Source organism: Rhinoderma darwinii, chromosome 2 (genome assembly GCF_050947455.1).
Source record: "Rhinoderma darwinii isolate aRhiDar2 chromosome 2, aRhiDar2.hap1, whole genome shotgun sequence".
Classification (NCBI taxonomy): domain Eukaryota; kingdom Metazoa; phylum Chordata; class Amphibia; order Anura; family Rhinodermatidae; genus Rhinoderma; species Rhinoderma darwinii.
Window position 1 is genome coordinate 231,318,232 of NC_134688.1, and position 133,201 is coordinate 231,451,432.

General features: G+C 43.0%; 3 protein-coding genes and 3 long non-coding RNA genes across 15 annotated transcripts; 4 read left to right on the forward strand and 2 right to left on the reverse strand.

Annotated features, from left to right (window-relative positions):
• Positions 1-7,915: 7,915 nt before the first annotated feature.
• Positions 7,916-19,102, reverse strand: GEMIN4 (gem nuclear organelle associated protein 4). 2 transcript variants are annotated; one of them, XM_075852920.1, is made up of 3 exons: positions 18,912-19,102; positions 18,687-18,744; positions 7,916-11,618 (listed from the first exon to the last, which is right to left on the reverse strand). In XM_075852920.1, exons 2-3 carry the CDS (start codon positions 18,706-18,708, stop codon positions 8,425-8,427), a joined length of 3,216 nt encoding a protein of 1,071 aa, XP_075709035.1. In that variant the 5' UTR covers positions 18,709-18,744; positions 18,912-19,102; the 3' UTR covers positions 7,916-8,424. The 2 variants fall into 2 exon arrangements, with proteins under 2 accessions (XP_075709035.1, XP_075709036.1); XM_075852921.1 differs by having other exon boundaries at positions 18,839-18,915.
• A 107-nt stretch (positions 19,103-19,209) lies between these two features.
• LOC142742804 (uncharacterized) lies at positions 19,210-33,383 on the forward strand. Of its 2 annotated transcripts, none has more exons than XR_012881439.1 (4): positions 19,210-19,259; positions 29,567-29,754; positions 31,342-31,561; positions 32,830-33,383. It is a non-coding gene; the product is annotated as an uncharacterized LOC142742804 (long non-coding RNA). The 2 variants fall into 2 exon arrangements; XR_012881440.1 differs by lacking the exon at positions 19,210-19,259 and adding an exon at positions 19,292-20,238 and having other exon boundaries at positions 29,631-29,754.
• GLOD4 (glyoxalase domain containing 4) lies at positions 33,375-57,563 on the reverse strand. Of its 4 annotated transcripts, none has more exons than XM_075852924.1 (9): positions 57,236-57,563; positions 50,673-50,722; positions 49,641-49,761; positions 49,252-49,396; positions 49,026-49,162; positions 48,351-48,437; positions 47,198-47,311; positions 34,440-34,526; positions 33,375-33,543 (listed from the first exon to the last, which is right to left on the reverse strand). In XM_075852924.1, the coding sequence occupies exons 1-9, from the start codon at positions 57,323-57,325 to the stop codon at positions 33,445-33,447; spliced, it is 930 nt and encodes a 309-aa protein (XP_075709039.1). In that variant the 5' UTR covers positions 57,326-57,563; the 3' UTR covers positions 33,375-33,444. The 4 variants fall into 4 exon arrangements, with proteins under 4 accessions (XP_075709039.1, XP_075709040.1, XP_075709041.1 ...); XM_075852925.1 differs by lacking the exon at positions 57,236-57,563 and adding an exon at positions 56,127-56,742; XM_075852926.1 differs by lacking the exon at positions 57,236-57,563 and adding an exon at positions 55,752-56,087.
• Positions 56,926-70,612, forward strand: MRM3 (mitochondrial rRNA methyltransferase 3). The gene is made up of 4 exons (XM_075852923.1): positions 56,926-57,921; positions 59,971-60,215; positions 60,819-60,980; positions 68,825-70,612. Exons 1-4 carry the CDS (start codon positions 57,599-57,601, stop codon positions 69,355-69,357), a joined length of 1,263 nt encoding a protein of 420 aa, XP_075709038.1. The 5' UTR covers positions 56,926-57,598; the 3' UTR covers positions 69,358-70,612.
• A 4,295-nt stretch (positions 70,613-74,907) lies between these two features.
• Positions 74,908-82,668, forward strand: LOC142742805 (uncharacterized). Its single transcript, XR_012881441.1, has 3 exons — positions 74,908-74,991; positions 80,110-80,262; positions 82,496-82,668. It is a non-coding gene; the product is annotated as an uncharacterized LOC142742805 (long non-coding RNA).
• A 14,915-nt stretch (positions 82,669-97,583) lies between these two features.
• LOC142740994 (uncharacterized) lies at positions 97,584-122,616 on the forward strand. 5 transcript variants are annotated; one of them, XR_012880958.1, is made up of 3 exons: positions 97,584-97,657; positions 120,180-120,332; positions 120,894-121,302. It is a non-coding gene; the product is annotated as an uncharacterized LOC142740994 (long non-coding RNA). The 5 variants fall into 5 exon arrangements; XR_012880957.1 differs by lacking the exon at positions 97,584-97,657 and adding an exon at positions 99,435-99,564; XR_012880955.1 differs by lacking the exon at positions 97,584-97,657 and adding an exon at positions 111,929-111,961.
• Positions 122,617-133,201: the final 10,585 nt, after the last annotated feature.

Genomic DNA, 133,201 nt, shown 5'->3' on the forward strand with positions numbered 1-133,201 from the left:
TAAACAATTAAGCCATGTAAAGAAACACTCCGGGCAAAGCTGATACACGGTGTTATGCCCGGTGCAGGGCCTGAGCGGGCATTGTATGAGACAAGCATTCAAAAAACACCAAAGAGAGAATCCCGGTGTTCTGCACCGCTCCTTTAGGCCCTGTATTTGACACCACCCAGTTTTGTACGTTTTTGTTCTGGAGTTTAAAATGACTGGCTTATACTAAGCTATTAATGGGAATGTTGATAACCCAAGCACGCACAAAATGAAGAAGGCCACAGATGTAAACATTTCCCTTCCCTCCATTCAGTAAGTGTTTTGCTACATTTCATTACAGGGATGCTAACGGCTCATGCACACTACCGAGTGTCTGCAGATCGGAGACTCGGACCATTTTTCACAGACCCGATTCACTGCTAAAGTGTGTCGGTGAGGACTATCGGGTGCCACTCAGATGCCGTCAAAAACTGCCCGAGTGGCACAACGATCTTGTACAAGAGACCTGCAGCAATGGCTCCATCTCCGATTCTGTCAGACTTGATGGGAAGAATAGAGATGCCTGCAAAACGACAGACACCATGACCCAATACATTATAAATCAATGGGATCCGTCGGGCACCTGTGGCATCTGCCATATGACTGATCAGGCACTGTCGTGGTTTCGATTATGAGTGGATATGGACAGAGCTTTTTTGGGAAAAAGCCAACATGCCATGGAGCATATGGAGAGATTGTCAATATGGAAAATCATTCCCATCATTGGAAAGATTGTTCCTTAAGGGTGTACTCCCATGCTGGTAAAGATTGTTTTTTTACAGTGAATTGCTAAGTGTACCTGTAACTTATATGCAGAAAAAAACAACCTACATTGAAAACAATGTCGTTTTGCTGCACTTTTCATGTCTGTAGTGCACACTAATGGCTTGTGTAAATAAACCCTTTCATAGCCCTAAATGCACATGCTAGAATAGTGGTGTTAACAAATACCACAAAAAAAATAAAAATATATATATATTCTGACAGATTTCCATCAGTTGGAACAGATCATTTTAGTGCCAGAGGCATAACGCTGCATTCTCACATTGCAATTAAAATGTGTTGGTTTTTTTTGCCACCAACCTTGGCAAAACCGCAGCATTTTTGTAAAATTGTGGCAAAACGGTGTCGTTTTGCTGCAGTTGGTGGCAAAAAACATGACTGAGATGTGAAAACCCAGCCCGACAATTCTACCTTTATACAGTTTATGTATAGATATAATCTGCATTTGAGTAACTTTGTACATACATTGCATTACTTATTTTGCATTGCTCCAGAGTTACTGCCTGTAGTATATCCCTAAGCTGTTTTTACAATTCTGCTGGTATCATAGGATATAGCTTTTTCTACATCAGATTACTGTACAGTACCTGGTGTAAAGTTAACAATACCCAGAATGCAAATCACCACAGCAAGCTATGTACAGATGCTGAGTCAGCAAGAAATTCTGGAAGATTTCAGCTCTGAAGCCTGCAGAATTGTAAATGCAGCTCTGGACTATAATTTAGCATCAGTATGTAATGCAATGTATTTTCAAAGTTTTTTTGAACTTTTTATCTAAAGTAATTCTATTTTCAGGCAGTAAATTGGTGATTAAAGGCAACATGCTTCAATGGTAATCGGTGATGGTTGTGTCGTTAGCGATAATAATCAGGGTATGTTCACACGAGTTCATTACGTCCGTAATTGACGGACGTATTTCGGCCGCAAGTCCCGGACCGAACACAGTGCAGGGAGCCGGGCTCCTAGCATCATAGTTATGTACGATGCTAGGAGTCCCTGCCTCGCTGCAGGACAACTGTCCTGTACTGTAATCATGTTTTCAGTACGGGACAGTAGTACCACGGAGAGGCAGGGACTCCTAGCGTCGTACATAAGTATGATGCTAGGAGCCCGGCTCCCTGCACTGGGTTCGGTCCGGGACTTGTGGCCGAAATACGTCCGTCCATTACGGACGTAATGACCTCGTGTGAACATACCCTTACGCCTGGATCCAGTTTATAAGTTTAGGGTGTATTTACATGGCCAGATTTTCAGTCAGTTTTATCCACATTTGTTTTCTCCTAAAAACAGGAACATCTTTCATTAGTAGAAAATAAGAAAACCTTATCCTTGCATGTTTTTTGCAAAATTCATCATGTGAATATTCTCCTAGATCACACACGACCTGCAGTTTCTGCCATCTAGATAAATGGTTGAGGTTTAGTTCTGCAGGTCAGGAATCACTATTACTGATCATTATTGAATACTATTAATACAAGGCCGGTAAGCCCAAATAATATTTACCTTTCCACTGTATTGTTTTATATAACTAATATCTTTGATAAGGGAATAGATGTATTTATTATATACACCGCTTCATATATAGGGGACTTGTAGTATTATTTACTACTAGATTGACCGCACATAATGCAGCAATTATTAAAACATATCTGGGTGGATGGTGGATGATGGTGGTTTTTTGTAAACATTAGTTGAAACCCCCCCCCAAAAAAAAATACCTTACCAGTGTTGGTCAATTTAAGGAATTCTTGCTCAAAGCCCCCAGTTGTATTGTTTTAAAGATACTCTTGATGTCACATGACTTCATGATCTTTTGGGTTTGGAGCATCTTTGCACGTGCACACCGTTCCAGAGTCTATGGACTAATTCATATAAGGAAGTCAAGCTTTGATGTTTACATAGGGTTGTGGACTTGAAACGGTAGGGACCAGCGGAAGATATAAGAGAATGTTTGAGTCGGTTTTTTTTTTTCTGTGACTAGAATATGCTGTCATGGGTGTACATGACAAATAACACTTTCTGACAATAAGACTTTTTATTTTTTTAAGCGGTTAGCCGTCTGCAGGCTCTCTAATTCTCAGTCATCTCTGAGCTAGTGGGTGGAGCCTAACTGCCATGTCTTCTATACACTGCACACACAGATGAGGGGGACCCTGCTCTCCGATCTAGCACATTATATATAAATATATATATATAAAAAATAATGCACACTATGCTATTGATTTTGTAAAAAAAACAAAAAAAAAACCTTACGGAACGGAGACAAACTGAAAGCATTAGCTTTCCGTTAGCATTACCTTTGATTTCAATGGTAACGCTTCCATTGCTGTGGTTTCCATTTGTGGGTTCCTCTGACAGAAAGGTCACAGAATCCACGAACGGAACCCCGATGTGAATAAAGCCTTAGTGGGCTGATGGTCCGTCTCCTCTTGAGCAGTAAATTCAGAATGTTTAGTTAGGAGGGGTGGGAAGATCGGAGCCTCATAATTGAAAAGAGATAGGCCATTAATGATAGGCTAGGATGGGCCATCAATAACTGATGCGTCGGGGGCCTGATTCCCGGAAACCCCCACCGATCACCTGTTTTAAAGAAGCTGCAGTGCTCGTACGAGCGCTCCTTCCCCTTCATTCTCACTGAATCGTCGACCCGTATTAAGTGGCGATTCACAGGTATTACAGCCTTCTTACCGCATTGAAGTGAATGGGAGAAAAGGCTGCAATACCTGTGAATTGCTACTAAATGTGCATTGAACATTCAGTTAGCAAGAATAAATGAAGGGGAAGCAGCGCTCGTACAAGTGCTGCGGCCCCTTTAAAACAACTGATCGGCAGGGGTCCTGGGAGTCGGACCCCGACCAATCGGCTATTGATGGCCTATCCTGAGGATAGGCCATCAATTTTTATCGGCTGGAAAACTCCTTTAAGCCTATTTTTAAGGTGGTGAGAAGGCACCATAAATGTCTAGCCCATGACTTTTTGTTTTAAATCAAAGCCAGAAGTGGATCCAAAAGGAAGGAAATGACTGATGCATCGCCTTTTGTTTTTGTGTGTAGTCCTCTTTGTGGTTCATGAGAGCCAAAAACTGTGACTCTGGCCTAATGCACACTTAACCCCGGTTCGTGTGAGCAGATATGACTACTGTTCCCTGATCTTATCCTTACATTTAACAAAACACAGGTTTACCATGTAATAACTGTTGTGCAACCTGTGCCTTCCTCAATGCTCTAATGTAGAATTTCCCAACTTAATATATGAATATATAGTTGTGTTGTCTATTATACTGTAAAAAGGGAAAGCAACATTACATTATCTTAAGTGGTACTGTATTTCATTGAGAGACTGATCTCCGGATTCTACAGCAGATACTGTAGGAATCAGGGAGTCCGAGTGGAGCTCACATGATCCAATGGCAGCCTGTGAAATACAGCACCAGTGAAGCCAATACACCGGAATACCTTGCACCTAGTCACATTTCCAAACGGGGGTCGACAGGAAAAAAAAATAAAAGATAGAGTGCTTCTTTCTATTCTACTAAAGCCCACTTCCTGTCCTTTAGCAGTTCAGAACTGTAATATGGCCATTATACAGATTCAGTGGAGGCACTGGAGAAGGATGGCCGCATGCATTGGGTGTCTAACTGTTTGAACCTATATACCTCTCAATGTGAGTCTAACTTTCACATACTTTTTCTTTCCCATCAACTCCTGTGGAAATGTAATTGCAGTTAATGTACAGAAAAAGGCTGTTATATGTGGTCAGTAATTCTCGACTTTGATGGATTAAAGGCTATTTACACCTTTTTATTGAAAAATAATTTATCAGTGTGATCGGTGTAACTATCTAATTACTTTTTATTAAAAATGTGTACTTTTTAAGATATAGCTGCTTTGTATCTTGTATACAGAGCAGCTGTATCGTGCACTGACTCATAACTGGTACCGATCACATCTAACAGGTGGATCCACGCAGGACCCGCTGTGACTGAACCCGTCGGTCCCGCTGACCTGACTGATACAGGGTTCAGCTGCTCTGTATACAGGATACAAAGCTGCTGTATGTCAAAAAGTAAGAACAATTTTTAATAAGTCATTAAGAGTTGCACCAAACACACTAACACTTTTATTTAAAAAAATAATAATTTGTTTTCAAAAGGTGTACATAGCCTGTAATAAAGTTTCTAATTGGTAGAGAATGTTCTATATGTGCAGTAAATATGTATTTTCTGCTGCTATAATGCATTGTGGTGAGTTACCATTAATTAAGGTCTCTACGTTTCCACAGAATTCATGTATCTCAGAGCCCCGCTATTAATCGTGGTTTTCATTAATACTCAGGTAATCTTTTCCTTGGCACCTGTCAATTTTCTGTTTTGTGTAACATGAATTGTATTTGTGCGCTTCTTTACTGAAGCAGTCTGACAATGTATGAATCCTAATGCTACCCAAGGAACTAGGACAAACCTTGCAGTGCTGGTCCTGAAACAACATGGTTCTGTGAAATGTCCTCATCCTGTTTGAGATAGTGCTGAGAATTCACTAGATGTTATTACTATAGTAGGTATCACTACAATTAGATAATAAGCACAAATGTACCATGACAGCCAATACCCAAACTACTGGTTTTACCTCAAGTAGCATAATGCTGAAAGTGCATTACTTTACATGTTATACAAGTATATTCACGTTACATCTACAATAATTCCTTTAAATACAGAAAAGGGCGTGTTTTTTTTTTGTTCTGCCATATTGGTTGTGTGAGCACGAGAAAAAATAAAAAAAATGATTTTTACGCTCTGGTCACCAGCATCAAGCTACCTCAGACCGTCTGCTTGGAATACATACACAGCTATATTTCAGTAACTCTCCAAGCAAATAACCCAAAGTTATCGGCAGTTGGTTTTGTGAGTCCTGAAGCTAAAGGAAAATTAAATTCTTACCGAGTGAGATCACTTCTTAAACAACCTCCATATGTAACATACAACTTCAGCAGTATGTCCACCTTTTAAGCACTGCTTTAGAGTATTTATTGTGTAACTTTGCTAATACATTCTATTATTATGTACAAGTTACATCCTGTATTGGAGTCCAGAGCTGCATTCACTAGGCTTCGTGTGTCGACCCTGCTTTGTGAGTGCATAATGACGTCTTGCCAAATGCTACATCACATCATGACAGCCAATCGGTTTTTTTCCTACATCAGATTACTGTACTTCTCCATACACGTCCACTAACAAATCACCAGCTCTGTGCAGATATTGAGCCAGAAAAATATTGCTGGGAGATTACAGCTGCAGAATTGTGAATTCAGCTCTGGGGTGCAGACTATAACTCTATGTGCAAACTGTAAAATGGTGTTCAAGGACGGACATACACTTTAGCGTCGCTCTAGTCCACACAACGTATGGTATTAAGGATACTTGACAACATTGCAGTTGGTCATGATTACAACCTTAGCATTTACAGTGAAGAGGCAGCAAGCTGCCAGACTAAAGGCATTTTTACATGGGCCGATCATTGCCCTGTGTAAAAGGCCCAGCGATTAGCTGACAAACAAGCAAACATCTTTTTATGCTGCAGTAAAAATCATTGGTGGCTGCAGCAGATCTCTCCGTTTAAACAGGTATGTGCTACCGCCAACGATGCAAACTGTATGGGGATGAACGATCTTGTTCGGCGCCATACAATACAAAGAATACTTTATGTAAATGAGATTAGCTATATATATATAATCTACGTGCTATATCGATCGGCGCTCATTTACTGGCCAAAATCTGCCGGTCTAAAAGGGCCGTAAGAGTGAATATTGGCTATAAATTTCTAGCCAGTTTGAGCTAAACATATAAACTTCAGTCATCATACAAGGAAAACTGGAAGACATACTAAAACCTAATTTCATCCACTTCTGTACAACCTGTGAATGTTTTAGGAAACAAAGTCTAGAAATTATTGAGAACAAGAAAAAAAAAAAACAGAGCCAACACCTATTTCTACATGGACCTGAAACAAATAAATAGTCTTGTAGAAATCAGCACAGAAATGGGTCCTTCATTTTCATTACCTCTATGTTATGGATAGTATTTCACAAAGCAGCAAATCTGATCAATGGCAGGGCTTAGTGTTTCTTAATCTCCATTGCAAGAAAAGCCACTTTCCAGCCCAAGAAAAATCCTGTTCTAAACACCCTTTTCCCAAACCCAATGTTCACATGCTGTAAATAGAATCGGATAAGAAAGCATTGGAGATAAAGTTAACATCTCCAGGGAAATATATAGATGTATATTTATAGTTTAGTTTTGATACAGAGCAGGATCAAGTACTTAAATTTTGACGATGTAAAATCCAGCCTTAAATTTGTTTTACAAAAAACCAAATTTTGACAGCAACGTGTGAACCCGGCCTAAGGCGTTCAAACACACCTGGAGACCTATATACACTCAACCCCTATTGATGTGGTCAGTGTTGTGCCTATACAGGAAGTTGACATTCCACCAATGTTTTTTTCTTATTACTGTAAACAAATCATTTTGCACTAATGTACCACTACTTATTGTTCCAATGTTCAGTAATAATAAATGCATTTATAAAAGAAGAACTTGTGTTTTGTCTTTAATGCAAACCTTCTCAAAACAGGCAACAAACAGATTATTTATAATGAACATCCATTGCCTACCATGTTCGTGAGGTCTATTCTCCACTACATCTTTTTGGATCACGAGAATGACATCTTGGCACACGTGAGAAGGGAAAGTTTTCTTCCCTCTCACTTGTGCCACTTTCCAATCCTTTTTATCCAAAAAGACATACGGGTGAGAGGGTGTCCCAAACATGTCGAGCAATGGGACTTCGTTTTTTTTACTCTTGTATTTATGACTTGTTGCCTCCGAAGCTCTCTCTCCAAGGGTGAGGACTCCTGAACCATGCATTCCCTCAATGATTGCCAAATTCTGGTCATTTTCATTAGGCCAAAAGTGCAAAGTTCTGTACAGCTGGACCCTCAAAAGATCACTCTTCAACTTGGTGTACATGCACGAGGAAACACTGGAATAATAGGAGTGAACGTGAACGCCCATGACCGAGTCTAAAAAAAAAACAAAATGAACTCCTGATTCAACTTTGATATAAAAGTAACAGGTAGCAGCCTTTTATTAAGACAGAAATAAACATTGGATTGAGAGCGATGGACTGTGATATTCAGGAATAACATTGTATAAGGAAGCATAAATACAGATCTGTTCTTTCAAAGAATTTGGCTTAAAAACATCCTATGCTTCACTCATGGCTTTTATTTGAGCACCTATTTTCTTCGGTAGTCATGCAAAACTTATATTTTTAATTTCTATTGCCACCCTAAAAAGTGTCACTTCTGGAGTGCCATGGCATTAATAATCTTGACTATCCCAGGAGAGCAAATCGCACAAAAGACATCAATAATGTTACTGAGCGAGCGATCGATCGTTTAAGAGTCAGATGAAGAAGGAACATATTTCTGGACTAGGTAATAAGCAATACATTTGCTTTAAACAGCCTTTGCTCGGACAGAGAGGTCCATTATTGCATGCTATAGGATCACCTTGTATAGCATTGTATTGTTGGCTAGATGATTATACATTAGTCTTTAAAGCTTGTTAATTTTCTGCATTAGTGTAGCGCGATGGTGTTCATTGCTCACATTCTCCGTAATGGATTTCAAGAAATGTCTTTCGTTAGCTTGTCTGAGCGTACGGTTTTTAGAAGTGTCATTTGCTCTCAGGCTTTCGTACAGGGAGAGAATTTCTAGTGACAAGAAGAAGAGAGGTTCACATGAATTTTCTGGCATCATTGCAGTGACGTGGAGGACGTGACAGAATACCTGACTATAAATAAATAGCACTTCTTGGACATAGTCGGCTTCTTTTTCAACTTTGTGTACTTGAAGATTGTATTCTGCCAGCTGCTGTTTAAGGGCATCTAGCATGTCCGATATACAGACACTATAAAGCCTTGCTATGTGCTTTTGGCCATCAAAGGTAAGCCAGTTAGAACAGCTTGAGCTACAGAGGAGCTGGAACCCTCTGAGTAACAGGACAGAGAATTGTAGATCGTAGGCAAAAGGCCGCAGATTTAAGAGCGGCATAAACTGTACATACTCCAGAGAATACGGTACATGGAGAAGTTGTCTTTTCAAAAGACTCACCACAACCTGAGAAAGAAGCTTGCATTCCGTTGAGCTGCACCACGGCAGGACTTGCACCATGGCTACTAAAAATCCTTTGCTAAAAAGATTGACCTCCTCTGGGTCTTCCGTGTTGACACAAAGAAGTGAAAGCATTAGATCTTTCATTTCTCCTGAAGTACAACAGCACTCCATCCAAGCCAATAGCCCTGTGCCCGCACCGTACTCCGGTAGACGGAGCGCTGTCCAATCATTCTCTGGCAGTTTGCAAACTTCAAACAAAGATGCAGGGGCTTCATTTTTAAAGTGTTTTCCAAATACAGGCTTTAACCTCAAGCGTACAACCCAATCTAAATGCTCCATCTTCCTGTGCAGCCAGAATAGCGATTTTCCCCAAGTTTCTATGCCAGTTTCAGCTTCTGGCAATATCAGGGTGCAAATCTGGGTGAGAATTTCAATGATCAACTCCTTGGATCCTAATGTAAGGCAATGTGGTTGATCGGATTGTTGCCAGCACCTACTGTAGCTATTGAGGAGTTTACAAAGAGACATAAGAAGAGGGAACGGTGAGCAGGACAGAACCCAGTGCTTCCCAGACACATCTAGTGGGTTCTCCACATTTAGAGCTTTGTGAAGAATATGCAAGCACAACTCCACGTGAACACATTCATCAAGTATATATGGAAGGACGAAAGTCCTCACTACTTCTGCTGGCTGTAGCAGGGAGACCTTATCACCTGTAGCTTCAGCCGGATTCATTAGATAACTCAGTAGATATAAAAACTGACTTTCTTCTTTATCAGAGGACAGTTTCCCCCAACAGGTCTCCATCAAGCAGCGAGATAATAACGAGACTCCATTATTAGAGCCCCTAAAGCTCAAAGCAGGGAGTGAAGTCAATATTTTTGATAAAAATACATGAGCACCAAGATTTGAAACCGCAAAGTGGCATGCTTTGCTTACAACATTCTCGGGATACAACAGGGCCAGTCTAGCCACTCTTGAAACCGTGTTATAGTCCGTTACGTTCTGTGAGATTTGATTGAATGTCATGTTGAGCTCCTCCTGGAAATTATCAGTAAACGCCAACATGCAGTGAGAGAGACCTTTGTCTCCCCATGTAGTTAGGACTCTCATCAGAACATCATCCATCTGAGCTAGGGAAAGTTCACAAAACAAATCTAAGATGACGGCTGTGGATTTCTGAATCTCCGTGGTGTTTAGATTGTTCTGCTCATATGTGGCTTTAACAACAGTCTCCAACAATTTCATAATGCGGTCTGGTTCCAGAAAAATGGCTTTATTCATTTTAAGACAGTTTAGCCAGTCACTAGAAAAGGCCCAAGCAATTTCCGAAGCAAATTCAGAACAGACCTCGTTGTAGCGGCACATTTTATGGTCAATAATGTTTCTCGCTAGAGTAGCCATCATATCCACATCATTCATCTTGCACGTTATCTGAATGTTGGCCGTTTTCTCCAGAAGGCTAGAAATGCAGTCTGCCAATTCTGAAGCGTCCCCCCTTTGCTCTTCAGGAAAAGTGTCACTTGGCTCGAATACAACCAAATTTTTTTGTAAGGCTGCAAGACTACCGTTCATCCTAAAACATTCATAGGAAATCTTGTCACTGTTATGTGTGTAGTTGTGCAACTCTTCCCCCCAGTGTAGCAGGAGGTCTTTCAGAATATTTAAGGCAAAGTGTTGGGCACCTCTCAATAACCGAAACCTGGAAGCAGCGCTGCCGCTCTGCACAATCCGCTCTGCTTCCCTAATCATTTCTGGACAGCTTTTTTGGGGATCATCATCCTTGACTTTTGCGTTATAAAAACATAAAACGGCAACTAGCTTCTCCAAATATAGCCTTATAGGAAGATCACCAGACTCGTTTTCAAGGAAAGCAGATGAGCACAACATGTCAGCTAAATTTGCTATAGTGTAGCACTTCAGTTTGCCGTTATCGATGCTTGGCCTGATTTTATGAATCCCTTCTAAAAACACAGTAAGTATGTTATCGGCTGGAGGTAAGCATTGCTCAGGATCTGGCTTAAATCTCTTAGAGCTTTGGAAAACGTCATCATTCGTCTTAGTCAAGTACTGGCATGCAACGGCTGAAAAAGTTTCGACAATCTCATCCTTCCTGCCTTTACTGCTTTTCATTATCTCCCACCACACATCCAGGAAAAAAGTCACATCTTCTATGGAAGTTTCATCACAAATATGGTTCATCATCAAGGTGGCTTCTTCCACCCAAAAATCTGTTGGCAGCGCCAAGAGAAGTTCTGCAAATACATCTGCTGCTTTTGTGGCTTTGAGCACTTCAAACAAAACGGTGCGATTCATTTTTGGGATCATGTTTTCCAGAGGAAAGAACACATCCTCCTTCCATCTCCTGTCAATATTGAAGTCTCCTCTTAAGGAGAGTTGCGGCTCACATGATAGTGCTTTGGCCCAAAATATTGCAATGACTTTCTTTCTCCATTCATGGCTTTGTGACCAGGTACCTGAGCTGATTTCTTTTAAAGCATTTGTGATTGGCTTCCCAACAAGAGGCCATTCATTCTTCTTAATCTCCAGCAATGTTTTGTGGAAGGTGAGTTTTTCTGCCAATAGTAGGGCTCCTTGAAGGACCACAGTTTGTTCACATATGTTCCAGCCACCTACACAGAAGAAACATAATAAAAATAACATCAATATAAATGTTCTTTCCGAAAATAGATTTTTGTTGTTTTCATTAACAGCATGTCACTGCTGAAAATTATACTCTATGAAAAAATATTATTTGGGAACCTGTTCAGCAGCTTGTTAATAAAAATAGAGGCAAGCCCAGGAGATCGTAAAAGCAGTTAAACCTATGGGAAAATTATAAATTTGCTTCCAAAGGTAAGTGTTGTTTTACATACAGCGCTTCTATACAATCCTGCAATTTGTACATTGGTTCCTAATGCACCCACTAGCTTATCCAGGGGCGTAGCTAGGGGGGGGGGCAGACGGGGCATGTGCCCCGGGCGCAACCCGGAGGATAGGGAAGGGGGGCGCCGAAGAGCAGCTGATCGCTGCTGACAGGCACCCCGTATGTGGGACACCTGCAGCAGCTTAAGAAGAGCCAGAACATTAAGGCGTTCTGACTGGGGTCTGTGATGGCCAGGGAGTGGACCAGTCCAGTCACCTGACCTCACATCAGTGACATGAGGTCAGATGACTCAGGTCAGGGGACAGGTCCACTCCCGTGCTGCAGCCTCCCTGCATCTGCCTATACTGTGCTCTGCCGAGAAGCAGAGAGGAAGCTCCGCCCACACACAGCCCGTCCTGACCTGTCAGCAAGGAGACATGGTGAGTGTCTGTGTGATTATATATATATATATAAATGTGTGTGTGTGTGTGTGTGTGTGTGTGTGTGTGTGTGTGTGTGTGTGTGTGTCTAACATCTACTACATTATCTGTACTCAGAGAGTTATCACTGTGTTATCTGTGGTGTTACATAGGACTGCAGGTAACATTACTACATTATCTGTACTCCGAGATATCACTGTTATCTGTGGTGTTACATAGGACTGCAGGTAACACTACTACATTATCTGTACTGTGTGCTAAATTACAACCTCAGCTCTGCTACACAGTACAGATAATGTAGTAGATGTTACCTGCAGTCCTATGTAACACCACAGATAACACAGTGATAACTCTGATTACAGATAATGTAGTAGCTGTTGCCTGCAGTCCTAAGTAACACCACAGATAACACATTGTGCTGAATTACAATCTCAGCTCTGCTACAATGTGTTATCTGTGGTGTTACATAGGACTGCAGGTAACATCCACATTATCTGTGCTGTGTACATATGTGCCTGTGTGCGTATAAATGGGTCTGTTTGTGAATGTGTCTTTGTGCTTGTATATATGTGTCTTTTATGTATTTGTATATGTTCCTGTCTGTGTATTTATATGCCGGTGTGTGTGTGCGTATAGGTGTCTACACATATATATATATATATAATAAAATAGAGGAAAACACAGCACTCAATGCAAACTGAACATCAGGCCATGTGCACGTTACCAGTAGAAGGATGAATCAATTCCTTAGATTAGAATACCAAAAAGACAAAAGAGCAAGTAACAGCACCAGGACTTCAGCGTTGGGGAGATGTTGGTTTATTCACCACCAGGTGGAAGAATGAGCGGGGGGGGGGGGGGGGGGGGGGAGTGTGGCGCTAAGTACAAGGGGGGGGGGGGGGGAGTGTGGCGCTAAGTACAAGGGGGGGGGGGGGGGAGTGTGGCGCTAAGTACAAGGGGCGGCGGGCTGTGTGCGGCCCTATCTACGGGGAGGCTGTGTGCGGCCCTATCTACGGGGAGGCTGTGTGCGGCCCTATCTACGGGGAGGCTGTGTGCGGCCCTATCTACGGGGAGGCTGTGTGCGGCCCTATCTACGGGGAGGCTGTGTGCGGCCCTATCTACGGGGAGGCTGTGTGCGGCCCTATCTACGGGGAGGCTGTGTGCGGCCCTATCTACGGGGAGGCTGTGTGCGGCCCTATCTACGGGGAGGCTGTGTGCGGCCCTATCTACGGGGAGGCTGTGTGCGGCCCTATCTACGGGGAGGCTGTGTGCGGCCCTATCTACGGGGAGGCTGTGTGCGGCCCTATCTACGGGGAGGCTGTGTGCGGCCCTATCTACGGGGAGGCTGTGTGCGGCCCTATCTACGGGGAGGCTGTGTGCGGCACTATCTACAGGGGGCTGTGTGTGGCCTCTAATTAATTTTCTTTTAATTTATTTTTATGTTAATTACATTATATCGCTTGTAAAATGTAGAAATGCTTTTATACTCGAGTTAAAAAAATTGTTAACAAAAAATTACATCTCATTGATTGGTAGGGAAAGAAAACATGGCGAGGGGGAAGGAGATGTCGGGAAATAAGTTGGTGGGGGGGGGGCCAATCCGAATCTTTGCCCCGAGTGCAGGAGAACCTAGCTACGCCTCTGGCTTATCGGTAAAAAAACAAAACAATATATGGATGCCCTAGTTCGAATGGATCTGTCTTGGCGGCATATTTTCTTTCCCTAAAAAGATATGCTAGTTCACTGAAGTAGCCCTTATATTACTCATCGTGGTGTACCTACGTATAGTTCTTCCCTATATAAAGTAACGGCAGACAAATAAAAAGGAGGTAACAAAAGGCAATATGAATAAACAAACACAGAAAATAGTTGTTGTTTTTTATCCAACATGGTGGAGTAGAATGTTCTGCCCTTCACAAATAATTTTTCAAGTCATGAAGTTGAAAAGAAGAAACTGTTGGAAATTAAAAATGTTTTTTTTTTTTTTAGAATTTATACTTCTTGCTTATTCACTTTTATATTTTCTGTGCACGACTTGAGAGCACTCTAAGCTGGAAAGCTTTGCAAAAAAAAATATTTGAACTGTTTTTAAATGAAGACAGGATTAGAAAAACATGTCTGCTTTTTTCAAAAACCAGCACCACACCTGTCCATGGGACATGGGGGGGTATTGCAGCTCAGCCCTATTCACTTCAATAGAGCTGACCTGCAATACCACAATGCGGGTCGGCTCTGTTGAAGTGAATAGGGCTGAGCTGCAATACCCCTTATAACCTGTGGATAGGTGTGGTGCTGTTTTTAAAAGAAAGCTGCCATGTTTTTCTAATCCTAGACCATCCCTTTAGTAAAAAGCCTAGTAACACTAAATCTGGTGGGTGCAGTAACACCCACTAAATGCCCCCAATTTCCTCCCTTAAACAAATGTTAGAAGAGAACACTTCTGTTTTGGCAGTTGCCTCAATTGGAAATATGATTAGGAACTGAAGATGCATTATGGTGGCACCTTTGGTTAACAATTTGGGACAATCTGTATCATTTTTTTTCCACTAGCTGTATGCTATTTTATAGTATATGTACATCATGGGGAAGAATTCAAGAAGCGGCTCACATTATGGCGGACTTAGCAAAGCCATGTAGTAAATGGTCACCCACGTGTGGCCACCCACAGCTTTTTGTGGTGACTTCAGCTGATTGCCATGTGTTTCTGCGCCAGTCCGGCAATGTTCAGCTGATCACTTGGACGGCTTTCTTTTAGGAAGGAGTTCAATTGTAACAATCACTTAACTGGATCCCTTATCCCCAGTGCCCTGCAGATCTCTCAGCAGACCACATACTGCAGAGATTTGTTGTGAGCAGACCATGTGCAGGTTTTTAAAGAAGTCTGTAAAAAGACATACCCCTATAAGTAAGAGCATCATGCCCTCTAGCAAATACATCAGCTGGTGCTATTCTACTAACTGAATGGCTCTTCAAATCCCCGTTCGCACAGCCGTTTGAAAGAACATGCTATTTGTAAATGATTATGCCTCATTGGCAGAAAAGTACCACGTGGTTGTGACTAATATTGGATCATCCTGAGGGGCACAGTAATTTACAAATACACCTGCCAAACAGGGATTTGAAAATGCCATTGAGCCGTACAAGAGCACCTGCTTCTTGATTTTCTATAGAGAATTTTACAGATGCTCTAAGGCTTCGTTCACATCTACGTCGGGACTCCGTTCATGGGTTCGGTCGGAGCTTTCAGTTTGGATTCCGTTCATGGGTTCCCCAAATGGAAACCATAGGTTTCCAATTGCATCACCATTGATTTCAATGGTGACGGATCCGATGCAAATGGTAACCGTTCGTCACGGTTGTGTAAGGCCCCATGCACACGACCGTCAAACCGCCCGTAATTACAGACCCATTCATTTCTTAGACCTAGATACCTTCCCGTATATTTGTAATTTACGGACCATGCTCCCATACTGTATAACGGGAGCATGGCCCGTAAATACGGACGGCCGTCCACGCCCGTAATGACGTTTGCATGGGGCTTCAGGGTTCCATTGAATCAAGACCGCAGTAGACTGTGCTATTCATTCCGTCAAGATAACGGAGTCCGACGCAGACGATAACGAGGCCTTTCCTGGGGGTCAGTCTCCTGACAGTACCAATATTCTGTAAATAAAGCTTAATTGCGGTATAAAGTAAAAGTTCCACAATATGCTTTGTGTATCAATTCCTCACAATTCTCAAGATATTAGTTTGCGGCCAGTTGAAGAGAACATTCTTGTTGACATTTAGCTGTAGTAAACCAGTACATACCTAGTCCTGCTCTCAGCTGAGAAGTGGATACCACTGTATCTGGTCTAGTTCATTGCCCGTGAGCTAAATACATCAGCAGCAGCCTCACAAATCGCTCCTGTAGTTTCCTACATTGTATCAGTCTCGAGTCCAAGCTGCCGAGCTCACAGAGCATTGCCTAGACTTCTTAGCTGAGAGCAGGACTAGTTATGGGTTTGCTGCCGCTAAGCGTAAACAAGACGGTCTTCATTCACTTGCAGCAAACAGATCTAGAAAATGGAGGAGGACCTGAAACAAAGGGGGGGGGGGATTTATCAATCGCTCAATGCCATTTTACTGTTAAAAAGTCGCAGTTTCAGAAAAAAAATAATTCTACTTTTTGTGCACCGCTCACGCCACAGTACCAAAAAGTGGGCGGTGCTTAGCAGAAGTGGACAGGGCCTTCCGTGAACCGACTAATTTACTACAAATTTGCGAACTAAATTGGCAAAAATTATAGCGCAAATCTTAATCTTATAGCTGGCGTAGATTAAACTTTCTGGCAAGCAAAAGACCAGAGACTTACCTTCAGCGCGGTTTAGATTAAGGCTGTTTTAATAAATCCCCCTCCCAAAAAAGTCTATTAGAAAGTTGTAGATCTTTCCATTTATACAGTGAAAGAAAAAAATAAAAATAAAAAGCAGCATTTAAAAACTGCCTTATTTTTGGCTAATCAAAAAACTATAAACTGAAACATATAATCTTTGTTTTTCTTTATGAAAAAACATATACAATACGTATATAGTGAAGTCAGAAAACGACTCACTGACACGTGAGATTCATGAAAAATGTCTAACAGAAAAAAGTCTGTTTCCCATAGCAACCAATCATGGTTCCTTTTTGAAGGACGCTATAACAAGTGAAAGCTGCATTATGATTGGTTGCTATTCGCAACAAATAGTTTCTCTGTTAGACAGTTTTGATGAACCCCCCGCGGTGTTAATTCCTCACCATTTTAAATATCTCTGCATGCTGTCAATGAATTGGAAAATCCGGTTTACATACAATGGCAGAAAACTTTCCCTGATCAAGTCCAATTAACACAGGTGTACGTCCTGTAACAAGAGAGAATCCTATCAGCTGTAAATTTTCAGGTAGGATAGGATTTTAGCCTCCGTGAGTGAAATCAATTTTGTTTACATCCGAACAGCAAGCATAGATATTGAAGATGGCAAAAGATGGAGATTTAAAGTGACCCTCCGATCCCTCTTCATTTTAAATATAATTGTGTATATGGAGTAATATTACCTGGTGCCCTCCAGTTGCGCCCCTCTGCCATGGATCTGTCGTTTTAGGGTCCCCTCTGTGCTGTCCCAATATAGCTGCAGCGCTTCTTAGACTACAAGTCTGAGACGACCCCACTGTTCTCAGATTGGCCAGAGATGCTCACATGAGCAGTTCCGTGCAATCCGTGAACAGAGGGAGTGTATTAGACTCAGTTTAAAGAGGCTCTGTCACCAGATTTTGCAGCACCTATCTGCTATTGCAGCAGATAGGCGCTGCAATGTAGATTACAGTAACGTTTTTATTTTTAAAAAACGAGCATTTTTGGCCAAGTTATGACCATTTTCGTATTTATGCAAATGAGGCTTGCAAAAGTACAACTGGGCGTGTTGAAAAGTAAAAGTACAACTGGGCGTGTATTATGTGCGTACATCGGGGCGTGTTTACTACTTTTACTAGCTGGGCGTTGTGTATAGAAGTATCATCCACTTCTCTTCACAACGCCCAGCTTCTGGCAGTGCAGACACAGCGTGTTCTCCAGAGATCACGCTGTGACGTCACTCACAGGTCCTGCATCGTGTCGGCACCAGAGGCTACAGATGATTCTGCAGCAGCATCGGCGTTTGCAGGTAAGTCGATGTAGCTACTTACCTGCAAATGCTGATGCTGCTGCAGAATCAACTGTAGCCTCTGGTGCCGACACGATGCAGGACCTGTGAGTGACGTCACAGATCTGCACTGCCAGAAGCTGGGCGTTCTGAAGAGAAGTGGATGATACTTCTATACACAACGCCCAGCTAGTAAAAGTAGTAAACACGCCCCGATGTACGCACATAATACACGCCCAGTTGTACTTTTACTTTTCAACACGCCCAGTTGTACTTTTGCAAGCCTCATTTGCATAAATACGAAAATGGTCATAACTTGGCCAAAAATGCTCGTTTTTTAAAAATAAAAACGTTACTGTAATCTACATTGCAGCGCCTATCTGCTGCAATAGCAGATAGGGGCTGCAAAATCTGGTGACAGAGCCTCTTTAAGAAGCGCTTCAGCCATTTTGAGACAAATAGAAGACCAGAAAATGGCGGATCCTCTGCATAGGGGGGGAGCAACTGGAGGGCACCAGGTATATACACCATCATATTTATCATTTTGTCCAGAGACCGGAGGGCCGCTTTAAAACATATTAGAAAGTTGCACAACTACATAAAATCCTTTGAGAAAGTTTACTGTTTGGATCCACCAGTTTTACACAGTATGTACAGGTGATGGCGCCGATACATACCTGACAGGCCATATGTGTGTATTACAGTATGTCAAATACAAATTTCAGATTTACTTACCAAATTCCATTGCATTACTCATGATCTATATGTTCCTATAGCATCACTCCAGCACAATCTAAAAACAAGAAAACCAGTTACAAGAATTTGATAACAAAACAGTAAACTAAACAGCTAAAATGAATTATCCAACTAGATCTATGTTCCTCTACCTAGGGTTATCCATCATGTACAAACTACTCCTAGTAGTTGGCCATACATAGAACACGTGGGATTACTCCATACCTGTCCAGTCAGCAGTAAACCTCTGCCTGTAGACATCTAGTACTGACACCAACCTCAGCATGCAGCGTCCTATCACAGAACTCCCTCTACAAGCAGCAGGGCCAGCATTTGGAACACAGCTTTATTTTCTCACAGGCGTACGATTTTGGAGCCGACATATTACCGAAGACATCGTAATGCTTAGTGAACGGAGTATCACCTCCAAAATGGTTCCGGGTCTGGAGACGCGAATAAACTGTTACAGGTTATCAGAAGGTTCCTCTTGACGTCATTGGAGCGCGACATTGCAGCTGTAAGTTTTACCAGCAGAGGGAGTAGACACATTTGGTGCCGGGATGTCAGGGCAATGTGAGGCACAGTTGGAGTTCTATTTAGTGCTTCTCTCCCATGTTCTACTTGTCTTGCTGCAGGATAGGCAGCAACAACTTCTGACAGAATAATGTAGACGCCAGTTTAACACTTTCTTCGCTGGTTGCTGTTCAAGCGACCATTCATCTTTTAATGGAAGTAATGGCTGACAAGGGAGACTGTTATACGACTCATACAGTGCTAATGCCCAGGTTTTACACATAAGTGCCAGTGTTTCTGTGGGTGGTCAAGGCTGCAGTAAAAGTTTGACATAATGGCCGTTCTGCCTAATGTCAGCCTCATCCCATTATAAATCCATAGCCACCAGAATTAATGGGTTGGGGGAAATAAAGGCACCTAGCAAGTTCAAATAAACAAGGGCAGGGCAGCAATACAGTTATGGCGGCAAATTTTCTGGGTACATGACCGGTCCCCTTCAGGCCCCCTGCACATGTTGCAGATTTTGTGCTTCCTACCGTAACAACCCCATTCATATGAATGAAGCAGATTTTTAGTAGCAAATATATCTGCATCAAAATATGCAGCGTGTACAGGGAATCTGTCCGATATTTATCCCCGTCTGTGGGCAGCATAAAGAAGTGACAGACAAGATGATTTCACCGTTCTGTCACTTATTAATGTTAAGTAGTTGAGTATTTAGAACTTCTACCTGTGCCACACGTATGAGTCGAAGTATATTCATACAAACACCCCCCCTTCCCCCCACCTTATAGCCGTTGTTTGACACTTTTGTCTCTACTACTCCACACAAAGCATCACAATACCTAATGTCAATTTTAAAACTGTTTTTAATCCCATTCCACATACATTTTATTTACAACAAAAAAACGTCTACAACAGGTTTACATAGTCTTTACAGATTTTACTTCCCCAAATGTGCTGATTTTCTCCTACCATATGCTGGAGCTGCACTGCAGATATTGTTACGGATTGAAGAACTGCTGGGCCATGACTAAAGGTGCATGAGTCATTGAAAGTAACTGATAAATACACTGCAAGTGTACTAAATAAATATTAACCTTTATATCAGTTATGCCAGTTGCCTTAAAGCGTATCTAACCTTTCAGGTGACTTTTCAGAATAAGCGGTCCTGTGTGTACATGAGGAATGACACTATTTCTGGTCATTATGTGACTTGTATATGAGATTTTATAACAGTTTTCTCCTCTGCAGGCTTTCTCTCTATAATTCTCAATTTTCTCGGAGCTAGTGGGTGGAGCCTGACTGCTATCATGGCTTCTATACATTGCACACATAGGGAAGAGAACATCCTGCTCTCCTATCACATTTAGGGTATGTTCACATGGCTTATTTTCGGCCGTAAACGGCTGAAAAATCTGAAACGGAACGCCTCCAAACATCTGCCCATTGATTTCAATGGGAAAAACTGTGTTCTTTTCCGACGGGGAGTTTTCTTAATTAAAAAAATGGCCGCGTTAAAAAAAACCCGCGAAAAAGAAGTGCATGTCACTTCTTGAGCCGCTTTTCATTGACTGGAAAAACACCTTCTAAAACATCCATAAAAAACGCAGCGAATTACGCGAGTTTGAATAAAAAAGGGCTGAAAATCAGGAGCTGTTTTCCCAGCTCAATATTTTCAGACCTAGTTTGCTAAGCGTGTGAACTTACCCTAATATAGAAGCTGCAGCAGCATGGAGGAAATCACACAGCAGTAATGAGCAGTGTAGATGTGAATCCAGTACTGGGTTGAGATACAACACTTACCAGGAAGATGCTGCAGCATCTGTGTCTCTCTGCCTCTGCTCCCTTCTCAAAAGAATTCTGTAGGCATCTGTAACCTGATCCCTCAATGAGCTTAGTCCTTCTTGTCTTGAGGAGATGGAAAAAGCAGTAAAATCAGAGTGATTGAACAGTAGGAAAAGAAGTCTGATAATTGGGAGAAAGAGTAGTTTTTCTCTAATAAGTTATATCACAAAGTTTCGTTATATTCGCTTGTACTATTGATTTATGCAAAGTTTGTTAAAAAGTTAGTGACCACGTAACCCCATAACGACACAGCCTAGTTTGGGCCTTAAGGCTCAGAGCCCATTTTTCAAACCTGACGTGTTACGTGATATGTGTCACGGCACGGGGTGTGGACCCACTGGGCCGTACCGTGTAGCGGGATAGCAGCTGGCCAAACAGGTATAATGCAATGTCTATAGTCCAGAAAGAGTACCTGAGGCAATGTAGACCGTAGCGGTGGATTCAGGCTAAGATGAGGCTCTGACAGCAGACAGACACCCGGCGGGGTGTGACAATAGATGCAGCGGAGGGCACAACGCGACTCCAACTCTTGACGGCACAGAGGAACGGTAGCACGGGATACAGGGTACAGGCAGCAGGAACGGGTAACACTGGGAACTGGAAAACATTTGCAATGACAAACTTTAGGTAACACAACAACGCTCAGACAATGATCAAGAGGGCAGAGCCCCTTTTATAGTTCAGCAGCATTCTGGGCTAATTGCATATATTCTGCAACTCTGCGCGCACTGGCCCTTTAAGGAAGTGAGTGCCGGCGTCTCTCAGGAGGGAGATACCGCCGAGAACTCACTCGTCCATGGCCGCGGCCGTCAGAGCATAAGTCAGGACAACGGTCTGCGACCATAGACGTTACAGTATCCCCCCTCTTACGCCCCCTCTTCTTGGGACCAGAGCGGGAGAGAAACTTCTTCACGAGGACAGGAGCATCGATGTTCTCCTCTGGCTCCCAAGACCTCTCCTCTGGACCAAATCCTCTCCAATCCACCAAATAAAACGTCCTTCCTCCTACTTTCTTGGTGGCCAGGATCTCCCTCACCTCGAAAGTACCTGACGATCCGCCAGGAGCCACTGCGGAACTAGGAGTCCTAGAGTAGTGGTTCAAGACCTCAGGCTACAGCAAGGAGACATGGAAGGAGTTTGGGATCTTGAGGGTAGGAGGCAGCCGAAACTTGTAAGAGACGAGGTTAATTTGAAGCAGAATCTCGAAGGGTCCGAGGAACCTGGGGGCAAACTTGCAAGACGGCACCCTCAGCCGGATATTCCTGGAAGACAGCCAGACCGTAGTTCCTGGAAGAAACTGGGGAGGTTCTCGTCTTCTAGTGTATGCCTTTTTCTTCATTCGGTCAACCGCCAGCAGGATAGAAGATCGGGTCTGCTGCCATATCTGCAGAAAGTCCCTGAAAGTAGAGTCAGCCGCAGGCATCTGGGACTTAGTGGAGACAGGATGAGGTACTCGTGGATGTTGGCCGTAAATAATGAAGAATGGGCTGGAGGTGGTGGACTCACTAGTATGGTTATTATAAGAGAACCCAAGGAAGCAGCTGCACCCAGTCATCATGCTGCCTGGAGATAAAGTGCCGCAGATAGTTTTCCATAATCTGGTTAACCCTCTCGACTTGACCATTGGACTGGGGATGGTAGGCCGAGGAGAAGTCCAAGTTTACACCGAGGAGACCGCAGAGTGCTCTCCAGAACTTCAAGGTGAACTGGACCCCTCGATCCGAGACAATATGCAGAGGCAAGCAGTGCAGACGGAAGATGTGTTGAAATTTAAAAATTTCCTTTTTATTGCATTTTTTTCTGTAAAACAGAAGGTTTTACCAGAGAAACGCAACTCAATATTTATTGCCCAGATTCTGCAGTTTTTAGAACTATCCCACATGTGGCCCTAGTGTGGTAATGGACTGAAGCACAGGATACAGAAGCCAAGGCAACCTAGAGGATTTTGAGGCCTCCTTTTTATTAGGCACATTTCAGGTTTGAATGGGTCTTGTGGTGCCAAAACAGTGGAAACCCCCAAAATGTGACCCTATTTGGCAAACTACACCCATCAAGGAATTTGTCTAGGGGTATAGTGAGGATTTAGACCCCACAGGTTTTTTGCTGCATTTTGGGGAATTAGGCTGTGCAATTGAAAATCACATTTCTCCGATAAAAGGTACAAATTTTTAATTTTTACAAGGAATAAAGAGAATAAGAAAAAAAAACAAAACATTTGAAAAGCATTTTCTCCCGATTACGGCAATACCCCAAATGTGGTCACAAAATGCTGGTTGGACAAGTGGCAGGGCTCAGAAAAGCAGGAGCGCTATTTGGCATGTAGATTTTTCTGGATTCGTTTCTGGGCGCCATGTTGCATTTGCAGAGCTCCTGAGGTACCAGTACAGGGGGAAACCCCTTAAAAGTGAACCCATTTTGGAAACGACTCCTTGAGGAATTCATTATAATTTTCATGGGGTGCATGCGACTTTTTGATCAGTTTTTATACAACTTTTTTAAGAGGCGTGGTGACTAAAAAACAGCAATTCTATTGTTTTTTATTCCATTTTTTTTTAACAGCGTTCACCGTTCAATATAAGTGACACATTCACTTTATTCTGCGGGCGATTTGATTACAGCGATACCATATGTTGAGTTTTTTATGTCTTATGGCGTTTGCACAATAAAATACTTTTTATAAAATATAATCTAAGAGCATCAAGAAAGCTGTGTGAGGACTTGTTTTTTGAGTAAAGAACTGTAGTTTCGATCACCACCATTTTAAGCGACTTTTTGATCTCTTTTTATTCCATTTTTTTTGTGAGGTGTGAAGTGACCAAAAAATTGTGATCCTGGTATGGTTTATTACTTTCTCTTACAACGTTCACCGCGCGTGATAAATAACGAAAATACTTTTGTAGTTCAGGCCGTACGGACGCGGTGATACCAATTATGTATAGTTTATTTATGCATTTTATGTAATAAAGGACTGATAAGGGAAAAAGGGGGAATTTTTACTTTTATTATTTTCAAACCTATTTTTTTTTATTTTTAGGCAACTTTTTTTTCGTCCCACTAGGGGACTTGAAGGTAGGAAGAAAAATGCCTCTCTTCCACTTATCAAGCTCCTTTGCAAACCCCCCCCCCCTAAATGTTAACTGGCTCTGAATTCACTGCTAAATCCGTCTCCTCAAGACAGATTATCAGCTCACTGATGGATCAGGTTACATGCTGCCCATAGAATTCTATGGAGGTGGGAGGAGGGAGCTGGTGTGAAACGAGAAAGGGGGACGAGAGATGCAACTTCTAGTAAGTGTTATATCTCACCCCAGTGCCGGATTCACAGCTTCACTGCTAATTTCTGCTGTATGATGCCCTCCATGTTACTGTCGTTTCTGAGGGTGTGCTACAAAGAGATTGGAAAGCAGGAGGTTTTCTTCCCTATGTTTGCAATGTATGGCAAACATGATACCAGTTAGGCTCCACCTACTTGCTCAGAAAAAAAGAGAGACTTGGAAATGGAGCCTGCAGAGGGAACAAATGCTAAAAAAAATAGAGTGACAGGAGAGCTGCGCACAGAGCCTTATCTGTGTGTGTATAGTGTTGCTATCCTGCCTTATCTAGGCTTCCAGTATTATATTACAATAGAGCTGTCATTAAAGGAAGGGTGTCGCGAAAAAAATAAAAATATTTATTTGTGTGTTTGTGTTTTACTTTTTTCTTTTTCTAACTTTTTCTTCACTATGGGGGTTGCCATTTTTTTCATCTCTGTATGTGTCGATTAACGACACATACAGAGATGGAATACGGCACATACATGCCCATAGAGAATGCGAACGGGAGCCGTTCGCATTCACTATGGTGTACGCCGTCTGTGTGGGAACGGCGCATGCGTCGCTCCCACACAGTCGAAATGGAAGGTCTTCGGCCGAGCGACATCCGGCGCCATTTTCTTGTGGACCGGAAGCCGTGGCCGGCCAGTAAGATGACTACTTCCGGTCGCGGCTTCCGGACGTGTTCTGAAGCAAGCACTAGGAGCGGAGGGAGCGGACGGACCGGAGGGAGCGGCCGCGGCAGGAGCAGGTAAGTTAGGTCTGTGTATGTACGTGTTATACTGTCTGATTACCACTGTATGTAAGCCTACTACACTGTGTGTTAGCTCAAAAAATGGCGACACACAGTGTAGGAGGTTTGAACATTCAATCCCCTCCTTTCTCCTGGCACGAGCCAGGATAAGGGAGGGGGGATTCTGTGAGCTCACTAGAGCGTGTGTGTTTACACCAAATTTTCAGCATAAAGCAATGTGGTTGCTTTACCACATGCCAATGCTGCAATTTTGGGAATTGCTCCCTCTAGTGACCAGCACTGGGAAATGTTATAAATTAGAATCTAATTTATAATATTACCTCACTTGTGAAAAAATTATAACAATGTCTAATCATGTATACACTAACTGTTTAACAAAAAAAAACAAAAAAAAAATTTCTAGCGACACATTCCCTTTAACTTGCTCACCCTCTTTTTTTTTTTTCTTCTAAGATCTAATGTAGGGGAGAGAGGGGTGTGGTCTAAGTATGGGATTGTGTTGGATAATGTAAGAATTGTAAGGAAAATGGTTACTGTAATTCTTTTGCTGTAATTCAATCAAATTCAATGTTTTTCTTATTGGAAATTAATGAAGATGTTAAAAAAAAACTTGCTTTAAAAATAAACCAAAAAATATAATATAATAATAATAAAATTTATCTTCAATAAAACAAACAAAAAAACTTGCCCACCCTCTAATAATAATGAGATGAGCTACAGAGAACAGTAGATATCAGCTTTTTTTGACTGCTCTAGTGGCCAGTGTGAAAACTGCAATATTCCAAGAATTTTTTGTGTGGATAGTCACGTAAAAAAGATATCTGTACGGGGCGTGGCCAGCTATGGGAGAGTGAGGACGTGCTTTCCTTAGCTGCTCCACCAGCTTTTGCACCATCGGTGGCTCAGTGGTTAGCACTATTGCCTTGCAGCACTGGGGTCCTGGGTTCAAATCCAACCAAGGACAACATCTGCATGGAGTTTGTACGTTCTCCCTGTGTTTGCGTGGGTTTCCTCCGGGTACTCCGGTTTCCTCCCACACCCCAAAAACATACCCATAGGGGAATTTAGATTGAGAGCCCCAATGGGGACAGTAAAAAAAGTGGACCTCTGTACAGCGCTGCGTAATATGTTGGCGCTATATAAGTAACTGAAATAAATAAATAAATAATCCCTGCAATGGGGAAGGCAACTAAAAAGAATAAGGCTGCAGCCTCTACCCGTCCCTCATCTACCCAGAGGGACATTGGGGCATATTTTGGTTGGCAGCTGAGGACTCTGCTCCGGACTGAGGCCCGAGGACAAGATGGCCGCCCGGCCTCTCCACCTTTGTTATCCTAGTGCTTCGGGGGCCCTGAGCTGTCCTCAGAAGACATCGCCTTACCTTCCCAGGTACTGCTGCTGGAGGCCTCTAACTCCCTGCTTCATCCCCGTGGTGTCGGTGGTGCGGGGTCCCGGACGACACAGCTTGACGCCATCCAAGATGGCCACCGGGACCTTCCTGTGCCTGATCTCGGGCCTGCTCAGGCGATTGTTGCCCTTCAAGCAGCCTCCCCTGTCGCGGAAGATCTGGCTGCAGCTGTGCTGGATCCCCTACCTGCCCCGGAAGCCTCCGGTGATGCCTCTGCAACCGCCGCTCTCGCTGCTGAGCACGTGGCATTTCAAGATGGCCACCGGCACTCCCCTTCAGAGACACAGATGTCGGGACTCTGTCTCCTTCAAGCACCCCATCCACGGCCTGCGGTCCCTCTTCTTCCAGCCCATGTGAGCAGGCAGTTCATGCCCGAAACAGGAACGGCTGCAGTGCTGGACTCCGAGCCGGCGGTCTCTTGTGCATAGGACTTCCCTCCTTCATCAGCCGTTGCACTGCTGGAAGCTACATCCCATCAGCACAGTGAGTACCGAAATCCTGAGCCTCATGCCACCCTGTCTGCTGTTGGGCCTTCCGGGCTACAGGCCCCAGAACTCCTCCATCCTCCCCAGGGCCCTGCACTGGTAGGGGTTTCCCCCTTCTGGTCCTCTGGCTCCTCATGGAGCAGTCCCCCTCATATGCAACCGACCATACCACAGTCACTGCCTCAGGGGTCTCACCCACACCACTGAACTCTGCCTGTACTGCACACCCGCAGCCAAGGATCTATGATCTATTCTTCTACCCATCCTAACCCGGATTCTGCTCATTCTCCGGATGATAAACTGGCTGTTCTCGGATTAAGTCATTCAGACGCTTCTTGTATGTCTGTGAAAATAGACCAGCCATTCTTTCAGATATCCATCAGCTTGCTCAATTGTTACCCACTAGGGCTGATATGACTCCATTTGCTAAACAGATTGTGGAAGAATGTAAACTGGAGTTTACCAAGTTTAGCGCTGAACTTTCCTCGCTTTCTACGAGCGTGGGCACCCTTACTCAAGACCGTGTCGCTGACACTACCACTATTGAAAATATCCAATCTACTATACAACAGCACTCTGCTAAATTGTTCATTCTGCAACAACATCTTGATGATATTGAGAATCGTAACCGGAGGAACAACTTACGTGTTCAGGGATTACCCGAATCCATTCCTGCGTCTGATCTTTTCTCTACTCTGTCTACCATCTTCAATAACTTATTCGGCCGCCCGCCAAATACTCATATAGAAATTGACCGGGCACATCGGGCCCTCCGTCTACTGAGTATTGATGATCAGCAGCCAAGGGATGTCATTTGCCAAATCCACTTTATGCCATCAAGGACTCTATTCTACAAAAAATCCGACAACAGCCCATCATTCTTCATCAAGGTACGCAGATACGTATATTACCAGATCTGCCTAGACATACCCTTGCACAACGATCTGCTCTCAAACCCCTTATGGAGGTACTCCGGAGCCGAGGCATCATCTACAGATGGGGATTCCCCTTTGCCTTGGTGGTCAGACAAGATGGTCGCACCTATACTATACGATACCCGACTGACTTACCTGTTTTTTGCGGGACTTAGACCTTCCTCATATTTCACTACTGGATTGTCCCTCGTTGTTATCTTCTACAAGCGGAGGATCTCGGGCGGGACGCCCTCCCTCTGTGCATTCGCCTACCACTGGAGGTCGCCCCCCACACGGCCCCAGAAGACGGTCTAGACGCAGGCAGGAACGTGACCCTACACCGCCTGTGGAGTTTGCCTGTTCGGCGTGATGACCTACGTTGCCCTGTCGCCGGCATATATGCTCTGGGTCTTATTTTGTTAGCTGCAATTGTTCTATCAGCTCCTGAAATGTATCCTTTATTCTTAAAGGGAATGTGTTGCTAGAAAAAAATGTATTTTTTTTTTAGTTAAACAATTAGTGTATAGGTGATTAAACATTGTTCTAATTTTTTAAATTTTTTTACGAGTCAGGAAATATTATAAATTAGATTCTAATTTATAATATTTCCCAGTGCTGGTCACTAGATGGAGCAATTCCCAAAATTGCAGCATTGCATGTGGTAAAGCAACCACATTGCTTTATGCTGCAAAATTTGGGAAAACTCACTCGCTCTAGTGAGCTCTCAGAATCCCCCCCCTCCTTTATCCTGGCTAGTGCCGGGAGAAACGAGGGGATTGAACGGTCAAACCTCCTACACTGTATGTCGGCATTTTTTGAGCTAACACACAGTGTAGTAGGTTAACATACACTAGTAAACACACAGTAAAACACGAACATACATAGAAATCACTTACCTGCTCCAGTCGCCGCCGCTCCCTCCGTTCCGTCCGCTCCGTCTGCTACCGCCGCTCCAAATGCACAAGTCCGGAAGCCGAGACCGGAAGTAGTAATCTTACTGTCCGGCCGCGACTTCCGGTCTACAGGAAAATGGCGCCGGACGGCGCACATTTCAACTTGGACTGTGTGGGAGCGGCGCATGCGCCGTTCCCACACAGACGGCGTACACCATAGTGGATGGAACGGGCCCCGTTTGCATTCACTATGGGACTGTAGCTGCCGTACTCCATGTCTGTATGTGTCGTTAATCGACACATACAGAAATGGAGAAAAAAATGGCAGCCCCCATAGGGAAGAAAAAGTTAAAAAATAAAAAAAAGTAAAACACAAACACACAAATAAATATAAAAGTTTTTAATAAAGCACTAAAATCAAACTGATGTAAAAAAATTTTTTTCGTGACACTGTTCCTTTAAGGGCTGTTAGATATATAGCTTGCCTTTTGTTTTGAGTATTGTTTTTGTCAACTGCTTTACAATGCCTTCCTCCCTATTTTATTTACAGTGCATACATGTTAGCTGTTTATACTTGTTACTGTAAGCTGGGGAGTGCGGATAGCTCATGTGTAGCTGTCACCTTCCCCCTGTAGGTACTGGACCGAGACTTTGGTCCTCCGCATTTTTGTGCTTAGCTTGCGTGGCCGTTTTTATCTTACTGCCTTTTTTGTTCGCATTTTTGTCTTTCTCTAATGCTGATTTCTATTTCTAGCTTGTCTCCTTCCCCTTCTTTCCACATGGTGACCCTGGACACCTGCCTTTCTTGTTTTTTTCAGAACGCCTCGGCAAGCCGTTTGGTCTGCATCCATGGCTGACCTTACTATAGCCTCCTTCAATGCAAAGGGGCTGAACATTCCTGAACAGAGAGCGCAAATTCGACACCATCTTCACAAGCGCAAGGTACATATTGCATGCTTTCAGGAAACATACTTCAAGGAAGGACATTCCCCTACCATTAAAAATAAATTTTACACACACTGGAATTTCAATAACAACCCCCTTTCCAGATCGTGTGGAGTTCCCTCAGCAGGTTGTGAATATTGTTGTAGACTCTGAAGCTAGATACATCATCCTAGTACTTAATATCGGTGGGCGTGAGTTCACTGTGATTAATGCTTATGTTCCTAACCAGGGCCAGGTAGCTTTCCTTCTTAATCTCATAGATGCTGCCCTTCCGGTGGTTCGGGGGACTGGTGTTATGTGGAGACTTTAATCTTACTTTGGATCCGATGGTAGATAACGCTACTGGTCGCTCTAGTGTTGCTATCAAGCGGGTGAGGCGCACTCTTTTACAGCTTCAGCTTTGTGATACTTGGCGCCTTCAACATCCCTCTGACAAGGATTATAGTTTTTATTCCCATCCGCATGGCACCTACAGTCGCTTGGACTACTTCCTCCTTCAACATCATGCCCTTCCCTGGGTTGTCTCTACGTCCATCGGCAGTATCCTCTGGTCCAATCACGCCCCTGTGTATTGTACCTTACATCTTCCTTTCCTCACTAAGGGCCCCTGGACTTGGAGACTCAATGAGTCCCTGATCCTGGATGGGGTTTGCAATGCTGAACTGCTGCAAACGGTTGAGCATTTCACATCTGATCACGCCCATGATGACACGTCTCCCATGGTACAATGGGAGGCCCTTAAGTGTGCAGTTTCCTGGGATTTTTCTAGTCTGACTATGCCCCTACTGTGTGTATTGCTGCTCTTGCTCTTTTCCCTCATGATAATCCGGAACTTGAGTCCAGGCTCCCCATGTCTTCTTCCTCCCCTTACCTTTCCCCTTCTCTGTACTTTTTCTATTCTTTCTCTTCCTCTGTCTAGGGGAATATGCCTCGCTTCCTCCGATTGCATTTATCGGTCTTCGTTGTACTTTATGTTGTATAGGAGCCTGAGCTGTTATTTTCTGTTTCATCCTTATGCAGTGCTCCTCTTTTTTATGTACATTAATGCTGCTCATATATAATGTCCTTTGTACTGGGATGTGATGCACACTTTTTTGTTTGGGGTTTGCCCTTACTTGTTGTTTTCCTTTAGTGTATGGAGGCCTTCCCTCCATTGTGTTCTATATCTGTGTGTATTGAAAATCAATAAAATTTGAATATGAAAAAAAATAAAAAAAATAATATATATATATATATATATATATATATATATATTTGTACAATAAAAACCTGATTTAAATGTTATTTTCGGACAATACATTCTCTTTAAGGTCGCAGCGATTTTTTTTCTGTTTTTTTATTATCGCATTCCACAAGCCATAACATTTTTATTTTCTCATCAACAAAACTGTTTGAGGGCTTGTTTTCTGCGGGGTAATTTATATTTTTAGATTACACAATTTTGGGGTACATATAATGTACTGAATAACTCATTGATTTTTTTTGGTGGTGAGAAAAAAAAAAGTAATTTGGCAGTTTTTTATGGCGATTTGTTTTTACAGCTTTCACCGTGCAGTATAAATAATGTGTTAACTTTTTTTGCAGGTCATTACGATTACGACAATGCCAAATTTATATATCACCAGAATAAGGGTCCCCTGTTCCCCCGCAGCCGCTAGACACCGCCTAGGAGGAGTTTGAATAGAGTGGCGGCCAGGCATGCACGGTGCCGCTCCATTCAGTCCATGGGGCTGACGGAAACAGCCAATGCTGTAGACTGGAATACCCCTTTAAACATCAGTCCAGATTCATCATATAAGTGGAGGTACACTTTCATGCAGTTTAAGTTCTTCCTTCCTAAGTCTTGATCCTTTTATTTCCACATTTGGACTGCAGAATTCCATATCAGATAATTTTAAACTAAAATTGAATTGGTCTAGTCTGGACACACAGATCACTGGACTGAACCCTTTAATACTGTATTTGTATTAAAACTGTAAAAGTTTGTTTAGTAGTGGATTTACGCTTTAACTATTTAAAGAGGCTCTGTCACCAGATTTTGCAACCCCTATCTGCTATTGCAGCAGATAGGCGCTGCAATGTAGATTACAGTAACGTTTTTATTTTAAAAAAACGAGCATTTTTGGCCAAGTTATGGCCATTTTTGTATTTATGCAAATGAGGCTTGCAAAAGTACAACTGGGCGTGTTGAAAAGTAAAAGTACAAGTGGGCGTGTATTATGTGCGTACATCGGGGCGTGTTTACTACTTTTACTAGCTGGGCTTTCTGACGAGAAGTATCATCCACTTCTCTTCAGAACGCCCAGCTTCTGGCAGTGCAGACACAGCCGTGTTCTCGAGAGATCACGCTGTGACGTCACTTCCCCAGGTCCTGCATCGTGTCAGACGAGCCGGCACCAGAGGCTACAGATGATTCTGCAGCAGCATCGGCATTTGCAGGTAAATCGATGTAGCTACTTACCTGCAAACGCTGATGCTGCTGCAGAATCAACTGTAGCCTCTGGTGCCGATGTGGCCGACACGATGCAGGACCTGTGAGTGACGTCACAGATCTGCACTGCCAGAAGCTGGGCGTTCTGAAGAGAAGTGGATGATACTTCTCATCAGAACGACCAGCTAGTAAAAGTAGTAAACACGCCCCGATGTACGCACATAATACACGCCCAGTTGTACTTTTACTTTTCAACACGCCCAGTTGTACTTTTGCAAGCCTCATTTGCATAAATAGAAAAATGGCCATAACTTGGCCAAAAATGCTCGTTTTTTAAAAATAAAAACGTTACTGTAATCTACATTGCAGCGCCGATCTGCTGCAATAGCAGATAGGGGTTGCAAAATCTGGTGACAGAGCCTCTTTAAGTGAAAAAACTATAAAGTGAACTAACCGTACAATTACATTATTGGTTTATGCTAAAAATTTACAGTCCTACAAGTCTTACATTGTAAGTATAGGTCATAAGATATTAGTTATGGCACAAATCTGGTTAATGGTAAATAATATTTTAAAACTAAATGAGAAACAAGATCAAAGGATTTCACATTCAAGTGCTAAATCTCTTCTATTATTTTCAGGCTGTACTAGTAAAGTGGGATAGCTGGGCTGTTTATGCGGAGATCAATAGCACTTGACTCACAAGTCAGGGCCAACCATAGCGGAGAACCTCTAAGAAGATCGGCTCCAGCTCTGGTGTATTACTTGGTTGCCTACGTAAAGCTACATGTCACCTGCCGAAGAACCTGCTGGTTGAAACATCCCTTGTCGATATCGGCTGATCACTCAGGGTTTCAGGAGTCGAACACACGGAGAGCAGGTTATTGCCGAGGCAACTCTTCATATAAGGCCACTTTCACACAGCAGTATTTAGGTCAGTATTTTTAAGCAAAAACCAGGAGTGGGTCCAAAACACGAAAAAGGTGCAAATCTTCCATTATACTTTTCTCTATTTATGTTCCATTCATGTTTTTGACTTAAACACTGATGCAAAATATTGCCATGTGAAAGTGGCCTAAGGGGGCGTCTCGTTGAGACAACACCTATAAAATGTATGCAACATGTAAGAAACACCGCAAACGCTTTGTAATCTTAATGAATCGGAGCAGATCTAATAAACAAAACATTTAGTGTTCCGCAATGTTTATTGGACATATATTTTTTTTCTTTTTAAGCATATAAAGCACAGATGGCTTTTATAAGACATGTACGTCAATCCTGGGTGATCCACATGCAGATGGTTTCTGTCTTTTATGCTTTGCAAACCACTCATCACTCTTGTCTGCTGACATTGCCTGTAAATAACAAATAAATTAAAAAGAGGCATGTACTCCGGTCCCAAGTAATATACAAGACTATTAAAAAGAATTCATCACAGAGAAAGATTAAAATATTGCATCTGTCAGACACCTTAACCGCTCTATGCTACAGAGTGCAAAAGAGTGCTGTATGCAAAAAGTCTAGACTCATTGGATGAGAAGGATCACTTGACTGACCCTAAAACGAGCTAACTTAGGGCGGTCTCTTGCTACGAAACATTTAAATATACACCAGGAAATTTAATTTACACCTGTTCCCTAATATATAACCCCTATTAGCCAAATCTCTGTTTTTACATGTGGGCAAGATCTGCATAACTTATCCAAAGGCTACTCTCCACTATATTATATGTCAGAAGATTACTTTTGTTCAATTTCCCTTTCAAATGCCAGTGCAACAGTCAGAAGATCATAGACACATTCAGTATATTATACACATTTAAATGATGGGTTTTCATGAAATATGGGATCTTGGAAATGTGCTGTGTAGTTTACAGCATCAACCATTATAAAATATATAATGCATCATTACAGTGGGAGAAACTAAAGAATAGGTCCCTGACCTCTAGGTAATATACAATGGGCTAATAAAAATGGCAAGCATCATTTTGTGAAACTCAAAGGGATGGTCAATACCATTTCCGCATACAGTACTGAGAGGAACAGAGCTTTCAGAATCCAGGTGGAATACCACTGCAGGGTGGAATTACTCTTTTAAGAAATATACGATTGTAAGTATGCCAGTTATACACGTGCCGGTAGTGTATTATTATTAGTGATGTTATTGGTTTCCATAAGCAAAACTGACCGGGAGACCAGTTTTTAAGAGGGCCTGTGTCTTAAAAAAATTATTTTCATGGATGCAAACTTACATCATTTAAAAGCTGGTCAGCATTTGGGTCAGTCTGAGACAGTTCTCGGAAGGCTTCATCTCCAACAAAGCAAATTTCATGACCATCCTAAAAGACAACAAGAAACAACGAATGTTTATACTAAACTAGCTTTTGCCCATTTATAGTATGGCAGAGAAGCCTGTAAGCACCTCAGGTGCCAAGGCCAAGATGCAATTGCAACCTCTGCATCATATTTACAGGGACACCTCCCCAGAAGACCACAGTCGCTCTGTTTCAAAAGATCCCCTCTGACAGAGGACCACCTTTTTTTAAGAAACAATTTTGCTGACACTCTGTTTGTAAAGACTGCATGTGTAACTTTGACACGTCTTGCTAATGTGCACCATGACATGAAATTTCTTTGAAACTTTTCTCTTGCTCTCTCCATCCCAGCATTGTTTCATCCACTGATTGAATGCCACACAGGTTAGCAAGTCGCTGCTTACTGGAGGATGGGTATGAGCCAGATATGGGGAGTTATCAATATGTGAATAGAGATCAGCCTGCGTGATAAGCTGTGGTACAGCTTGCCACTACCTGTTGAAGAAGGGGCCATTATTTGGAGAAACAAAGTTGGCCCTGCTAGGTAGAATGAGAGGAGAGGTTTTGCTAGGCACTGTTGAGAGGGAAACCATTCTGCAGGCTGAGAAGCTGGTGGAGTTCTACTGGGGCCTGAGAAGGAAAGGTAAGCCATGTGAGGGACTGACAAGCTAATGGAGTCATCCGGGGGAATAACAAGAAGGGGTTTATCCTAGGGACTGAAGGGGAGACTGAAGCCATGCTGGTGACCGAGAAGGAGAAGGGTGCCATGCTGGCGACTGAGAAGGAGAGGGAGCCATGCTGGCAACCGAGAAGGAGAGGGGAGCCATGTTGGAGACTAAGAATATTGTACAATACTATCCATTGTTTTTCAACCTAAGGCTCTCCAGCTGTTATGAAACTAGAACTCCCATCATGCAATACAAGTCTGTGCTAGGGTAAGCTGGGAAGCCATGTCTAGAAGCCCACTGCAGTATAGTGTTTGGATACGGCGTTTACATGATACACGTAAGACCAGGTACAGGGTAGGACAATACTGTGTGTGTTATATGCAAATTGTGCAATTGATGATGTGATTATGGGGTGTTTCATCATTTTGTGTGATTATTTGTGTACATTGTATATTTGTTTACGTCACTTTAATCAACATTCTGTGTACTTTTTCATTTGGGAGGACCACCCCAACAAAGATTTTTTTTTTTTGTCGTCTAAGAGGACTCACTGTAGCTATGCCACTGCTCTTGCTATATACTGGGCACTTGGTATATGAAATGATGCTCTGGATTTGAGAATCAGCATTTACTGCTTTCTGTCAATGCATATAAAATCACTGTAACAAGTCAAAGTCATAACAGTTCAGATATTTGTCCAAAGCCACGAAAGCTGTAAGCTATCCTATAAGCGATGATTTAATAACATCTGATAAGTAAGCTCACTGCATATTCTGTTATGAATTATTCTACAGTAATGAACTGGTATCAGTTTATGATGATAAAAGTGAAAAATAAAATGCTGCTGCCATACAAAGATGGAACCAATTTGGTAGAACGATTACTCAGAGTCTACAGTACTAAAGCTCCTTTATTTAATATTTCTCTTATGGCTAAAAAAAGTTTACTGGGTAATTGAAGAGGAAGAAATGATCGTGGCCTTTCCTATGATCTGAGGCATTGCGTTTTTCTAATCTAATAAAACCAATACTTCCTGAACCAGCGAAATGTAATAAACTGATTTAAAACTAGGGCAGCTGGCATAGAGCCAGACTGGGTAAGCTATCCGAGGGAGTCTTGTAATCATTAGAATGCATCTCGTGAATAACTTGTGGCCACTATTATAATACACCATGGCTCCATGACCAGTGTATTGCAGTACCAATGTTTCAATCCTATCCTCCACGGGTCATTTTAAGAAATTTGAGTCGCTGAATCTACATTAAAGAACATTTCTCCAAAGCTAAAACATCTCCTGTACATATCTTTAAGTTGTCCTTTTCTGTAAAGTTGAAATGATTTTATTTTTGTGACAGGGGGTAGGGATCGCTGCATGATTTCTACAATTCTAGAGTGTAGCAAAGCTGGGTGACAAATCTCATATGGGATGTAAAGTTGGTTGTTAGAAATAGCTTTATAGAATATGAAAAGACTCCATGCAACTTAGAGACCTATAAAATGTTCTTAACCCCTACCCGCACCAGGACGTAACTGTCCGTCGTTGCGGGAGGTTACTTCCCGCACGAGGACGTATAGTTACTGAGTTTTTCCCGGTGCACACTGTCGGCGACAGTGTGCACCGGGAGGTCAGCTGTCACCGACAGCTGACACTCCCCTCTTGCCGGCTAGAGGTCCTTTGCCGCTGATTTAGGCGAATTAACGCCTTAAATTCGGCGATCGGGTGCAATCGCCGAATTTTGGGGGTTTCTAACATATCGGCTGACCCCGGTCCGAAATCGCGGGGTTTGCCGATAGTTACTATGGCAAACGGAAGCCAAACAATGGCTTCCGGGTCTGCCATAGACGGTAGCCCATCAGGACCAACCTTCGGCTGGTCCTGATAGGCTTCCTGTCAGTGACAGGAAGTCACTGTGTCGTTCCCGATGGCACACTGTCGGCGACAGTGTGCATCGGGAACTTGGAGATCAGCTGTCCCCGACAGCTGACACTCCAGTGTTGCCGATCAGCGTCTCATCGCCGCTGATTTCGGCAATTAACCCGTTACATGCGGGGCTCGATTGCGATCTCCGCATGTAGCGGGTTTGTAGCGCATCAGCAGCCCCCATGCAATCGTGGGGGCTTCTGATGCTTGTGATGGCACCCGGGGGCCAGACAACGGCCCCCAGGTATGCCATGTATGTCAGCCTATGAGGATTAGCCTCTGCTGATCCTCGTAGACCAACTGTCAGAGTGACTGTGACGTCACACTGACAGTTGGAATACGTTACACTACCTAGGTAGTGTAATGTATTCTAGCAGCGATTAAAACTGAGGTCAAAAAAATAAAGTGTAAAAAGTAAAAGAAAAGTTAATAAAAATGTTTTAGAAAAGTGTAAAAATAAAAGGTTTTGTTTTCCTATAATAAGTCATTTATTATAGGGAAAAAATGAAAACGTTAAAAAAAAAAGTACACATATTTGGTATCACCGTGTTCGTAACGACCCAAACTATGAAACTATAATGTTAATTTTACCGCACGGTGAACGCCACAAACAAAATAAACGGAGAACTGTCAGCATCGCTATTTTTTGGTCACCACCCCTCCCAAGATATAGAATAAAAAGTGATCAAAAAGTCACATTTACCCCAAAATGGTACCAATAAAAACTACAACCCGTCCCGCAAAAAACAAGACCTCCCACAGCTTTTTTGACGAAAAAATAAAAAAGTTACGGCTCAGAATAACGTGTCTCAGAAAATAAATAATTTTATAGAAACGTAATTTTATTGTGCAAACGCTGCAAAACGTAAAAAAAACTATACACATATGGTATCGGCGTAATCGTACCGACCGGCAGAATAAATTAAAACAAATTTATTGCGCACGGTGAACGCTGTAATAAATAAAGAATTTAAAGCGCCAAAATCGCTGTTTTTTGGTCACCTTAGCTCTGAAAAAGATCCTGAGGGGCCAAAATGCTCACTATACCCCTAGAAAAATTCCTTGAGGGGTGTAGATGCCAAAATAGGGTCACTTTTGGGGGGTTTCCACTGTTTTGGTCCCTCCGGGGCGTTTCAAACCCGACATGGCACTGAAAACCAATCCAGCAAAATCTGCGCTCCAAAATGTGGTCCTTCCCTCCTGAGCCCTGTTGTGGGTCCAAACATCAGTTTACGACCACATATGGGGTATTGCCGTAATCGGGAGAAACTGCTTTACAAATGTTGGGCGGCTTTTTCTTCTTTATTCCTTGTAAAAATGAAAAAATTCTGTTTCCACAGAAAAATAGGTGATTTTCATCTTCACAGACTAATTCCACTAAATTCTGCAAAAATACTGTGGGGTCAAAATGCTAAGTATACCCCTAGAAAAATGCCTTGAGGGGTGTAGTTTTCAAAATGGGGTCACTTTTTGGGGGTTTCGACTGTTTAGGTACCACAAGACTTCCTCAAACCTGACATGGTGCCAAAAATATATTCCTAAAAAAAGGAGGCTCCAAAATCCACTAGGTGCTCCTTTGCTTCTGCGGCCGGTGCTTCAGCCTATTACCGCACTAGGGCCACATGTTGGATATTTCTAAAATCTGCAGAATCTGGGCAATAAATATTGAGTTGTGTTTCTCTGGTAAAACCTTCTGTGTTACAGATTTTTTTTTATTACAAATGAATTTTGGCAAAAAAAATGAAATTTGTAAATGTCACCTCTACTTTGCCTTAATTCCTGTGAAACGCCTAAAGGGTTAAAATACTTTCTGAATGTGGTGTTGAATACCTTGAGGGGTGCAGTTTTCAAAATGGTGTGATTTATGGGGACTTTCTAATAAATAAGGCCCTCAAAGCCACTTCAGAACTGAACTGGTCCCTGAAAAAATGGCCTATTGAAATTTTATTGAAAATGAGAAATTGCTGCTAAAGTTTTAAGCCTCGTAACGTCCTAGAAAAATAAAAGTACGTGAAAAAAAATGATGCAAACAAAGTAGACATATGGGGGATGTTAACTAGTAACTATTTTGTGTGGTATTACTATCTGTTTTACAAGCAAATACATTTAAATTTAGAAAAATGCTAATTTTTGCAAATTTTTGCTAAAATTTGAAGTTTTTCACAAATAAATATTGAATTTATCGACCAAATTTTTTCACTAACCTAAAGTACAATATGTCAAGAGAAAACAATCTCAGAATCGCTTGGATAGGTAAAAGCGTTCCGGAGTTATTACCACATAAAGTGACACGTCAGATTTGAAAAAATCATCTGTGTCCACAAGGCCAAAACAGGCTGTGTCCTAAAGGGGTTAAACACTGCTATGTTTAGATGGCTGTACAGATTCCATTACATGTGCGGATAACCATATACTGTATCTTTATGTATTAAATGGTTGGTAGATTTGGTCTACATCTAGTTACATAGTTAGTACGGTTGAAAAAAGACATATGTCCATCAAGTTCAACCAAGGGACGGGAAAAAGGGAAGGGATGAAAGAAAAATTCTACACATTGGACATCGGAGCGGATATTTTTTTGTTCTAGGAAATTAAGTCTTATGTATATAAATCTTTTTTAAAGCCATCTACTGTCCCTGCTGTGACAGCTCCTGCGGTAGACTATTCCATAGATTCACAGTTCTCACAGTAAAGAAGGCTTGTCGCCTCTGCAGGTTGAACCTTTTTTTCTCCAGACGGAGGGAGTGCCCCCTTGTTTTTTGAAGGGGTTTTACATGGTAAAGGTTTTCACTATATTTCTTATATGGGCCATTCATATATTTATATGAGTTAATCATGTCCCCACTTAGTCATCTCTTTTCAAGGCTAAATAGGTTTAATTCCTTTAATCTTTCCTTATAACTTAGATTCTCCATGCCCCTTATTAGTTTAGTTGCACTTTGTATTTTTTTCCAACTCCAGGGCATCCTTTCTACAGTATGAACTGGAGCTCAGAACTGAACTGCATATTCTAGATGAGGCCTCACTAATGCTTTGTAAAGTGGTAATATTACATCCCTGTCCCGCGAGTCCATGCCTCTTTTATAGCACGACAATATCTTGCTGGCCTTTGAAGCAGCTGATTGACATTGCATGCTGTTATTTAGTTTATGATTTACAAGTACACCCAGATCCTTCTCAACAAGTGACTCCCCAAGTGTAACTCCCCCTAGGACATATGATGCATGCAGGTTGTTGGTACCCGCATGCATAGCTTTACATTTATCTACATTAAACCTTATTTGCCAAGTGGATGCCCAAACTCAGGGTGTCCAAATCTGCTTGTAATTTATCTTCCATAGACTGAACTATACTATACAAAGCTCTATATACTATAGAGCTTTGTGTCTTTGCAAAAATAGAAATACTGCTATTAATCCCATCCTCTATCATTAATGAATAAGTTGAATAATAGTGGTCCCAGCACTGAACCCTGGGGTACACCACTTATAACCGGTGACCATTCAGAGTAGGAATCATTCACCACAACTCTCTGGATACGGTCCTTGAGCCAATTCTCAATCCAATTACAAACTCTACTTTCTAAACCTATAGACCTTAGAGTCTCTGTCACCACATTATAAGTGCCCTATTTTCTACATAATGTGATCGGCGCTGTAATGTAGGTTACAGCAGTATTTCTTATTTAGAAAAACGATCAATTTTGACGGAGTTATGACCTATATTAGATTTATGCTAATGAATTTCTTAATGCCCAACTGGTCGTGGTTTTACTTTTTGACCAAGTGGGCGTTGTTGAGAGAAGTGTATGACGCTGACCAATCAGTATCATACACTTCTCTCCATTTACTCAGCACATAGTGATCTTGCTAGATCATGATGTGCAGTCACATACTCACACATTAATGTTACTGAAGTGTCCTGACAGTGAATAGACTTCGCTTCCAGCCAGGACTATTCACAATCCCGACACTTCGTTAACGCTTGCTGTAATTAAGTCCCACACAAACATGTATGGGCAGATGAGAGGTTCTCTTTAAGACAGTAAAGTGATGTGGTAAATGGCACAAATGTTTTTGCTCCAAACATTTTAATACGATCATGAAAAAGGGATAAAAATTCACACTCAAAAGGGTTTTCCCATTACATAAATTTATGCTATGTATGGCCATAAATGTTTGATTGGTGGTTGTCCAACCGCTGGGATCACTCCTGAATGTTAAAAATGTTGTGTGCGGGGCGTGGCGATGGCGGAGTGAGGACGCGTGAGCTTGGAGCTCCGGATCCGCACCACTTACTACACACTACCCCGGGTCTCTCTCACCTGCTTCGTCGTCGCGATGACCAAGGGGAGACACCGCAAATCTCAGTCGGTCACTCGGGGTCCCTCCTTGATGGATAGCTACCTCCGGTCCGGCCATGACAAGTCTTCACCGCGGCCCTCCTCCATTCCCGCTGAAGCCGCAGTCGATCCCCGACGTCGCGTGGGGACTCTCCGCCCACCGGCACCGCAGCTCTCGCCGGATCCTCCAGGGGTCAACAGGACCGTGCCTTCGCTGCTTCGTCCCCGGAGGTAGGTCCAGATGCAGGGACCGTGGCAGGGTCTGTGCCTCCGGGGAGAGTTGCCGCTCCCCTCCCCCAGCAGTATCCTCCTGAGCCCAAACAGGAACATGGCCGCCGAGCACTAAAAGGTGCGCTGGATAAGGTGCCACTTTCCCCCGCCGCCCTCCTGCAACCCCATGTAGAAGACTTGACACCTCTGAGCCAGGGCACACCAGCCATATTAAGGGGCCCGCTCACCACCTCCGCGGACCGCGGGGACCCTCACCCAAATTCTTCTACCGGCCCCCCTCCTTCCATGGAACGGACCCTGGCAGAGTTATGGGAGATGGTGAGGGCATTGCCCACGAAATTAGATTTGGACGCTCGTCTCGTCCGAATGGAAGAGAAACATGACCGGGCCATAGGGGAGGTGTCCCAGGATTTACGATCTTTAACTGCACGGGTAGACGCCCTGGAGCGCCAGAATTCTGATCACATCACGGATATCTCGGTTCTCTCTCAGTCAATGGACACCCATGCTACCTAAATGAGAGCCTTCTCCCTGCACCTGGACGACGTGGAGAACAGGGGGAGGCGGAACAACCTAAAGTTGAGGGGCATCTCAGAATCTGTGCCGCCCGAGGATCTATACGAAGTTGTCACCCATATTTTTAACAAGCTCATGGACAGACCTCGTGACTCGGCCATTGAAATGGACGGGGTGCATTGCTTAGCAGGCCCAAGGAACAGGGACAGCAACCACCCGCGAGATGTCATCTGCAGGGTGCACTTCTATAAGCAAAAAGAGGACATTGCACGACGAGCCTGGGAGCATCCCCTTCCAGGGTGAGGAGGTGTCCATCTTGCCGGATGTTTCTCGGCTGACCCTACATATGCGCAGGGTGATACGCCCTTTGCTGGAGGCGCTTCCTATAGATGGGGTCATCCCTTCCATGTCATTCTCCGCCGACAGGGGCAATCCTTTGCCGTCCGCTCACCGGATGATTTGGAAGAAGCCTTCCGCTTCTTAGACATCTCTCCTGTACGCCTTCCAGACTGGATGGAGCCGCCACTGTCGCTCTTCCCCAGGGGGAGTCTGTATTCGGACACTGCGCGCCCTCCTCTGCCACATCCTAGAGACGGTCCTCGGGAGCAACTGGAATCTGGACGGCGGTCGACCCGAAGAAACTGATCCGCCTGCGGCCAGAAGGCTAATGGACCATTGTATCTATAAGGGAGTCTGTGGGGGTCTGTTTTGTTTGATATGAGTGTCTAACCCCCCTTCTTTTTCTCCTCAGGTTTCTTCTTAGGTTTTGGCTTTAGGGATTGTTGGTAGGCCAAAGGGGAATTTAGGTGGGCCAGGGGGTTCTGTCAGTGAGGTCCAGGGAATTGTCTGAGGGACCCTATCCCCCCCTCACACTGCGCCGTGGTGGGAGGTCGGGAACCTTTCATGCACCCGTTACAGTCGGCCGCATGAGTCCGGGGCTCCGGGTAGCTCTGTTTTTGGCTCTTACTACCTCAGGCTGTTCTGGGGGCGAGTCTCAGGGAGATCACCTCTTCACGCTGCTGTCCTTCTACGTTCCCCACTAGGTTCCGCGCTGTTGTGTCGTGCTTAGGGGGTATTTTCACCCGGGCCCGGCATAACACGCGAAGTACTGATTAGGGGTGCTGTACCCCGCTGTTAGTGGGACGCTAGTGTCCCTCTTCGCGGCCCTCATTCTTCTATACGGGGGGTCTCCGTTTCTTTTCCCGCCTTTCCCTCCCCTCTTTGTTTCCCTTCTGTGGCTCCATATGTCTAACATTACGGTTGTTTCCCTGAATGCACAGGGCCTGAGAAGAGATCCTCCATCCTCCGTCTCCTATGGAAAAAGAAAGCGCATGTGGCGTTCCTCCAGGAAACTCACTTCCGGGTGGACAGCGTTCCACGGTTGACGGACTCTCGCTATACGGAGGGGTATCACAGTACCTCACCGGACTCCAAGACCAAGGGGGTCTCTATCCTGATCTCTCGTTCTCTACTGTGGGAGCACGTGGAGACTCGTACAGATGGAGAGGGACGGTATGTCTTCGTGAAGGGTAGGTTGGCTAACACACTGTTCACACTGGCCACATGCTATCTCCCTAACACTGGTCAGGTCGCCTTCTTTGAAGGGGTCTTGACGGAGTTGGATGGTTTTTCCGAAGGCACTCTCATACTAGGGGGGACCTGAACCTTACATTGGACCTGACTATAGACTCCTCACGTGGACATTCGTCGCTAACCAGATCGGCACATCGCCGGGTGCATCGGCTGCTACATGACCACCAACTGATCGATGCGTGGAGGCTTATGCACCCGACGACTAAAGACTACACCTTCTATTCGTCCCCCCACAACACATACACCAGAGTAGACTACTTTTTTCTGCGCCACTCCTATCTTTCCATCCTCTCCTCAGTCGCTATAGACAACATAACCTTCTCGGATCACGCCCTCATTACACTCTCTCTCTGTCTCCCTGCAGCCCACCCTCGCTCCTGGCAGTTAAATGACTTGCTTCTGCAGGACCCGACGGTAATCTCAGAAATACACAGGGACTTACGGGAGTACTTTGCTACGAATGTATCTCCAGATGTAAGTCCGCTTAGTGTCTGGGAGGCACATAAGTGCGTGATCCGAGGTTAATTTATTCGGATCGGATCTGAACTCAAAAGGGAACGGACGGCTCACTTGAGCGACCTGTTATCTCGTATACACCTCATCGAGCAGACCCACAAGGCTTCCCTGGACCGGGTGATGGGGGCGGAGCTGGGGCAGTTGTGTGTTCAGGTCCGGTCTCTTTGTCTTGCTAAGACTAGGGTCTCCCTAGTAAAGTGTAGGCGACACTTCTATGAATTTAGTAACAAACCAGGCAGGACTCTGGCACAGGCACTGCGAAAACCAGGTTACGAACCTATGTCCCCCAAGTGCAGACACCCGGAGCCGGGGGTGCACACAGCCCCCAGGACATCTCGGAAGCCTTCCGGGCGTACTACCACTCACTCTACAATCTCCTGCGGACCTCCCCTTCCGCAGAGGGGGGAATTAGACGGGAGCAGATGGAGGCATACCTCTGCTCTTCGGGGATGAAAAGTATCCCACAGGAAGCTTTAGCGGCCTTGGAAGAGCCGATTTCTCCAGAGGAGTGGTCCTGGGCCCTGAAGGATTCCCCGGTGGGGAAGGCGTCGGGCCCGGATGGTCTTCCCATTCAGTACTACAAGGTTTGCTCAGACCTTCTCGGGCCTCATTTCCTGCAGGCTATAACTCCCTCACAGACGGGTGTCCTCTCCCTCAGGATGCCTTGCGGGCATACATTACGGTCATACCCAAGGAAGGGAAGGACCCCACCAGCTGCCAAAATTACCGTCCCATCTCCCTGCTTAATGTAGATCTCAAGTTGTTTGCAAAGATCTTGGCCCATAGACTTACCCCCCTTCTCCACAGTGTGATCCACTATGATCAGGTGGGCTTCATGCCCCAGAGGGAAGCTAGGGATAATACTACTAGGGCAATTAACCTGATTTATCACGCGACTTCCTCGTCTCTGCCCACACTGCTGCTGTCCACGGACGCGGAGAAAGCCTTTTACAGGGTGGACTGGGACTTCATGTCAGCCACTTTGCGGCACGTCGGACTGGGTTCCCACATGATGCAATGGATCTCGAGCCTCTACTCATCTCCATCTGCCAGGGTTAAGGTGAATGGTACCTTATCATCACCGCTCTTTATCTCCAATGGCACGCGGCAGGGTTGCCCCCCCGTCTCCCTTGATCTTTATTTTGTGCCTGGAACCCTTCCTCTGTCGGGTTCGTTCCAATCCAGATATAGCGGGTGTATTAGTGGGGGGAAGATCGCATAAAGTGGCGGCGTATGCGGATGACCTTCTGTTCTTCCTCCCTGCACCCAGGATCTCCCTGCCCAACCTCATGGTGGAGATGAGTAGATACTCGAAGCTGTCAAATTTTACAATTAATTATCAGAAATCTAAGGCTCTCAACATATCACTGCCACAGTCCCTAGTTGAGGACTTATCGGGGTCCTTCTCCTTCAAATGGGCTAGAGACTCGCTTCAATACTTGGGGGTCCAGCTCTCCAGGGATCTCTCTCGCCTTTACGCAGTTAACTATCCTCCTCTCCTGCAACGGGTAAAGAGCGATTTGGATTTCTGGACGAAGGGCACCTTCACATGGTTCGGTAGATGTGCAATCTTCAAAATGAACATTCTCCCACGGATATTGTACTTCTTCCAAGCCCTACCGATTCATATTCCCCACACTTTTTTCCGAACTCTGTTGTCCCTGCTCCACCACTTCATTTGGATGGGGAAACCGGCCCGTATAGCCAGCTCCACACTTTTTCGCTCCAAGAGCGAAGGGGGGGTGGGGCTCCCTGACTTTATTTCCTACCACCAGGCCTCACACTTGACACGCATCCTGGACTGGTTCCGCCACACGGAGGTCAAACAATGGGTATCAATGGAACAGTCTTCTATGGCTGTCCGCCTACAGGCTCTGCCGTGGCTGGGCAGGGATACCCCTCTGACAGCAAGGACACACCCGACGATAGGGCCCTCACTGACAGTGGCGTTAAAGGTCTTTCCCCGGAAAGAGATCTCCCCATCTCCGTCCCCCATGTTTCCGGTCTTGGTTAACCCGGCGTTTCCTCCAGGGCGGGAGGGGGGTCCTTTTCGGAGCTGGTTGCAGGCAGGTAGGGGCCCCGCCTCTCATTACCTGCACGGGGAGTCTTGGATGACTGGCCCGCAACTGATGTCTCTGTCAGATCCTCTTCCCCTCACTCCCTGGCAGGTTACACAAAAATAATTTGTGTGCTCTGAGTGAAGCGGGGCATGAAAAACAGGCAAAGCACTAAAAATAGTAGCGCAATTCCCGGTGATTAGACATATATGGTGTATCCTATCGGCATGCCATACATTTATTTGGTGGGAAGAAGTATAATGCCATTGTGTTTACATAACTTTCTTTGTAAAGTTGCATTTTTCCATTACTTAAAACATTGATCAGGACCTTTCGCATTGTTTCTAACATCCCGCAGCACAGACGGTCTGATGTAGGTGCTGCAGCATGGATCTCGCTGTGTGGCTCTTATACTAAACAATTTTAACTTTGTACTGTATAGCGAAGATATTTTGTAATCTGGATCTAGCGTATCATTGACATTTAGCAGTCTGTGCAGAAATGTTTAATGACGTTAATATGATAATCTTATTTGCATAATTATTTCAGCATGATTTCTAAAGGTGCCCATACAAATTAGATGAAAGTCGGCTGAACCCACCGATTATCAAATGACTATGGAGGTCTATTAACTCTCTCCCGATGGCATATGTCGGGGAAAGAAGGGTCGGGCATGTCGGATTTCAACATGCCTGATCCTTTATTCTTTTAGGGGATAAGCCACTGCCAGAGGCTTATTCTCCTCTACCCATTAAAATAAACATGCATGCTCGGCCGACAGCTATGTTAAAGTGTATGGCCACCTGAACAGGAGGTACAATTTAATATCTACTGGTCACCCAATTACTCACAGGATCAGCCAAAATGACAACTTGAACTGTAGCTTTCCCAGGAGTATCCAGGCTTACAAGAGGAGTCAGGATCTTTTGATTCTCTCTATTCATTGTGGCCTCAATAGTTGGAAGCTGTTGACACAGACAGAAGATGAAGAACAAAAATAAGAGCTATTAAAAAATCTAAAGTCAAACAACTTGATAATAAATGTAAACTTTGGTTTAGTTGGATTATTATTTTTGCCCACTGTGTTTTTACTTTCGCTATAGGGGTTTCCCCATCTTGGACATTAATGGCATATCCACAGGATATGCCATAAATGTCTGATAGACATGGGTCCCACCTCTGGGACACGCACCTATCTCTAGAATGGGGCCCCCCCCCCCGACTTCTGTCCTACCTTGTCGGACTCCCACTGCTCCCCAGCCACTGTCTGACAAGGTGGTCGGAAGTTACGGAAACAGCTGAGCTACGCGGTTTCCGTAACTCCCATAGAAGTGAATAGGAGTTACAGAAGCAGCGTAGCATGGTGAGCTACGCTGTTTCTGGAACTCGGGAGCTATGGAAACAGCGTAGCTTGCTGTGCTATGCTGCTTCCGGAACTCCCATTCTCTTCTATGGGAATTACTTGAATAGCGTAGCTCTGCTTTTTCCGTACTCCCAACCACCAGACAGTGGCCAGGAAGTAGGACAAGATAGGAAGGGGGGGGGGGGTCAAACGGGAAAACCCCTAATCTGGATAAAGATTAATTTTGCTTTGTTGCATGTTGGAAAAAAAACATAAAAAGAGTTACGGAAAATGACAGCACAGACAACATAAGCTACCTTAGTATGGATTTATTTTTAATAATTATGCAAAAAAAAAAAATTTTAGGTGAATGGCTCTGTACGATTACAAATTTGTGGCCACTGCTGAAACTTAATGGGAAAAAAAATATTAAATTGAAAAGTCTAATTATGATACAGTGCAACTAAATATATCCGTTTCATATTTATGGAGTTCAATGCTGCTGAATGAGTTACTAGTATATATCTTGACCAATATGTTAAATATGAATATTTGTACAGCTACGATTGGATTGGTTACGTTTTTGTTATATTTATGCAAAATATACAATAAAAACAAACTTATTTAAGAATTAAAATAATAAAAAGAAAATTATTTCCAACCTCATCTTTTGGACAAGCAAATGCAATTCGTCCAAATGCTGCTGCATGATCCACTGGTCCTCCAATGTTCTGCAGCTCCAGCTTGCACTGCAAAATAACACGTACATTAGAAGCCTTCTCCCCATTTCTGGAAATGTCTGATGTTCAACAAGAGAAAAGTGGGGGAGATTTATCAAAATGTGTGCAAAAGAAAAGTGGAGTAGCTGCCCATAGTGACCAGATTGCTTCTTCCATCTTCAGAAGGTCAGGCAGGAAAGTTGCCAGAACTCGCACATGGTTGGTTTTTCCGCTTGGAAACACCAATAGTTAAAGCAGATCTGACATCACAATATGTCCTATTTAAAAGGCAGCATATTAAAATGACAGGTCTTTAGTTTTTACACAAAACGGCCCCAAAAAATGATGTCCCATTTGGTTGATAGCAGCCTAGACAATATACAGCGGACTGAACTACGAATACAGCGCTCACCCCTCTCACCAATAATTGGTAGTACTTGTGTATACTGGCAGATACATAGCTGCTGTCAATCATTGTTAAGGGGGACAACTATTTTTGCTGCCCTTAAAATTGACATTTTCATATTAGTAATGATCTGTATTTTCAGTGAGTTGTAAGAAGTTTCCTAAACAGTTGTTAAAAAAAGTGGCAAAATATAATGGAGAAGTAGTCTCTACCTGGCTGTCTGCATAGCCCAACAGAACACTCTTTTTGCACTTATCCTCGTGATAGACTCTCAGGCCTAATAAGTCACACCAGTACACAGTAGACTTTTGCAGGTTGGATACAGCAACAGTCACTTTCTGCACTGGATCTGAAAAAATATATGTAAAAAACATTTTTCTTTTTTTTTTCAGCAGAAAAAAAACTGAAGTTCAGAATACGGTCTAATTCAGTATTTACCTGTGTTGGGTTGAGTTCTGTCTTCTAAAAAGAACTTATAACCTCCCGGTGCTTCAGTCTGAAACAGTCCAGGTGATATTTCAGAAAGCGGCCAGTTCACCTGCTTTGCATTGACTATAGCTTGACTGGACTGTAGTGTGAGCCCCTGATAAAACACAGTAATAGAAGGAATCAAGACATACAGAACTTTCAGCCCCTTCAGGAGACTAAGGCTCTTTTTACTTGAATTTTCTACGCAAGAATTAATTCTACTACAAGGATTCTTATTTCACTAAATGACAATGTTATTAAAAGGTTAATATATATTTAAATAGCTTTCATTATACTACAGTAAATATAGGCCTTTTCTTCTACATGTTAATAAGAAATACCATGAAACACAGACATACCAAGAAATCATTGCCGAGACGATACTCCCCAACTCCATAGTTGTAGGTCAGTTCAACAACAAAGTGGCTGTCTTCAGAGCCATAGCCTATCATAGTTTTACTCCATTTCCCATCATAGGGGCTGAAATGATGTACAATAAAAATTGGAGTTGAACATGGTAACAATAAATATAATAGAAAGTGTGACAGCCATCAGAATAAATCACCTCTAAATATTAGTCCTTGATTTGTCCTCTTCTGCCATTATTTAATCATATCTGCCACTATTACAACTCCCACAATGGCTATTATCCAGCTTTCGAATACTTCTGAATAGTAAATAGAGTATACTTTTTAAAGAGGACCTGTTACCTCTCCTAACTGGTCTATTTAAGTAAATACTTGAATTCCCCATAAAATAACGTTGGGGGCACCTTTTCGTAAAACTCCGCATTGTGCCTTTTCTTCGTTATTCCTCCTAGAAATCTATGAATAAATTGACAACTGGGCGTTACCATTCCCCTTGTTAAAGGGGTGTGTCCCTCCACAGTCTGGCACTGTCAAGCACTGATTGGTCAGTGTCAGTCTGTGTAGGGACACACCCCCAAGTAGTAAAACCAAGTTGTCAACGTTCCAGAATTGTTATTTTATGGGGAATACTAGTATTTATTGAGACACGTCGGGATAGCTGATAAATCCTTAACGACTTGACTGTAGGCTGTTTTTTCTTCTTTTAAGGGTAACTAAACTTTTAGAAAACTTCTGACATGTCAGAAGAATTGATCATTGGGGGTCCGAGCACTGAGACCCCCACTGATCGTTAAAACTAAGTTAATGTATTCACTCTTTGATGCATACAGCTTTTATATACTTAATACTTGGTTTAAAGAGAACCTTTCACCTCCCTAGCTCTAACACTGTCCGTAGCAGTGACATACCCCCTTGCCAGTTCGGCAGAAGACTAAGCACAAGACTAATCTCTCACAAGAGCTGAAGAGTTGATCATAATGCCTACTTCGTCATCAACAGCTGGTAATATCTCATTTTCCATACCCATTGCAAGTGGCTTTGCAACCTTCTTCAAATTCTTCATGCCGTAAAACCTGAAAAAAAAATGATAAAATCCATATTAAGATTCAGTCAGAGTCTTTAAAGTAGATCTGTCATCAGAATATGGTCTCTTACTTAAAGTGTAGCTAAACTTTCGCAAAAAAAAGAAATATTTAAACTGCTATTATGTCCCTCTATGTGAATATATTACTCCTAGCAATTTTTTTCACTTCAAAGTACCTTTTTTGCAGCTTTTTTTCTTGTGAAACCGTCCACATCTATTTTCTCACACTTCCTAATTCTGGCCAGTTGCTAGGGGTGTGTCTTACTGTGTGTGATGTTACCATTTGTCTGCATCTTTCATGGGCAGTGAACTCTGAGGTGATAACTACAATACTGTGAGTGTGCACTGAGCTATGCACAGCAGAACACATTATATATAGAGATGTGAATATCTCTGCACACTCCAGAGGAAAGCAATCAGAGTTGTTCACTTTCCCTGGCAAGTGCAGGGAAGATAAGACAGGACGGCAGGGTGCTTGGAGGGGGACGGAGCAGAGCAGTCCTAGTCTTATCTGATGCTAATTAGCAGCTCAGATTACAGTGTCCTGAGACTCTTTGCCGGAGGGAAGGGGGAGAATCATCCAGGCACAGAGACCAGTGTGCACAGTCTCTTCCATGCGCTCTGCTGCTAGAGAACTGTGTAGTGTATAGAGGCAGAGAGACCCTCCTGACGTCACGATGAGGGCATGCACATCTGACGTCAGGATGGGGACGCCACCCACCCATACTCACAGGCAGCAGAATTCGTACACGGATACATTCACACAGTGTACGGATTTCTGCTAGCAACAGGAGACATACAAGAAATAAAATGTGGTAGAAAAGTGTCAGAGTGGCCATTTAAAACACATATAACACAAAAAGGAGCCCAAATTCATAAATTCAATACATTACAAAATATATTTATATTACACATGCTGCTAGAAAATAAAAAGTTGATCTAACGTTTAGTTACGCTTTAAGGACTGCATATCATGACAGGTATGTTGGCCTATTAGACCATACGACAAAAAGGAGAGGGTTACAGCACTAGATAAATAAAATAAGATAAGATGGGTGCAGGCCTGAACAAGACTTGGTCTAAAGTCCCTCAGAAAACTCCAAACTGTGCTTCCTTTTCTTTTTCTTTGAACTATTAGACCAAACATCACAAAAAATATATATAGTGCCATTTGGTTAAAGGGGTTCTGTAGTATGTACTGAGTGGCCCAAAGTAATTTAACCCTTTAAATCACACTCTTGGTTGCCAATTTGATGCCCATTTTTGTGCCAATTATTCCTATTTTCAGGCTGCTTTTCACTTTATTCCGCTCAGGGCACCCAGATCAATGTAATTTATCAATAAAGTAAGTTCTCTATAGTAACTGAACCAGGCAAAAATAAAAATACTTTCGGTTGAGCCTAGAATGTACATGTTCCTTTGAGTTTCCCCCTGCAGCCCATACAATCTAGCCCAGACATGGGCAAACTACGGCCCGCGGGCCACATACGGCCCGTTAGGCTTTTTAATCCGGCCCGCCGAACTTGTCCAAATCATAGTAAAAACCTCCTTTTTTTTCCCCTTTCCCTGCAATGCCCACGTTTTCCCAATAGATGGCGCACTCAAAACACATTGACCGTTGTTACGCCGAAGGACGGATATATCCGTCCTCAGCAGCTGCTAGTTCGCGCAGGAGGACGGATATATCCGTCCTGTGATGGCGCGGGTACTGCAAGTGTACCCACGCGATCAGCGGCAGGAGCACGGCTGCTATACACAGCCTGGCTCCTGCTGCAACTGCCGGAATCGAAGCGCGCTCCGATTCCGGCAGTTTAACCCATTAAATGCCGCTGTCAATAGTGACAGCGGCATCTAATGTGTTTGACAGAGGGAGGGAGCTCCCTCTGTCACCCGATCGGCGCCCCCGCAAACAAATCGCGGGTCGCCGTCGGGTTTCCATGACAGCCGGGGGTCTAACAAAGACCCCCAGGTCTGTCTTCCGCAACTGCCTGTTTGGCGATGCCGGAGGCATGACCTAACAGGTTGCCTGTCAGTTTTACACTGACAGGCAATAATGCTTTGGTATACTAAGTATACCAAAGCATTATATATGCGATCGGCACATCGCATAGTGAAGTCCCCTGGTGGGACTTAAAAAAAAAATGTCAATCAGTTAAATAAAGTTTGTTGAAAAAAAATAAAATAATTACAGTCAAAATCAAATAAAACTACTTTTTTTGCCCAAAAAGTGGTTTTATTCAGTAAAAGTGTCAAAACAAATCACACATACACATATATGGTATCCCCGCGATAACAACTTGACTAATAAAATGAACACATTAATGAAACCGCCGGATGTACGGCGTCCAAAAAACCCGCAAAAAACAACGGCAAAATTCTCTCTTTTCTCCCATTCCCCCCATAAAAAATAAAATAAAAGTTAATCTATAAGTCCTATGTACCCCAAAATAGTACTAATGAAAACTACGCATTGGCCCGCAAAAATCAAGCCCACATACGGTCACATCGACGGAAAAATAAAAAAATGACGGCTCTTGGAACGCGGCGATGCAAAAACAAGTAATTTTTTTCTATAAGGGTTTTTATTGTGCAAACATAGGAAAACATATAAAACCTTTACATATTTGGTATCCTCGTAATCGTGCCGACCCGTAGAATAAAGGTAACATGTTATTTACGCTGCATAGTAAAGGGCGTAAATTTATAACGTGAAAATTAATGCTGGAATAGCTGCTTATTTTCAATTCTCTCCTAAAATAAAGTTAATAAAAGTTAATCAATATATTGTAAGCATCTAAAAATGGTGCAATTACAAAATACAACTCGTCCCGCAAAAAACAAGCCCTTATACGGCTATGTCGACGTAATAAAAAAAAAGTTACGACTCTTGGAATGCGACCATGAAAAAACAAAAAATAATCCTTGGTCATTAACGTGCAAAATGGCCCGGTCATTAAGGGGTTAATGTGGCGCGTATTTCTCTTTATTTCACTTTAATTTTCACTTCGTTTCACGTCACCATTAAGCCCTTCGGTTTTCAAAGAGTACAATATCAGCCGTCACTTTGCCACGAAGCATGCAAACTATGCTAGCAAGCAGTCAACACAAGAACGGGCGGCTACTGCTCAGAGGTTGGCAGCTAATTTACAGAGTCAACAGAACTTTTTTCTTGATAAATCACAGTGCGTATGTTATTTTAATCTATTTACATTTCCTCCTCCCAGTATCTGCGAAATAGTATGTAAATGCCATATCTTGCATATTCCTTGAGACAAATTTATTAACTGATAAGGGCTATTTTTCACATTTGAAAGACAGTTAATAAATTGGGTTGTAGTGTTCTTACTGTGCTATGAGGTTTGCACACACTACATTTAATGCTTTAGTATATCCGGCCCAAACACTCCCTCCAAATGCTCCTGGCCCGGCCCCTCTGTCAAATTTTAGAACCCATTGTGGCCCGCGAGTCAAAAAGTTTGCCCACCCCTGATCTAGCCTGTTCAGTACTGAAATGTCTAGAATGTATGTGCTCTGTGGAGGGTCTCCTTGCAGCCCATACATTCTATCCTGTCCTGAAGTGCCTAGAATGTATGGTCTCCTGTGAGTTTCTCCCAACATACAATACATTGTAGCCTATTCACTACTGAAGTGCCCAGAGTGAATGGACTATTTTTTGGTTTTCAAAGCAGACCGTATGGGCTCCTCAGAGGTTCTACATGCAGACGATACTTTCTAGCCTGTACATTTAAAGAGGCTCTGTGACCAGATTATCAAAATCCCTATCTCCTATTGAATGTGATGGGCGCTGCAATGTAGATAACAGCAAAGTTTTTTGTGTTTTTTTGAAAAACGATCATTTTTGCCCAAGTTATGAGCAATTTTATATTTATGCAAATGAGCTTTTCAATGGACAACTGGGCGTTTTCTCGTTTTACCAACTGGGTGTTGTGAATAGAAGTGTATGACGCTGACAAATCAGCGTCATGCACTTCTCATCGTTCCCACCCAGCTTCTTTCACAGCAGACACAGCGTGACGTCACCCACAGGTCCTTCAACCTTGGCGTCGGACAAAGAAGATACATCGGCTCCAGCCGTCCAAAAGTTTAATATGCTCGTCTCTAGGGAGTTTGCTATGCTTACCTGCACATACCCTGCACTGTACTCTCTGACGCCTGGTGCTGATGTGTCTCTTCTCTTCCGACACCAAGGTTGAAGAACCTGTGGGTGACGTCACGCTGTGTCTGCAGTGAAAGAAGCTGGCTGGGAATGATGATACGTCAGAGAGTATAGAGAGTACAGTACAGGGTATGTGCAGGTAAGCATAGCAAACTCCCTAGAGACGAGCATATTAAACTTTTGGACGCCTGGAGCAGATGTATCTTCTTTGTCCGACGACAAGGTTGAAGGACCTGTGGGTGACGTCACGCTGTGTCTGCTGTGAAAGAAGCTGGGTGGGAACGATGAGAAGTGTATGATGCTGATTTATCAGCTTCATACACTTCCATTTACAACACCCAGTTGGTAAAAACACAATACACGCCCAGTTGGTAAAACGAGAAAACACGCCCAGTTGTCCATTGAAAAGCTAATTTGCATAAATATAAAATTGCTCATAACTTGGGCAAAAATGATCGTTTTAAAAAAAACAAAAAAAAAAAACTTTGCTGTTATCTACATTGCAGCGCCGATCACATTCAATAGGAGATAGGGATTTGATAATCTGGTGACAGAGCCTCTATAAGCCCATTATTTACTAGAATGTATGGGCCCTTATACGTTTTGATGATAATAGCTACTTGAAGTCAGTTTTCCAAGCAGTCCATACATTTCAGTTCTTTTGTTTACTGAAGGTAACTAGAATGTATGTGGAGGTATTGATTGGTATATTTTTCATAATTTTGGGATACCGAATGTATTGAAAATAACTTCTGCAGGTCAGTATGAACACGGTCCTATCAAATCTCTAAAGTTTTATGTTTTAATACATTTGCACAAGAAGTCCCCTTCTTTGTCTCACCATATACTGTAAGCCATAACTTTTTTTTTCTGCGTCGTGCGAGTCTTGTTTTTTGCAGCATGAGTTGATATTTTAATTGGTACCAATTTGGGGTACATACAGCTTTTTATTGGGCTAGATGAACAAAAAACAAATAATTTTATAGCACAGGTTGTTACAGATGCGACAACGCCAGTAACGCCCTATTCACATGAAAACAGCCGTCTTGGTCCGTTTTTTACATACGTTTTGCATCCGATCTATGTTTCCGTTTTGCATCCGATTGTCACCCGTTTTGCACTGTGCATTTTAAAACCAGATGAATTACATTTGTCATTTTTTTGGTCCCAACCCACTAAAAACACCCACAAGAAGGTCACATGATTGCCCAGTCACCATTTTCCCTTGCTTTCAGAGTACAGAGAGCTTGGTCCGATCCCTCTGCTTTAGCGTTGTTTTCGGGCGTTTTCTCTGCTCTTGCTACCATGTCCTCACAACCATCGAACCGTGTACTGCAGCTTTGGCCGATTTCTTTGAAATTCGGACAGCAACCACAGATGTTGAATGAAGAACCGAGGAGGGTTCAGAAGGTGACAGGGCTCTGCGAGGGAGCAGGGACAGGATAGATAGCAGGAGACAGAAGTCAGAGGAGGGGGCACTTTGTGGGGTCAGAATGTGCCCGGGGCTCTATGAGTGTGTGGTACAGAAAATACAAAAAGGTGGCATGGGGAGCAGGGGATATGAAAAGAGGATTTTGGGGCACAGATGGTGGCAGAGGCCCTTTGGGAGGAGGGGTATAGAAGGAGATAGAGGGGGGCCAGAGGGGAGAGTATAGGTGAAAGCAGGGCCGTATTTAGGGTTGATGCTGCCATAGGTACTTTTAGTGCTAACGACCCCGATAACTCCCGACGTTACTTAGACCATGTAGCTCACTGACATTGTGGCTGCAGCACTAGATCCAGGAAAGGTAAGTATAATTGCTTTGCTTTTTTATGTGTTACCCCAACACAGACCCCCCTCTACAACACACCCCAGAGCGGATCTTCCCCAACAGACCCGACTCTCAAGCAGATCCCTCTCTAAGTCAGACGAGCCATTCCCCCCTGCTGCCCACCCGCTCTCTGCGCACCAGGAAAAAGTATGAAAGCGGTCACGTGAGCGCACACATGTGATCGCGTGACGTCAGAACCTCCAAGGATCACATGCACTCTAGCATCTACCAAATACTTTCCCCTTGAATAGGAAACTGATAAACTTCAGCATCGTATTTTGGGTGTGGTTGTTTGACGCAGACTTGTAACGACACTCACTACCTGCACTGATTTGTTTTCTAGTTCCTTCAAACAGCTAGGAAAAAAAAAAAATCAGTGCACCTGCCCTGCGGCATGGTGGGACATGTAGTTCCAACACGCTGGAGCTCCTGGCACTATTGTACTTGCAAGTCCTGGATACAAACCATAGGTCATTTGTCTGATCTGATCTATACACATTTTCCCAGAACTCACCTTCATTCCAAGAACATCTCTGAAAAATCGTGCAGTCTGAGTCCGATCAGCCACCTTGAGGACATAGTGCAGAGCTCTTCTACCACCCATTACTGACAGCTACAACAACAGTGAGTCCACTGAGCCTGCGCTTCTTCATAACGTCATGCATCATCACCATGGAGACAACACATTCATTTCTATACACACTAACCCTTGTTCTCTGTGTACAGTTCAATACTTGTTTTGAATGATCGCTGAGAGAAGGTGGATATTTATCAAAAAAACAAAACAATCAAGCACGTTACGATCACATGCACCAACTTTATTCTGGCAGTCACAATAAGGCGTCTACACTGACGACACTAAGTGCGACGGCCCAAGATGGCGGCGCTCATGAGGAACATGCTTACTGGCTCTAGATTGTTTACTGTAAGGCATGCAGTCAGTGTACAGTCTACGCGGGATGTGCGAGCCCTGCGGAGAAGACCGGTGCGGGTCATTCCCCCGGAAAACCAACGTGATGAGCGAGAGAAGCGGAAGGAAGTGAAGGAGCCAACGGCCAAAGCATTCCGACCTGACAAGCAGCGACATGACTCTGTCACTAAGGGCAAGGACCCCGCTCATATGCAGGATGGAAATTCTGAGAACCATCAGACATACGAGCTGAAGTATGACAGAGCCACACCTGGGGATAGGAGACTGAGGTACTAGAGCAGCCATTAACATTCCAGTTCTCATCTTTCTTATGCAGGTTGGAAAATGAAAGCATTCACTTCCGTGAGACTTACCCGTTTCCGTAAGCCGGCCACCTCTCCGCAGAGTCTCCGCCTGGATGCGGGGTCGGGGGACCGCTGCTCTTGAGATAGGTACAGGTCTCAGAGTTGGGTTTCTCATCTATCAGGCATTTATGGCATATTCTGTGGCTATGCCATAAGCGGATGGGAATAACCCTTTAAAGTGAACAGGAAAAAAACAATGGCGAGAATGCCTTTATTAAAAAAATATTTACTACTTAGGCTATACTCACATCTGCGTCGGGCCATTCCGTTATGCTGTCAGAAGAGCATAACCAGGGAATGACGGACGCAACCGTTCCATTGCAACGCATTGACTTTAATGGGTTCCGTCACAGTGTCTGGGGTTTTACCGGAAACTATGTTGCCGCATGCTGCGCTATTGTTTCCGGTAATCTCTGCTGGATCTGTGACGGAGACCCATAATGGTGCCTCCAACACAGATGTGAACAGGCCCTTATATGCAGCCTATTCTTATGACAGGCCTTAAAGGGGTTGTCCTTTTTCCTCAAATTAATGTGGTTTTTTTGTATAATTAAATGGGTTGTCCGGATATGGGGCAATTTTTCATGCTGATGACCTATCCAAAGTATATGATCGTTGGGGTCCAACACCCGGACCCCGCACCGATCATCTGTTTTGGCTGCCTCCGGGCACCAGACGTTATGCAATGTTCAGTGCCGGAAGCAGATTGCTCTCTACACTGCATGGCGGCCGTGCTGCAATACTGCAACTCTATTTCTATTCACTTGAAGAGAGCAGAGCTGCAGCACGGCCACTACACTGACCAGAGCCATCGGCTTCAGTCACAGACATCTGGTGATCGGAGGTAGCCATTACTGCTGATCGTTGTGGGGTCTGAGTGTCGGACCCCCACTGGTCATATTCTGATGACCTATCCTGTGGATAGTTTATCAATATTAAAAACCGCCTCCTTCCCGGACAACCCTGTTAAAACGTATACAAATTTCCAGTATACTTTTTCTATTAATTCATCATGGTTTTCAAGATCTCTGATTATTTAGACTGGGTTCCCACAGGTCAGATACTCTGTGGAGAACTATGCAGCGTGTCTGACCTAGAAACCGCAGTACATTCTGTCCACATTGTGGTACGGTTTTCAGGCAGAATTTCCACTGCAGAAAGTTCATACTCCAACCCCCCACCCAGGCCGTAGTCATGGCAGCGTGTCCCTCCGTTGTCCGGCCTCCTGGTATGACGTTGCAGCCTGTGATTGACTGCAGCAGTCACATGAGATGAAACGACATCCCAGGAGGCCGGCCTGGAGTAGGAACTGGAGAAAGCTAGGACTGCGCCCTGGGGGTAAGTTAAAGCTCTTTTTTTTTATTATTGTAAACAGAAAAAATAAAGTTCTGAGTTGTGATTTTTCTGGCGGAATCGCAGTGTTTCCGCCACGAAAGTCGCACTTTTTAACATGAAACAGTCCTTCATTTGGCTTGAATAAGGTTGGTGTGGAACTCCATATGTATGAAGTTCTTGTAATGCAATGTATTATTACATGTAATGTCAGCCTTACATTGAAACCTCTATGTACTCAAAATGCTTCCCTTTTGGGACAGTGGAGCAATACCTTGCACGACCGCTACACCTCATCACCTTTTCTGTGCACTGTACATATGTGGGAGGAAAGGATTTTATTTTTATGAACAAGAGGGTTGAATAAAAAAAAAATATTATCCCAGAAAACCTCAAGAAGGGACTATAACAATCCTGTGAACAGTCTGGTATCCAGTGTGACAGTGTCTTATATACTTGTGCCCTGCCGCTCAGTCAACACCTCATGTCTAGAAATGGTAGGACTGATGCAAGTTCTGACAGGAATCTTGAGCTGTCTTGTCATTTGCTTCTTTGTCCTTCTTCCTTTTTGTTCTAGTACTTTCTGATTAACCACTTAAGCTGATTTTGACAACGTATTTTTTTTCTATGCCTCTAATACAGCAAAGTAGTTACAATTGCGAAGTCCAAAAAATTCCGTGAGCGCCATGGACAGGTTTTGCTGGAAGGACATAGGCTGCTGGTGGATGCTCTAGAAGCTGGTGCTGTCCTCCAAACACTCTTCTTCAGCAGAGTAGACCAGCTAAAGACGCTGCCCGCTGAGAGACTTAAGAAGGCAAACCTAATTAAAGTGAAGTTTGAAAATATTAAGACGTGGTCTGATGTTATCATGCCCCAAGGACTAATGGGTAAGTAATCCTGGAATGAAAGCCTATGAATCTGATCTGAGGAGGAGGAGTCGACTACGCTATTGCTTCCGGCAAAACAACGCACAACAGACACAGACGGAAACATTGGGCACCGGATCTGTCACCATTGAAATCAATGGTGATGGAAACGGAAACCTCTGGTTTCCGTTGGTGTCCGTTTGTGTCTGCTCAGGGTCCCGTTCTGATGGAAACCTCAGACGGAACGTCAAAACGGGACCCCAACGCAGATGTGAACGAAGCCTAACTTTGCTCTCTGCATTAACGCATTGTATAGGATGGCGGACAATTTGCACTTGTAAATTTTCAGCTCAATTAAAGAGGACCTGTCACAAGGACATATAAGTTGAACTGGTTTAATGACCTGAATAGCGCTGTCTCCCGGATTCCCGGCTGTCTCCCGGATTCCCGGCTGCCTGGGAAGAAAAAAACAGCCGAGGAATCAGGGAGACAAGAACAAGAAAGAGGCAGCACTCCAAAGTAGAAGATATCAAAAAATTGGCTTTATTCTCCCATATCTTTTTTGCACATGTGGGAGAATAAGTTCAGCACTATTTTCTATGTTAACTTTGAAATTCTCCGTAGGAATATTTGGGAAACCTGATCATGTAAAGATGAAGTTTCCTGATGTCCAGAACAGTTTACCACTATCTCTTATCTGTGACAACATCCGTGATCCTGGAAACCTGGGCACCATTTTGAGATGTGCAGTAGGAGCTGGCTGCAATAAAGTCTTGCTTACAAAAGGTATGTGACCTGAGCTTGTCTTATCACGGTGTACTTCGGGGCGAGGGAGCCTCTGCTTTATCCAGTAGATTAACCCACCAATTATGTTAGGAAATCCACTTACCCTGTTGATATGTAATTCTGGGTCGATTATTAATGCTGCCGCAGTGTGTGTAGTTTGATACTGGGGGTCATAAAATGGGGATTAGCTTATTCATTAAATGTATAAAGCAGTTCACTTGTCCGTCTCATTTGTCCCCTTCATTATGTATCATTTTAAAATCTCTGCATTTAGGTTGTAAACAGAAGAAACAACTTTAACCCCTTAACGACATCCAACGTACTAGTACAGACATGGGCAAACTACGGCCCGCGGGCCACATACGGCCCGTTAGGCTTTTTAATCCGGCCCGCCGAACTTGTCCAAATCATAGTAAAAACCTCCTTTTTTTCCCCCTTTCCCTGCAATGCCCACGTTTTCCCAATAGATGGCGCACTCAAAACACATTGACCGTTGTTAACTCCTTAACGCCGAAGGACGGATATATCCGTCCTCAGCAGCTGCTAGTTCGAGCAGGAGGACGGATATATCCGTCCTGTGATGGCGCGGGTACTGCCAGTGTACCCACGCGATCAGCGGCAGGAGCACGGCTGTTATACACAGCCTGGCTCCTGCTGCAACTGCCGGAATCGAAGCGCGCTCCGATTCCGGCAGTTTAACCCATTAAATGCCGCTGTCAATAGTGACAGCGGCATCTAATGTGTTTGACAGAGGGAGGGAGCTCCCTCTGTCACCCGATCGGCGCCCCCGCAAACAAATCGCGGGTCGCCGTCGGGTTTCCATGACAGCCGGGGGTCTAACAAAGACCCCCAGGTCTGTCTTCCGCAACTGCCTGTTTGGCGATGCCGGAGGCATGACCTAACAGGTTGCCTGTCAGTTTTACACTGACAGGCAATAATGCTTTGGTATACTAAGTATACCAAAGCATTATATATGCGATCGGCACATCGCATAGTGAAGTCCCCTGGTGGGACTTAAAAAAAAAATGTCAATCAGTTAAATAAAGTTTGTTGAAAAAAAATAAAATAATTACAGTCAAAATCAAATAAAACTACTTTTTTTGCCCAAAAAGTGGTTTTATTCAGTAAAAGTGTCAAAACAAATAACACATACACATATATGGTATCCCCGCGATCATAACAACTTGACCAATAAAATGAACACATTAATGAAACCGCCGGATGTACGGCGTCCAAAAAACCCGCAAAAAACAACGGCAAAATTCTCTCTTTTCTCCCATTCCCCCCATAAAAAATAAAATAAAAGTTAATCTATAAGTCCTATGTACCCCAAAATAGTACTAATGAAAACTACGCATTGGCCCGCAAAAATCAAGCCCACATACGGTCACATCGACGGAAAAATAAAAAAATGACGGCTCTTGGAACGCGGCGATGCAAAAACAAGTAATTTTTTTCTAAAAGGGTTTTTATTGTGCAAACATAGGAAAACATATAAAACCTTTACATATTTGGTATCCTCGTAATCGTGCCGACCCGTAGAATAAAGGTAACATGTTATTTATGCTGCATAGTAAAGGGCATAAATTTATAACGTGAAAATTAATGCTGGAATAGCTGCTTATTTTCAATTCTCTCCTAAAATAAAGTTAATAAAAGTTAATCAATATATTGTAAGCATCTAAAAATGGTGCAATTACAAAATACAACTCGTCCCGCAAAAAACAAGCCCTTATACGGCTATGTCGACGTAATAAAAAAAAAGTTACGACTCTTGGAATGCGACCATGAAAAAACAAAAAATAATCCTTGGTCATTAACGTGCAAAATGGCCCGGTCATTAAGGGGTTAATGTGGCGCGTATTTCTCTTTATTTCACTTTAATTTTCACTTCGTTTCACGTCACCATTAAGCCCTTCGGTTTTCAAAGAGTACAATATCAGCCGTCACTTTGCCACGAAGCATGCAAACTATGCTAGCAAGCAGTCAACACAAGAACGGGCGGCTACTGCTCAGAGGTTGGCAGCTAATTTACAGAGTCAACAGAACTTTTTTCTTGATAAATCACAGTGCGTATGTTATTTTAATCTATTTACATTTCCTCCTCCCAGTATCTGCGAAATAGTATGTAAATGCCATATCTTGCATATTCCTTGAGACAAATTTATTAACTGATAAGGGCTATTTTTCACATTTGAAAGACAGTTAATAAATTGGGTTGTAGTGTTCTTACTGTGCTATGAGGTTTGCACACACTACATTTAATGCTTTAGTATATCCGGCCCAAACACTCCCTCCAAATGCTCCTGGCCCGGCCCCTCTGTCAAATTTTAGAACCCATTGTGGCCCGCGAGTCAAAAAGTTTGCCCACCCCTGTACTAGTACGTTGTCAATAAGGACTTAACGCAACACAACGTACTGCTGATGCGGGCTCAGAAGCTGAGCCCGCACCATCGCCAGTGGGTGTTAGGTGTTATATTACAGCTGACACCCTGGGAAAAGGCCAGGACTGGAGCTGGTCTCTGAGCCGGTCGATTAACCCCTTAGATGCAGCGCGCAAAAGTGAGCGCTGCATCTATGGCGTTTTCTGGCAGATCGGAACCCCGCAATGCCAATCGTGGGGTTCCGATGGCTGTTCTGGCAGACCGGAGGTCTAACAATGGCCTCCTGTCTGTCAAGTATGGAAGCCTGCTAGGTCCCGTCTGGAGGCGGGGCTTAAAAGGCTTCCGGCCACAAAAGAAAGATGGCTCAGGAGTGGATACTGCGACATCAGCCGCCGGTGTCAGGTGTATATTACAGCTGATGCCATGCTGTAACAGCAGGGAACGGAGCTAGCTCCGATCCCTGGCATTAACCCCTTAGATGCCACGATCAAAAGCGATTGTGGCATCTTAGTGGCTTGTAGTGATTGACATGATGTGATCGTGAGGATGCCCATCGTTACTATGGCAACAGGAGGCCTAACAATGGCCTCCTGGTCTGCCACATACGATAGCCTATTAGGCCCCATCCAGAGATGGGGTAGTGGAAAGTATTAGAGTAAAGGTCAGAGGTGCAAGTCCCCTAGTGGGACCAAAAAAAAAAAAAAGTTGAACAAAAGTTTCAAGTTAATAAAAACAAACAAACACTGCCTTTTTTTTCTATAATAAGTATTTTATTATAGGAATAAAATAAAAACGTTAAAAAAATACACATATTTGGTATCGCCGCATCTGTAACGACCCAAACTATAAAACCATATTATTATTTTTCTCGCAAGGTGAACACCGCAAAAGAAAAAAATCCATGCCAGAATCTGCTATTTTTTGTATCATCACCCCTCCCAAAACATGGAATAAAAAGTGATCAAAAAGTCGCATGCACCCCAAAATAGTACCAATATAAACTACATCCCGTCCTGCAAAAAACTACCTTGCACAGCTTTTTTTTTTTTGACTGAAAAGTAAAAAAGTTATTGCTCTCAGAATATGGTGACCAAAAAAAAGTGATTTTCTTGTGCAAACGCTGCAAAACTTGGTATCGACGTAATCGTATTGACCCGCGGTATAAAGCAAAATTGTCATAGCCCAGGGTGAACACTGTTAAAAAAAAAAAAAAAGAGAATAAAAAACTTTGCCAGAATTGATGGTTTTTGGTCGCCTTGCTTGCCCAAAAATGTAATAAAAAGTGATCAAAAAATAGTGTGTGCCCCAAAATGGTACCAATGAAAACTACAAATTTTTCCGCAAAAAAATAAGCTCGCCGAACCAGCCCGATGGAGCAGCGGTGCTCATCGCTGTTCCTTCAAAACAGCTGGTTTGTGGCTATGAAGTATCAGTGTCACACGAGCGCCGCTGATCCTTCATAGACACTTATCAGCTGTTTTGAGGGATCAGTTGGCGAGCACCGCTGCTCCGTCGTTTATTGCTCCTACTGTGGATCGCCCTCTAGCGGAAGTTCACAGCATTACAGCCTTCTCCTATTCACTTGAATAGGAGAGGCATTCATAGTAGGAGCAAGGATCGACAGAGCAGCAGTGCTCGCCGCTGTTCATTCAAAACAGCTGATTGGCGGCTTTGAAGAATCAGCGGCACACGAGCACCCACAATTGGCCCTTCCCAACCTGGTAATGCTAGGCTGCGGCTGTGTTATTGTATCTGGCTGGTTATGAAAATGGGGAGGAACCCACATCGTTTAAAGAAATTGAGGAAAACTACATGGGGTCCCCCATTTTCATAGCCAGCCAGATACAACATAGCAGCAGCAGGCTAGCATTACCAGGGTGGGAAGGTCATTGTTTTTGGGCCTTCTCAGCCTAGTAGTACCAGCCTGCGGCCGCCCCAGTGCCCTACCATCATGATAGATGGTCGGGTACTGGATCGTACCCGGCTCTTCCCGATACCCCTGGTGGCGGTGGGCAGCTGTAAAATAATGGGGGGTTACTGCTAGCCTTTTTACTGGCTAACACTAAGCCCCACCTTAACTGACAACCCTCAAACTGACAACTGCCATTACTAAGGTGGTAATACAGTATTAAAAAACAGAGATATAACTCCCTGTTCACACAGAGCTTGCTGAAACTGATTTTGATGTGGAAATCACGTTGAAATCAGTGCCATAAAACCCACGAAATCTCCCCGTATTAATTTCAATGGGAGGCAAAGGTTTTGTTTTTCCCGGGTGGCTTTTGACCGTTCACAGGGGGAAAAAAAGTGGCATTTCCTTTCTTGCGGCTTCCGCTTCTAACCTCCCATTGAAATCTTTTCGGAGGCGTTTTTCGTGTAGTTTTTGCCCATGGTTCTTGCATTAGCTTCAATGGCTGCGGGCAAAAACTGCTGTGAAAACAGCGGAAAAAAAGTGCAGGCAGTTTAAAATTGGCTTAAAAATTCCTGATGGAATTCTGAGGCAGATTTTTTATTTTTTTTGACACATTTTGTGCGTACTTTTTGCATGTTTTTTGGCGCATAATCAGGACCCCCATTGACTGTGGGAACATTTGGCGTGCTTTACATGCCAAAGAATTGACCGCAACGTGTATTTTAAAGAACGCTCGCGTAAAAAATCGTGTTGTATATACTAACGGTGCGCTTTCCCATTGATGTAAACACTTAATCAAGTTTTTTTTTGATGCGTCTTTCAAGGGGCTTTTTACACGTTTTGTGCGCGCTTTTTGCACGTTTTTTGGCGCGTATTACTCCCATTGAATATGGGAACATTTGGCGGGCTTTACGTGCCAATGAATTGACAAGACACTACTTTTTTCCGCAACTAGGTTTTTTTTTAAAAAGGCTAGCGTAAAAAAATGATGTATGTACTAACGGCGCGCTTTCCCATTGATGTAAATAGGAAGCTTAATCATGCGTTTGACAAGTTTTTCGGCGTGTAAAATGCCCTAAAAACAGCGGCAAATACACGCCGTGTGACCCAGTCAACTGAAAAGTCATTCACCAGAGGGTCTCCCTCATGACTTTTATTATTCTTAGCCTTTTACCAGCTGCCATTGTAAAAACACTCCCAAAAAGGAGCTGCACACTGTTTAGCAATTTGAAAACACCTTTTCCTGGCTTTTCTTCCCTTCTGAGCCCTGCCGTGGGTCCAATCAGCAGTTTACCACATATGGGGTATTGCTGTAATCAGGAGAAATTGCTTTTCAAATGTTGGGGTGCTTTTTTTTCCCCTTTTTCTTGTAAAAATTTAAAACTTCCACATTTTATCAGAAAAAAATGTACTTTTCAATTTCACAGCATAATTCCACTAAATTCAGCAAAAAACCTGTGTGGTCAAAATGCTCACTATAACCCTCGATAAATTCCTTCAGGGGTGTAGTTTCCAAAATGGGGTCACTTTTGGGTGGTTTGCACTGATTTTGGTCCTGTGGGGGCTTTGCATGGCATCCGAAAACAATTCCAGCAAAACTTGAGCTCCAAAAGCCAAATGGTGCTTCTTCCCTTCTGAGCCCTGCCGTGTGTCCAAACAGCAGTTTATCACCACAAATTGGGTATTGCCGTAATCGGGAGAAATTGATTTTCAAATGTTGGTTTGGCTTTTCTCCTTTTTGCCTTGTAAATATTGAAGATGAAAATTTAGATTTTCATTTTTACATTCTAATTCCACTAAATTCAGCAAAAAACCCATGGGGTTAAAATGCTCACTATACCCCCAGATAATTTCCTTGAGGTGTGTAGTTTGGCAAATGGTGTCTTTTTGGGGGAGTTTCCACTGTTTTGGCACCACAAAACCTCTTCAAACCTGACATGGTGCCTAAAATATATTCTAATAAAAAGGAGGCCCGAAATCCACTAGGTGCTCCTTTGCTCCTGAGGCCTGTGTTTCAGTCCATTACCACACTAGGGCCACATGTGGGATATTTCTAAAAACCTCAGAATCTGGGCAATAAATATGGAGTTGCGTTTCTCTGGTAAAACCTTCTGTGTTACAGAAAAAAATGAATTAAAACAGATTTTCTGCAAAAAATATTACATTTGTAAATTTCCCTTCACTTTAATTTAATTCCTGTGAAACACCAAAAGGGTTAAGGAACTTTCTAAATGCTGTTTCGAATACTTTGAGGGGTGCAGTTTTTAAAAAGGGGTGTTTTATATGGGTTTTCTCATATATAAGGCCCTCAAAGCAACTTCAGAACTGAACTGGTCCCTGAAAAAATAGCCTTTTGAAATTTTCTTGAAAATGTGAGAAATTACTGCTCATTTTATAAGCCATGTAACGTCCTAGAAAAATAGAAGAATGTTCAAAAAACCATGCAAACATGAACTAGACATTTGGGAAATGTTAACTAATAACTATTTTGTGTGGTATTGCAAACTTTTTTACAAGTAGATACACTTAAATGTAGAAAAATGCTAATTTTTGCAAATTTTCTCTAAATTTTGGTATTTTTCACAAACACAATGTATCAACCAAATTGTACCACTAACTTAAAGTACAATGTGTCACGAGAAAACAATCTCAGAATCGCTTGAAAAAAATAAGTCTTCCAAAGTTATTATCACAAAGTGCCAAATGTTCGATTTGAAAAAAATGGCCTGGTCCATTAGGCGAAAACAGGCTGTGTCCTTAATGGGTTAACTGTACTAATTCCGATCCTGTCTCCCTCTCCCCAGCTTATGATGTTGTTTTGATGTGACTTCCATTGTGATGAAAAACCAGGTGACCACAGAAGTTAATTGCTGGCTGGAGCAGTGACATTTAATCCGTAGTGATGTCACCTAAATTAATTTGTTGATACTCAAGGGCCACAAAGAACAAAGTGATTAAATCAGATTTCTCAAGTTTCTAAATCTAGCATCCAACACATACATAATACTTTCTCTACTTTATTGAAAATCATTCCCCGACTTGTCCTTAAAAGGTCACTAACTTTGCAGCAAATTTTGCATAAATCAATAGTATAAAAAAAATAAGAAACTTTGTAATAAATCTTATTAGAGCAAAATGCGTCTTTCGCCACTTATTAGGCTCATCCCCTTTCCTAACTGCTCACTCAATTGGAATTTTACAGTTTCCCCAAAACTAGACGGATTAACGGCTCTGTGAGGTTTTAGGTTACAGCTGCCCGTAGTAGTCTATGGAGAGGGGAGGGGGAACAGGAGGAGGGTTCAGGGAGAGAGAGGAACAGGAGGAGGGTTCAGGGAGAGAGAGGGAGACACAGGCTGCTTGTAAGAGTTATGCCACCCCAGTAGTTCAGAGAATAAGAGACTGCAGAGGGATAAAAATATGCGGGATACAAGTGATAGAATGGACAGAAATAGTGTTATTTCTCATGTAAACACATTTGACCGCTTATTCTGTAAAGTTAGGTGCACTTTAATTTACACGCTGGAAACTAATTTCTCTGTCTTTTCTAGGTTGTGTTGATGCGTGGGAACCTAAAGTAATTAGAGCTGGCATGGGAGCCCATTTTCGCTTGCCAATAATCACCAGCTTAGACTGGGACATGGTCTCTAACTATCTCTCGGAAGACACCAAGGTGTATCTGGCAGATCATTTCTGGCAAAACCTCTCCAATGAGGCCACAAATCTTTCTGATAAAGCAATTGATTATGGCTGGATTTCTTCGGATCCTAGGAGATTGCATAAATTACAAGAAGTTGACTATTATTCATCCAGTGATGAAGAAGATGGAGAGGAAAACAAAGAACAAGAGATTCCGGAAATTCCTATACAAAGATATTATGAACCGTGGGCCAGGGGCTCCAGTGCACTTGTAATTGGGGGAGAAACGCATGGATTGAGTCTGGAGTCATTATTACTGGCTGAAAAATCAAACGGTAGGAGGCTGTATATTCCTGTTGTACCAGGCATTGACAGCTTAAATTCCGCTATGGCTGCTAGCATCCTCTTGTTTGAAGGAAGAAGACAGCTGAAATCTAGTTCATAACAGAAAATAAAAGCGTGGTCACATACGGAGGAAGAGCACTGCTTCCTTTCATCCTTTCTAACATGTTCACTCTAACATCTTGCTCCATGTAACAGATTCATTTTACCTTTTCTAACATTAGTACTGTTGAAGAAATGTGTCCTAAATAAAAATGTGTTCGGTTTTATGCCTGAGGCACCAGACCTCATCTTCCGGCTACCTTACGATTGCTGCTACCATACTATCAAAGCATGGCTGGGGCTCAGGCACCCGGTAGTGACACTATCTGCTCTATAGGTAACTTTATACTTGTGCACATCCAGTTTTTGAATGGGGGCATAGCTTCTTTATCGGACCTTGTCCATATTGAAGATACCAATTCTTCTGCATGGAAGACACTCCAATAATAGTACATGGTTCAAAAATGTAAAAGCAATTCATGAGGAGAGCACACCCTTGCCTTCTCCCCCCTCCCCCACCAATTTTTCTGCGCTGTCTGGCCTTAAAAAGGGCACTATAATGTTATGACAGATCCGCTTTAAACCGTTTTTATTTCTTATGTCACTATCTGTATTGAAGAAATCTGAATTCTTTTTTTCACACTGCCACTAAAAACTCACAATTTTATTTCTTTGTAGACATGACTTTTCAGCTTGTGCTGTGTACATTGGGGGCAGGTTCAGCAGTCATCTCTATAATGACAAGATTACAATGAAACCTATATAATAAAGCCTATGACTGCTCACCTCCTTCTCCCTACTCAGTGGCTTCTGCACATGACCACGTTATTCTTCCATAGAAGTCAATAGGTCATTTTCTGACCTAATTTTATTTTTATTTTTTGTATGTCCATGTGCCATCTGTAAGGCCTGATTCACACGAGCGCTGCGCATCTCAGACGTGAAAAACTGCAGTTTTTCACGTCCGAGGTGCATCCGTGCTCAGCGCTGCGGGACGCGATGTCTCGCATACCCCATAGTTGTCTATGGAGGGATGCGTGATGCGTAAAAAGATAGGACACGTCCTATTTTCGCACAAACCCTTCACACGGTCCGTTGAAATAATGGCTGTGTGAACGGCCACATTGAATTACATAGGTCCGTGGGACGACCGCTGTTTCAATGGCCTTCCAAAGGACGTTTAACACGTTTGTGTGAATCAGGCCTAAAGCATATTGCTACTGTTACAGAATCTCAGGCAAGATGGCTGCCTCTATAATCATGTAAAGAAAATGGAATAAAAAAAATCTTTAATCAGAAGCGAAAAACAAATAAAATTATGTTTCCATGTACATTCTTAAATAGTAAAAAAATAAATAAATTGGATGTCTCAGTTATCGGCGCTAGTTCATCAAAGGCGTGGTGGAGGGGGCGCGTATTTAACCCAGTTCAGTTTTTTGATGCGGAAACAGTGTATGAATCAGTGCCAAAATCGTCCCGCTTTGATTTCAATTGGAGGCAGAGGTGTTTTTTTTTCCTGGGCTGCATTTAGCCACTCGCGGGGGAAAAAAAAGTGGAATGTCCTGGCTGCGGTTCCACCTCTGACCTCCTATTGAAATCAAGGGGAGGCAGAAGAAACCTGCAGAGCTAGTTTCAAGCGGTTTTCGCAGTGTTTTTTACCTGCAGGCAAAAAACGCAGCCCAAAAAAAATGCAAGCAGGTCAAAATCTGTCTCAAAATTCCTAAAGGAATTTTGAGGCAAATATTTTTGTGCCTGCAAAAAAACTGTGAACTAGGCCTAAGACTTCCTAAGAACACTGTATAGGAAAGTCTACGATGGTGGTGGTCATTTTGTGAAGATGGAGGGCCAGAACACGAACGGCAGCAGCATCGTCATTCGCATGGCACCTGGTTTGTTGACTATACATTCACCACGTATAGTAGCATTTTTAATTTTGAGTGGAGGGTCGCTTTAATGCTGTATGAAAAAGTGTTTTCCCATCTCCTAAAGTGATGGCATATCGGTAGGGTATGCCATTACTTTCTGAATGGTGGGGGCCCAACTACCAGGACCCTCATCGATCGTGGTTTAGCATTGCTTCCCCCTCACTGGTTTTCCCTGCAAAGCATCTTTCCTAGCCACCAGCTTTCAATCATTTTTAAATTTTTCTGCGTCTATCATTTTAGGATTTGTTTACATGGCCATAGAAAAAGTACTTTGTTATATACATATAAACAAGCAGAAACAGATGCTAGAATGTTAGAAAACGTGTTTAATGTATGCTCCAATATGTGGTCAGAATATCTAATAAAATACATTTTACACAGATCTGCCATTTATTTAGGGCCCTAAGCAGGGTTGCCAACTTGGCAAATTGGGCTGCTTTCTTTGCAGCCTGGTGGTTTTTCATCTTATCAACCTGCCCAAACCTAGTTCAGCAGGTGGTCTTTGGGCAAGTTGTGAAATATTTACTTGTTATATAGAAGACAAAGAACAAGTACAGCCAGCAGGTGGCAGCATCTCCAACAAAGAGTCTCTGCTCTGCAAGTGATGCTTCCTCTTGCTTAGACAGGATTCACCATAAGACAAGGAGGTGAATTATGCTGGGCGGCAGAGGGGCTGTCACTATATTTGGAGCACTGTGATTGTCAGTGTCAGGGGGCATTGTAGATGTCACTGTATTTAGGGCACTGTGACTGTTAGTATATTTGGAGACACTGGCTGTCTCTGTAATCGGGGACACTGTGCCTTTCACTGTATTTGGGGACACTGTGGCTGTTACTGTATTTGGGGACACTGGCTGTCTCTACTCGGGTGCACTGTAGCTGTCACTGTAATCGGGGCCACCGTGGCTGTCACTGTAGTGGAAGACACTGGCTGTCATTGGATTTGGATACACTGTGGCTACTACTGTATTTGAGGATGTCTTGCAGTCACTTTTTATGCTAAAACCACATCCTATGTATATGTAATAAAATAGATAATGTATTTTTTACTATAATTTGTGAAGTGTATGTTTGTGATGTAAACATTGGACTACTTTAGATTTTAGTTTTGATTTTCAGACCTTGCAACTTTATGATGCTGCACAGAGACTGTATGAGAGCATGGGGGAGATTTATGAAGGGCATCACCCCAGTTTTCTGGCATTAAAAAGCCAAAAATTATGGCACACGCCCCATTGCGGAATAATTTGCGATTTATTTGTTGTTTTGAAATGCTATTGCCACTTTAAAAAAATGGGAGTGGCTTGGCAGGAGGGACAGCGCCACCCACGGTCCAAAAGATTTACTACAATTTACGTCACAAACTGGATTTTACTCTGTGGGACATGGCCAGCCGAAGATGCAACAAATTTATTAAAGGGGTTGTCCAGTTTTTATTTGTTTAATTTCTTTATAGAATAGGAAATCATACAGTTTTCTACTATACATGTATTAGAAATTCTGCTCACATATCTTTCTCATATCAGTGCAGTTGCCACTGTAAAAATAAGTAAATAATAATAATAGTATAGTCCATAGTAATGCATCCATGGGCTAACTGAATTGACTAAATACGGGGAGAGTCATGTGATACATTCACGCACGCGCGCGCACTCCATGTGACCCCTGGCATTCAGGTAACACTGTCCAGGTATCTAACCCGTGAATAGCATTTTACTAAGGAACAGAAGTTAGGCCTCATGCACACGACCATCATTTTTATCCGCAATTACGGATCCATAATTGCAGGTAAAAATACTGACACATTGACCCCTTAATGACTGGGCCTGAAAAGACCTTAAAGAGGCTCTGTCACCAGATTATCAAATCCCTATCTCCTATTGCATGTGATCGGCGCTGCAATGTAGATAACAGTAACGTTTATTTATTTTTTTAAACGATCATTTTTGGCCAAGTTATGAGCAATTTTATATTTATACAAATGAGTCTTTCTAATGGACAACTGGGCGTGTTTTCTCGTATTACCAACTGGGTGTGTATTGTGTTTGTAACATCTGGGCGTGTTTACTTGTGTTTGATGCTGACATACACTTCTATTCACAACGCCCAGCTAGTAAAACAAGTAAACACGCCCAGATGTTACAAACACAATACACGCCCAGTTGGTAATACGAGAAAACACGCCCAGATGTCCATTAGAAAGGCTCATTTGTATAAATATAAAATTGCTCATAACTTGGCCAAAAATGATCGTTTTTAAAAAAAATAAACGTTACTGTTATCTACATTGCAGCGCCGATCACATGCAATAGGAGATAGGGATTTGATAATCTGGTGACAGAGCCTCTTTAATGACCAGCTCAATTTTTCTGTTTTTGCCTCTCTGCGTTTCAGCAGCCATAACTTTTTTATTTTTTCATTGACGTGGCTGTATGAGGCCTTGTTTTATGCGAGAGAAATAGTATTTTTTTTCCCCACAGTATTTTACGGCGTGAATATAGGAAAAAGTGATTCTCTGAATAGTTTTTTTTTATCCCGTTCACGTTTCACGCTAAATAACCCATTAGATTAATTCTTCAGGTTATTACGGTCGTGTAGATACCTAATATGTGTAGGTTTTTTGTTTTTATTTAGTGTAGGGGCAATAAAATATATTTTATGCAAAATAAAGACTCTTTTTGGGACCTTTTTTTATTTATTTGTTTTGTTACTTTTTTTTTTTTAATCCCATCAAGGGATAACTTTATTTGTAACTTTTTTTTTTTTTTTTTACTTGTAATGTATTAGCATACTCCTGTACGCTAATACATTACACCGTGTCACTATGACACAGGCTGCTGATCGGGAAGCACAGTGGCAGCATAGTGTGCCCGAACAGCAGGCAAATGGAACAGACAGCCCTGGGGTCCTTTGTAGGTCCGCAGGGCTGACTGCAGAGGGATTCCCCGGTGTTTGATGGCATCACCGGAATCCCGGTGATGCAATCAAAGAGGGGAATTCCCTTTCATCATGTCACGGGCCATGGCGATCAAAGTGTTAAATAGCTGGGGTCTGAATGTTTGCCAACCCCATCTGTGTTCAAGAGGCTTCTCTAGGATCAGGAGCTGTTAGTTACAGCTCCTGCTTAGAGGATGAGCGCTCACAGGAGAACTCATGAGCCTGATCTACAGTGACGCCAAAAGACGTCTCTGTAGACTAAGCACCTGCACCGCCTGACGTCAAAAGACAGTGGGCGGTCGGGAAGGTGTTAATGTCTATGGCCCGCGGACACCTTCCCGTATATTTACAGGAAGGTGTAAGGGCCGTAGAAATGAACTGCAAAATATAGGACATGACCTATTTTTTTAATTTACGGAACGTGCTCCTATACTTTATAAAGGGAGCACGACCCGCAAACGTGGGTGACAGTCCGTGGCCATCCGTGCCCGTAACTACGGACCGTGCACATGGCTACGGCCGTGTGCATGAGACTTTATAAGTATTCCCTCCTCCAGCAGCCTCTCATCATGTCTGTCAGTGTCTGTGTAGAAGCAGCTCTTACATAATACTATCTGTCTCCTCTATGTGTTTTTTTTTATTTTTTAAAACAGTTAACTTTATTAACAACACGATAACATTACCTAGAGACAGGCAGACATTTTAAATATCACCTAGAGACAGGCGGCCATTTTAGTAAATGCATGAACAGTGATGTGGTTGGTCATCATTATTCTACCATTAGTCCTATTCACTTAGCCCATGGATGTGTCCTCTATGTGGTCCCAACACATGTATGTCATGTTAATGCTAGGTGTCACATGATGTATGTGTGTGTATGTAGAGGGGATGGTCACATGACTGGCACCATGTTTAGTCATATTCAGTTAGCCCGTGGATACATTACATAGGATCTGTGGCTCTACCATTCTACTGTGAGACTGCAAGGACATTCACCAACTTAAAACCAACTTGCCATGGACCTATTACACCATTATTTTACCTTAAATCAAACCAAAGACACCTTGTGTGGTAAAGTGGAAGTGGCCACAGCTTTATTATGTAAATATTTCTCTATTTAACCCCTTCCCGACATTTGCCGTATGGATACGTCATGGACAGCTAGTGCTTCCCGCATTTTGCCGTATCCTGAGTCGGTGCGGTGTATTACAGCTGACATCCGGCTGTATTGGCGGGGACCGAAATTAGCTTCGATCCCCACTATTAACCCCTTAAATGCAGCGGTCAAAAACGATCGCTGCATGTAAGTTGTTTGCAGCTCATCGGAGCCCCAGCAATGAAATTGCAGGGGTTCCGGTGGCGGTCTGCCTAGCACGGAAAACTTCCATTATTATTGAAATAAAAAAGAAACCATACATATTTGGTATCGCCGCGTCCGTAACGGCCAAAACTATAAAAATATTATTTTATTTATTCCACACGGTGAACGGTGTAAAAAAATAAATGTAAGAAACCATACCAGAATATCTTTTTCGGTCACTTTGCCCTACAAATATTGGAATAAAAAGTGATCAAAAAGTAGCATGTATCCAAAAATGGTACCTATATAAACTATAGCTCGTCTCGCAGAAAACAAGCCCTCATACAGCTCCGTCAACGAAAAAATGAAAATGTTATGACGTTTTCTGCCATTTTACTGCCGCTCTGAGATCCCCCGCAAAGGGGCCTACTAAGTCTGTGTCGCCCAATGGCCCACATAAACCTGGAGCATGGCCTGTATATATATATATATATATATATATATATATATATATATATATATAGAACGACTAGTCACTCAGCTCTCATAGAACAGCAACACTGTGGAGCTGCAATGGTGACCACAAGCCATATTGCCCTGATACTATGTGATGGATATACACAACGTACCAGAGCAGTATTGTGTGTATTTTATATGACCAATATGTCATCCATCACAACAGCCCCACAGAGTTTGTTACCCATCTTTCCCAGGCGGTAGAATGCCAGATCTGCCTAGTCCTGCATTGATAAATCTCCAACTCCTATATCGTAGCATTACTAGTCAGATTTGCTAATCAGGAGCCAAGAATCCCTGTGAAGCTGCGATTAACACACCTGCCTTTTATGCAGTGATACATTTTACATACTGTACCTTAGCTAGCCAGATTTGTCTTTCAGGATCCCAGGAAAGCTGGGTAACAAACCATGTGAAGCTGTAATAGAGACTGTAGAATACTAAATCCCCATAAATAAATGCCCCTCCTCTTTACCAAATTGCGCCATAGATAAGGCAAAGCCTTTCAGGGTACTGGGAAAGCTGGGTAACAAACCATGTGAATCTGTAATAGAGACTGCTAAACATTAAACCGAACGAAATAAATCCCGCTCTTATCTCTCAAATTGTGTCATATTTAGACAGATTTGCCCTTGAGGGTTCCAGGAAAGCTGGGTAACAAACCATATGGAACTGTAATAGAGATCTGCTGAATACTTAATCCCCCTAAATAAATGCCCCTCATCGCTACCAAATTGCACTATATCTAGGCAGATTTGTCTTTCAGGAACCTGGGTAACCTGTATTCCGTAGGGGGACTTAGCGGACAATTTCCCTGCAGATTTTGATGTGAATTCTTGGAAAATCCACATATGTTACATACAGATTTAGTTGCGGATTTAGCAGCAGATTTGATGTAGGTTTCAGCCTATGCATTGCAAAGGCTGAAATCCGCAGTGAAAATCCGCTGCTTCTCCGCAACAGAATGAGCACGCTGCAGATTTGAAAATATGCAGAATGCTCCGCTGTTATTGCGGTCGTCTTCTGCTACATGTGGATGGGGTTTTGAAAACCCCATCCACTTTTGATGTACTGTAAACTGCTGCGGATTTGCGATGCAGAACCCACGCCGCAAATTGGCAGCAAAACTGCCACATCTGGACACACCCTTAGGGCATGAACAGACGTGGCGGAATTGCTCTGGAATTCCGCTGCGGACTTATTTTCCATTGCTTTCCACTGCTTTTTAGTTAGGTTCGTGCACACGTTGCGGAAAACTCCGCTGTGGACCATAGGCTGCAGTGCTGAATTTGGTGTCCGCAGCATACACTGGTTGTTGCGGACGTGGAGCGGACTTGTTGCGGACTCATTGCGGAATTTCTCCATTGGCTTCAATGGAGAGTCAAAATTCCGCAATTAAGTCCGCAGATGTTACGTGTGTTGCGTAGCGTATTTGCTTTACGAACATGACATTTCTTCATTCTGAACGCCCGTAATCACGGCCCGTTATTAGGGCACGGGCTGGCCCATAGAAGTCTATGGGGCTCCCGTAATTACGGGTGACTACGTGTGTGCCGTCAGGAGATAGTCACTGTCCAGGGTGCTGAAAGAGTTAAGCGATCGGCAGTAACTGTTTCAGCACCCTGGACAGTGACTACCGATATAGATCGACGTGTAAAAAAAAAAGAAGTTCATACTTATCGAGAACTCCCTGCTTCTTCCTCCAGTCCGGCCTCCCGGGATGACGTTTCAGTCCAAGTGACGGCTGCAGCCAATCACAGGCTGCAGCGGTCACATGGACTGCCGCGTCATCCAGGGAGGTCGGGCCGGATGTTGAAAGAGGGACGCGTCACCAAGACAACGGCCGGGTAAGTAGGAATTTATTTTACTAGGGAAGGGGCTGTCTCTTCTCTCTATCCTGCACTGATAGAGAGAAGGGAAGTACTTTCACCTCAATGCGCAACGGCTAATCCGCATCAATTTAATGCCCATTTTAGGCAAAGCCGCAACAGAATCTGCAACGCAGATTATGTGCGGCATTGATGCGGACAGTGGCGGAAGAAATACGCCACGTCTGGTCATGCCCTTAGACTGGGTTTCCACAGTGCAGATTTGCTGCAGATTTTGTCAGCATTTTGTAAGCCAAAGCCAGAATTGGATCAAGGAGAGCGGACCTATAAGGCCTTCCCTTATATTCTCAATTCTTATATTTCTTCTATTTAGGTAACGTTCCTAGTTTTGGGTTAAAAAATACTTGCAAAATCTGCACAGTGAGTACCCAGCTTTAGGCCTCTTGCACCGCAGAAAGAACGGGCAAACTTTATTATTGCCGTGTTCTGTGGTCCGGGCTCATTGAAAATAATGGCCGCGGCCATGTGCATGGCCCGCGGTTTGCGGGCGGCTCGCGGCTGACAGTCTGCTGCCGGCCGACCCGAAAATCACAGCCGTGCACATGGCTACGGTCGTGTGCATGAGGCTTTAGGCTACACAGCATATCCAACCTTGAACCTGCAGGGAATTCCGCCTGCAAAAGTGCACATGGGGCAGATTTTCGGTCGGAATCTCCGCTGCAGAAACACTGCTTGAAAAAAAATAAAGAAAGCTGATAGTTACCCCTGGCTGTTGTCATAGCAACGCCTTCTTCCGTTTCAGTGCAGCCTGGCCTCCTGGAATGATGCTGCAGCCCAATTGACCACCACAGCCTGTGATTGGCTGCAGCAGTCACATGGGTTGAAACGTCATCCCAGGAGGCCAGGTGTCACTCAGAACAGAGAAACGCGTCACTATGACAACGGCCGGAGGTAAGCATTAGCGTTTTTGTGAATTCTGAAGCGGAATCGCAGCGTTTCCGCCACAAAAGTCGCAACATTTGCTATTTGTTCTAGGTTTCACTTCTGCAGCAAAAAAATTCATAAATTGACTTGCGGTGCAGAGTTTAAATCTGCAGCTTGTCAATTTATGCTGCGGATTTGTTGCTATTTTGTTGCGGGTTTTACCCATTGAATTGAATCAATGTGGAAAACCCGCAACAAAATAGCAACGGATTTGCAGCATAAATTAACATGCTGCGGATTTAAAATCCGCATCGCAGGTCAATTTATGAACGTTTTTGCTGCAGATTTTTACTGTAGCGTCTGCATGAGATTTGTTCAAATCTCATTCACTGTGCTGCTACTGTAAATGCTGCGTAATTTCCTTAGGCCTAGTTCACACTAAGATTGTTTGGCCCTGTTTTTGGCACGGAAACCACGCTGGAAACTACGCCAAAAAACTGAAGAAATCGCCTACCATTGATTTCAATGGGAGGTAGAGGAGTTTTTTCCTGCGAGATGAAAAAAAACACTTGCAGGAAAAAGAAGCGTCATGCTCTTTCTTCAGGCGTTTCCATCTCTGACCTCCCATTGACATCACAGCCGCCGTTTTTCCCATTGACATTTATGGGCAGATGTTCGGAGGCGTTCAGGCCATGTATTTTCAGCCGTTTTTCAAGGCGTTTACAGCCCGAAAAAGAGCTGAAAATAGGGTGAACATACCCTTAGTGTCACTTTTAACATGAGATGTGGAAGTGAGGATTGTTCCTGGGAATACTCCTGAAGGGCAGCATATTATAGGTAGACATCCGCTGAGCTATTATGTTAATACAGCACAAAAAATATTATAAAAATAATACACATGTAAAGCTCTAAAGTGCTAATCAAAAGTGCAAGTTTTCTAGCGGGGACGTGATGCACAAAAAAGTTACACCTTGTCCTGCAAAAATAAAACAAGGCCTCAAATAGAAACGTAGACATTAAAATAAAAAAACGTTTATGGCTAGAAGGCAAAAGAATAAAAATGGCCAAGCATGCTTCAACCTTAATAAGTTCACAATTGTTCCAATATAAGCCTACAGTAGTGATTCTGAATTATATTGCCAACGTGTAAAATGGTATACGATGTGTTGTTTTTTTCTACTAACAGAGCTTTAAAATGTACATTTGTTTATAAAGCATAATGATCTGCTTTCAGTGCTCTATAAATAATTAAATTCTTCATGGATATTCATCTATAGCACTCACAGGCTTCTCCCTACAGATGACATCATAGTCTTCTCCCTTCAGTTGATGACATCACAGCTGATGGAATACTAAGGCATTGTGATGTGTCTTTTTTACAGACAAGCACCTGATGCAGCAGCACATATGTGTAGAGCAGTCTTCGTCCCATCAGATCTGTTCAGTTCTCAGACAAGACCACCATTTTCTTCATGCTACAAGATCTTCACATCATAATCACAGGCTCTGCAGGAAAGTTCACCGCAGGGAAACAGGTAAGGACCATTCCAGTTTTGTATGCCAGGGCAGGGAGTCACATTCAGACTTTCTCTAGGCCATTTTTACATGTTTTTTACATGTTTCAAGAGTTGCAGCAGTTTTCAAAACCATGTCCCCCTTTTCATATCTAATTATTGTATGGCCAATCAAGCTGCAGGACGTTCTTCCTCCTGAGCACTGCAGCAGCTTTCAATATACAATAAGCTAATGTTGATTTCTTTCCATGAATGCTGCTATATGTCAGAAACCTCCAGCATTTCCTGGAGGTCATAAGAACTTACTTAACAGCCTGGTGCACCCCTGATTGTAGTTATATAGCTACATGCATGACAAAAAGAAAAATTTAGACTATGGAAGAATACCAAATACAGCATTTTATGGGTAGAGATGCCCTCTAAGGCTGTGTTCACATCAGCGTTGTCTTTCCTTTGAGGGTTTCCGTCGGGGAAACCCCTCAACGGAAAGGCAAACGGAAACCTTAGCTTCCGTTTGCATCACCATTGATCTCAAGTGACGGAAACGTTGCTAATGGTTTCCGTTTGTCACCGTTGTTTCAGGGTTCCATCGTTGTTTTGACAGAATCAATAGCGCAGTCGACTTCTGAGGGCCTGATACTGAAAGCCAAAGATTTGTCAGAGGCAGTCATAAAAACCCTACAAAAAAGTAGTAAAAATGTCACTAACGCCATCTATGGGAACGTCTGGAAGAAATTCTTATCCTGGTGTGGCGACTCCTTTCCCGATGTTCATCATCCTAATATTGCACAGATATTGGACTTTCTGCAATCAGGCCTGGCAAAAGGACTAAAACCTAGCACCTTAAAAGTTCAAGTATCCGCTATGAGTCAATTTTTTTTAATCAAGATCTGGCCTCCCATAGATGGATAAAAAGATTCTTTGTGGCAGCATCTAGATTATCTCCCAGACCTTGTGTAGTTCTTCCTCCTTGGGATTTAAACGTAGTATTGAGAGGTTTGCTGTTATCTCCCTTTGAATGTATATCTTCCTGTAAGATAAATCATCTCTCTTAGAAGGCAGCTTTTTTGATAGCTATACCCACAGCTAGAAGGGTAGGAGAAATTCAAGCCCTCACTATTGGGGATCCCTTTCTCAGAATCCTAAATGATAGGCTTATTTTCCATCCAGATCCCGCCTTCTTTCCCAAGGTAATGTCAAACTTCCACATGTCCCAATATATAGTTGTGCCTTCATTTTGTCAAAATCCAACAAACAAAAAGGAAGAAGAGTTTCACACACTAGATGTCCGCAGGATAATCCTACAATACATTGAGTCCACAAACTTGTGGGGGAAAGATCTTAATCTTTTCATTCAATTTAATGGTCCTAATAAGGGAAAGAAGGTGGCAAAAAATACACTGGCAAAATGCATTAAAATGGCGATCTGTGTATTTTATGAAAACCTCCACATGTCTCCATCAGATCATCTGAAGGCCCACTCTACAGGCTTTATGTCAGTATTCTGGGCAGAAAGAGCGGATGCATCCATTGAACAGATCTGCAAAGCAGCAACCTGCTCATCCGTTCACACTTTTACAAAACATTACAGATTTAATCTGTTTTCAGCAAGGATCTTTCCATTGGTAGGAAAGTTCTCCAAGCTGTAGTCCCCCCCCCCCACCCCCCCCCCAACCAATTATTTTAATTTGGGAATTCTCCTGTGGTGCTGTCATGGAGGGTGCCTCGAGAAAGAAAAAATTAGATTTACCGGTAATTTGGTTTCTAGTAAACCCTCCATGACAGCACCCTTATATTCCCCCCCTTTTATTTATGTTAATTAAACATTATTTACACATACTTATGACAAGTAATAGATATATACAAAGCCCAGCAGCACTGGGTGTGTGTGGGTGCAAGATTTGAGGAACAGACCAAAATTCCAAATACACAGAAATCGAAAAAATGAGCAGTAACTCCAAGGATTCAGGTGAAAAAAATCGGTATTTTATTGCCTGTGCAATGTTTCAGCTCCGTCCACTAGAGCCTTTCTCAAGCTTGATAAAGGCTCTAGTGGACAGAGCTGAAACGTTGCACGGGCAATAAAGTACCCATTTTTTTTCAACTGAATCCTTGGAGTTGCTGCTTATTTTTTCAATTTCTATGACAAGTAATAGATATGTAAAGTTACCAGAAATGGTTAGTGGACATACACTGAGGAGAAACGGTGGGGTGGGGCTATTTAACCTCTTGTGCTTTTTCCTGTCCATATTAGAGGCGGAGTCTTACCTCCTGTGTCATGGAGGTTTTACAAAAAAAACGAATTACCGGTAAGTCTAATTCTATTTTCTCCCACTGCTGGCCACTTCCACACACACCACTGTCCATTAAAATATGCTATGTACCGATATGAACCAGTCGCATCTGTGAACAGGCTTAGCTTCTGATTTGATGCCGGCTACTTCAACCTTACTGCCACTCCAATAAAGTCCTCAAAAAATCTACCCCATACCTCAAAATCCTCTTTTGGGTACTTTGTTAACTAATTTGTGAAAATATTTTTTACTCACACTGAACTACACTCAATACTCTTACAGAAAATCCTCCCTGTTGGTGTGACTGTGCATGCAAAGTTCAATTACCCTATCAGTGATTGCAACTCCTTCAACCTGACTCGCTCCTTGCCCTTCATGATTTGAAACGCTTGCTTCAGCACCTACACCTTATAATACCTTATCCACTGGCAATCTACACCCTCCCTCCACCAAGTCAGTGCCAACTGCGGGTAGAAAAATGGAGTCTGGCCCAGAGGAAGAAGGGATCTGCTGTATGACGGATTTATTACAATTTACGCTGAGCGTAAATTATAGCGGAAATCTATGCTAGCTCATAGCTGGTGCAGATTTTGGAGCACTGACAGCCTATGTTGTGCTAAATATATTCATAGCCGTGGGCTTCTTGGGGTCTGTTCACATCAAAGTTTTTCTTTTCGTAGGGAGGTATACTTTGGGTGGAGTCCTGACATATACCTTCAACAGAAGTGAATGACGTATCCCACTGTATAGGCATACAATAGGATACGTCACCTGAACTCCCCGGACACAGCGATACTTTAAGCACTAAGCTCAGGAAAGCCGGCAACGCTCTGGACAGGGATTCTGCTTTTGGAGGGAGCCCCTGACGTCACTGTCCATATATGGACAGTGACGTTAAAGGCTTTGACATGCTGGAATCCCTGGCCAGAGCGTCGGCAATGCTGTGGCCGCGGATTCTGCTTCTAAAGGGAGCCTCTGATGTCACTTTTCATATATAGACAGTGATGTCCGGGGCTTTCAATTATGGAGTCACCTCGAAAAGCGCTCTGGCCGGGTAACTCCAGTCTTGGAAAAGCTCTTGACATCACTGTCCATATATGGACAGTGATGTTAGGAGCTTAAAAACTCAGAATCCAAAGCCAGAGCTAAGCTCTGGCTGGGGATTTTGCTCCTGGAGGAGCCCCTGACAACACTGTTCATAAATGGACAGTTAGGTCAGGAGCTTTAAGATGCCGAAATCCTAGGCCAAAACATCGGCATTGCTCTAGCTGGATTTCTCTCCTGGAGGGAGTTTCTAACGTCACCGTCCAATTATGCACAGTGATGTTAGAGGCTTTGAGATGTTGGAATCCACGACCAGAGTGTTGGCAATGCTCTGGCCAGGGATTCTGCTCCTGGAGGAACACTTGACGTTACTGTCCGTACATGGACACTGATGTTTGGGGCTTTGTCATGCGAGAATTTCAGGCCAGAGCGTCGGTTCATCTCCTGGAAGGATCCCTTGACGTCAATGTCCATGTATCGACAGTGACATGAGGGGCTTTGTAATGCAGTGTCCCGGACCAGAGCATTGGCAAAGCTGTGCCTGGGGACTCGACTTCTAGAGGGAGCCCTTGACGTCACTGTCCATATAAGGATGGTAATGTCAGGGGCCCCACTAGTGCTGGATTCCCTGGCCAGAGTGCTACCGATGCTCTAGGCCGGTGTCTGAATAGTTGAAAGCTTATTTCAGTGGGCTTCTATTTAATATTGGTGTATAAAGACGCCAGTCTAACTAAATTCCACTCATTGGTTTCATGCAACAGCGGGAGGTGGGGTCCTTCTGCTCGACAGATTAACTATAAATTACATCAGGCATTGGCGTAAATTATAGCGGAAATCTATGCCAGATCATATCTGGCGTAGCTTTCAGTTTGTGGAGCCTTGACAGCCCAAGTTGTGTCAAATTTATTAAGAGCCATGCTGATATGTAACCATGCTTCTTACGTATGTTTTAATATTGTGTGATTGAACGTCATATGCTAGACTTGATAAAAAGTTACTATTAAAATACAAACCAGACAGCTCCCTACCAAGTTAGAGTTTGAGAAGCTGAATACTATACTCTCCTGCTACTTTGCTTAAATGGTAAGCAAATAGATTATTTTCTTTCTCTACCTAAAATAGCAGAAAAAACACCTATATTGGAGATGGAAAGGACGGTTAGAGGGGAAAAGGAGGAGGCCGGTGTTTTTAAATTGCATTTTTTTCCTAGGTGGTTTTTATTCTATTTGCTGATAGTTTTGGCAAAGAAGCTCAAAAGTAGATGTGTTTATAATACGTGATTTTGTAAAGCAATGTAATGGGTCAAAATAAAGACATTATGGGAGACTTATTAAGCATCTTGCATCTTGCGGTAGTTACCTGACAGAAGAAAAGATGCAAATTATGTTGCATGCCTGTTTTGAGTAAAAAATAATTTTTTAGGGAAAATTATGCTGCTTTCGCCTCTTTCCAAACAGGAAGTGGGTCCCAGCGGTAGGGGGTTCTGATGCACGACAGATTCAATATAAACACAACAGAAATTGGTTTCAATTCTAGCGGAAATCTATGCAAGCTTGTATCTGGCATATCTTTGAGTTTGTGGAGCCCTGACAGCTGATGTTGCGGCAAATTTATTAAGAGCCGTGCGCTTCTTAATAAATTTATCGCAACTTACTTCTGCAGGCTTCTGTTTAACAATGGCATATGAAATGTCAGTCTTAATAAATTCCCCCATTGTATTCATGTGACCAGCTTTAGGACTTAAAAGTCAATTATCACAACAAGTGACATTGTTAGTTGTTAAGGTAGGGTAAATTAATTAACCCTTTCAGGACAAAGGGTCATTGATGCCTCAATGACCAAGCCCCATTTTTTCAAATCTGACATGTGTCACTTTATGTGGTAATAACTCTGGAATGCTTTTGCCTATCCACTGACAACCCAAGTTGTTCGGAATTTTGGGCTTCTTGGAGTATGTTCACATTACATTTTTTCTTTTCATCAGAGGTATACGTCGGGCGAAGTCTCTACGTATACCTCCAATGGAAGGCACCGACATATCTCACTGTATAGGCATGCAGTGGGATATATCACCCGAACTACCCGGACGCAGCGCTAATGTAAGCACTAGGCTCAGGAAAGCCCTTGATGTTAGCAACGCTCTGGCTGGGGATTCTGCTCCTAGGGTAGCCCCTGACAAAACTGTCCATAAATGTACAGTGACGTCAGGAGCTTTAAGATGCCAAAATCCTAGGCCAGAACACCGGCATTGCTCTGGCTGGGGATTCCACTCCTGGAGGGAGCCCCCGACGTCACTGTCCATACATGGACAGTGACATTAAAGGCTTTAAGATACTCTAATCCCCGGCCAGAGCCTCGGCAATGCTGTGACCGGGAAATCTGCTTCTAGAGGGAGCCTCTAATGTCACTTTCCAAATATGGACAGTGATGTCAGGGGTTTTCAACTATGGAGTCCCCAGCCAGAGCATCGAAAGCGCTATGGCCGGGGACTCCTGTCTTTGGAAAAACCTCTACGTCACTGTCCATATATGGACACTGTTGTTAAGAGCTTAAAAATTCAGGATCCACAGGCAGAGCTTTGGCAGCGCTCTGGCTGGGAATTCCGCTCATTGAGGAGCCCCTGACAACACTATTCATAAATGGACTGTGAGTTCAGGAGCTTTAAGATGCCGAAATCCTAGGCCAAAATGTCGGCATTGCTCTAGCTGGGGATTCCGCTCCTGGAGGGAGTTTCTGACGTCACCGTCCGAATATGGACAGTGACATTAGAGGCTTCGAGATGTTGTAATCCCCAACGAGAGTGTTGGCAATTCTCTGGCTAGGGATTCTGCTCCTGGAGGAACCCTTGACGTTACTGTCCGTACATGGACAGTGACATTAGGGGCTTTGTAAAGCGAGAATTTCAGGCTAGACCGTCGGCAATGCTCTGGCCAGTGGTTCCTCTCCTGGAAGGAGCCCTTGACATCAATGTCCAGATATGGACAGTGACGTTAGGGGCTTTGAGATGCTGGAATTCCCGGCCAAAGCGTCCGGAACGTTCTAGCCGGGGATTCTGCTGCTGTAGGATCCCCAGACATTACTGTCCATGTATCGACAGTGACGTGAGGGGCTTTGTAATGCGAGTGTCCCTGACCAGAGCATTGGCAAAGCTGTTCCTGGGGACTCGGCTTCTAGAAGGAGCCCCTGACGTCACTGTCAATATAAGGACGGTAACGTCAGGGGCCCCACTAGTACTGGATTCCCTGGCCATAGTGCCACCGATGCTCTAGGCACTGAATAGTTGACTGCTTATTACAGTGGGCTTCTGTCTAATATTGGCGTATAAAAACGCCAGTCTTACTAAATTCCACCCATTGGTTTTATGGAACAGTGGGAGGTGGGGTCCTACTGCTCGATAGATTTACTATAAATTACACCAGGTATTGGCGTAAATTATAGCGGAAATCTATGCCAGATCGTATTTGTCACAACTTACTCCTACAGGCTTCTGTTTAAAACTGGCATATGAATAAATTCCCCTATTTGTTTTAATGTAACATGCTTTAGGACTTAAAAGTAAATTATCACAACAAGTGACTTTGTCAATTGTTATGGTAGTAGTCAGATATGATCTTTAATAAATTGAAACAATTTCCTAAAGCTTTAAAAACAAGGTTTGACATCGATAAGTTCTTCCCATGTGTATCTAATGCTGATATGTAACCATGCTCCTTACTTATGTTTTAATATTGTGTGATTGAACTTGATATGCTTGACTGATAGTACTGTATGATCAGAAGTAGTAGCTAGATGTTTAAGTATCAGATTTAGATGAGTTTTAGTAATGATACGTAGTTCAACAGATAGAGAGGTCCTATAGGGGAGTACCAAGTCAATGTGAGCTTGAAACTCTGAACAAAAAAATACCAGGTCATGCAGATAAAAAGTTAAATTAGATAAAATGTTACTATTAAAATACAAACCACACAGCTCCCCAAGGTAGAATTTGAGAAACGGCATACTATACCCTCCTGCTACTTTGCTTAAATGGTAACCAAATTGATTCTTTTTTGTTTTTTTCTACCTAAAATGGCAGAAAACACACCTATTTTGGAGATGGAAAGGACGGCTAGAGGGGAAATGGAGGAGGCCGGTGTTTTTTAATTACATTTTTTTCCTAGGTGTCTTTTATTCCATTTGCTAAAAATGAAGGCAAAGTAACCCCAAAAGTAAATGTTTTTATAATACATGATTTTGTTAAGCATTGTAATAGGACATTTTGGCACACGTCTGTTTTGAGTAAAAATTTTGGCTTTTTAAAACTTTATGCTGTTTTCGCTGCTTTTAAAATAGTAAGTCGGGCCCAGCGGGAGAGGGGATCTCCTGCATGACAGATTTAATATAATTTACGCCAGCGTGAATTATAGCGAAAATCTATGCTAGCTCATAGATTTCAGTCTGTGGAGCTCTGAAAGCCCAAGTTGCATCAAATTTCTGCAGAGCCGTGAGCTTCTTGGGATCTGTTCAAATCATGTTTTTCCTTTTCGTCTGAGATATACGTCGGGATGAGTCCCGACGTATACCTCCAACATATGGCAATGACGTACCCTACTGCATAGGCATATATGGACTGTGATGTTAGGGGCTTGGCAAAGCCCTTGATGTCACTGTAAATATATGAACTGGGATGTTAGGAGTTTAAAAACCCAGAAACCTACGCCAGAGTGTCGGCAACGCTGTGGCCGGGAATTCAAATTCTAGAGGGACTCACTGTCCATATATGGACATTGATATCAAAGGCTTTAACATTTGAGCCCCTGGTCAGAGCATCGCAAGCGCTCTGGCCGGGAACTTCTGTCTTAGGAAAACCCTTGACGTCAAGGTCCATATCTGGACAGTGATGTTAGGAGCTTAAAAACCCAGGAATCCACGGCCAGAGTGTCGGCAGTGATCTGGCTAGTGATTGCTCTCCTGGAAAGAGCCCCTGACGTCACTGTCCATATCTGGACAGTGATGTAAGGAGCTGAAAAACTCAGGAATCCACGACCAGAATGTAGGCAACGCTCTGGCCAGTGATTGCTCACCTAGAAGGAGCCACTGACGTCACTGTCCATATATGGACAGTGACGTTAGGGGATTTCAGCACTGGAATACCCGGCTAAAGTCTCGGCAATGTCCTAGCCGGGGATTCTGCTGCGAAAGGAACGCCTGACATTACTGTCCATGTATCGACAGTGGCGTTTGGGGTTTGTCCTGCGAGTGTCGCAGACCAGAGCGTTGGTAAAACTGTGGCCGGGATCCCGCTTCTAGAGGGATCCTCTAACGTTACTCTCCATATAAGGACGGTAACGGCAGGGGCCCCTCTAGTACTGGATTCCCTTGTCAGAGTGCTACTGATGCTCTAGGCTTGGCATCTAAATAGCTGAATGCACTTGACATGAACCTATTTCAGCGAGCTACTGTTTACTATTAGCGTATAAAAAAGCTAGTCTTACTAAATTCCACCTATTGGTTTCATGTAACAGCGGGAGGTAGGGTTCTGCTGCTCGACAGATTTACTATAAATTACGCCAGGAATTGGAGTAAATTATACCGGAAATCTATGCCAGATTGTATCTAGCATAGCTTTCAGTTTGTGAACCCTTGATATCCCAAGTTGTGTCAAATTTATTTAGAGCCGTGCGCTTCTTTTTAAATTTATCACAACTTACTACTGCAGGCTTCTGTTTAACACTTGCATATGAAATGCCAAGTTTAATCAATTCCCCTATTTGTTTTAATGTAACATGCTTTAGGACTTAAAAGTGAGATATCACAACAACTGACTTTCTTAATTGTTATGGTAGTAGTCGGATATGATCTTTAATAAATTGAAACAATTTTTTAAAGCTTTAAAAACAAGGTTTGACAGCGATAAGTTCTTCCCATGTGTATCTAATGCTGATATGTAATGATGCTCCTTACTTATGTTTTAATATTGTGTGATTGAATTTGATATGCTTGACTGATGGTACTGCATGATCAGAAGTAGTAGCCAGATGTTTAAGCATCAGATTTAGATTAGTTTTGGTAATGATACCTAGTTCAACAGATAGAGAGAGGGGAGTAACAAGTCAATGTGAGCTTGAAACTTTGAACAAAAAAATACCAGGTTATGCAGATAAAAAGTAAATTTAGATAAAATGTTACTATTAAAATACAAACCAGACAGCTCCCCAAGGTAGAATTTGAGAAACGGCATACTATACCGTCCTGCTACTTTGCTTAAATGGTAAGCAAATTGTTTATTTTTTGTTTTTTTCTACCTAAAATGGCAGAAAACACACCTATTTTGGAGATGGAAAGGACGGCTAGAGGGGAAATGGAGGAGGCCGGTGTTTTTTAATTACATTTTTTCTAGGTGTCTTTTATTCCATTTGCTAACAATTTAGGTAAAGTAGCCCCAAAAGTAAATGTTTTTATAATACATGATTTTTTAAGCATTGTAATAGGACATTTTGGCAGACGTCTGTTTTGAGTAAAAAATTTTGCTTTTTAAAACTTTATGCTGTTTTCGCACCTTTTAAAATAGTAAGTTGGGCCCAGCGGGAGAGTGAATTTCCTGTATGACAGATTTAATATAATTTACGCCAGCGTGAATTATAGCGAAAATCTATGCTAGCTCGTAGATTTCAGTCTGTGGAGCTCTGAAAGCCCAAGTTGCACCAAATTTATTCAGAGCCGTGAGCTTCTTAGGATCTGTTCAAATCACGTTTTTTCTTTTCGTCTGAGATATACGTCGTGAGGAGTCCCGACGTATACCTCCAACATATGGCATTGACGTACCCTACTGTATAGGCATATATGGACAGTGACGTTAGGGGCTTGGGAAAGCCCTTGATGTCACTGTAGATATATGAATTGGGATGTTAGGAGGTTAAAAACCCAGAAACCTTCGCCAGAGCGTCGGCAACGCTGTGGCCGGGAATTCAAATTCTAGAGGGACACACTGTCCATATATGGAGAGTGATATCAAAGGCTTTAAACTTTTGAGTCCCTGGCCAGAGCATTGCAAGCGCTCTGGCCGGGAACTTCTGTCTTTTGAAAGCCCTCGACGTCACTGTCCATAACTGGACAGTGATGTTAGGAGCTTAAAAACCCATGAATCCACGGCCAGTGTGTCGGCAATGCTCTGGCCAGTGATTGCTCTCCTGGAAAGAGCCCCTTACGTCACTGTCCATATCTGGACAGTGATGTAAGGAGCTGAAAAACCCAGGAATCCACGGCCAGAATGTCGGCAACGCTCTAGCCAGTCATTGTTCTCCTGGAAGGAGCCACTGACGTTACTGTCCATATATGGACAGTGACGTTAGGGGATTTGAGATGCTGGAATACCCGGCTAAAGTGTCGGGAACGCCCTAGCCGGGAATTCTACTGCTAAAGGAACCCCTGACATTACTGTCCATGTATCGACAGTGGCGTTAGGGGTTTGTCATGCGAGTGTCGCAGACCAGAACGTTGGTAAAACTGTGGCCTTCACCCGCTTCTAGAGGGAGCCTCTAGTGTCACTCTCCATATAAGGACGGTAACGGCAGGGGCCCCTCTAGTACTGGAGTCCCTGGCCAGAGTGCTACCGATGCTCTAGGCTTGGAATCGAAATGTCTGAATGCCCTTGACATCAACTTATTTCAGCGGGCTACTGTTTAATATTAGCGTATAAAAAAGCTAGTCTTACTAAATTCCACCCATTGGTTTCATGCAACAGCGGGAGGAAGGGTCCTGCTGCTCGACAGATTTACTATAAATTATGCCAGGAATTGGAGTAAATTATACCGGAAATCTATGCCAGATTGTATCTGGCATAGCTTTCAGTTTGTGGAGCCTTGATATCCCAAGTTGTGTCAAATTTATTTAGAGCCGTGCACTTCTTTTTAAACTTATCACAACTTACGACTGCAGGCTTCTGTTTAACACTTGCATATGAAATGTCTGGTTTAATAAATTCCCCTATTTGTTTTAATGTGACATTCTTTAGGACATAAAAGTGAGATATCACAACAACTGACTTTGTCAATTGTTATGGTAGTAGTCGGATATGATCTTTAATAAATTGAAACAATTTTTTAAAGATTTAAAAACAAGGTTTGACAACGATAAGTTCTTCCCATGTGTATCTAATGCTGATAGGTAACCATGCTCCTTACTTATGTTTTAATATTGTGTGATTGAATTTGATATGCTTGACTGATGGTACTTGTATGATCAGAAGTAGTAGCTAGATGTTTAAGTATCAGATTTAGATTAGTTTTATTAATGATACCTAGTTCAACAGATAGAGAGGTCCTATAGGGGAGTACCAAGTCAATGTGAGCTTGAAACTCTGAACAAAAAAATACCAGGTCATGCAGATAAAAAGTAAATTTAGATAAATTGTTACTATTAAAATACAAACCACACAGCTCCCCAAGGTAGAATTTGAGAAACGGCATACTATACCCTTCTGCTACTTTGCTTAAATGGTAAGCAAATTGTTTATTTTTTGTTTTTTTCTACCTAAAATGGCAGAAAACACACCTATTTAGAGATGGAAAGGACGGCTAGAGGGGAAATGGAGGAGGCCGGTGTTTTTTAATTAAATTTTTTCTAGGTGTCTTTTATTCCATTTGCTAACAATTTAGGCAAAGTAGCCCCAAAAGTAAATGTTTTTATAATACATGATTTTTTAAGCATTTTGACACACGTCTGTTTTGAGTAAAAAATTTTGCTTTTTAAAACTTTATGCTGTTTTCACACCTTTTAAAATAGTAAGTCGGACCCAGCGAGAGAGGGGATCTCCTGCATGACAGATTTAATATAATTTACGCCAGCGTGAATTATAGCGAAAATCTATGCTAGCTCGTAGATTTCAGTCTGTGGAGCTCTGAAAGCCCAAGTTGCACCAAATTTATTCAGAGCCGTGAGCTTCTTGGGATCTGCTCATATCACGTGTTTTTCTTTTCATCTGAGATATACATCGTGAGGAGTCCTGACGTATACCTCCAACATATGGCACTGACGTACCGTACTGTATAGGCATATATGGACAGTGACTTTAGGGGCTTGGGAATGCCTTTGATGTCACTGTAAATATATGAACTGGGATGTTAGGAGTTTAAAAACCCAGAAACCTACGCCAGAGTGTCGGCAACGCTGTGGCCGGGAATTCAAATTCTAGAGGGACTCACTGTCCATATATGGACAGTGATATCAAAGGCTTTAAACTTTTGAATCCCTGGCCAGAGCATCACAAGCGCTCTGGCCGGGAACTTCTGTCTTTGGAAAGCTCTCAACGTCACTGTCCATATCTGGACAGTGATGTTAGGAGCTTAAAAGCCCATGAATCCACGGCCAGTGTGTCGGCAGTGCTCTGGCCAGTGATTGCTGTCCTGGAAAGAGCCCCTGACGTCACTGTCCATATCTGGACAGGATGGAGCTGAAAAACCCTGGAATCCACGGGCAGAATGTCGGCAACGCTCTGGCCAGTGATTGCTCTCCTGGAAGGAGCCACTGACGTCACTGTCCATATATGGACAGTGACGTTAGGGGATTTGAGATGAGGGATTTGAGATGCTGGAATGCCCGGCTAAAGTGTCGTCAACGCCCTAGCCGGGGATTCTGCTGCTAAAGGAACCCCTGACATTACTGTCGACCGTGGCGTTAGGTGTTTGTCATCCTATCTCGGATACACACACTGGGGCCGGTTTTATAGGAAGCATATGTTTTTAAAGTGTGGGAGGAAACCGGAATACCCGGAAGAAAATCCACGCAAACACAGGAAGAACATACAAGCTCACATTTGAATCCAGGACCCCCAGCACTGCTGCTGTTTCTGATACTGTTTTTTTAAAATAAACAATTGACACTGCTTGCCCTGATCTGTGTTCTGAACATATGCGCATGTTTCGAAAGTCTTCAGATAGGGTACTAACATTGTATAGTTAACTCGTTAGTGATCGCCAATACATGGCCACTAACAGGCTTTATTCTGATTCATGTGCCTTACTTATTATGGCACTGCATCAGAATAAATCTGAGCCGCCGGGAGCAGTGAAATCGCTTTGCTCTCAGCTACCGTAGGTAACTGAGGTTTGGGAGGAGATAAGCTTGAGCGGGCGGGATCAAAATCAGCATCGATCCCGCCCTTTTAACCCCTCCGATGTGGCGGTCAATAACGACAGCCGCATCTGAGTGGTTTTAGAGGGAGGGGGCTCCCTCTCTCACCCCACCAGTACACCCGCGATGCGATCGGTGGATAAAAGAGGCCCCCCAGGTCTGCCTCTAATGAATGCCAGAGGTATGGCCTAACAGATGCCTGTCAGTGTAAAACTGACAGGCAATAATACACTGCAGTACAGAAGTATTGCAATGTATTATGAAAGGAATCAAATGATCGCATAGTAAAGCCCCCTAGTAGGACTAATAAAAAGAAAAATAAAGCTTAATAAAGTTAATAAATATAAATCTCAAGTAAAAAACAATTAAAACCCCACTTTTTCCCCTTACAAAATGCCCCAACTATAAATCTATTACATTATTTAACCCTGTACGGGCAGCGCCATAAAAAATAAAGTAAAAAAACAATGCTAGAATTGCTGTTTTCTGTTCATCCTGACTTCAACAAAATCTGATACAAAGTGATCAAAAAGTCGCATGTACTCCAAAATGGTACCAATAAAAACTACAAGTCATCCCGCCCAAAAAATCCCTCATACAGCTGCATCAGCGGAAAAAAATAAAAAGTTATGGCTCTTAAAATATGGCAACACAAAAATGAATAATTTAGAAAAATAATGTGTAAGGCCCTATGCACACGACCGTACATTTCATCCGTAATTACAGACCAATTTATATATTTTGCCAACGGACACCGTCCCATATATTTATGGGAAGGTGCTCGGGCCATAGGAAGCTTCCGTAAAAAATACATGTCTTATTTTTTTATTTTACAGACCATTCTCCCATATTTTATAATGGGAGCATGGCCCGCAAATGGGGACGACTGTCCGTGGCCGGCCGTAACCGTAATCACGGACTGGGATTACAGCTACAGTCGTTTGCAGCGGGCCTAAGGCTGGGTTCACACGTGGCGGAATTTCACTTGAATTCCGCTGCGGACACTCCGCAGCGTTAATCCGCAGCGGAGCCGTTTCTCCATTGACTTCCACTTAAATTTAGAAGTGTTAGTTTAGACGATGCGTAAAATTCCGCTGCGGAGCATAGGCTGCGGAGCGGAATTTGGTGTCTGCAGCATGCTCTGTCTGTTGCGGAGCAGTGGCGGACTGGTTGCGGACTCATGGCGGAATTTCTCCATTGACTTCAATGGAGATTCTAAATTCCGCAATGAAGTCCGCAGCTGCGGATGCGTCTTGCTTTTTTGACATGACATTTCTTCATTCTGGCTGGACCTATGTATTTCTAGGTCTACAGCCAGACTGAGGAAGTCAATGGGGCTCCCGTAATTACGGGAGCGTTGCTAGGAGACGTCAGTAAATAGTCACTGTCCAGGGTGCTGAAAGAGTTAAGCGATCGGCAGTAAGGGCATGACCACACATGGCGGAATTCCTCCGCAACTGTCCGCATCAATGCCGCACAGAATCTGCGTTGCAGATTCTGCAGCGGATCTGCACAAAATGTGCAGAAAATTGATGCGGACTGGCCGCTGCGGACTGCAGGAAAAGTGCTTCTCTTCTCCCTATTCAGTGCAGGATAGAGAGAAGGGACAGCACTTTCCCTAGTGAAAGTCAAAGAAATTCATACTTACCGGCCGTTGTCTTGGTGACGCGTCCCTCTTTCGGCATCCAGCCCGACCTCCCTGGATGACGCTCCAGTCCATGTGACCGCTGCAGCCTGTGCTTGGCCTGTGATTGGCTGCAGCCGTCACTTACACTGAAACGTCATCCTGGGAGGCCGGACTGGAGACAGACGCAGGGAGTTCTCGGTAAGTATGAACTTATATGTTTTTTTACAGATACATGTATATTGAGATCGGTAGTCACTGTCCCGGGTGCAGAAACAGTTACTGCCGATCGCGTAACTCTTTCAGCACCCTGGACAGTGACTATTTACAGACGTCTCCTAGCAACGCTCCCGTCATTACGGGAGCCCCATTGACTTCCTCAGTCTGGCTGTAGACCTAGAAATACATAGGTCCAGCCAGAATGAAGAAATGTCATGGTAGTAAAAACAATACGCTCCGCAGCACACATAAGATCTGCGGACTTCATTGCGGAATTTTGACTCTCCATTGAAGTCAATGGAGAAATTCCGCCATGAGTCCGCAACCAGTCCGCCACTGCTCCGCAACAGACAGAGCATGCTGCGGACAACAAATTCCGCTCCGCAGCCTATGCTCCGCAGCGGAATTGTACGCATCGTGTAAACGAACACTGCTAAATTAAAGTGAAAGTCAATGGAGAAACGGCTCCGCTGCGGATTAACGCTGCGGAGTGTCCGCAGCGGAATTTAAGTGAAATTCCGCTATGTGTGAACCCGCCCTAACTGTTTCTGCACCCTGGACAGTGACTACCGATCCCAATATACAGCAACCTGTAAAAAAATAGAAGTTCATACTTACCGAGAACTCCCTGCTTCTGTCTCCAGTCCAGCTTCCCAGGATGACGTTTCAGTCTAAGTGACGGCTGCAGCCAATCACAGGCTGCAGCGGTCACATGGACTGCCGCGTCATCCAGGGAGGTAGGGCTGGATGCCGAAAGAGGGACGCGTCACCAAGACAACGGCCGGTAAGTATGAAATTCGTTTACTTTCACTAGGGAAAGTGCTGTCCCTTCTCTCTATCCTGCACTGATAGAGAGAAGGGAAGCACTTTTTCCGCAGTCCGCAGCAGCTAGTCCGCATCAATTTACTGCACATTTTGGGCAGATCCGCAGCCGTAATCCGCTACCCGGATTAGGTGCGGCATTGATGCGGACAGTTGCGGAGGAAATCCGCCACGTGGGGGCATGCCCTTAAAGTAGTAAAACATAAGAAAACTTTTATAATTCTATTCCCCCCCAAAAAAGTTAATAAAAGTTAATCAATAAATTATATGTACCCAAAAATAGTGCTATTAAAAAATACAACTTGTCTCGCAAAAAACAAGTCCCTATGTGTCACGTTGGGTTCGTGGACCCACTGGGTCATACCGCCTTGCCGGTATGGCAGCTAGCCAACAGGGCGCAGGTCACAGTCTATAGTTCGTATAGTTAACCATGGATTTGTCATGAAAAGGGTGAAATACAAATTCTTCCACCTTTCCGCAGCAGAACAGAACATGCTGCGGATTTTCAAATCTGCAAGCCCGAACAACCCTGCTGATTTTTTCTGCAATGTGTGAATGAGGTTCGGAAAACTTGCAATGCAGGTTGCTGCAGATCTTTGGTGAAGGATCCATGCAGAAAATCTGGAACAAATACACCCCCGCGTGAACATAGTTTTTCTGAACAAAGAACAAAAACCCATAGAAAGGAATATTCTAATCTACTGTATGCCATCTGTTGCTGCACAATAATTACACGTTATGACAAATTGATAAATAAACATTTTTAAACATCCTGGCATGGACTGCGACCACTTCTTAGGCCCAGGCATCGCCATGTTCTGGCTTGTTCAGGACCCAGTAGTAAAAGATTGAGAAGCCGTGGTCTAGATCACTGGGAATGAGACTCAATTTGGCATTAAAAACTGCAACATACAGTTGTTGAAAATGAATACACTGGGAACATTTTCATTATGGGATTTCCCTTCTTTACACATTATAATATCTGCATTGTTTGATTTGCGTGAAATTATTGTCCAAAAAGATTATTGATAAAAATTATATTTGTCCAGTTTTAAACATAATTCCTGAAAGACAATTGGCTGCAGTGAAGAGGTCATGTGACAGACCATGTCTGGTAGTGTGAATGGTTGTACGCCCTGTTATGATTTGAACTAGTTGGTAAGACCGTTTATCAACTGCCGTGATCAATTGTATTATAACGGCTCTTCCAGTGACTCGTGATCTCTGAGGAGCAATGTCCTGCACATTATCTCCTTTCATATGTACCTGGTTTTGACTGCACAGATCTCCTGTACATCTATCGGTAAGCGCTACTCCTAACACACTACACACAGGACAATATAGTTACACTATGCAGTGTATTACAACAGATGGGGCTGAACTGTTCAGTTGTTGCTTTAATGTTAAGCAGCCATGTGACTAACTGACAGTTATGGTGCCCATGCACCCTGCAGCTGAACAATGGTAGCTGCTGGGTGGCAAAACCCACGCGGTTTTATTTTCGGATTTACTAAGCAGTTTTTGGCTATGCGACATCTAATGCTGTTTGGCCGCAGCGTGTACTCCTTGTACCTTATCTGTACATGACATGGATAACACTTCTTTGACAATGATAAATGTCTTAATAACAAAATAAATCCCATGTTTTTATGTATTCTTGTTAATGACAGATTTACAAATATATGCTTCCCCCTCTATTTAAATTGACCTGTGCAAAAGCAACAGCATGCATATTAGAAAGTGTAATCATTGTATTTTTAATGGTACCATGTTGGGGCACACATGTTTTTTTTTCATCTCCACATTTCCATAGTTTTTTTACTTTTTTCATCGACACAGCCTTATAAATGCCTATTTGTTGCAGGATGAGTTGTATTTTTTAATCTTACCATTTTGGGGTACATAAATGTATTGAACAACTTTTAGTCTTGTTTAATGTGCAGTACAAATGACATAACTTTGTTCTGCAGGTCGTTACAATTAGGGTATGTTCACACGGCAGCGTCCGTAACGGCTGAAATTACGGGGCTGTTTTCAGGAGAAATCAGCTCCGTAATTTCAGCCGTAATGGCATGTTGAGGTGCTTTTTCGCTGCGTCCATTACGGACGTAATTTGAGCTGCTTTTCCATCAAGTCAATGGAAAACGGCTCCAATTACGTCTGAAGAAGTGACAGACACTTCTTTGATGCGGGCGTCTTTTTTACGCTCCGCCTTTTGACAGCGGCGCGTAACAAAAATGACCGTGTGCACAGAACATCGTAACACCCATTCTAATGAATGGGCAGATGTTTGCCAACGCTATCGAGGTGCATTTTCGGACGTAAATCGAGGCGTAAAACGCCAGAATTACGTCCGTAAATAAGCCGTGTGAACATACCCTTATGGCGATAGCAAAGATATAAAGTTATTTTGTGTTTATTCATTTTGCACTATAAAAACTTTTAAAAACACAGCATTCTGAGAATGAAACTTTTTTTTCACCATTGTTGTTTGATTAGTTGTTTTTGCTGTTTTGGGAGGCAAGATTATAGCAATTCTGACATTGTTTTTTACGTTATTCCCTGTGCAGGATAAATAATGTTTTCTTTTTATAGTTCGGGTCGCTACAGATGTCAAGATACCAATCTTGTAGTTTTTACATATTTTTTTTGTACTGTGAGGCATTTTGTAAGGTAAACTAGTTTATTTTTTCATTTTTCTATAAACTTCATTAAACTTTTTTTTAATGTTTTTATTTAAGTCCTACTGCGGGATTTGAACATCCAATATCCTGATTGCTAATATAATACATTGCAATACTTCTGAATGAAATTTGCTGCCTGAAACTTAGTGCAAGTTTTCTAACTCCAGGAAACCACTAAACATGTAAAACTCATAAAGGTGTCCATCGCTATCCTGACACTATAGGGCCCATATAGCTGCATTTAGGTGAATGGAACAGGCACTATAGCATCGCAGAGCCTTGTTCCGTTGACCTATACGTTGAAACTATACGGATTCCAAGCAACAGCCAGTGCCCGCCCCCACTCATACTAGCCCCTCCAACTCTGTCTTTTCCCTCCTTACAGTGACACGGGTGTCTGTGTATGTTTGAGGAGGCAGAGCTTTGTTTGAGGCAGGAGTCTTGAGTGCCTGCCACCAGTCTGAAGCAAGCCCTGTACAGCAGTGCCAGCCCAGCCAGAAGAAGAAGCTGAAGAGAGTCTGCTGAGGTAGGCAGTGCCTGCTTGTCACCCTGTGCTCCCCTGCAACCCCACAGAGCCTGTGGCTACCTTTCATGCCCTCTTTCCTCACAGAGCCCCACTGTAAGGAAGTGGCTCCGGGCAGGTGGTGTAGTAAGGGTTAATGCAGGTGTTTCGCAACATTGATGGTATGAAGACAGGAGAATTCTTGCAAACTCAACTTTACTAAGCCGGTGTTCACAGTACACCCAACCACAGCAGGAACTACAAAACTTCTCAATATTAGAGGCATAGCTCTTAGACGCGGTTTACTCATTCGGATGACTGCTGGCTGGCTCACATTTTGTCTCAGAAAGAACCAAGGGCACTCTTCCCTGGTTGGTCCGTCAGTCACAGGCCGCAACTGGCTGCACTATACTTGATGCATGCTGTACACATGGGCAGGATCACGTGTACAGTCATAACGTTACAATGCAATAACAGCAGCACAACATAACATGTCTTAAAACGATATCACCTTCTGAGGGGAAAAACACAGTCAAAGACATATATACAAAAATGATATAACTGGCCTCAAATAAATACACAGGCCAAAGTGGCCACCCTTTCTATGTAATGGCACCTGGGGGAGGGGACAGCAGCAATAGCACATAAACAGCTTTATTAAAAGGCACAGTGCACCAATGAATAACCAATACTTGCATTTATACAAATTAGGCAGCAAAGTTTTCTTTAAGGGTTAGAAATCCTCCTCCACACCCTTATACCGCCATCTATTGTACCCCCGTCTCCTCCCCTAACAGAGCCCATGCCATTTCCCATAACTAAGCACATGCCACCGTCTGCCTTCTCCACCCCACCCCAACATAGCTCCTGTCACTTTCTGTCTCCGCACAGAACTGATGCCAACCTGTTCCCTTTGCCCTCCCCAATACAAACGCCACTGGACACATACATCAAACGCCACTTACCCACTGGACACACTGACACCAATGATACAGTGAAGGAAATAAGTATTTTATCCCTTGCTGATTTTGTAAGTTTGCCCACTGTCAAAGACATGAACAGTCTAGAATTTTTAGGCTGGGTTAATTTTACCAGTGAGAGATAGATTATATTAAAAAAACAGAAAATCACATAGTCAAAATTATATATATTTATTTGCATTGTGCACAGAGAAATAAGTATTTGATCCCTTAGGCAAACAAGACTTAATACTTGGTGGCAAAACCCTTGTTGGCAAGCACAGCAGTCAGACGTTTTTTTGTATTTGATGATGAGGTTTGCACACATGTTAGATGGAATTTTGGCCCACTCTTCTTTGCAGATCATCTGTAAATCATTAAGATTTCGAGGCTGTCGCTTGGCAACTCGGATCTTCAGCTCCCTCCATAAGTTTTCGATGGGATTAAGGTCTGGAGACTGGCTAGGCCACTCCATGACCTTAATGTGCTTCTTTTTGAGCCACTCCTTTGTTGCCTTGGCTGTATGTTTCGGGTCATTGTCGTGCTGGAAGACCCAGCCACGAGCCATTTTTAATGTCCTGGTGGAGGGAAAGAGGTTGTCACTCAGGATTTGATGGTACATGGCTCCATCCATTCTCCCATTGATGCGGTGAAGTAGTCCTGTGCCCTTAGCAGAGAAACACCCCCAAAACATAATGTTTCCACCTCCATGCTTGACAGTGGGGACGGTGTTCTTTGGGTCATAGGCAGCATTTCTCTTCCTCCAAACACGGCGAGTGGAGTTAATGCCAAAGAGCTCAATTTTAGTCTCATCTGACCACAGCACCTTCTCCAAATCACTCTCAGAATCATCCAGATGTTCATTTGCAAACTTCAGATGGGCCTGTACATGTGCCTTCTTGAGCAGGGGGACCTTGCGGGCACTGCAGGATTTGAATCCATTACGGCATAATGTGTTACCAATGGTTTTCTTGGTGACTGTGGTCCCAGCTGCCTTGAGATCATTAACAAGTTCCCCCCGTGTAGTTTTCGGCTGAGCTCTCACCTTCCTCAGGATAAAGGATACCCCACGAGGTGAGATTTTGCAAGGAGCCCCAGATCGATGTCGATTGACAGTCATTTTGTATGTCTTCCATTTTCTTACTATTGCACCAACAGTTGTCTCCTTCTCACCCAGCGTCTTACTTATGGTAGCCCATTCCAGCCTTTTGCAGGTCTATGATCTTGTCCCTGACATCCTTAGAAAGCTCTTTGGTTTTGCCCATGTTGTAGAGGTTAGAGTCAGACTGATTAATTGAGTCTGTGGACAGGAGTCTTTTATACAGGTGACCATTTAAGACAGCTGTCTTTAATGCAGGCACCAAGTTGATTTGGATCGTGTAACTGGTCTGGAGGAGGCTGAACTCTTAATGGTTGGTAGGGGATCAAATACTTATTTCTCTGTGCAGTAAAAATTTTCTCTATAAATAATTTTGTCTGTCTGCTACACGGAGACTTTGGCCACGCACGACACAGATCGACCGGCCAAAGATTGCTATGTAGCCTACATTGAATGTAATAAAAGTCAATGTGGTTGTGTCGCAACGTGCAAGTTGCCACGACATGGCAGTTGCAAGAAATCCAGTCGTGACGCAGTTACTTGCAGGTTGCGACGCAACCACATTGACTTTCATTACTTGTGGTGTAGGCTATGGGACATAGCGATCTTTGGTCGGACGACCTGTGTCGCGGCGAAAGTCACCATGTAACTCACACGGAGTATTTTGCAGGCTGTAAAAAAGGAATTTTGAGTTAGATTTTGACCTGCCTGCACTTTTTTGCTGTTTTTTTTGCCTGAGGCCATTGAGGACCGTGGGCGTAAAATGCTTTTTCTGCCTCCCAGTTGCCCGGGGAAAAACAACAATTTCGCCCTTTTCCACGTCAAAATCAGCACCAAAAAACTCTGTGAACTGGGCCTTAGGGTGACATTAGATGTGGCGGATTCACTACAAATTTTACCTTCGGCTTTGCGCAGGCATAGTCTGCAGCGGATTACAGTACAAGGCAAGTAGATGTGATTTTACAAAACTCATCTGCATGCTTTTACACGATATGATATGACATTAAACCTTGTGGTCTACTTTCCATAAAATAATCATTTTTGGGGTGTCAAAGGGGTTTTCCAGTCCACAAAAATTGATGGTCAATCCTCAAAATAAGCCATCAATATCAGGGCAACAGCGAGTATACTACATGCTCAGGTTGGTCTTTAGCATATTTGGTTGTTTGTTACCCAGCTTTCCAATGTTCCTGAAAGCCTAATTATACAGCGAGATTGGAAAGTCAATTAGATAATGAAAAAGAATTATCAAGGCATAAAAATTCAGATTTGCCTTTTAGGAACTTTGGAAAGCACTCCTTGTAGAACTATAATGGAGGCCACAATTGGCTGAGTAAACACTGCCACATTGATGCTATACGTTTGTATATATAATATTTTGCTACTATGATTACGTCTGCTATAAAAATGCCTTCTATTATGCGACTGAATGTCAGTGAGGTAGAGCCAGCTATGTGTAATACTGCTCTAAGACCCTGTTTACATAATGTGGGTTATGTAAGGTGGGTTTGAAGGCAGGACTATTCGGGATAGCGGCACCACCCCATCAACCCTTAATGAGTAATTAGCATATAGGGTGCACCGTTTTAAAAGATTTTACAGATTTTGTTGCATCTAAAAAAAACATGTTTGAAAATATTGTCAGGTCATGTATTACTGCATGGTGGTGGTTCAAGGGGTTAAAACTACCTGACAGGTTCCCCTTTAAATATACAATGAAAACAATTCCATCTGCCCTGCAATTTTGTTATTATACATGTATTCTATATAATTACTGCTCCAGAACCAATCTCATACATATATACAGTACCAGAACCAAGCTCAATACATAAATACAGAACCAGAACTAAGCCCAGTACATAAATACAGCACAAGAACAAAGCTCAGTACATAAATACAGTACCAGAACCAAGCTCAGTACATATATACTGTACTAGCACAAAGCTCAGTACATATATACAGCACTAGAACCGTCAACGTCCTCACGCCGCTTGCGTCATTCCATTCAGCAATTATGCATGTAATTGTATCTGTGTCCTAAAGACGCAGGTACAATTATAGTGCAGGAGGAGGTGGCGGTGGCAGATTTTAGTGGCACCGCTGCCCCCTCAGAGAATCCCTGGGCTGAGCGCTACCTGATGATCTTCCCGGGGATTCTGGTCCTGGGGAAGCTCCCCGAGGTATATGTTTAACGTATACTTGTGTTGGATGACATACAGTGGCATCCGTCACACATAGGCTCCCATGTTAAAAAAAATGTATACCCCGCAGTATACGTTTTTTTTGCAAGAACCTTCAGCATGAAATAGCATAGTCTACTACGCTATTTCATTCTACAAAAAAAGGGATTACCAGCCTGACAAAGGACAAAACGACTCTTTTTTAGCTCAGTGTCAGGCTAATCGAGCCCTAAAGACACGTTTAGCATGTACATTGGAAACTTTCCTGACATACACGCTAAACGTAGGGCATAAACGCGATGTGAATGAGGCCTTACTGTTAATATTACTGGTAACTAGAAGATTCTTACCAACTTAATGGCCGCGCTATCTGTGTTGCCAAAAGTATACCGCCTAAACCCAGCCCCCTCCACCTAAACGTCCTGGCTCACTTGCACTAGCATTAGAGTGGGGAGAGGGGGAGAAAACATAACAGCCTCCTAAGAGAATAATACACTGGCTTTCTATTTTATTTTTCAAGTTTTTAAATTGTAATATAGGATAAAGCAGCAACAAAAATAAGGTGAATATGTGATATTTAATTTGTAGTTTTTGTTGTTGTTTTCTTTTCTTGGCTTGGATTTTATATTTAGGGTATGTTCACACTTAGTTTTTTGCAGGCTGAAAATTCTGTCTCAAAATTCCATCTGGAATTTTGAGACAGATTTTGATCTGCCTGCACACAGTTTGCCGTGTTTTTTGCAGCGTTTTTCGTGGCGCTTTCTCTACCTCCCATTGATGTGGGAGGTCAGAGACGTAAACGCCTGAAGATAGGGCATGTCGCCTCCGCCTCCCATTGAAATCAATGGGAAGCGTTTTCTGACGTTTTTTGGCGCTTTCCGACGCGTCTTCCGTGTCAAAAAAAGTGTCAAAAAACTCTGTGGGAACAGGGCATTAGTGGTCCTTTAATGTGTTTTCATGGTGACATTGTCATAGCTGCCAACACAATTTGCCGGGACTGTCCCGAATTTACAGAGCCAGTCCCGGCAAAACACTGCCCGGGACATGTCCTGGCAACTGCCACATTCAATTGTAGTTGTGTCCTCAGGACGCAGATACAATTAAATACTATGGCAGAGCAGGAAACTATCCGCTTCCTGCTCTGCCATTCACTCCTCCTGGAGCGGAATCCCAGGCCAGAGCGTAGGCAATTCTCTGGCCGGGGATTCCACTCTTAGGTGGAATTCACACAAACGTTTGCGTTTTGCGCGCGCAAAAAACACAGCGTTTTTTGCGTGTTGCAGTTCCGTGTGTCATAAGTGTTTGGTGCGGGCTGCGTCATTTTCGCGCATATGCCATGCTTATGACATGCGGTTTTGAGGTTTAGAAAAAGAAATGATGGAGGTAGTTTTATTTGTCCCTTCATTTCTTGATCTACTGTTGCGCGAATCACGCGCAGCACACGGAAGTGGGTCCGTGTGCTGCGCGTTATTTTCACGCACCCATTGACTTCAATGGGTGCGTGATGCGTAAAAAACGCTCAAGCATAGGACATGTTGTGAGTTTCACGCAGCGGACACACGCTGCGTGAAAAACACGGAATGTCTGAATGTCACCATTGCCTCACATAGGTCCGTGCAACGCGCGTGATTTTCACACCCGTATCACGGACGTGAACTACGCTCGTGTAAATAAGGCCTTAGAGGGAGCCCCTGACGTCACTGCATATATGGACAGTGAAGTCAGGGGCTCCTCCTGGAGCACCGGAATCCCAGGCAAGAGCATTGACAATGCTCTTGCCGGGGATTCCGCTTCTGGAGGAGCCCCTGGCGTCACTGTCGACATATGGACAGTGACGTCATGGGCTCCTCCAGGAGACCATAATGTCTCTATCTACAGGGGCGGGGCGTGGCAGCATCTACAGGGGAGGTGGTGTGGCATCATCTACAGGGGAGGGGTGGTGTAGCACAATCTACAGGGAGGGGAGTGTGTGGCACCAGCTACAGGTGGGCTGTGTGGCATGAGCTACAGGTGGGCTGTGTGGCATCAGCTACAGGGGGGCTGTGTGGCACCAGCCACAGTGGGGCTGTGTGGCACCAGCTAACGAGCTACAGAGGAGGCTGTGTGGCACCAGCTAAAGAGGTGGCTGTGTGGCACCAGCTACAGAACGGGCTGCGTGGTACCAGCTACAAAGGGGGCTGTGTGGCACCAGTTACAGAGGTCACTGTGGCACTATTTACAGAGGGAACTGTGGCACTATCTACAGAGGGCACTGTGGCACTATCTACAGGGGGGCCATGTGGCATTATCTACAGAAAGCAGTGCGTGGCAATATCTACACGGAGCAGTGTGGCGCACCATCTACAAGGGGCACTGAGTGTGGCTCTATCTACACTGGTTTTTAAGCTACCAGTAGTCGCCAGCACATATTACCTAGCCCTAGTGATAAAGGGAGACATTACCTGCTTGTAAACAACCAGATACCCAGAGAGATATACTGGCCACCATAGTAGTTGTGAGCCAAACTAGTGCAGACATTTTTGTTTGTTTATTTGTATGCAGAAATTCTGGAAAGAATGCCATTCCCAACTAGCCACACCCACCAGATAAGCCATGCTTCCATAAGACACATCCATCAAAGATGGAACACCCTAAGTGTCCCTGTGAACAAAAATTCAAATGTTGGCAACTATGCAATGTTCATTTTTCATGAAAATATGCCCCCAGCAGTTCCCTGCCTGTTTGTTCAAAATCCCTGCTCTCCCATAGTTCCTCTCTCATCCCTGTTCTCGCTCCCGAGTCCTGCACCAACACTATACAGTACATATTTAATTGTTTGGCTTGAAAGCATTGTGCAGCAGAACTGCAGTCTCCCTCTAAGGGTATGTTCACACGACCTATTTTCATACGTAATGGAGGCGTTTTACGCCTCGAATTACGCCTGAAAAGACGGCTCCAATACGTCGGCAAACATCTGCCCATTGCCTGCAATGGGTCTTACGATGTTCTGTGCAGACGAGCTGTGATTTTACGCGTCGCTGTCAAAATAAATGGCTCGTCAAAAGAAGTGCAGGACACTTCCTGGGACGTTTTTGGAGCCGTTTTCTCATAGACTCTATTGAAAACAGCTCCAAAAACGTCCGAAAAACGCAGCGAAAAAACGCGAGTTGCTCATAAAACGTCTGAAAATCAGGAGCTAAAAAACAGCTCCAAAAAGTCTGAAAATCAGGAGCAGTTTTCCCTTGAATACAGTTCCGTATTTTCAGACGTATTTTATTAATCGTGTGAACATACCCTTACAGTTTATCTGGAGGAAAATATCCCCCTAGGTCAGGGCAGTGTTACTGAAGAGGTAGCTTCTACACTGGAGGCTGAAACTCTGGCTAGAATGCGGCTTTATAAGGCTATGTTCACACGCAAATTCAAAAATGTCTGAAAATACGGAACTGTTTTCAAGGGAAAACTGCTCCTTATTTTCAGACTTTTTTATGCCACTCGCGATTTTTGCAGTGTTTTTCGCTGCGTTTTTTACGACTGTTTTTGGAGCTGTTTTCTATAGAGTCTATGAAAAACAGCTCCAAAAACGTCCCAAGAAGTGACATGCACTTCTTTTTCGCAGCCGTTTTTTTACGTGGCCGTTTTTCAAAATGGCCCGTCGGAGCAGAACGCCGTTTTTTCCATTGAAATCAATGGGCAGATGTTTGGAGGCATTCTTCTGATTCTTCGGCCGTTTTTCGGGTGTTTACGGTGTTTACTCTATGCACGATCTAGCCTGAGCTATAGCAGGTTGAAGTGGGAGCTGCATATACTGTACTTGCAGCTTTTAATTGGGCCTGTGTGGAGGAGAAGAGAGGGAACCATCGGGGGACGTGTTGACAACCTGCAGAAAGAGGAGGAGGATCTGTGATCATTGACTTCAGATGATCCCAGGGAAGGGGTGACATGGATGTTTGTTCATGATATCACTTCTCCTTGTCAATGAAAGATCACACTTGCTCTCTGATTGTCACACATGTTTTTTTTTGTTTTTGTTTTTTTTACTCCATGACGGAGGCACCTAATGCTCTGTTCACATCTGTGTCGGAGGCTCCGTCAGATCTGGCAGGGTTTGCCGGTGACAGTAGAGCACCATGCTGCGGAACCTATAAAACCTATTAAAGTCCATGGGTTCCGTCGGCAATCGGCGGCTTCCGTTGTGCAACGGAACAGTTGATTCCGTTATTCCCTTGTTCTGCTCTTCTGACGGAGCAGAACAACGGAATGTTTCAACGCAGGCGTGAATCCAGCCTAGGTGGTTTTGCTAAATAATAATTAAAAATGTCCCCAATGCAATGATTTATTGTTGAAAAAAACAAAAACTACACATGATTGGTATTGCCACATCTGTAACAACCCGTACTATAAAATAAATACATTATTTATCCCGCACTGTAAACTCCATAAAAAACAGACAATGGCAGAATAGCTGTTTTCTATGCATCTCGCAAAAATAACGCTCTTAAGTGTTGCCACTTGAGGGGGAAGAAGTTCAGAAGACTCGGAATTACTTTATTTTTATAATGTTGCAAAACCTAAATATTACAAGAGAATTTATGGCATCTAAAAAAAATAAAAAATAATTCAATCAGCCCGAAATGCTGCACCCGTCCATTTTGCATGAAAATATTCTTTACTTGTGAACAAATGTATTCTTCTCACAAATACTATATTGGGTAAAAGCTGCTGCAAAGCTACAACTGTCAGTATGCCCTGAAAATATAGTAAAATACTTTCATTTATGCTAAAATGATAAAACATAGACGGATTGTCTGACATGAACTACTAGAATGAAATAAGAACAAAAAGACGGCGCCACCTTGTGTAGATCAGTAGGTCGAGGTGAGAACACAGTGCAAAGAAATATGCTCACCAGAAAAACGGAGGTATCAAAGCGTATAATATCCACAGTGCTGCTGCCAGATCCGGGTCGGTATCCAAGATGGGACCGCTTGGGTAGAAACAATTGCAGGTAAAAGAAAATTGGATCTTTTTTGGAGGCGCTGCTGTGTGGTATAAATGATGTGGAACGGAGTCCCGAGATATTAATAAGTTCAGTTTATTGAAAGTGGCTACGCGTTTCGACGATGAACAATCGTCTTCATCAGGCCATGTACATATCAGAAAAGACACGACTTATATAATCTGTAGGTACAAATTAACATAATTGAAAAAACCGCCAAATCTGACGGGGTCAAGGTGCGATCTTGACGTCACTCCCGGTTTTTAAAAAAAAATGTTCACATCGCCTGACTATAATTGCATAATGTGTTTCAACATACAAGTTAGATGTTTATTCATAAAATAGGATACAGTTAAAACAAATAAAGAAAAAAGTGAAAAAATAAATAAAACCAAAGTTGAAAGAAATAGCTTAGTTTGGACTGAACGAAGCCGGGACGCGGCCTCGTTGCCAGGACAACCAAGCAGAAATCACAGCAAGTGAGCGGATTGATAGAACACTGCTTGCCGTGTGTAAGGCATTGAACTCATTTGAAGGCTGCCTAGAGGTGTGTGTTAATTAGATAAAAGAATGCACTTAGATGCCGTATCAGGCATAAGTTTTATTAAATTGCTACGCTGATAAAAAATTATTATTAGATAACTCAATTTAGCGTGGTTAGCAACATAGTTGCGTCCTGATTATAATTGAAGTATGCTGCATACTTCAATTATAATCAGGACGCAACTATGTTGCTAACCACGCTAAATTGAGTTATCTAATAATAACATCTAACTTGTATGTTGAAACACATTATGCAATTATAGTCAGGCGATGTGAAAATTTAAAAAAAAAAACCGGGAGTGACGTCAAGATCGCACCTTGACCCCGTCAGATTTGGCGGTTTTTTCAATTATGTTAATTTGTACCTACAGATTATATAAGTCGTGTCTTTTCTGGTATGTACATGGCCTGATGAAGACGATTGTTCATCGTCGAAACGCGTAGCCACTTTCAATAAACTGAACTTATTAATATCTCGGGACTCCGTTCCACATCATTTATACCACACAGCAGCGCCTCCAAAAAAGATCCAATTTTCTTTTACCTGCAAATGAACTACTAGAGGCCTCCTTTGGGGCACATGAACGACTACATAATAATGTCATCCCTCCTCCGTTCATTCTTTGCTTCTACTTCAATAGCAGCACGATTTTCTTTGCCTGCATTCTATTCCTCAATTTTTGGGGCAGGCAGCGCATGAGCACTGAGGAATAGCATGCACGCAAAGAAAATGGTGGGGCTATTGAAGTAGAAGGAATGGAGTGGACATTGAGGAGCCTGTGGACCAATAGGATGCCTCAAACCCGAGACTTTTGACGTATACCCGGGTTCGAGGCTTCCTATTGGTCCACAGTCTCCTCAATGCCCGCCCCGTTGAATTCTTTCCTTACTTAATGCCCGCCCCGTTTTCTTCTCATTAATGAAACTACTCTGTGCTCGTGCGCTGCCCCGCATGGAAAAAAAATAGTTTCCCTCGAAAACCCCTTTAACCCGTTAGTGACCGGCCCATCGTGTTTCTACGTCGGTCACTAACGGGCCTTATTCCGATGCCATAGACTTTTACGTCGCAGCATCGGAATAAGTAAACAGAGCAGGGAGCTGTCAAATCTCCCTGCTCTCAGCTGCTAGAGGCAACTGAGGGCTGGGAGTGTCCCTGCTCTGCCGTGTGAGATCGATATTAGTATCGATCTCACACGTTTAACCCCTCAGATGCGCTGCTCAATAGCGAGCACCGCATCTGAGTGGTTTTGGAGAGAGGGAGGGAGCTCCCTCTCTCCCCCACTGACACCCGGCGATACGATCCCCGAGTGTCTGTGTCTCTAATGGCAGCCGGGGGTCTAATAAAGGCCCCCAGGTCTGCCTGGAGTGAATGCCTGCTAGATCATGCCGCAGGCATGACCTAGCAGATGCCTGTCCGTGTTAAACGGACAGGCAGTAATACACTGCAATACAAAAGTATTGCAGTGTATTATAAATGCGATCGCAGAATCGCATATTATAGTCCCCTAATGGGACTAGTAAAAAAGTGAAAAAAAAGTTGAATAAAGTTAATTAAAAAAAAATGTGAAAAAAAATGAAAAACCCAGCTTTTCCCCTTACAAAATGCTTTACTATTAAAAAAACAAAATAAAGTAAAAAAGTTACACATATTTGGTATCGCCGCGTCCCTAACGACCCCGACTATAAATCTATTACATTATTTAACCCGCACGGTGAACGCCGTAGAAAAATTAATAAAAAACTATGGAAAAATTGCTGTTTTCTGTGAATACTGACTTTAAAAAAATGTGATAAAAAGTGATCAAAAAGTCGCATCTACTCCAAAATGGTACCAATAAAAACTACAAGTCGTCCCGCAAAAAAAAGCCCTCATACAAACGCATCGGCGAAAAAATAAAAAAACGTTACGGCTCTTCAAATATGGAGACACAAAAACAAATAATTTTGAAAAAAAAAGCGTTTTTACTGTGTAAAAGTAGTAAAACATACAAAAACTATACAAATTTGGTATCGTTGCAATTGTAACAACCCGCTGAATAAAGTTATTGTGTTATTTATACCACACGGTAAACGGCGTAGATTTAGGACGCAAAAAAGAGTGGCGAAATTTCAGATTTTTTTCTATTCCCCCCCAAAAAAAAGTTAATAAAAGTTAATCAATAAATAATATGTACCTAAAAATGGTGCTATTAAAAAATACAACTTGTCCCGCAAAAAACAAGACCTTATACAGCTATGTCGACGCAAAAATAAAAAGGTTATAGCTCTTGGAATGCGACGATTGAAAAACGTAAAAAATAGCTTGGTCATTAAGGTCCAAAATAGGCTGGTCATTAAGGGGTTAATGTATGCTCCAATATGTGGTCAGAATATCTAATAAAATACATTTTACACAGATCTGCCATTTATTTAGGGCCCTAAGCAGGGTTGCCAACTTGGCAAATTGGGCTGCTTTCTTTGCAGCCTGGCGGTTTTTCATCTTATCAACCTGCCCAAACCTAGTTCGGCAGGTGGTCTTTGGGCAAGTTGTGAAATATTTACTTGTTATATAGAAGACAAAGAACAAGTACAGCCAGCAGGTGGCAGCATCTCCAACAAAGAGTCTCTGCTCTACAAGTGATGCTTCCTCTTGCTTAGACAGGATTCACCATAAGACAAGGAGGTGAATTATGCTGGGCGGCAGAGGGGCTGTCACTATATTTGGAGCACTGTGATTGTCAGTGTCAGGGGGCATTGTAGATGTCACTGTATTTAGGGCACTGTGACTGTTAGTATATTTGGAGACACTGGCTGTCTCTGTAATCGGGGACACTGTGCCTTTCACTGTATTTGGGGACACTGTGGCTGTTACTGTATTTGGGGACACTGGCTGTCTCTACTCAGGTGCACTGTAGCTGTCACTGTAATCGGGGCCACCGTGCCTGTCACTGTAGTGGAAGACACTGGCTGTCATTGGATTTGGATACACTGTGGCTACTACTGTATTTGAGGATGTCTTGCAGTCACTTTTTATGCTAAAACCACATCCTATGTATATGTAATAAAATAGATAATGTATTTTTTACTATAATTTGTGAAGTGTATGTTTGTGATGTAAACATTGGACTACTTTAGATTTTAGTTTTGATTTTCAGACCTTGCAACTTTATGATGCTCCACAGAGACTGTATGAGAGCATGGGGGAGATTTATGAAGGGCATCACCCCAGTTTTCTGGCATTAAAAAGCAAAAAATTATGGCGCACGCCCTATTGCGGAATAATTTGCGATTTATTTGTTGTTTTGAAATGCTATTGCCACTTTAAAAAAAATGGGAGTGGCTTGGCAGGAGGGACAGCGCCACCCACGGTCCAAAAGATTTACTACAATTTACGTCACAAACTGGATTTTACTCTGTGGGACATGGCCAGCCGAAGATGCAACAAATTTATTAAAGGGGTTGTCCAGTTTTTATTTGTTTAATTTCTTTATAGAATAGGAAATCATACAGTTTTCTACTATACATGTATTAGAAATTCTGCTCACATATCTTTCTCATATCAGTGCAGTTGCCACTGTAAAAATAAGTAAATAATCATAATAGTATAGTCCATAGTAATGCATCCATGGGCTAACTGAATTGACTAAATACGGGGAGAGTCATGTGATACATTCACGCACGCGCGCACACTCCATGTGACCCCTGGCATTCAGGTAACACTGTCCAGGTATCTAACCCGTGAATAGCATTTTACTAAGGAACAGAAGTTAGGCCTCATGCACACGACCATCATTTTTATCCGCAATTACGGATCCATAATTGCAGGTAAAAATACTGACTCATTGACCCCTTAATGACTGGGCCTGAAAAGACCTTAAAGAGGCTCTGTCACCAGATTATCAAATCCCTATCTCCTATTGCATGTGATCGGCGCTGCAATGTAGATAACAGTAACGTTTATTTATTTTTTTAAACGATAATTTTTGGCCAAGTTATGAGCAATTTTATATTTATACAAATGAGTCTTTCTAATGGACAACTGGGCGTGTTTTCTCGTATTACCAACTGGGTGTGTATTGTGTTTGTAACATCTGGGGCGTGTTTACTTGTGTTTGCTGCTGACATACACTTCTATTCACAACGCCCAGCTAGTAAAACAAGTAAACACGCCCAGATGTTACAAACACAATACACGCCCAGTTGTCCATTAGAAAGGCTCATTTGTATAAATATAAAATTGCTCATAACTTGGCCAAAAATGATCGTTTAAAAAAATAAATAAACGTTACTGTTATCTACATTGCAGCGCCGATCACATGCAATAGGAGATAGGGATTTGATAATCTGGTGACAGAGCCTCTTTAATGACTAGCTCAATTTTTCTGTTTTTGCCTCTCTGCGTTTCAGCAGCCATAACTTTTTTAGTTTTTCATTGACGTGGCTGTATGAGGCCTTGTTTTATGCGAGAGAAATAGTATTTTTTTTCCCCACAGTATTTTACGGCGTGAATATAGGAAAAAGTGATTCTCGGAATAGTTTTTTTTGTTTATTTTTTATCCCGTTCACGTTTCACGCTAAATAACCCATTAGATTAATTCTTCAGGTTATTACGGTCGTGTAGATACCTAATATGTGTAGGTTTTTTGTTTTTATTTAGTGTAGGGGCAATAAAATATATTTTATGCAAAATAAAGACTCTTTTTGGGACCTTTTTTATTTATTTATTTGTTTTGTTACTTTTTTTTTTTAATCCCATCAAGGGATAACTTTATTTGTAACTTTTATTTTTTTTTTACTTGTAATGTATTAGCATACTCCTGTACGCTAATACATTACACTGTGTCACTATGACACAGGCTGCTGATCGGGCAGCACAGTGGCAGCATAGTGTGCCCGAACAGCAGGCAAATGGAACAGACAGCCCTGGGGTCCTTTGTAGGTCCGCAGGGCTGACTGCAGAGGGATTCCCCGGTGTTTGATCGCATCACCGGAATCCCGGTGATGCAATCAAAGAGGGGAATTCCCTTTCATCATGCCGCGGTCACGGGCCATGGCGATCAAAGTGTTAAACAGCTGGGGTCTGAATGTTTGCCAACCCCAGCTGTGTTCAAGAGGCTTCTCTAGGATCAGGAGCTGTTAGTTACAGCTCCTGCTTAGAGGATGAGCGCTCACAGGAGAACTCATGAGCCTGATCTACAGCGACACCAAAAGACGTCACTGTAGACTAAGCACCTGCACCGCCTGACGTCAAAAGACAGTGGGCGGTCGGGAAGGTGTTAATGTCTATGGCCCGCGGACACCTTCCCGTATATTTACAGGAAGGTGTAAGGGCCGTAGAAATGAACTGCAAAATATAGGACATGACCTATTTTTTTAATTTACGGAACGTGCTCCTATACTTTATAAAGGGAGCACGACCCGCAAACGTGGGTGACAGTCCGTGGCCATCCGTGCCCGTAACTACGGACCGTGCACATGGCTACGGCCGTGTGCATGAGACTTTATAAGTATTCCCTCCTCCAGCAGCCTCTCATCATGTCTGTCAGTGTCTGTGTAGAAGCAGCTCTTACATAATACTATCTGTCTCCTCTATGTGTTTTTTTTTATTTTTTAAAACAGTTAACTTTATTAACAACACGATAACATTACCTAGAGACAGGCAGACATTTTAAATATCACCTAGAGACAGGCGGCCATTTTAGTAAATGCATGAACAGTGATGTGGTTGGTCATCATTATTCTACCATTAGTCCTATTCACTTAGCCCATGGATGTGTCCTCTATGTGGTCCCAACACATGTATGTCATGTTAATGCTAGGTGTCACATGATGTATGTGTGTGTATGTAGAGGGGATGGTCACATGACTGGCACCATGTTTAGTCATATTCAGTTAGCCCGTGGATACATTACATAGGATCTGTGGCTCTACCATTCTACTGTGAGACTGCAAGGACATTCACCAACTTAAAACCAACTTGCCATGGACCTATTACACCATTATTTTACCTTAAATCAAACCAAAGACACCTTGTGTGGTAAAGTGGAAGTGGCCACAGCTTTATTATGTAAATATTTCTCTATTTAACCCCTTCCCGACATTTGCCGTATGGATACGTCATGGAAAGCTAGTGCTTCCCGCATTTTGCCGTATCCTGAGTCGGTGCGGTGTATTACAGCTGACATCCGGCTGTATTGGCGGGGACCGAAATTAGCTTCGATCCCCACTATTAACCCCTTAAATGCAGCGGTCAAAAACGATCGCTGCATGTAAGTTGTTTGCAGCTCATCGGAGCCCCAGCAATGAAATTGCAGGGGTTCCGGTGGCGGTCTGCCTAGCACGGAAAACTTCCATTATTATTGAAATAAAAAAGAAACCATACATATTTGGTATCGCCGCGTCCGTAACGGCCAAAACTATAAAAATATTATTTTATTTATTCCACGCGGTGAACGGTGTAAAAAAATAAATGTAAGAAACCATACCAGAATATCTTTTTCGGTCACTTTGCCCTACAAATATTGGAATAAAAAGTGATCAAAAAGTAGCATGTATCCAAAAATGGTACCTATATAAACTATAGCTCGTCTCGCAGAAAACAAGCCCTCATACAGCTCCGTCAACGAAAAAATGAAAATGTTATGACGTTTTCTGCCATTTTACTGCCGCTCTGAGATCCCCCGCAAAGGGGCCTACTAAGTCTGTGTCGCCCAATGGCCCACATAAACCTGGAGCATGGCCTGTATATATATATATATATATATATATATATATATATATAGCTAGAACGACTAGTCACTCAGCTCTCATAGAACAGCAACACTGTGGAGCTGCAATGTTGACCACAAGCCACATTGCCCTGATACTATGTGATGGATATACACAACGTACCAGAGCAGTATTGTGTGTATTTTATATGACCAATATGTCATCCATCACAACAGCCCCACAGAGTTTGTTACCCATCTTTCCCAGGCGGTAGAATGCCAGATCTGCCTAGTCCTGCATTGATAAATCTCCAACTCCTATATCGTAGCATTACTAGTCAGATTTGCTAATCAGGAGCCAAGAATCCCTGTGAAGCTGCGATTAACACACCTGCCTTTTATGCAGTGATACATTTTGCATACTGTACCTTAGCTAGCCGGATTTGTCTTTCAGGATCCCAGGAAAGCTGGGTAACAAACCATGTGAAGCTGTAATAGAGACTGTAGAATACTAAATCCCCATAAATAAATGCCCCTCCACTCTACCAAATTGCACCATAGATAAGGCAAAGCCTTTCAGGGTACTGGGAAAGCTGGGTAACAAACCATGTGAATCTGTAATAGAGACTGCTAAACATTAAACCGAACGAAATAAATCCCGCTCTTATCTCTCAAATTGTGTCATATTTAGACAGATTTGCCCTTGAGGGTTCCAGGAAAGCTGGGTAACAAACCATATGGAACTGTAATAGAGATCTGCTGAATACTTAATCCCCCTAAATAAATGCCCCTCGTCGCTACCAAATTGCACTATATCTAGGCAGATTTGTCTTTCAGGAACCTGGGTAACCTGTATTCCGTAGGGGGACTTAGCGGACAATTTCCCTGCAGATTTTGATGTGAATTCTTGGAAAATCCACATATGTTACATACAGATTTAGTTGCGGATTTAGCAGCAGATTTGATGTAGGTTTCAGCCTATGCATTGCAAAGGCTGAAATCCGCAGTGAAAATCCGCTGCTTCTCCGCAACAGAATGAGCACGCTGCAGATTTGAAAATATGCAGAATGCTCCGCTGTTATTGCGGTCGTCTTCTGCTACATGTGGATGGGGTTTTGAAAACCCCATCCACTTTTGATGTACTGTAAACTGCTGCGGATTTGCGATGCAGAACCCACGCCGCAAATTGGCAGCAAAACTGCCACATTTGGACACACCCTTAGGGCATGAACAGACGTGGCGGAGATGCTCTGGAATTCCGCTGCAGACTTATTTTCCATTGCTTTCCACTGCTTTTTAGTTAGGTTCGTGCACACGTTGCGGAAAACTCCGCTGTGGACCATAGGCTGCAGTGCAGAATTTGGTGTCCGCAGCATACACTGGTTGTTGCGGACGTGGAGCGGACTTGTTGCGGACTCATTGCGGAATTTCTCCATTGGCTTCAATGGAGAGTCAAAATTCCGCAATTAAGTCCGCAGATGTTACGTGTGTTGCGTAGCGTATTTGCTTTACGAACATGACATTTCTTCATTCTGAACGCCCGTAATCACGGCCCGTTATTAGGGCACGGGCTGGCCCATAGAAGTCTATGGGGCTCCCGTAATTACGGGTGACTACGTGTGTGCCGTCAGGAGATAGTCACTGTCCAGGGTGCTGAAAGAGTTAAGCGATCGGCAGTAACTGTTTCAGCACCCTGGACAGTGACTACCGATATAGATCGACGTGTAAAAAAAAAGAAGTTCATACTTACCGAGAACTCCCTGCTTCTTCCTCCAGTCCGGCCTCCCGGGATGACGTTTCAGTCCAAGTGACGGCTGCAGCCAATCACAGGCTGCAGCGGTCACATGGACTGCCGCGTCATCCAGGGAGGTCGGGCTGGATGTTGAAAGAGGGACGCGTCACCAAGACAACGGCCGGGTAAGTAGGAATTTATTTTACTAGGGAAGGGGCTGTCTCTTCTCTCTATCCTGCACTGATAGAGAGAAGGGAAGTACTTTCACCTCAATACGCAACGGCTAATCCGCATCAATTTAATGCCCATTTTAGGCAAAGCCGCAACAGAATCTGCAACGCAGATTATGTGCGGCATTGATGCGGACAGTGGCGGAAGAAATACGCCACGTCTGGTCATGCCCTTAGACTGGGTTTCCACAGTGCAGATTTGCTGCAGATTTTGTCAGCATTTTGTAAGCCAAAGCCAGAATTGGATCAAGGAGAGCGGACCTATAAGGCCTTCCCTTATATTCTCAATTCTTATATTTCTTCTATTTAGGTTACGTTCCTAGTTTTGGGTTAAAAAATACTTGCAAAATCTGCACAGTGAGTACCCAGCTTTAGGCCTCTTGCACCGCAGAAAGAACGGGCAAACTTTATTATTGCCGTGTTCTGTGGTCCGGGCTCATTGAAAATAATGGCCGCGGCCATGTGCATGGCCCGCGGCTCGCGGCTGACAGTCTGCTGCCGGCCGACCCGAAAATCACAGCCGTGCACATGGCTACGGTCGTGTGCATGAGGCTTTAGGCTACACAGCATATCCAACCTTGAACCTGCAGGGAATTCCGCCTGAAAAAGTGCACATGGTGCAGATTTTCGGTCGGAATCTCCGCTGCAGAAACACTGCTTGAAAAAAAATAAAAAAAGCTGATAGTTACCCCTGGCTGTTGTCATAGCAACGCCTTCTTCCGTTTCAGTGCAGCCTGGCCTCCTGGAATGATGCTGCAGCCCAATTGACCACCACAGCCTGTGATTGGCTGCAGCAGTCACATGGGTTGAAACGTCATCCCAGGAGGCCAGGTGTCACTCAGAACAGAGAAACGCGTCACTATGACAACGGCCGGAGGTAAGCATTAGCGTTTTTGTGAATTCTGAAGCGGAATCGCAGCGTTTCCGCCACAAAAGTCGCAACATTTGCTATTTGTTCTAGGTTTCACTTCTGCAGCAAAAAAATTCATAAATTGACTTGCGGTGCAGAGTTTAAATCTGCAGCTTGTCAATTTATGCTGCGGATTTGTTGCTATTTTGTTGCGGGTTTTACCCATTGAATTGAATCAATGTGGAAAACCCGCAACAAAATAGCAACGGATTTGCAGCATAAATTAACATGCTGCGGATTTAAAATCCGCATCGCAGGTCAATTTATGAACGTTTTTGCTGCAGATTTTTACTGTAGCGTCTGCATGAGATTTGTTCAAATCTCATTCACTGTGCTGCTACTGTAAATGCTGCGTAATTTCCTTAGGCCTAGTTCACACTAAGATTGTTTGGCCCTGTTTTTGGCACGGAAACCACGCTGGAAACTACGCCAAAAAACTGAAGAAATCGCCTACCATTGATTTCAATAGGAGGTAGAGGAGTTTTTTCCTGGGAGATGAAAAAAAACACTTGCAGGAAAAAGAAGCGTCATGCTCTTTCTTCAGGCGTTTCCATCTCTGACCTCCCATTGACATCACAGCCGCCGTTTTTCCCATTGACATTTATGGGCAGATGTTCGGAGGCGTTCAGGCCATGTATTTTCAGCCGTTTTTCAAGGCGTTTACAGCCCGAAAAAGAGCTGAAAATAGGGTGAACATACCCTTAGTGTCACTTTTAACATGAGATGTGGAAGTGAGGATTGTTCCTGGGAATACTCCTGAAGGGCAGCATATTATAGGTAGACATCCGCTCAGCTATTATGTTAATACAGCACAAAAAATATTATAAAAAGAATGCACATGTAAAGCTCTAAAGTGCTAATCAAAAGTGCAAGTTTTCTAGCGGGGACGTGATGCATTAAAAAAGTTACACCTTGTCCTGCAAAAATAAAACAAGGCCTCAAATAGAAACGTAGACATTAAAATAAAAAAACGTTTATGGCTAGAAGGCAAAGAAATTAAAATGGCCAAGCATGCTGCAACCTTAATAAGTTCACAATTGTTCCAGTATAAGCCTACAGTAGTGATTCTGAATTCTATTGCCAACGTGTAAAATGGTATACGATGTGTTGTTTTTTTCTACTAACAGAGCTTTAAAATGTACATTTGTTTATAAAGCATAATGATCTGCTTTCAGTGCTCTATAAATAATGAATTCTTCATGGATATTCATCTATAGCACTCACAGGCTTCTCCCTACAGATGACATCATAGTCTTCTCCCTTCAGTTGATGACATCACAGCTGATGGAATACTAAGGCATTGTGATGTGTCTTTTTTACAGACAAGCACCTGATGCAGCAGCACATATGTGTAGAGCAGTCTTCGTCCCATCAGATCTGTTCAGTTCTCAGACAAGACCACCATTTTCTTCATGCTACAAGATCTTCACATCATAATCACAGGCTCTGCAGGAAAGTTCACCGCAGGGAAACAGGTAAAGACCATTCCAGTTTTGTATGCCAGGGGAGGGAGTCACATTCAGACTTTCTCTAGGCCATTTTTACATGGCTTTTACATGTTTCAAGAGTTGCAGCAGTTTTCAAAACCATGTCCCCCTTTTCATATCTAATTATTGTATGGCCAATCAAGCTGCAGGACGTTCTTCCTCCTGAGCACTGCAGCAGCTTTCAATATACAATAAGCTAATGTTGATTTCTTTCCATGAATGCTGCTATATGTCAGAAACCTCCAGCATTTCCTGGAGGTCATAAGAACTTACTTAACAGCCTGGTGCACCCCTGATTGTAGTTATATAGCTACATGCATGACAAAAAAAAAAATTTAGACTATGGAAGAATACCAAATACAGCATTTTATGGGTAGAGATGCCCTCTAAGGCTGTGTTCACATCAGCGTTGTCTTTCCTTTGAGGGTTTCCATCGGGGAAACCCCTCAACGGAAAGGCAAACGGAAACCTTAGCTTCCGTTTGCATCACCATTGATCTCAAGTGACGGAAACGTTGCTAATGGTTTCCGTTTGTCACCGTTGTTTCAGGGTTCCATCGTTGTTTTGACAGAATCAATAGCGCAGTCGACTTCTGAGGGCCTGATACTGAAAGCCAAAGATTTGTCAGAGGCAGTCATAAAAACCCTACAAAAAAGTAGTAAAAATGTCACTAACGCCATCTATGGGAACGTCTGGAAGAAATTCTTATCCTGGTGTGGCGACTCCTTTCCCGATGTTCATCATCCTAATATTGCACAGATATTGGACTTTCTGCAATCAGGCCTGGCAAAAGGACTAAAACCTAGCACCTTAAAAGTTCAAGTATCCGCTATGAGTCAATTTTTTTTAATCAAGATCTGGCCTCCCATAGATGGATAAAAAGATTCTTTGTGGCAGCATCTAGATTATCTCCCAGACCTTGTGTAGTTCTTCCTCCTTGGGATTTAAACGTAGTATTGAGAGGTTTGCTGTTATCTCCCTTTGAATGTATATCTTCCTGTAAGATAAATCATCTCTCTTAGAAGGCAGCTTTTTTGATAGCTATACCCACAGCTAGAAGGGTAGGAGAAATTCAAGCCCTCACTATTGGGGATCCCTTTCTCAGAATCCTAAATGATAGGCTTATTTTCCATCCAGATCCCGCCTTCTTTCCCAAGGTAATGTCAAACTTCCACATGTCCCAATATATAGTTGTGCCTTCATTTTGTCAAAATCCAACAAACAAAAAGGAAGAAGAGTTTCACACACTAGATGTCCGCAGGATAATCCTACAATACATTGAGTCCACAAACTTGTGGGGGAAAGATCTTAATCTTTTCATTCAATTTAATGGTCCTAATAAGGGAAAGAAGGTGGCAAAAAATACACTGGCAAAATGCATTAAAATGGCGATCTGTGTATTTTATGAAAACCTCCACATGTCTCCATCAGATCATCTGAAGGCCCACTCTACAGGCTTTATGTCAGTATTCTGGGCAGAAAGAGCGGATGCATCCATTGAACAGATTTGCAAAGCAGCAACCTGCTCATCCGTTCACACTTTTACAAAACATTACAGATTTAATCTGTTTTCAGCAAGGATCTTTCCATTGGTAGGAAAGTTCTCCAAGCTGTAGTCCCCACCCCCCCCCCCCAACCAATTATTTTAATTTGGGAATTCTCCTGTGGTGCTGTCATGGAGGGTGCCTCGAGAAAGAAAAAATTAAATTTACCGGTAATTTGGTTTCTAGTAAACCCTCCATGACAGCACCCTTATATTCCCCCCCTTTTATTTATGTTAATTAAACATTATTTACACATACTTATGACAAGTAATAGATATATACAAAGCCCAGCAGCACTGGCTGTGTGTGGGTGCAAGATTTGAGGAACAGACCAAAATTCCAAATACACAGAAATCGAAAAAATGAGCAGTAACTCCAAGGATTCAGGTGAAAAAATCGGTATTTTATTGCCTGTGCAACGTTTCAGCTCCGTCCACTAGAGCCTTTCTCAAGCTTGATAAAGGCTCTAGTGGACAGAGCTGAAACGTTGCACGGGCAATAAAGTACCCATTTTTTTCAACTGAATCCTTGGAGTTGCTGCTTATTTTTTCAATTTCTATGACAAGTAATAGATATGTAAAGTTACCAGAAATGGTTAGTGGACATACACTGAGGAGAAACGGTGGGGTGGGGCTATTTAACCTCTTGTGCTTTTTCCTGTCCATATTAGAGGCGGAGTCTTACCTCCTGTGTCATGGAGGTTTTACAAAAAAAACGAATTACCGGTAAGTCTAATTCTATTTTCTCCCACTGCTGGCCACTTCCACACACACCACTGTCCATTAAAATATGCTATGTACCAATATGAACCAGTCGCATCTGTGAACAGGCTTAGCTTCTGATTTGATGCCGGCTACTTCAACCTTACTGCCACTCCAATAAAGTCCTCAAAAAATCTACCCCACACCTCAAAATCCTCTTTTGGGTACTTTGTTAACTAATTTGTGAAAATATTTTTTACTCACACTGAACTACACTCAATACTCTTACAGAAAATCCTTCCTGTTGGTGTGACTGTGCATGCAAAGTTCAATTACCCTATCAGTGATTGCAACTCCTTCAACCTGACTCGCTCCTTGCCCTTCATGATTTGAAACGCTTGCTTCAGCACCTACACCTTATAATACCTTATCCACTGGCAATCTACACCCTCCCTCCACCAAGTCAGTGCCAACTGCGGGTAGAAAAATGGAGTCTGGCCCAGAGGAAGAAGGGATCTGCTGTATGACGGATTTATTACAATTTACGCTGAGCGTAAATTATAGCGGAAATCTATGCTAGCTCATAGCTGGTGCAGATTTTGGAGCACTGACAGCCTATGTTGTGCTAAATATATTCATAGCCGTGGGCTTCTTGGGGTCTGTTCACATCAAAGTTTTTCTTTTCGTAGGGAGGTATACTTCGGGTGGAGTCCTGACATATACCTTCAACAGAAGTGAATGACGTATCCCACTGTATAGGCATACAATAGGATACGTCACCTGAACTCCCCGGACACAGCGATACTTTAAGCACTAAGCTCAGGAAAGCCGGCAACGCTCTGGACAGGGATTCTGCTTTTGGAGGGAGCCCCTGACGTCACTGTCCATATATGGACAGTGACGTTAAAGGCTTTGACATGCTGGAATCCCTGGCCAGAGCGTCGGTAATGCTGTGGCCGCGGATTCTGCTTCTAAAGGGAGCCTCTGATGTCACTTTTCATATATAGACAGTGATGTCCGGGGCTTTCAATTATGGAGTCACCTCGAAAAGCGCTCTGGCCGGGTAACTCCAGTCTTGGAAAAGCTCTTGACATCACTGTCCATATATGGACAGTGATGTTAGGAGCTTAAAAACTCAGAATCCAAAGCCAGAGCTAAGCTCTGGCTGGGGATTTTGCTCCTGGAGGAGCCCCTGACAACACTGTTCATAAATGGACAGTTAGGTCAGGAGCTTTAAGATGCCGAAATCCTAGGCCAAAACATCGGCATTGCTCTAGCTGGATTTCTCTCCTGGAGGGAGTTTCTAACGTCACCATCCAATTATGGACAGTGATGTTAGAGGCTTTGAGATGTTGGAATCCACGACCAGAGTGTTGGCAATGCTCTGGCCAGGGATTCTGCTCCTGGAGGAACACTTGACGTTACTGTCCGTACATGGACACTGATGTTTGGGGCTTTGTCATGCGAGAATTTCAGGCCAGAGCGTCGGTTCATCTCCTGGAAGGATCCCTTGACGTCAATGTCCATGTATCGACAGTGACATGTGGGGCTTTGTAATGCAGTGTCCCGGGCCAGAGCATTGGCAAAGCTGTGCCTGGGGACTCGACTTCTAGAGGGAGCCCTTGACGTCACTGTCCATATAAGGATGGTAATGTCAGGGGCCCCACTAGTGCTGGATTCCCTGGCCAGAGTGCTACCGATGCTCTAGGCCGGTGTCTGAATAGTTGAAAGCTTATTTCAGTGGGCTTCTATTTAATATTGGTGTATAAAGACGCCAGTCTAACTAAATTCCACTCATTGGTTTCATGCAACAGCGGGAGGTGGGGTCCTTCTGCTCGACAGATTAACTATAAATTACATCAGGCATTGGCGTAAATTATAGCGGAAATCTATGCCAGATCATATCTGGCGTAGCTTTCAGTTTGTGGAGCCTTGACAGCCCAAGTTGTGTCAAATTTATTAAGAGCCATGCTGATATGTAACCATGCTTCTTACGTATGTTTTAATATTGTGTGATTGAACGTCATATGCTAGACTTGATAAAAAGTTACTATTAAAATACAAACCAGACAGCTCCCTACCAAGTTAGAGTTTGAGAAGCTGAATACTATACTCTCCTGCTACTTTGCTTAAATGGTAAGCAAATAGATTATTTTCTTTCTCTACCTAAAATAGCAGAAAAAACACCTATATTGGAGATGGAAAGGACGGTTAGAGGGGAAAAGGAGGAGGCCGGTGTTTTTAAATTGCATTTTTTTCCTAGATGTTTTTTATTCTATTTGCTGATAGTTTTGGCAAAGTAGCTCAAAAGTAGATGTGTTTATAATACGTGATTTTGTAAAGCAATGTAATGGGTCAAAATAAAGACATTATGGGAGACTTATTAAGCATCTTGCATCTTGCGGTAGTTACCTGACAGAAGAAAAGATGCAAATTATGTTGCATGCCTGTTTTGAGTAAAAAATTATTTTTTAGGGAAAATTATGCTGCTTTCGCCTCTTTCCAAACAGGAAGTGGGTCCCAGCGGTAGGGGGTTCTGATGCACGACAGATTCAATATAAACACAACAGAAATTGGTTTCAATTCTAGCGGAAATCTATGCAAGCTTGTATCTGGCATATCTTTGAGTTTGTGGAGCCCTGACAGCTGATGTTGCGGCAAATTTATTAAGAGCCGTGCGCTTCTTAATAAATTTATCGCAACTTACTTCTGCAGGCTTCTGTTTAACAATGGCATATGAAATGTCAGTCTTAATAAATTCCCCCATTGTATTCATGTGACCAGCTTTAGGACTTAAAAGTCAATTATCACAACAAGTGACATTGTTAGTTGTTAAGGTAGGGTAAATTAATTAACCCTTTCAGGACCAAGGGTCATTGATGCCTCAATGACCAAGCCCCATTTTTTCAAATCTGACATGTGTCACTTTATGTGGTAATAACTCTGGAATGATTTTGCCTATCCACTGACAACCCAAGTTGCGCCAAATTTATTCAGAACTTTGGGCTTCTTGGAGTATACAAAAAGGAAACAGGTTATGGCTAAACCATACCCCAAAATCATACCCAAAAATGCAATATACATATAGCACGGTGCCATTTCTGGAGAAGATATATACCAAAAAAGAAAAGAAAAAAGATCCAGAAATATATCAAGGCACTCTCAGGTAAATATAATTTATATAAAGTCAATTTTATTTATTTAAACCTCCGAATATTTTCAGATACATTAATATATACAATACAAAAAGTTTTTTAAAAAAAGATCTCCTGGCCAAGAGATGAAGGATGACATATAATCTAATACACCTTTACATATTAATTGAATCGCTCGTACAATACGTTTGTTCTCCCTAGGCATAGGGACAGATAATAAATTTGGAACAATCGCTAGGTTGTGTTCACACTTGCGTTTTTGGACAGAATAGATTTTATATGCTCAAGGTGGCCACCATGCCTATTCATGACAAGTGGAAATATCTTTATCTTTATAATCTCCTATATAGTGGAATTCCAATCCTGGGAGAATAATCATCCCACGGCACATAAACTGTCTTGACGGCAGATCCTTATATTATTTAGCTCTTCCCTCCTATTGCATATAGCATTGGGTTTTGGGGATAATAAGTAATAGGCAGTCTATTTAGTAGACGCAAGGGTTTAAATATATCCCTCTCGATCCTCTTTGTTCAAAAGGCAATCGGTTTTCCAAGATTTCGAAAAATAGCTTGTGTTTTTACCTCTAATGTTCCGGTGAGCCTCTGTAATCCATATGCGGGAGCAATCTGTTAACAGGTGGGACGAAAAGGCCTTCCAACGGTAAATTCCAGGCTATATATTCATTTGTTTCTCAACCCACTTTGGAGCTCCACCGCAAGGTCAGATGGCTTTAGATTTTCTTCTGAATATCCGCTTATTCCACACCGTGCACAAGGCGGTACGAGGTCCGGGAAGGCAAGAGCATAGGCCGGCAATAAGGTGAATTACAATTCACATGATGTCTCCTTCCATATCATGTCTCCAAGTTTGGTCAGGGATTTGCAGGGCCAGGTATAGACGTCACTACCTGCCCAACTTGATTAAGTCAGCTGACGCGTTTCATCCCTACACGGGATTTCCTCAGAGCTGTTTTAGCAAGTGTAGCCAAGGGCATTGTATTTATAGTGTCCCAACAGTTATTCATTGGTTCCTCAATTATAAGTTTAAAGAGGCTTTATTTCATATATATATATAAAAACAGATGTGTATAGATTATATCATGTTATCTTTGCACAATATATTTATTTGTAATTTACAATTCAAAAAAGGAAAAAACTTTTCCTTTACATTTTAAACAGAACAAGTAAATAAATAGATAATTCCTTTTATCATTAACCCACATCTATACGATATTTAATTTATTAACATAGTAATGGAGGATCAGTGGTATGTCTCGAAAACCAATACAGATAATCTGTTTAGTCTGACACAGATAGCATAGGACAGTATGATTTTTCACAAAGGGACTATTCCAGATTATAATTTATTCCCGGATCATAGAAAAACGGAAAACAAATTTCTTCCCTTCCCCCAATGCATCCGTTCTAATCATATAGCCAATTTCTCACCTTTTTTAGCGTCATGCATTGACTAGATTATACAGTCTCTCGGGGAGGGCAGGGAAACACGTCTCATGCCAAAGGGCAATATAACCTGTGTCCCCACCCACCCCGAGAGTCCGCAAATCCATTGCCAATCTGCCAGAAAGAAAATTCTTTCAATAACGCAATCTTAATACATAATTTTTATTAATATCACCATTCTATATGGAACCAACAAGATATTCTCTGATCGATATGTCAGGTACCTATTTATGAAGAGGAGGAATTATTTATATTATAGCACAATCTGATCATTTAATAATCTTTTAATATAAGTTTCAAAAAGCCAAAACAGGACCATCTATATAAATATTCCATATTTCAAAGACAATATTTTCCATTAATTTTGATTATTTTTGTTTTCATCATATTCCAAAATTAGAACCTTTGGATAGAGATATTTCATATCTACTGGAATTACCATTTGTTTAAGGGAGCCGTAGGGAAAACAGATACAAATACAGATTCTTTATCTTTTTCATCATATCCCAAAGTTGTAGCCTTTGGATAGGGATATTTCATATATACTGGGATTGCCATTTATTCAAAGGGACCATAGGGAAAAGATAGAGAAAACCGATAGACCCATGTGTTGGCACCATATAGTGTTCATATTCCCCATTGGGAATAACAATTTAACCGTTTAATTCAAAATTTTAAGTTTTTATTTTCAAGTTTTTATATTTTTAATGATAGGGGGCAAGTGGAGACCGCTCTGGACGCTGGTAAACAGCCATCCCAGCAGTAATCAACCTGCTCTCAACATTTTTAATACTCAAAGGAACATATTAAATTTTATTTCGTTATTTAGTCCCTTAGGGTTTAGGGTGCCTAGCGTATAAATCCACATGGTTTCCTTTTGTAGCAGTATACGGTTCCGATCACCCCCTCTTCTATCTTCAAATAATTGATAAATTCCCATAAATTTCAAACCTATAGGTGACTGTCCATGATGTGTCTTAAAATGTGCTGCTAGTGGATTCTTCATTTCCCCCTTGGTGATATCGAAAATGTGTTCACTTATACGTATATGTAACTCACGTTTCGTTTTCCCGATATATTGTTTCCCACATGGGCAGGTAACAGAATATACCACCATCGTTGAGCGGCAATTGATAAAATTGTAAACTTTAAATTCCTTTTTATGTTCACTATCGGAAAAAGTATCTGACTTCGTTACATATTTACAACATCTACACGAGCCACATTGGAACATTCCCTTTGGGCGTTTTTGTAGCCATAGGTCCCTTTCTGGGGTATTTCTCTTAAATTCAGAGCTGACCAATTTATCCTTTAGTGTAGGTGCCCTTTTGGGGACCATACTTGGAATGTTTCCTACTATTGAATTAATCCTTTTATCCAATGTTAAATATGGCCAGTTCTTTATCATAAGATTCCGCAATATATCCCAGTGAGATCCATATCTGGAGATGAATCTGACTCTGTTGTCACCATTGTCCCCCTTGTCTCTCTTCATAATTTCCTCTCTATTTTGTCTAAGTGCTCTATTATATCCTTTTTTTATTAGTTTCTTAGAGTACCCCCTATTTGAACAAAGAGGATCGAGAGGGATATATTTAAACCCTTGCGTCTACTAAATAGACTGCCTATTACTTATTATCCCCAAAACCCAATGCTATATGCAATAGGAGGGAAGAGCTAAATAATATAAGGATCTGCCGTCAAGACAGTTTATGTGCCGTGGGATGATTATTCTCCCAGGATTGGAATTCCACTATATAGGAGATTATAAAGATAAAGATATTTCCACTTGTCATGAATAGGCATGGTGGCCACCTTGAGCATATAAAATCTATTCTGTCCAAAAACGCAAGTGTGAACACAACCTAGCGATTGTTCCAAATTTATTATCTGTCCCTATGCCTAGGGAGAACAAACGTATTGTACGAGCGATTCAATTAATATGTAAAGGTGTATTAGATTATATGTCATCCTTCATCTCTTGGCCAGGAGATCTTTTTTTAAAAAACTTTTTGTATGTATATATTAATGTATCTGAAAATATTCGGAGGTTTAAATAAATAAAATTGACTTTATATAAATTATATTTACCTGAGAGTGCCTTGATATATTTCTGGATCTTTTTTCTTTTCTTTTTTGGTATATATCTTCTCCAGAAATGGCACCGTGCTATATGTATATTGCATTTTTGGGTATGATTTTTGGGTATGGTTTAGCCATAACCTGTTTCCTTCTTGGAGTATGTTCACATTACATTTTTTCTTTTCATCAAAGGTATACGTCGGGCGAAGTCTCTACGTATACCTCCAATGGAAGGCACCGACATATCTCACTGTATAGGCATGCAGTGGGATATGTCACCCGAACTACCCGGACGCAGCGCTAATGTAAGCACTAGGCTCAGGAAAGCCCTTGATGTTAGCAACGCTCTGGCTGGGGATTCTGCTCCTAGGGTAGCCCCTGACAAAACTGTCCATAAATGTACAGTGACGTCAGGAGCTTTAAGATGCCAAAATCCTAGGCCAGAACACCGGCATTGCTCTGGCTGGGGATTCCACTCCTGGAGGGAGCCCCCGACGTCACTGTCCATACATGGACAGTGACATTAAAGGCTTTAAGATACTCTAATCCCCGGCCAGAGCCTCGGCAATGCTGTGACCGGGAAATCTGCTTCTAGAGGGAGCCTCTAATGTCACTTTCCAAATATGGACAGTGATGTCAGGGGTTTTCAACTATGGAGTCCCCAGCCAGAGCATCGAAAGCGCTATGGCCGGGGACTCCGGTCTTTGGAAAACCCTCTACGTCACTGTCCATATATGGACACTGTTGTTAAGAGCTTAAAAATTCAGGATCCACAGGCAGAGCTTTGGCAGCGCTCTGGCTGGGAATTCCGCTCATTGAGGAGCCCCTGACAACACTATTCATAAATGGACTGTGAGTTCAGGAGCTTTAAGATGCCGAAATCCTAGGCCAAAATGTCGGCATTGCTCTAGCTGGGGATTCCGCTCCTGGAGGGAGTTTCTGACGTCACCGTCCGAATATGGACAGTGACATTAGAGGCTTCGAGATGTTGTAATCCCCAACGAGAGTGTTGGCAATTCTCTGGCTAGGGATTCTGCTCCTGGAGGAACCCTTGACGTTACTGTCCGTACATGGACAGTGACATTAGGGGCTTTGTAAAGCGAGAATTTCAGGCTAGACCGTCGGCAACGCTCTGGCCAGTGGTTCCTCTCCTGGAAGGAGCCCTTGACATCAATGTCCAGATATGGACAGTGACGTTAGGGGCTTTGAGATGCTGGAATTCCCGGCCAAAGCGTCCGGAACGTTCTAACCGGGGATTCTGCTGCTGTAGGATCTCCAGACATTACTGTCTATGTATCGACAGTGACGTGAGGGGCTTTGTAATGCGAGTGTCCCTGACCAGAGCATTGGCAAAGCTGTGCCTGGGGACTCGGCTTCTAGAAGGAGCCCCTGACGTCACTGTCAATATAAGGACGGTAACGTCAGGGGCCCCACTAGTACTGGATTCCCTGGCCATAGTGCCACCGATGCTCTAGGCACTGAATAGTTGACTGCTTATTACAGTGGGCTTCTGTCTAATATTGGCGTATAAAAACGCCAGTCTTACTAAATTTCACCCATTGGTTTTATGGAACAGTGGGAGGTGGGGTCCTACTGCTCGATAGATTTACTATAAGTTACACCAGGTATTGGCGTAAATTATAGCGGAAATCTATGCCAGATCGTATCTAGCGTAGTTTTCAGTTCGTGGAGCCTTATCAGCTCAAGTTGTCTCAAATTTATTTAGCGCCATGCGCTTCTTAATAAATTTGTCACAACTTACTCCTTACAGGCTTCTGTTTAAAACTGGCATATGAAATGCCAGTTTTAATAAATTCCCCTATTTGTTTTAATGTAACATGCTTTAGGACTTAAAAGTAAATTATCACAACAAGTGACTTTGTCAATTGTTATGGTAGTAGTCAGATATGATCTTTAATAAATTGAAACAATTTTTTAAAGATTTAAAAACAAGGTTTGACAACGATAAGTTCTTCCCATGTGTATCTAATGCTGATATGTAACCATGCTCCTTACTTATGTTTTAATATTGTGTGATTGAATTTGATATGCTTGACTGATGGTACTTGTATGATCAGAAGTAGTAGCTAGATGTTTAAGTATCAGATTTAGATTAGTTTTATTAATGATACCTAGTTCAACAGATAGAGAGGTCCTATAGGGGAGTACCAAGTCAATGTGAGCTTGAAACTCTGAACAAAAAAATACCAGGTCATGCAGATAAAAAGTAAATTTAGATAAAATGTTACTATTAAAATACAAACCACACAGCTCCCCAAGGTAGAATTTGAGAAACGGCATACTATACCCTTCTGCTACTTTGCTTAAATGGTAAGCAAATTGTTTATTTTTTGTTTTTTTCTACCTAAAATGGCAGAAAACACACCTATTTTGGAGATGGAAAGGACGGCTAGAGGGGAAATGGAGGAGGCCGGTGTTTTTTAATTACATTTTTTCTAGGTGCCTTTTATTCCATTTGCTAACAATTTAGGCAAAGTAGCCCCCAAAGTAAATGTTTTTATAATACATGATTTTTTTAGCATTGTAATAGGACATTTTGGCACACGTCTGTTTTGAGTAAAAAATTTTGCTTTTTAAAACGTCATGCTGTTTTCGCACCTTTTAAAATAGTAAGTCGGACACAGCGGTAGAGGGGATCTCCTGCATGACAGATTTAATATAATTTACGCCAGCGTGAATTATAGCGAAAATCTATGCTAGCTCGTAGATTTCAGTCTGTGGAGCTCTGAAAGCCCAAGTTGCACCAAATTTATTCAGAGCCCTGAGCTTCTTGGGATCTGCTCATATCACGTGTTTTTCTTTTAGTCTGAGATATACATCGTGAGGAGTCCTGACATATACCTCCAACATATGGCACTGACGTACCCTGCTGTATAGGCATATATGGACATTGACGTTAGGGGCTTGGCAAAGCCCTTGATGTCACTGTAAATATATGAACTGGGATGTTAGGAGTTTAAAAACCCAGAAACCTACGCCAGAGTGTCGGCAACGCTGTGGCCGGGGATTCAAATTCTAGAGGGACTCACTGTCCATATATGGACAGTGATATCAAAGGCTTTAAACTTTTGAGTCCCTGGCCAGAGCATCGCAAGCGCTCTGGCCGGGAACTTCTGTCTTTGGAAAGCTCTCAACGTCACTGTCCATATCTGGACAGTGATGTTAGGAGCTTAAAAGCCCATGAGTCCACGGCCAGAGTGTCGGCAGTGATCTGGCTAGTGATTGCTCTCCTGGAAAGAGCCCCTGACGTCACCGTCCATATCTGGACAGTGATGTAAGGAGCTGAAAAACTCAGGAATCCACGGCCAGAATGTAGGCAACGCTCTGGCCAGTGATTGCTCCCCTGGAAGGAGCCACTGACGTCACTGTCCATATAGGGACAGTGACGTTAGGGGATTTGAGATGCTGGAATACCCGGCTAAAGTGTCGGGAACGCCCTAGCCGGGAATTCTGCTTCTAAAGGAACCCCTGACATTACTGTCCATGTATCGACAGTGGCGTTAGGGGTTTGTCATGCGAGTGTCGCAGACCAGAGCGTTGGTAAAACTGTGGCCGGGATCCCGCTTCTAGAAGGAGCCTCTAGTGTGACTCTCCATATAAGGACGGTAACGGCAGGGGCCCCTCTAGTACTGGAATCCCAGGCCAGAGTGCTACCGATGCTCTAGGCTTGGGATCTAAATGTCTGAATGCCCTTGACATCAACCTATTTCAGCGGGCTACTGTTTAATATTAGCGTATAAAAAAGCTAGTCTTACTAAATTCCACCTATTGGTTTCATGTAACAGTGGGAGGTAGGGTTCTGCTGCTCGACAGATTTACTATAAATTACGCCAAGAATTGGATTAAATTATACCGGAAATGTATGCCAGATTGTATCTGGCATAGGTT

Excerpts from the sequence above, each read along its gene's own strand:
- GLOD4 (XM_075852924.1), bottom strand. The coding sequence starts at position 57,325 with ATGGGTGGTAGAAGAGCTCTGCACTATGTCCTCAAGGTGGCTGATCGG. Across the intron at positions 49,762-50,672 it reads TGCAAAGCCACTTGCAATGG|CCCCTATGATGGGAAATGGA; the intron begins GTATGGAAAATG and ends ACATCATTTCAG. Across the intron at positions 48,438-49,025 it reads TGGGCTATGCAGACAGCCAG|TGCAAGCTGGAGCTGCAGAA; the intron begins GTAGAGACTACT and ends GTTATTTTGCAG.
- MRM3 (XM_075852923.1), top strand. The coding sequence starts at position 57,599 with ATGGCGGCGCTCATGAGGAACATGCTTACTGGCTCTAGATTGTTTACT. Across the intron at positions 60,216-60,818 it reads CATGCCCCAAGGACTAATGG|GAATATTTGGGAAACCTGAT; the intron begins GTAAGTAATCCT and ends AATTCTCCGTAG. Across the intron at positions 60,981-68,824 it reads TAAAGTCTTGCTTACAAAAG|GTTGTGTTGATGCGTGGGAA; the intron begins GTATGTGACCTG and ends TGTCTTTTCTAG.
- GEMIN4 (XM_075852920.1), bottom strand. The coding sequence starts at position 18,708 with ATGAGTAATGCAATGGAATTTG. Across the intron at positions 11,619-18,686 it reads GAGTAATGCAATGGAATTTG|GTGGCTGGAACATATGTGAA; the intron begins GTAAGTAAATCT and ends TCTTCTGTGTAG.